Below are 144,179 nucleotides of genomic sequence, written 5' to 3' on the forward strand. Positions count from 1 at the left end.
AGTGAAGGAGAAGTAAGGAAAAGGAGGAGAAGTAAGTAAGGGGAGGAGAAGAAAGAGGAGGAGGAGGAAGGAAAGGAAAAGGAGGAGGAAGAGGAAGAAGAGAAGGAAAAGGGAGGAGGGAAAAGAGAAGGATTACAATTAGAGATGATAGATGGCAGATATAAAGAGATAGATGAAGGACATGATAGATGACAGAAATGACAGATATGAGAGAGAGAGAGAGAGAGAGAAATCACAGTTTGAGTTAGAAAATGAAACCTCTCGCAGGCCAATGGGGCAAAAGGGTCCCCATAGAGGTTAAAAACATCAATGCGCCTTCAGTGCCAAACAACCATCTCACACCCTTCCCCCACATTTCCCCCTCCCCAAAACAACAAGCAAAGCAACAGATCAAAGCCCCCCCCCCATCCAATCTCCACAGATCCATTTTGCAAAAACAGTGCCAGTCTGAAGCCATTTTCCCTGGGGGTCTTTGGCCCATCACACACTTTTTGCTCTCTTAAAGTGGATTCTTTGCTGTGGGAATTGGGGGAGGGGGTCCTTGCACGAGGGATGCCTGCAGGTAGCCAGAACAAATTCCTTCTAGATGGTCAAGGTCATCCCTTGTCTTTGCACTCCTGCACCTGCACGGAAGGAGATGAGAGTTGACAGATGGAGATTGGTCAACGTGATGGACTTGGGGGGTGGGGGGGACAAGGGCTTGGACTTACAACTGGGTGCAGAAACCCCTGGGACGCCAGATTTGGGTTTATCCGGACGTGCCAATATAAATTGGAACTTTGAGGAATATTTTGCCTCGGGCTCTGATTTAGCTTTGGATCCTATTTGGACCCCTGACAAACAGCCCACCAACCCCCTCCTCAATTTCCCCTGGAGAAAGAAGGTGATAAAAGAAACGAGGTGGGATACAAATCAAATAAAAAAAATAAATTATACAAAATATAAAATGATGAAATTAAAAATTAAACGGGGGCCTTAAATCACACCAAAGATTGAGACGAATAAAACGCCCCCCCTCCCCCCATCCAGATAGGAACCCAACACTGATTGCGCTTGATTGTGGTTGCCTGATTGTGGGGTGGCATTTTAGTTGTTGATTTGTGTGTGTGGATGGCCGGCTCCTAAGTACCTAGTAAGTTTGGTGATAAATCAGCCTTTTTGTTGATTGACCAGCTTCCCATTTCCCAGACTTCTATCATGTCCCTTGGCTGTTTTTGTACCTGCTGGACCAACAATCTCAATAGCTGCATAATCCAATGAATGTCATTGTTCACAGTTCATTAAAAAAAGAAAAGTGTCACTAATTGTATTTCTAAACTTGATAAGTTTGCAACCGCCAATATCCCCTTCTTCTTTAAAAAAGGCCCTTCCCCTTCCAGAGTGCTCTCTGCTCCACTCCACTCGCTTTTTCCCCGCCGCTAAATAGGAAGCGCTCTCTCTCTCTCGCTGCTTTGAGACTAAATTACAGACAGGACTTAATTCCGGCTCCTTCCACTTCTGTCCAGAAACCCAAAGAGCCCAGAAAAGGGAATTTCCCACCTGGATGGCTTCCATTTTGCTGTCGCCTTTCTAGTGCCCACTTTGCTTCCGGAGCTAGAAGTGACATGTCGCCTCCACGGAAACGGCTGCTGGTCAGGGAACTGGCTACCAACAGGGTTTTTGTGGCAACCCTGTGGTCTGCCAGGTGATTCCCTTTCTACCAGCCCTCCCAGTCGGTCTGGACCCAAAATTGTGTCACCAAGCTGCTGTGGTTCAGCTGGCCCTCCCCAGGGTTTTGGGGAAAAACCATCCGCCGCCCTCCAGCTCACATCTCCACTCCCAATGGATGTCCTTATTTTATTTTATTTTACTTATTATTAGAGTTGGAAGGGACCTTGCCGGTCATCTAGTCCAACCCCCTCCGTCATGCGAGTCCTTTGTTCATTGTGGCGTGAGGATGGGCCCCAGCACGAATCCAAAAGCTCTGGTCCCTGTGGCTGACCCAGGCTGGATCTTGCCCGAGTCCCTTCCTTCTTGCCCCTCCGCCTTATTCGCGCCCAGGGCTGCCTCTCCTGGCCCCCCCTCGCCCCCTCCCAACCCAAAGGTCCTGCCGTCTCCGATTTCGTTCCACTTTCTCCCCATCCACAAAGAAAGTTCACATCTCCAAAAGGCAAATCTGTTCTTTATTTTTAAAGATAACACCTTTATTATGTATTTATTATAGATAGATAATAATTTATTTATAATAATAATTATAATAATAACAACAATAATTGTTATGCAGAGTTGACCAATTCCCCCATCCAAGCATAGTTTCGAATGTAAATGAGAGTCCCGGATGGATTCTATATTCGATGAAGCTCTCCTGGCCTCCACACTCGGCTGAATATACATTCCCTTCCCAGGGGCGAAGTGTGCGTGTGGGTGTGTGCGAGAGAGAGAGTGTGTGTGTGTGTGTCTGGGGGGGTGTCTGTTTGTGTATGCTGGACTTTGTCCCAGAGCAGGAGGCGCGCACCGCCTCAGCCTACGCAGAGAGAAGTCGCCCATGGATCTTGGCTCCAGCCACGCTGGGGGTGGGGGGGGGCAGAGGGCAAGTGGCAGGGAGAGCCCCCCCCCCGAGAAGAGGAGGGTGTTTGGTGGCGGGCACTTGGTCAGGCTATGTGGAGTCCTGGTTGACCACTTTGCCTCCGTTCATGGTGGGCGTCCCTGAACTCTTCCGGGAACGGGCTTTGCTTCTCTCCGATCTCATGCAGAGAAGGTTCTCTATACATGCACACTGGGAGAGAGAGGGGGGGGGGAGAGAGGGAGTCAAAGCCTATGGGACCCACCAGCCCCCCCTCCAACGCACAGCCCCCTTGCACCGCAACTTAGCAGCTGCCCACCCCCTGCGCCCCACCAGGAGGAGTACAAAAACCTCTGTGGCTGAGCAAGTCCCCTGTGGTTAGGAACACGGGGGAAGAAACAAGGGGGCTTTTTAAAAGAATAACAGAGCTGGAAGGGGCCTTGGGAGGCCATCTAGTCCAGTGTTTCCCAACCTTGGCCCACTTGGAGATATTTGGGCTTCAACTCCCAGAATCCCGACTGGGGAATTCTGGGAGTTGAAGTCCAAATATCTTCAAGTTGCCAACCTCCCCCAAAGCAGGGGACCCTCCACCAATGATGGGGGAACCTTTTTTGGTCCACGTGCCAAAAGTGTGTATCTACCTGTGCTAACATGGGCACAGTCCCACCCCCATCCATGCGCATAGAAGCCACTGAAGCCTGGGAGGTGAAAAAGCGAGCCAACTGGGAGTTTCGGAAAAACAGATTTTGGGTTTGCCGGTTGTGCACTCCGGGGGGTCCAGGGATGCTTCCTGAAGCCTCAGTGCGCAAAAAACCAGCCCAATGGGCCACCCAAAGTTTGGGAAATGGAAAAAGACGTGGCCTTGCTAAGGGTTTATAAAGCTGAACTAACCCTTCATGTGATCTTGATTCTATGCCTCTCTTTATACAACCAAGGATTGTGTTAGCTTTTGGGGCTGCTACCTCTCGGGGCTGGTTCTTGTTTAAGTGAACATCCACTAGGGACTCCAAAGTCCATCTCCCAGGTCCTGATTTTTCACCAGGTGTCACCTAATCTGTACTTGTATCTTTGGGTTTTCCCTCTACATTAAATTTAATTTTGTTGGGTGGGGCCCATTGTTCATGTCTGTTGAGGTCATTTTGGATCCTGAGCTTGTCTGATGGGTTGGCTGTTCCTGCCAGTTTACTGTCATCTATAAATTGGATGAGTTCCCCTTCTATCCCCTCATCTAAGTCATTGATGAAGAGGTTGAAGAGTAAGAGGCCTGAGTGAGAATCTTGTGGTACCTCACTACTTCCTTCCCTCCATGTAGATTTAGACCTGTTGAGGACTACTCATTGAGTACAGTTTGTCAGCCAGTTACAATCTAGCTTATCAAGAAGTACCATAGTGTTGTGGTCTACTTTGTCAAACGCCTTACTAAAGTCTAAGATGATAGGTAGGTGTGGCCTTTCTTATTGCATTTGTTTGTGGTTTGTGAAAGTAAGTCAGGTAGTCCTTCACTTACAACAGTTCATTTAGTGACCATTCAAAATTACAACGGCACTGAAAAAAGCAACTTATGACCATTTTCCCACTTTATCTAATAGTAGATTATGGTCTACTTTATCAAATGCCTTACTGAAGTCCAAGTAAATTAAGTTGAGAGCATTCCTCTGGTCCACTAATTTTGTCACTTTGTCAAAGAACGCAATAAGATTAGTCTGCATGCTCTGTTTTTGACAAACCCATGTTGGCTTTTGGTTATTGCTTTGTTTGCTTCTAGGTGTTCATTAATTTGTTGCTTTATTACCTTTTCCAGAATCTTCCCTGATATTGAAGTCAGGCTGATAGGTTTGTAGCTTCCTGGATCTGTTTTTTCCCCCTTTTCTTGAAGATGGGAACTACATCGGCTCTTTTCCAATCCTCTGGCAGTTCCCTGATGCCCCAGAATCTTTGAAAGAGAGAGTTCACTGGTTCTGAGATCTCGTCTGCCAGTCCCTTCAGAACCTTGGGGGTGTCATCCATCCGGCCCTGGAAGTCCCATGGCATCAAGGTCCTCAGGATTTTCATGCAGTCCTCCAACTGCTGGTGGCACTACCTCTCAAAGCAGGGAAATCCACCGTTAAAATTGCGTGTTGTGTTAAAAAAGAGAAGAAGCCTTTAGTCTGTCTTCTCTCTTGCAGGAGTCCATGTCATTGGGTCCACTTGTGGGTCTGGTCTTTGGGGAAGAGGAAGGCAGCTTCTTCCTTGTGCACTTGATGAACATCTTCCATGCTTCAGTAGACATTCATTCATCTTGATTATTGCAATGCACTCTGCTTGGGGGCTACCCTTGAAGAATGGTTGGAGATTTCAACTAGTACAGCACACAGCCCCGAGAGCCGTGTTGGCCGTACCTAGCTTTTTCCACATTAGTCCAGCACTTTCACGAGCTGCACTGGCTGCCAATCGGTCTCCGAACACAATTCAAGGCATTGGTTATCACCTATAAAGCCCTAATGGCACTGGACCAGATTATTTACAGGACCATCGTCTGCCTCACATGTCCCAACAACCGGTTAGGTTGCACAGAGTTGGCCTCCTCTGGGTCCCATTGGCCAAACAATGCCCGACTGTCAGGTCCGCAGGGGAGAGCCTTCTCTGTTGCGGCCCCAGTCCTCTGGAACCAACTCCCATCGGAGATTCATACCGTCCCCACTCTCCTCGCGTTACAAAAGACATTAAAAACACATGTACACCATGTGTATCAATCTGGGGGTCTGTGATTGATAGTTCCGCTCCAGGCATTAGTATGAATGAGGAATGATTGTTTTTGTAGTGGGTTTTATCCATTTCTTCTAATGTTTTAGTTGTATTCTATTTTTAACTGGTCTTTTTTATTCTTGTAAGCCGCCCCAAGTCCGCGAGAAGAAGGGCGGCCTATAAATCTAATCTCCTCTTTAGGCTAAAAAAGCCCCCAGAATCACAACTTTCATCAAAGAAAGGAGAGTCCAATCTGGGCAATTTTAAAAGCCCTGCGGACTTCAACTCCCAGAATTCCCCAGCTAGCATGGAATTCTGGGCGTTGAAATCCACAAGTCTTATCAAGTTGCCAAGTTTTGGAGACACAGCCATAGAGGGAACATCCTTCAATTTCTATGTCACCCAATTTGGACGATCGATAAATACCCAATTTAGCTGTTTGTCTCTCAGCTTTTATACTGAGTTTTATGATTTAATTTCCTGACACTGTTATCGATCTAAGCTCCCCGAACATTTTATTTTCAGTCTAAGATGTTGGGTTTTTTTTAAACCCTCCCAGCTTTCTCTACGGTTGTTTTTTCCAACCACCCCATCTGGCTCTTCCATTGGGGCTGGAGGAGGCGTTTAAATGCATCGACGTTTGGGGGGGGGGGGTGTCTGCCCCCTCCCTCTCTGAGTGCCACCCGGTTAATTTGGTTATTGAATTAACCGGCTCTCTTCCATGCGCCCTCCAACCATAAATTGCCAGGAGTGTTTTGGGGGATTATAAAGAGAGGGAGGGGACTTTGTCCTTGGTGTCACCTCTGATGGCCGATTAGACAGGCTGCAAATTCTGCCCGTGTTGCAGAAGGAATCGGCCAGGCAGGCGGTGTGGTTGCAGGATCCAGTTGGTCTTTCTCAGCTGCAGCTGCTCCAGAAACTGTTTGTTTATTTGCCAAAATGTGTATGAGACAATAGGTATGGCATAAACATAAAGAGAAGCAAAGTAGGTATAGGTAAATTTGGACAATAGGGCAGGGACGGCAGGCACACTGGTCCTATCTAATAAATGACAATTTATGCACACCCCTTACCGGCCTCTTATGAACAGGGAGGGGTCAACTGTCGACAGTCTGGGGGTTTGGGGGTTTGGGGAAGAAAAGGCAGGATGAGGTAGCGCATTCCAGGCGTTGGTCACTCTAGAGCTAAGGTCATATTTTCTGCCGTTGAGATGGAGCAGTTTGCATTGAGTTTTGAATCTATTGTGTCCTCGTGTGTTGTTGCGGATGAAGCTCAAGAAATCATGAACAGACAGACAGGACATTGTGACAAATGATTTTATGACCTACATTTAGATCAGGTTGAAGGCGACGTAGCTCCCCAAATTTCAAGCCTGGTGGCATAAAACATTCTGTTGCAAGCAGAGGAGGGGGGGGCTCTTCTGGTGAAATGTTTCTGGACTCTCTCCATTGTACTAATGTCCATATGCAGTGCGGGTTCCAGACGGCTGAGCTGCATTCGAGGATCGGTCCGGGAAATGGTTTGTATGCTCTGGTTAGCGGTGGTGTAATATTGCCAGAGAAGAAGCTACACAAGATTAGATTAACAACTCTTGTGCCTTTTTGGCAATGTTGTTCGAGTGGGCTCTGGCACTCAGGTTGGTGGATATGAGTAGTCCAAGGTCTTTGAGAGAGTGAGGGTCATTCACAGGGTCATATCCTCCAAGTTTGCATTTTCGGTTCTGATTCTTTTTGCCAATATGTAAGATGGAGTATTCATTGGTTGAGCTTTGAAGTTGCCGGTTATCAGACCATTGTGATGCAAGATCTAGATCTTTTCAAAGGGTGGAAGTGCTTTAAAAAAATATAATAACCTGGACTGACAAGGGGGGAGGGGACATAATCGAAACATTTAAATGTTAAAGGGTGAAGAAATAAGGTCCGGGAGGGAAGTGTTTTTAATAGGAAAATGAACCCAAGAACAAGGGGGCACAATGTGAGGTTAGTTGATCAGAAGCAACGTGAGAACAACGTGAGAAAATATTATTTTACTGAAAGAGTGGTAGATGCTTGGAACAAACCTCCAGCAGACCTGCTTGGTCAATCCACAGTAACCGAATTTAAACCTGCCTGGGAGAAACATCGATCCATCCGAAGATAAAATAGAGGAAATAGTACAAGGGCAGATGAGATGGACCAGGTGGTCTTTTTCTGCTGTCAATCTCTGATGTTTCTATGTTTCTGACCCACATCTCCAAAGCTTGCAGAATTTTTGTGATGTGTGGATTGGTGGCCTTCAAGCCATCCTAGGGTGTTTTGAATAATACAACCACAATGGATGCCAAGGTTTTACGTTGCTGAGTGGTGAGACCTTTGCAAAGGGCATTTTTCCTCGCTTTAAGACCTGCCGTGCCACCGTTGTTAAGTGAATCACTGCCGCTGTTCAGCGAATAGGCTCTTCAGTGGATTTCTCTTCCCTGTTGAAGATGGTTAGGGAGCTTCGACTTGTTTTACGACCTTCCTTGCTGCTGTTAAGCGAATCCTCACAGTTGCTGAGATGGTCGTTAAGCGAATCCGGCTCTGCCCATTGATTCTGCTTGTCAGAAGGCCGCTAGAGGGGATCCCTGACCCCGGGACACGGCAGGCCGTCGTAAACACGAATCAGATCACATGATCACGGGGGTGTCACAACGTTAGGTAATTGTGAAAAACGGCCGTAAGTCACGCTTGTAACTTTAAATGGTCACTAAGTGAACTGTTACTAATCAAGGACTATAGAGAAGGTGTCCTCTACTTATGACCACAACGGAGCCCCAAATGTTCATCACTAAGCAAAGTGGTTGTTAAGTGAGCTTTGCTCCGTTTTACAAGCTTCCTAAGTGTCCTTTCGCCTTCTGAGTCTTTTCTTTTGGCTTTCTACTTCTTATCCCACCCTCCATTTTGGGATTTCCTCGTGGTCTCCCATCCACAGGCTCAGATTTCATCATGAGAGGATTTAACCCCTCCCCCACCCGCCTCCCCATGCCTCTCAAGGGGTTAATTCGGAGGTCTCCAAACTTGGCAACTTTAAGACTTGTGGACTTCAACTCCCAGAATTCAACAACTCCAGCTGGCTGGAGAATTCTGGGAGTTGAAGTCCACAAGTCTTAAAGTTGCCAAGTTTGGGGACCCTGGGATTTTACTCATAAATCTAACAAATTAAATTAAATTAATTGGAGGAGCCCCTGGAACCAAGCGGCTTCGGCAGGCCTCCGATTGAGGTTCTGATTCCTTTCCTTCCCTGTGAGTGACAGCTGTCAGAGCACACCCGCAGGAACGGACCCCTGCAAACTGGGTTCCCAGATAACCAGCAAGGACGAGCAAGGAACAAATGGCGTCGCCACAAGGCCCCAGCTCTTCGGAGTTTCTCAAAATGCACAAGGACCCAGGCACAAAAATCTCTTGGTGGCCCCCACTCCCTTCCGGGCTCAACAGCCCTCTCCTCCAAGTCAGGTGTGGAAAGGCCAGGGGGAGAGCTTTTGTGTAGCCCTTTAGCTCGCTCAAGTCAGTGAGCCCAGAAGAGTGACCGACACCCCCTGCCCCTCTCCCAAGCCAATGCCGCCCCCGCCCCTCGTACCTTCTATGGGTTTGGGTACAAAATGTGAGGAGGCTTTGGTCTTTTTCACCCGGTTGCCCTTCATGACCTGCCCTTCTTTATTCAGCCCCAGGAACCAAGCCCTCCCCGATTCCTGCTGCCGGTACAGCGTGGAGGAATAGATCACGTAGTAGTTTTCGAAGACCGACTCCTTGAACTTGCACTCGGGGGTGAAGATGTCCTGGGCCAGAGAGCAAAAGGGGAAAAGGGGGGGGGGAGAGAGAGAGAGAGAGGTGAGCACATCAGAGGCCACAAAACCCATCTCGCACCGTTCGGATGGGTGGAGGATGCTGTCACAGGAGGCAGAGGCAGATTTGGAGGAGATTTGGGGATGGGAGGGTTAATATATGAGCAGAGGAACCCTTGTGTTTACTGAGGTTGTGCACACACACAAAAGTTTACATTGAGATTAGTTGTGAATAATTACTCAGCCGCACACACTTACCCTAATTTGAATTAAAAGTTTACTTAGAGAAATAACATATTCAGATAAGCAGTCTGTACACATAAGAAGTCAGAATAACAATCCAAATATGATTAGTTATTACAGTTTTTCTTACCAGTTGTCTTTGTAACAATCAACAAACAAAGACGTGAAGCTTAAACCCATTTAATCTATATAATACATGACTACAATACAGAGAGATTGCAGAGCAAACCTAACGGTGAGTAGCCAGACAAAGAGAAACAGAGAGGGTGACTCAGAGAAATAAGCTATAAACTCTAGCTCCCCCTTGTGGCTGTCTGCAACACCTGCAGTCGATATATGGCCAACCCAACAGTTAAGGACAGAGTCCTGAGAGGGGGCTTGAGGACCTCCAGGAAAGCAGGAGAAGGTCGCCTGGGGGAGGTCCGTCAGCAGCCCCCAGCCGAACCTTGCCAAGGGGCCACCAAGAACCAAGGATCCCTCCTGCCCTGCAACCTCTAGCAACCTACTCAGAACGGAAGGGCTCCTTGGTGCTCCCGAGTTTGGTGGGTTTCTTGCAGAGGTTTCAACTCAAAGCGTCGCTATTGAGCACTGCACACCCGAACAACTAGACACAAGAACAATTTTTTCCCCAAACACAACCCCCAATTGTGGTGGGCTCACGGCCAGCTCCTCTGGTCACAGATTTTGAACCAGATGAGTCAGTTCCGTTGGAGCATCGGAGACCTGTGTGGCTCTCGGGAAGGAGGGGGGGAAGCTAAAGGTTCTGGAGAGGTGGAGGCCCCCCAGTGCCTGTGGAACCCCCAGCTAGGGTTTGTCTGGGTCGGATGAGGAGAGGAGGATTAAAGCCGTACATGGCATCGGACCAGAATACAGTAATACCTCATGATACGAACTTAATTGGTGCAAGGAGGAGGTTCGTAAGACGAAAGGTTCGTAAGACGAAACATTGTTTCCCCTAGGAAACAATGTAAAGTCAATTAATCCGTGCAACCAAAAAACCCCCCGCAAAAAAACGGCTTTCGGCGACTGCTAGGAAGCCGCGCGGCTGTTTTAAAAGGTGACAGCCGGCCTGGGGGGCTTCCCAGCACCCACCCGAACCTGGGTTCGGGGTTCGGGGGGTGCTGGCAAGCCCCCCAGGCCGGCTGCGACCTTTTAAAACAGCCGCGCCGCTTCCCAGCTGTCTCCCGAAGCCGAACGCGGAAGTTCTGCTTTAGCGTTCGGCTTCAGGAGACAGCTGGGAAGCGGCGCGGGTGTTTTAAAAGGTCGCAGCCGGCCTGGGGGGCTTCCCAGCAACCTCCCGAACCGAACCCGGGGTTCAGAAAAATTTTGCCTCTTCTTACGAACTTTGTTCGAGTTACAAACCGGCGTTCGGGAGGCTTCTGGGAAGCCCCGCCGCCCGGCTGTCACCTTTTAAAACCGCCGCGTGGCTTCCCAGCAGTCTCCGAACGCCGGTTCGTAACTCGAAAAAAGTTCGTAAGAAGAGGCAAAATTTTTCTGAACCCCGGGTTCGTATCACGAGTTGTTCGTAAAACGAGGGGTTCGTATCTTGAGGTACCACTGTACCTCCGGAACCACCTTCTACCGCCCAAATCCCAGCGGCCGATAAGGTCCCACAGAGTTGGTCTTCTCCGGGTCCCATCAACTAAACAATGTCATTTGGCAGGCCCCAGGGGAAGAGCCTTCTCTGTGGCGGCCCCGGCCCTCTGGATTCAACTCCCTCCGGAGATTAGAACAGCCCCCACCCTCCTTGTCTTTCGCAAATTACTTAAGAGCCACCTGTATCGCCAGGCATGGGGGAACTGAGACACCCTCCCCAGGCTTTTACATTTCATGTATGTTATGCGTGTGTTGCATGGTTTTTAAATGATGAGGTTTTTAAGCTGTTTTTTAATATTAGATTTGTTTCCATTGTAACGTTGTTATTATTATTGTTGTGAGCCGCCCCGAGTCTTTGGAGAGGGGCGGCATACAAATCTAATAAATTATTATTATTATTATTATTATTATTATTATTATTATTATTATTATTATTATTATTGATCCCATCCTCAATGCGTGGGTGCGCAGGATTATAGCACCGGCTCGTATTTGTAACGTTTGTGGGGTCCCTGCCATCACACAATTCTCCTTGGTGAAGATTCACCTAACAACTGTTGTGACTAACGTAACCACAGCATTGATTCACTTAACAGCGGTGGCGAAAAAGGTCGTGTGATGGGACCAAATGCCCGAGATGAAGAGTCTGGTTTATTTTAATTTTTATTTGTTTGTGTGTTTGTTTATTTATTAGATTTGTATGCCGCCCCTCTTTGTAGACTCGGTTGTTGGGCCATAGAAACCTGGGGCCGTAAAGCGAGGACTCCCTCGTATCTCTTATTTTGGGGAGGGGGGGCTGTGTTCCTCTGGCATGACGTCCCCCGGCCAGAGTCTGCAGATCAGGAGGAGTTGCAAAAATCCAGGATTGAATGAATGAAATGAAACGATTAATTATTAAATTCCTCGCTCAGCTGCTGTTCGGGAGGCAGAAAGTCAAGCCAAGGGCAGGAAAAAGAGGAGAATAAAAGGAAGGGAAGCACACACACACACACACACAAACACAAACCCCCTTCCGTTCCTTCTAGGCCACCCTTTGAAATCCTGGTTGCAGGAACCGGGTACTTTGTGCAGCAACCCAAGTTTGTCCAGGGAGCTGCTGAGTTTTGGGCTTTTCTGGGGAACCAACTCAGCCCATTTTCAGGGTTCGGGGCCAGAAAACGGGGAAAGCCTCAGAAACAAGACTGCGCAGGAGAGGAGAGGACAGATTGACAGGGTTGGGAGGGACCTTGGAGGTCATCTACTCCAGCCCCGCCCAAGCCCCACTTCTGACAATGGCCGTCCGGTCCCTTCTTGAAAGCCTCGAGTGATGAAGGTCCCACGACCTCGGAAGGCCACTTCTCTTCCACGGGTGGAATCTCTCCTCGGTCACTTCCCCACCACCTCTTGCTCAGCCCAGACTCCAAAGAGCTGCCCAAAGGCCTCTGGGCCAGGTGAGTGGCAGGAGGAGGGGAGGCTGGGACATCTGTCTGCCCCCCCTGCCCGTCTCTGCCCCACAGAAAGTCAAATCCCCCCAGGCTGAAGGCTGACGTCCAAGGCTGACGTCCTGGGCTTTGCCAGCTGCTGCTGCTCCCTTGTGGACAAGGCTGCCCATGGGGTGGACGGGAGGAGCTTGCTAGCTGTCTACACGCATGTGTGTATTGATGTATGTATGCATGCATGCATGCATGCATGTATGAGCGTGTGCATCCAGGCATGCATGCATTAGATTTTATTTATCTGCTTTCTGTTGCCATCCATCTCAGAAAGTGATCAATCAAGCGCTGGAATAGAATAGAATTTTATTGGCCAAGTGTGATTGGACACACAAGGAATTTGTCTTTGGTGCAAATGCTCTCAGTGGACAGAAAAGAAAATTTATCTTTTCTTTATCTATCTACCTACTTATCCATTTATCTATCCATCTATCCATCCTCTGTCTGTCTGTCTATCTGTCCATCCATCCATCCATCCATCCATCCATCCATCCATCCATCCATCTATCTATCTATCTATCTATCTATCTATCTTTATCTATCATCTATCTTCATTTATTTATCTACCATCTATTGATTATCTTCTTACTTACTTTCTTTCATCTATCTTCTTCCTATTATCTTTCCAAATACACTTGGAATACAGCATTCAGTTTTGGCCAGTGCAGAGAAGAGCAACCAACTGGAGGCTAAAACATATGAAGAACGGTTGCAGGAACTGGGCCTGGCTGGTTGAATGAAAAGAAGGACCAGGGGAGACATGAGAGCAACCTTCCAATATCTCAGGAACACAAAGAAGGAGTCAGGCTATTCTCCAAAGCACCTGAGGGTAGAACAAGAAGCAATGGGTGGGGAACTAAACAAGGAGAGAAGCAACTGAGAACTAAGGAGAAATTTCCTGACAGTGAGAACAATTAATCAGTGGAACAGCTTGCCACCAGAAGTTGTGAATGCTACAACACCGGAAGTTCTTAGATAAGATACTGGATAACCATCTGTCTGAAGTAGTGTAGGGTTTCCTGGCTAAGCAGGGGGTTGGACTAGAAGACCTCCAAGGTCCCTTCCAACTCTGTTGTTCTATTCCAAATCTAAAATTCTACTTTTCTCTCTTTCTATCTACCTATCTTCTATTGGTCATCTCTTTTCTCTCTCTCTATCAATCCATCAAATAAAACAACCAATATAAAAAGAGGAGGAGGAGGAGGAGGAAGAAGAAGAAGAAGAGATTATAAGGATGACTGCTGTTATATAATTCCATAGCTCTGAAGGAAGCCAAGTGAATGCCTCTTGACTTGGCTGCAGCTCTGTCACCGCAACCACACCCTGCACAAGTCTCCCCAGTGAGGCCCTGTCCTTCTGGAGCCCTCTGTCTTCCAGCGCAGCACCCGTCCTTCCCCCTGACAACAACCCTGCAAGGCAGGAGAGACCGAATGCGAGAGAGACAAGAGAGGCAGCCCAAGGGGACCAAGGGGTGGAGAGGTGCCATGTCTGGGTGTTCTGCACATACACACACACACACACACACACACAGAGTCTGCTCAGCCCGGGGGAGGCCTCTGTGCAAAGCTCGGGACCTGCTGGGCTTTGCAATTACCCCAAAAGGCCCTGGGGGTAAGAAGCGGCCCTTTAATTTAATTGGCAGGGCCGCCAGCAAATTGCTTCTCTTTAAACCTCCCATTAGGGCCGAGGGAATTAGATTCCCTCCCACCACACACACACACACACACACACACAGCCCCCTTTCTCCCCCTGCTCTCGCTCTCTCTTCCTCTCGCCCTTTTCATCTCTCTCTCCCTCCCTCTTTCTTTCTTTCCCTTTCCCTTTATCTCTCCCTCTCTTTTTCTCTCTCATTCTCCCTTTCTTTCTCTTTCCCTTCCTCTCCCTTTTTTCTCTCCCTTTCTTTTTCTCTCTCCTTCTTCCTCTCTCTTTCTTCTCCCTCTCACATTCTTTTTCAGTTCTCAAGATGAAGAGGAGGAAGAGGAAAAGGGAGGAGGAGGAGGAGGAGGAGAGGTAGTAGCAGTAGTAGTAGTAGTAGTAATGGAAGAATGATCACATTCCTTTTAGGTTCTCAAGGTCAGCCTTTGTTCAGCACCTGGCCAGAAGCTGCTGGGAGTTGCGGGATACGTTGGTAGAAGCAGATGCCTGGTTCACGCGATGGGCTTGAGAGAGGAGAGGCCAGGAAAGAACCCTCTAAGCTAGGTGGAGATTTTACCCTCGTGACTTCAGATTCGGGGTTTCTCCAGTTGTGCTAACAAGGCCCTGTTCATAAGCGGGGACTCCAAAGAAGGCCGAGGCGGATTCCTTTCGCGGATGCTCTCTGCAACGCTGGCCTGTGGCCTTCCTGCCGTGGTTCCAAGGAGGAGCGCTCACTGGAATCCGGAACCAGAGCCAGCGGAAGAGAGGCCGCTTGGCTGACCCTCCTCTCCTGCCATGGCACCAAGGCCAACTTCCGCAGGCGGGAAGTCGATTGTCTCTGTCACTAAATGGTGCCCCCCCCGCCTCCTGCCAAGACTCTGCATTCAGGGGCTGACAAATATGTGACAGGCCGAACATGGCAGGAGAATTATTAGTCCCTGCGGAGATTGAGGAAGGGAGGAGGGGAGGGAAAGAAGAAAGGAAGGGAGGAGGGGAGGGAAAGAAGAAAGGAAGGGGAGGGAAGGAGGAAGAAAGAGGAGGGGGAGGGAAAGAAGAAAGGAAGGGGAGGGAAGGAGGAAAGAGGAAAGAAAAGGAGAGGAAAAGAAAGATGGAAGAGAAGCGAAGGGTGGAGAGGAAGAGGAGGAAAGAAGGGAGAAGGGAGGGAGGGAGGGAGGAGAGGAGTGGTAGGTATTCATCATTTTTAAAAGAGGATGGACAACCATTGCAGTGGGCAAAGCCGGTCATAAGGCCAAACCTTCCTTCCCTCCACGTGGAAAGAAACAAAGCCAAAGCCAATTGATTAAAGGGAAAATATTAAACCCACCTACCATTATGGACTGAAGATAAAACCCCAAAGTCACATCCTGGTCCATTATAATTAAATCAAACTGCTGCTTTAACATACGACACCAAAGAGGATAAAGGTACAAATGTGAAGAAGACACACTTGATAGCAGGTATTTTATTATTAGGGTCGCTTAACATCAGAGTCAACAGGACGGTTGAGAAATACAGTCTCTCCCCTACCATCCTCTCTCAACCCAATTCCAGGTGTCAGTTATCACCTTTAAAGCCCTAAATGACTCAGGGCCAGACTAGTATTGTTTAATATTGCCATTATAATATTGTTTTTATTGTTGTTGTGAGCCGCCCCAAATCTTTGGAGAGGGGCGGCATACAAATCTAATAAATTATTATTATTATTTACAGGACCACCTCTGTCCTCAGGCCTTATTGCGGCCAGAAAGGGCCCACAGAGTCGGCCTTCTCCAGGTCCCGTCCGTCAAGCAATGTCGATTGACTGGACCTTGGGGAAGGACCTTCTCTGTGGTGGCTCCAACCCTGTGCAAACAATTTCCCCAGAGATTTACACCATCTCCTCCCTACCGGTCTTCCGCAAAGCCGTTAAGACCTGGTTTTTCTGGCAGGCCTGGAATAGATTGACTGCTGTGTAAATGTTGTTCCTTTTAGGATATTGTTTTATTAGATAGATAGGTAGATAGATAGATAGATAGATAGATAGATAGATAGATAGATAGATAGATAGATAGATAGATAGATAGATAGATAGAGATAGAAAGATAGAGATAGATAGATAGATAGATAGATAGATAGATTAGATAGATAGATAGATAGATAGATAGATAGATAGATAGATAGATAGATAGAGATAGATAGAGATAGAAAGATAGAGATAGATAGATAGATAGATAGATAGATAGATAGATAGATAGATAGATAGATAGATAAGATGGGTGGATGTGTGGATGGATGGACAGACAGAGGGACAATACTGATTTATTGTGTTCTGATTGTATACAAATCCAATTAATAATAATAATAATAATAATAATAATAATAATAATAATAATAATAATTTTAGTATTGTGGTATTTATCCCACTTGTTATCAGCTCTGATTTCATTTTTGGAAATAAGCGGCATATAAATACAATAAATAAAGATATCTACACAGAGTCCCGAGTGATTACAAATTACAAGTATAAATACTGTGTGTATATATGGAAAACACTTTTTTGTGTGAATCCATGTTATATTTCTCTATATGGTTCTTAGTCTTTTTCTTTTCATGTCCTTTTTTCATGTACATATTCATTAATGATTATGTTTTTTTTAAAAAAATGCCACAGGGTCTCCTGTTCAAGCAGGGGGTTGGACTAGAAGATCTCTAGGGCCCCTTCAAACCCTAATATTCTATGTCCTATCTCCCTTCAACCTCAGCTGCCCAGGGCCATAACAATAACAGCAACAGAGTTGGAAGGGACCTTGGAGGTCTTCTAGTCCAGCCCACTGTTTAGGGCAGGAAACCCTACACTACTTCAGACAGATGGTTATCCAACATCTGCTTAAAACCTCCAGTGTTGGAGCATTCACAGCTTCTGGAGGCAACGTCTGTTCCACGGATTAATTGTTCTCTCTTTCAGGAAAATTTCTCCATATTTCTAGGTTGCTTCTCTCCTTGTTTAGTTTCCACCCATTGCTTCTTCTTCTGCCCTCAGGTGCTTTGGAGGATAGATTTGACTCCTTTGTGGCAGCCCCTGTTGGAAGGCTGCTCTCCTGTTTCCTCTGGTCCTTTCTCTTCATTCAACTAGCCATGCCCAGTTCTTGCGACCGTTCTTCATATGTTTTAGCCTCCATTTATCCCCTGATCCTCTTGGTGGCTCTTCTCTGCACTCGTTCTACAGTCTCCACATCCTTTTTGCATCGTGGCCACCAAAACTGAACGCAGCATCAACACTTTGCGTGATCTTGATCCTCTCCCTCTGTTGACGCAGCCTAGAACTGTGGTGGCTTTTTTGGCAGCTGCTGCCCACGGCTGGCTCCTATTTGAATGGTTGTCCACTCGGACTCCAAGGTCCCTCTCACAGTTACTACTGTTGAGCAAGGTACCATATACACTGCACCTGTGTGTGTTGTTTTTTCTTGCCTAAATGTAGAACCTCACTTTTAACAACAGAGGAGGAGGAGGAAGAAGAAGAAGCTCTCCCTCCCCATCCACGATTCTTGAGTTTCCTAGAGGTCCTGCCAAGGGTCCCGGCCAGATCCGCTCCCACAGATCCCACCCCTAGCTCCTCAAAGAGGCCACCGATTCCTCCTTCTCTTCCACGTCTAAGAGCCTCCTCTCCTCCGTCCCAAACAGGAGGCTAATTTTAGCTTTCACCAATTGCGTAACACTTGAGCTGATGTTCAGGAAGCTTGCAGGCGGGAAGAGAGATCGTGCGATGGAGCCCAGCAAGAGGGACCGGGATCCCTCGGATGTTCTGCTCCATTAATTTTCTGGGGCTCTGGATCGAGGCCCCTCCTGCCCCTGGAAGCCCCCTCCCCCCAAAAAATATATATATCTGCATTTCCAAATTACCAGACGATTGAACTCGTCCCTCCTGGTTTGGAAATTTCCTAGGGATTATTAATGGGGAAGCCACCAAAAAGAAACCGTTCTCTCATCATACATGTATTAACTGCTGCCAGGCAAGCATTGGCCCAGATGTGGAAGGAGGGAAATCCCCCCCATGCTTGCCCCCACACAGAAAACATGATCAATTGATGGAGTGATGCAGTTCTCCTATGAACTACAGAATAAACAGAGTGGTGGGTGGGGGTTTTTTACTGTATGGGAGAAATTTCTATAAGTGGCTAAACAAACAAACAGAAATAAACAGCAATTGCAAAATATTAACACCAATGGAAATTAATATTGTGATAGATTCACAATTTGGTAGATAGAAATATATGCATATAAATTCTTCTTCTTTTGGAGGCCGTAGAAATGTAAAATGTAAGGATGTTTATGCACTTCGTTCTTGTCTTTTATTGCTTTTGAATTGTTTTTAAAACTCAAATAAAAATTTTTAAAAGAAAAAGAAAAGGGAGGGGAGAACCCACCCACCCCCGGCTTCCACTTCAGGGGTCATGACTGACAGTTCCCCTCCCCCTATTTACAAAGGAGGGGTGGAGACTGCAAGGATGGAGTCCAAATAAATTAGCCAAGTTCACGGTTGAAATTCATATTTGTACTTATTTAGTTGGTTCCTTCAAAGCATCCTGACCTCAAACAACCGGGGAACAATCAGGCCCAGAACAAGGCTGCACCAGACTTAAACACGAGTCGTGTGTGTGTGTGTATGTATGTATGTATCAGCAAAAAACATGTGATGAATATATACACATGCATGCATGCATGCATATATACATACATACACACACACACACACACATACTTACATACATACATACATACACTCCTCCTCCTCCTCCTGCCCCCCCCCCCTGATTCCTGTTCTCTAGTTTGGTCATTGAAACGTCTCCAAGAAACCCCACCCGTCCAGAGAGCCCCAGGGAGCCCCCTCCGTTCTGCCCTGAACTAGGGAGACTCTCTTTCCTTGGACCCAAGGCCTGCTAGAGGGGTGCCCCTCCCTCCCTCCCTCCCTCCCCCAGGGTCTTCCCCCAATGGGTGGGTGGCCAATGTCTCTTCATTGTTTCACTGGCCCCCAAGAATCGGCCACTTCAAGCTAAGTAGCCAAGAGGGGGTCTTAAGGCCGGCCGGCTCTGTCACTGAGAAAAGGCACCAAATCCGAGGCAGAACTGACCATGAAGGCAAAGCAGAGTGGGGGTCATGGGTTCAGATCCTGACACTGCCAGCTCCCTCCTCCTCCTCCTCCTGCCAATCCTCCTTCTGGCCAGATGAGGGCACGAGGGATCCGCAGGCCCCGGGGGGCAGCACTGCCTGTGTGGTTAAAGGCGAAATGCAGGAAACCCAGGGGAAGAGTCTTCTTTGTGGTGGCCCCAGCCCTCTGGAATCAACTCCCCCCAGAGATTAGGACTGCCCCCACCCTCCTTGCCTTTCGAAAGCTCCTGAAAACCCACTTATGTCGCCAGGCCCATTAGCTACTATGGTTTTTTATGTATGGTTTGTTAGGTTGTGTGTTGTTTATAAGGGTTTTAAATTGTTCTTTTAACATTAGATTTGTACATTATGTATTGTTGTTGTGAGCTGCTCCGAGTCCTCGGAGAGGGGCAGCATACAAATCTAATAATTTTTTCTAAATTATTATTATTATTATTATTATTATTATTATTATTATTATTATTAATTAAACCCCATCAATTTTCCCTGTTATTTATCCAATGGATGAATTGCTCAGAGCAGCCAAAGAGGGAGAGATAAAATCAAGCAGAGAGGGAGGGAGAGGGAGGGAGAGGGAGGGAGGGGGAGAGAGAGAGGGAGGGAGAGGGAGGGAGAAGGAGGGAGAGGGAGGGGGAGAAAGAGAGGGAGGGAGAGGGAGGGAGAGGGAGGGAGAGGGAGGGGGAGAGAGAGGGAGGGAGAGGGAGGGGGGAGAGATAGAGGGAGGGAGGGAGAGGGAGGGAGAGGGAGAGAGAGGGATAGAGGGGGGAAGGGAAAGTGAAGTGAAGGGGAGAAAGAGAGAGGGGGAGAGAGAGAGAGAGGGAGAGAGAGGGAGAAGGAGGGAGGGATAGAGACCTAGAGAGGGAGACATAGTGAGAGGAGGGAGGGGGAGGGGGAGACTGAAATCCTGGGTTTCAATGATGGTCGTATGTCAAGGACCAGCTGCCAAGCAACTGACTTGGGTTTTCCCCAAGGGGGGGTCCACCTGGCTGCCTCCTCACTTTGACCATCCAAATCTCCACACACCCTCTTCAGAATGCTTTCTGAGGGTCCCTGCCCCCCTTTAGGCCCCCCAGCCGCGGGCTCAGTGGGACCCTCCAGTCCGGCCCATTTCTAAGGAGCCGGGGGGTGGGGGACAGAGGAGAGCCGTGAGCATCTCTCCCACCTGGCAGATTTGATGACACCAGGTGTTCAGGCCGCCACCTGTCAGTCAGGCCTGCATCATTGGATATGCAGGGGAGAGGGAGGGGAGAGGGAGGGCTGCCCCCAGAGGGCCAATGGACCTGTCAGCAAGGGAGGCTGCAGACCCCCCCAGGCCAGCCCCCTCCTCTCCTTGTGGCTCAAATCTGGGAAATGTCTGCATTGTCTCCACTCCCGACCTTCCCAGGCGCAGTTCGGTTTTCTTGCAGCCTGGACTCCTCCCTCTCTTGTCCTTCCCGGGAGGGAGGGGCACCTAAACCTTTCCTTCCTTCCAGCAGGGAGGGAGGGAGGGAAAGGAAGGAAGGAAGGAAGAAGAAAAGAAAGGAAAGAAGGTGGGAGGAAGGAAGGAAGGAAGGAAAGAAAGGAAAGAAGGTGGGAGGAAGGAAGGAAAGAAAGAAAGAAAGGGAAGGAAGGAAGGAAGGAAAAGAAAGGAAAGAAGGTGGAAGGAAGGAAGGAAGGAAGGAAGGAAAGGAAGGAAAGAAAGAAAGAAAGAAAGAAAGAAAGAAAGAAAGAAAGAAAGAAAGAAAGAAAGAAAGAAAGAAAGAAAGAAAGAAGAGAGCCTGGGTGGTGCAGAGGTCTCACCGGGATGCAGAGAGAGAAACCTTGGTGCCATAAAGACAGTTTCTTCCCTCGGCTGAATTCTCACCACGCTTGCCGCCTTTTGGGCCTGGTTCTTGTTCTGTTGCTGTGCATGTGCATGGAGACCTTCCGTAACCGAGACAAATTCCTTCTGTGGCCAAATGAAAACATTCTGTCTGTTTTAGCTCTGTTCTATTTCTGTTCTCATCTCATCCCCCTTCCTTCTTCTGTTCTGCCCTCTTCCCCTCTCTTTTCTTCTCCTGCCTTCTCCCCTCTCCCCCTCTCCTTCTTCTCTGTCTCCTCTCCTCTCTTCTTCTCTCTTCTCCCATCTCCTTCTCTTTTCTTTTCTTCTCTCCTCCACTCTTTCTCCTCTCCTCTTCCTTTCTTCACTCTCCTCTCCTCTGGGTCATAAGTCAAGGGCTGCCTATATCTAGTCTGGTTTAATGTCTCCCCCTCCTCCTTGTCCATCTCCCCCAACCCCTACCAGGCAAGGCTGATGGCCCTGAGAAGACGCCTTCCCTTTCGGTACCATGGACAGCTCCAAAGCCCCCCCCCCCTTTCCAGATGTTCAGAGTGTAGCCCTGGTCCCCACTGCAGGGGGCTGCATTGCTGCATTGCCATGGTCTCTGAAACCACCAGTTAATTCCGGTGCCCTCCCCCCCATGGGTGGGGCCAAGAGGGCCCTTCCCTCGGTTCCTGGATGGTCCTGCAAAGCTCCAGCCCTTGAAGGTGGTTTTAATAAGTCAAGGTCAAGGCAGGTAGGGCCCCCTCCCCACTGGGTTGGGGGAGGTGGGGGAGGCGATGCCCAGTCAGGACAGCCCTTCCTCTGCCCAAGTCTCAGGAGACCCTTCCTCCTCCTCCTCCTCTTCCTCCTCCTTGGCCTGTGCAAAACAGCCACCCAATATCCCAATCTGGCATTTAGCATTTAGACTTATATCCCGCTTCCTTGCGCTTTTTCCAGCCCTCTCTAAGGGGTTTGCAGACTCAGCCTCTTTCCCCCCACAGCCTGGGTCTCCTTTGACCCCCCTGGGAAGGAGGGAAGGCTGAGTCCACCTGGAGCCAGTGGTGGGGTTTGAACTGCTGAACTGCAGCTGGCAGGTAGCTGAAGGAGCCGGCAGGGCTGCCCTCTCCCCACTCCACCCCTAACCCGACTCCAGAGGCTGAGTTTTCTTTTTCTGCTCTGAAGAGGGAAGAAAAGACAAGATAAAAAGGCTGCTCATCCTATTCAGATCTAAACAGAAAAATATGCCAGAGGAATCCTTCATATGACTAAGAGACTTCCAGGCCCCTCCCACAAGGAAGCATCAAGGACCCAACAGCATTCCTCTACAGCAGAGGCCTCCACACCTTGGCCACTTCAAGGCTGGTGGACTTCAACTCCCAGAATTCCCCAGCCAGCCATGTGCCCGTTTCCTTTTCTCTTATCACCTAAAGTGCAGAGATTGCAGAAGAAGGGATCACAAGAGAGTCAGCTAGGCTGGCCGAGGAATTCTGGGAGTTGAAGTCCACAGGTCTTCAAGTTGCCACGTTTGGGGACCTCTGATCTAGATTGAAGCCATCTTTCCCCACTTGTGGGACACGTGGACAGGACTCAGATTGAGGACAGGGGAGAACCCCAGTAGCCTGGTTCTCCTGCCAATATTTTAATATTTTAACATTTCTGCCAATATTCGTTATAGTCATTATATTTTAGCCCAGGGGTCCCCAAATTTGGCAAACTGGAGAAGGATAGAAGACCATCAGAAATATGGGGTGGGGTGGGGTGTTGTACTGTATTTTGTGAGCCGCCCCAGGTCTTCAGAGAGGGGCGGCATACAGGTCTAATCAATCAATCAATAAATTTTAAGGCTTGTTGTGGACTTCAACTCCCAGAATTCCCCAGCCAGCCAGAGATTGCAGAAGAAGGGATCACAAGAGAGTCAGCTAGTCTGGCTGGAGAATTCTGGGAGTTGAAATCCACCGGTCTTAAAGTTACCCTAACCCAAGGGTCCCCAAACTTGGCAACTTTAAGACTGGTGGACTTCAACTCCCAGAATTCCTCAGCCAACCGTGTCCGTTTCCTTTTCTCTTATCGCCTAAAGTGGAGAGATTGCAGAGGGAGGGATAAGGAAGGAAGCTGTGGTGGCTGGAGACCTCTGGGAGTTGAAGTCCACAAGTCTTAACGTTGCCACGCTTAGAGCTTCCTACTCCATAGTCCTGTTCCAAAGAGGTTTCATCCTTTGGGGACGGGACAAAACCAACCAGAAGCCGCTCGTTTCGCGCCACCTGCCTCCACGCTCCCTCCCTTAATCCGCCACGAAGCTCACCAACGCAGGATGCCCGGGGGACACGGTTCATTTCATTTGTTTAGAAAATCGAAAGGTCACACCTATAACTCCGTTTCTGGAGTCGGGAAGGCAGATGGGGGACCCCCAGGCGAAGGGTGGAGAAGCCACGATTATCGCTCATAAATTGAATTCCAGCTCAACCATGGCCGGAACAGGAGCTCCACCAAGCAGGAGAGCACATGCACCCAGCAGCCCCCAGAAATAAGACGGTGTGTGTGTGTGTGTGTGTGTGTGTGTGTGTGTGTGTGTGTGTGTGTGTGTGATGGTGGAACATGGCTGCTATAAAGACGTTTCCACAGGAGACATCGAATCATCTTTTAAGCCAGCACTGGTTTTTAAAAGGATTTTTCCCCACCTAAAAATCAAGAGAAATTTCCTGACAGCGACAACAATTAATCTGTGGAACGACCTGCCTCCAGAAGCTGTGGGTCCAGGACGGGGCGCTTTTAAGAAGAAACTGGAATGCCCTGGTGTCCACCTTCCAAATGCCGCGACCCCTTCATACAGTTCCTCATGTGGTAGTGACCCCCAACCATAAGATAACAATAAGAACATAAGAACCTAAGAAGATTCCTGCTGAATCAGGCCAAAGCCCATCGAGTCCGGCATTCTGTGTCACACAGTGGCCCCCAATTGTCCATGGGGATCTTGAGCAGAAAGAGAAGACAAGACCCTCCTTTTGCCTTGACCCCAAACAAATGGGACCCCAGGGAACCCTGCCTGCCTCCACCAACATAGAGGTGGCACTTGGACATCTGTTTCAATAACCACTTATGATACACTTGGCATCCCTGAATCTGTCTCATCCTGCCTTGAAGCTCTCCAGGCTGACAGGTGTCACGACCTCTTCTGGAAGGGAATTCCATCAACCAAGGACCCTCTGATTGAAGAAATATTTCCCTTTATTTCTCCTCATTCTCTCACCTGTGAGCTTTAGGGAGGGGCCCCTCGTCCTAGTATTGTGTGATAGAAAAAATATTTTTTCTCTCTCCACCTTTTCTATCCCATGCAGGATTTTATTCCCTTCGATCAAGTCCCCCCTTCAACGCATCACATATTTTTGCTGAATATTTAAAATTAAGGGAGACTAAGATAGCACTATTTCGGCCTTGTTCTGGCTTCATCAGCTAGCCATACCCTTACTGGGATTTGATCCCGGGGCTTCTGCCTTGTAAGGCAGAGAATGAATCTCTAGGCCACCAGATCTGATCCCTTTAGCTTTGTACCAGGGAGGGGACATATGTTTTTTCTGTTGGAATATTGCAATAGTCTGCTTGCATGTTGGTGGGCCCACCTGGAGAAGGACAGCAGAGCAGAAATATGGGTTTTCCAAGGGTTTTAGGTGACCCCTATGAAAGGGTCATTCGGACCCCACAGGGGTCACGACTCACAGTCTGAGAACTGCTGGTCTGGGGTCCCATGATTGAGCAGGGAGTTGCAGTAAAAGACCTCCAAGATAACGTCACTCTGCTATCCCTCCCTCCCTCATCTCTGGAATGGTTCAGGGTCTCCTGCAGAGGTAGGTTGCCCCCAGTCCAGACTGGTTCTGTAAACCTGAGAGCAGGAATTTCCTGCCCTTAGGCAGTGCCATCTCTTTTTTTTCCGGGGTGGTGGTGGTTATAAATGTTTTCTTTATTTTTCTTCCAACATACAATAAAACAACACGAGCAATAAAAAACACAGAATCAACGCTTAAAATAATAATTAATGATATTTCTTGGATACGTTAAACATTCAGAGAGAAAAAAATGCTAATGGTATTTTCAATATGTACTTTTTACATATACACTGCCACCTTGTTTTTTAATTCTTGGTTTTCGTCACTGCGCATGTGTGCAGCTACGCAGTGGGGAGGAAGCAACCCAGACGCAGAGCAAGTTAGAACCCACCCCTGGTCTCCCGCTTGAGCAGGGGGGGTTGGAGTAGAAGACCTCCAGGGCCCCTTCCAGGTGTGAGTTTCTGTGGTTCTACGAGGCTCCGACATTACCAACCAGGCTGCTCTTGTGAAAAACACCGGGTGGATTTCGCGGTTGGGATTTGGGGGTTTTGGCAACGTTTATGGGCGGAGGCAATCCATTAATCAACCACTTTTGGTGATTAATTGTTTGGGGAAAGACTTGCCTGCCAAATCCGCACTCTCCCTGCTTGTGGGCAAGGGAGAGAATTGCTCAGCAAACGGCTGGATGACGGATGGGAAGGACTGGAGCCCCACCAGGCCAGAGAGCTAAGCCTGGGGACCGGGACCCTCTCTGGGGCTCTCCACTTTAGCGTCCTGTGTATTAAGGAGTGTGCAGAGTGACCTCTGAGTGGTCAAAGGTACACCTACACAGAGGAAACACACTGGAGTCCTAGCAGGTATCCAGCTGACAGCCCAGAGAGACGAGTAATGGTTCAGTAACACAATCCAGATACTTTAAGTGTATAAAATATTATTTACTTTGGTAAATATCTTAGTCAAGAACAGTCCGAGTCATTCACAGTTAGATCAGTCAATGCATATACTTATTCAGCTTACAAATACACAAACCATCATTTGAACACACAGTTCTTACTACAGCTGTCACAGTATACTAATAATGAAAGATTTAAGTGCCAAAGCCCCCTGCAACAACATCGCCAAGAAGGCCTCAAGAGTTGTAAACCTAATCTTGCGTAGCTTCTGCTCTGGCAATCTCACACTACTTACCAGAGCTTACAAAACTTTTGCCAGACCCATCCTCGAATACAGCTCATCTGTTTGGAACCCATATCGCATCTCAGATATCAACACCCTTGAAAATGTCCAAAGGTCCTTCACCAGAAGAACCCTTCACTCCTCCACTCGAAACAGAATACCCTACAAAAATAGACTAACAATCCTGGGCCTAGAAAGTCTAGAACTAAGACGCCTTAAACAACATCTAAGTATTGCCCACAAGATCATATGCTGCAACGTCCTGCCTGTCGGCGACTACTTCAGCTTCAACCACAACAACACAAGAGCACACAACAGATTAAAGCTTAGTATTAACCGCTCCAAACTTGACTGTAAAAAATACGACTTCAGTAACCGAGTTGTCGAAGCGTGGAACTCATTATCGGACTCCCTAGTGTCATCCCCAAACCCCCAACACTTCACCCTTAGATTATCTACAATTGACCTATCCAGATTCCTAAGAGGTCAGCACGTTCACTAGAGTGCCTTCTGTCCCCTGTCCTATTGCTCTCCTATATCTCCTATACCTTTCTTCTATTCCTATATCTCTTCCTCTATTCTTTCATTGATACGTTTTATTCCTATATCTTCTGTTCTATTCTTTCTTAGATATATTTTACTATGAGTATCTCCTCTATAATCTTCATCATGTATTTAACTATGTGTATACCCACTAAAACCCTCATTGTGTATTGGACAAAATCAATCAATCAATAAAACATAACCCACTGTCCTTGTAAAAAGAGTAGAGGGACCAAAATAGTAAACCAGATACCAAGAAATATACCTGGCAAGCCCATGTGTCCGTAGCCTTTAGAAAGAGTAAACGGGAGATGTGGAAATGATGTGGAAACTGTAGAAGGGATAGAATAAGTGGAGACACAAGCTTGGATATAAATGATTCATTGACCAAGCTCTGGAAAGTCCCAAGAAGCCCTAGGACAGTGAGGGTGAACCTTTTCCCCCGCGTGTGCTGAAAGAACGTGTAAGTATGCTATCACACATGCACAAGTGCCCACACCCATCATTCAATGTCTGGGGAGGGCGAAAACAGCTTCCTCCGCCCCTGGAGCCCCCTGGAGGCTGGAAATGGCCTGTTTCTCAACTTCTGGTGGGGCCAGTAGACTTGTGTTTCGCCCTCCAAATGCTTCCCCGGAGCCAGGGGAGGGTAAAAAAACCCTCCCCATCCTCCTGGAGGCTCCCTGGAAGCCAAAACTGCCCTCCCAGAGCCTCTGTGCGGGGCAAAAATCAGCTGGGCGGCACACCCATGCACGCTGGAGCTGAGCTAGGGCAACGGCTCATGTGCCAGCAGATATGGCTCTGCGTGCCACCTGTGGCCCCCGTGCCCTAGGTTCGCCATCACTGGTCTATGGAGATACAAGCAAAATAGGAGATGAGCAACCAGAAGAGAAAGTGCTTTTGTAATGGAGCCACCCCAGAAGGGGAAGTAATTAATAATAATAATAATAATAATAATAATAATAATAATAATAATAATAATAATTTATTATATTTGTATGCCACCCCTCTCTGAAGACTCGGGGCGGCTCACAACAGTAATAAAAAGTCCAAGAAGAGGGACAGAAAAATGTATAAAAGTGCTGTATTTTGTTCTCAATAGTTACCTTAGTGACAAACAATAACTTTCCATGTCTCTTTGATCCAATATGCGCATTTTGTTTTTAAAATAAAGGGGTTTTTTGCTTTTATTATCCTGGACTCCTAGAATTATTCTCACAACGCCTCTGGCTCCCCTTATGGCCATCCGGAACACTAGCTCTTAAAGCAATAATGTTCCAATACATTGAAGCATACATTGGGCTTTGTGTTATATATTGCCAAACCCAACCAGTTGTGTACATAGTAGTAACACTGTGTGAATCCAGCTCTCTGAATAATTGAACTGAGAAAACTTCTTCAAGCATTAGTTAATCTGTTTCCTTGGTTAACAAGGAGCTACGGTATATTAAATGTACTCTGTGAATACAGCTACCTTATGTTGACTGGAGGGGGTATTTGTAGCTCAGGTTTGGACTGTGGGGTCCTTGGTGGTCTATGAATTTGGCTGTTTCCTCACAGATGTTACATTTTCCAGATACATCGGGTAAGTATATAACATATATAAACAAGAGCGCAAACCCCACCCCCTTCTAGCACTGATGATGTTACTAGCTTAGGTAATGAAATGCCTTCAAGCCCAGACACCACCAAGGGGCTCACAATCCTCCTCCTCCTCTCCACAAACCCCTCTCTCTTCCAGAAGTGATGATCTTACCTAGTTTGGTAATGAAATGTCTACAAGAAAACAACAATTTACTTAATTCTGTACATAACAAGTGCGGTGAGATTAATCTTTGCACAACAATGGTAAAGTGAAAACATACCAACTGAAGATGACATTAGAAAAAAATGTGCAGAAATGGACAAATTAACAGGGGAAATGATAAAAGATTGAGTCAGAATACGACCAAAGCTAGAATAGATTTTACCTTTGGTTAGAAAGTCAAGGAAAACAAAATATAAAATAAAGACAACCAATCATAGAGTCAACCAACTTAAATAACAAGGAAAGAAAAGAGGATTGGTTGAATGTAGGAATAAAAGAGATACTGATGCAAGACCTATATAAAATAAAATGTATTAGAAATATTAAATAATATAGAAATGTCATTTTAGAAAATAAGAAACGGGACTACCACACATCGTCCAATGTTTTCATAATGTTTTGTTTACATTTGTTTGTGTATGTTCAGAGAGTACCAAGGACCTCACGTGGTTCTGCCAGCAATTTCCCCCTCGTTTCCAGGTTGTCTCTCTCTTCCCTCCATCACTTCTGGTCTTCGGAGAATAGCCTGGCTGGCTCTTTTTGGTGGCAGCCCCTCAAACATCGAAAGATGGCTGAAATGTCCCTCCTTCCTCTCAGTAGACTGGACCTGCCCAACCCCAGCAACTGTTCTTCATATGCCTTCAAGGCTAACGTTGCGTTCCTGCAGCCAGGACTTCGACACGTCAGCTCAAGGTTGACCCACCCTTCCATCCTTCTTCCCAGGTCATCAATCGGAGTGCCCAGACACTTGGGGGGAGGGGGGAGGAAGGTGCTGAAATTGTAAACTGCTCAGAGGGGAATATAAAGCACAGTGGGGCGGCAGATACATGAGAATAGCACTTAGCTATTACAGTTTACGCCGCCCAGGCTCCCCTGCCTTGCGAGTAGCAGGTTGAGGGTGTATTTTACTCCATCAAAATATATATATACTCAACAGCAGTAACTGTTGACATTGGAGGGACATTGGAATCCAGCTGCCAAAAAGCCAACACAGTTCTAAGCTGCATCAACAGAGGGAGAGAATCAAGATCACGTGAAGGGTTAATGCCACTTTACAAGGCCTTGGTAAGAAGGCCACACTTGGAATGTGGGATCCAGGTTTGGTTGCCACGGTGCAAAAAGGATGTTCAGACTGGAAAGAGTTCAGAGAAGAGCGACAAAGAGGATGAGGGGACTGGAGGCTAAAACATAGGAAGAACAGTTGCAGGAACTGGGCCTGGCTAGTTGAATGCAAAGAAGGACCAGGGGAGACAGGACAGCAGCCTTCCAGTATCTCAGGGGTTGCCCCAAAGAAGAGGGAGTCAAGCTATTCTACAAAGCACCTGAGGGCAGAACAAGAAGCAATGGGTGGAAACTAAACAAGGGGAGAAGCAACTTAGAACTAAGGAGGAATTTCCTGGCAGAAGTTGTGAATGCCCCAACACTGGAAATTTTTAAGCAGATGTTGGCTAACTATCTGAAGTAATGTAGGGTTTCCTGATTAAGCAGGGGGTTGGACCAGAAGACCTCCAAGGTCCCTTCCAACTCTGTTGTTGTTGTTGTTGTTGTTGTTATATCTGGAGCATTTGCACCATCGCCTGGGAAATTACTCGATCACGTGGTGGTTTAATGGTGGTTAGGGTTAAAGCGCCGGGGTTTGTTTAACGCTGGGTGGATTGTACAAACACCAAAGAGGGTTAATTCAGAATCCAGGTTAAGTGTTTGATGTGAACATTGCCTTGGAGAGATGCTGGGTGAACATAATGTTACAGTGATGAACTTCGGGATCTTCTGGAGTAATGAAGTGGAGTCGGGGGAACCCACAACACACACCATTGGCTGCTAAGCTTTAAAAGCTTCCTGAATTACAGTTGCTTAAGCACTACACACACACAAATCATCACACACACACCCTTGCTTGCTTCACTGCTCCCTGGCCACATAATGGATCGTGTGGGGAGGGAAGGAGAGGAGCAAAATTGAATTACTATTATTATTATTATTATTATTATTATTATTATTATTATTATTATTATTAATTAGATTTGTATGCCGCCCCTCTCCGAAGACTCGGGGCAGCTCACAACATAACAGCAATACAATATAAATACAAATCTAATGTTAAAATCTACAGGGGAGTTGATTCCAGAGGGCCGGGCCCCCCACAGAGAAGGCTCTTCCCTTGGGTCCCGCCAGACAGCATTGTTTTGTCGACGGGACCTGGAGAAGGCCAACTCTGTGGGATCTAATCGGCATGCTATGCTTGCGAGGGACCTTGGAGGTCTTCTAGTCCAACCCCAATGGCCAAAGCAGGAACTCTTACACCAGGGATGACTAAGCTTTTCTGGGCCGAGTACCCAAAGTACAAAAATGTGCGTGCGCAAATGTGTGTGTGCATGCGCGAACCCACAGAATGCAATGCACAGATGGCTCCCTACATGTGCCCTGTCCTCATGCATGCGCCCCCTCGCATACGACACCCCCACACACACACTCCAGGGCCTGCAGGGCTGCACTCTAACCACTGCGCCACCCTAGTGCTGGTGCTCTTATAATCTTATATTATAATATATATTATAATATAACAGAGTTGGTCTCCTCAGGGTCCCATCAGCCAGACAATGTCGGCTGGTGGGGCCAAGGGGAAGAGCCTTCTCTGCGGGGGCCCCAGCCCTATGGAATCAGCTCCCCCCAGAGATTCGCACTGCCCCCACCCTCCTCGCCTTCCGAAAAAGTTTAAAGACTCATTTTTGTCCCCAGGCCTGGGGTCATTAGATCTTTCCCCCTGACCAATGAGTAATTTTTTAGTGTGTTTTATGGAGTGAATGATAATAATGAATGTTTTAAACTATTGTAGGATTTTTAGGGTTTTTTAATTCTATGAATTGGATTAGATGTACTACTATGTTTTTATATATATTGTGAGCTGCCCCGAGTCTTCGGAGAGGGCTGGCAATCATCAATCAGTCAATATTTGAAGGGATGCCCCAAAGAAGAAGGGGTCAGCTTATTCTCCCAGGCCCCTGAAGGCAGGACAAGAGGGAACCGGTGGAAATTTGAAGAAGAGACAGGACAACTATTGGTCTCCATGTTCAAGCAGTGGGGTTGGACTAGAAGACCTCCAGGCCCCCTCCCACAACTCTGTCTTTCTGCTCTGGATTTCATTGACCCTTTAATGCCCCGTTTGCTCTCTACATGATGGGGCCACGCAAGCAGTCGTGGGCCTTCCAAGGCAGGACCACCTCTCTCCATCACTCCACGGACGGCATTGGCTGCCCATTGGTTTATGGACACAATTCAAGTGCTGCTCATGACCTATAAAGCCCTACATGGCATCGGACCAGATTACTTGCGGGACCGCCTTCTGCTGCATGAATCCCAGCGATCGGTCAGGTCCCACAGAGTCGACCTTCTCCAGGTCCCCTCAACCAGACAATGTCAGAGAGGGACAGTATACAAATCCAATAAATAAATAAAGATAAATAAATAAATGCTGTTTGGCGGGGCCTAGGGGAAGAGCCTTCTCTGTAAGGGCCCCGGCCCTCTGGAATCAGCTCCCCTTAGAGATTTGCACGGCCCCCACCCTCCTCGCCTTCTGCAAGAGTTTTAAGACTCATTTATGCCGCCAGGCATGGGGAGATTAACTCCCCCCTGTTCTGACTATAGCGCTTGAGAATGGTATGGCTGTGTTGTATTGTTTTTAATATTAAGGGGTTTTAATTCTACTTCTTATTAATTAGATTTGTATTACTTAGATTTGTATTTGTATTACTGTTATTGTATTTGTTATTGTTGTGAGAGGGGTGGCATACAAATCTAATAAATAATAATAATTATTATCATCATCATCATCATCATCATCATCATCTTTGACCCCTGGCTGATGAATGTTATGTGTGGCTGAGGTCTGAATGGGTACGATTGATTTTTAAAATATTAGGGATTTTAGATTTAATTAATTAGAGTTGTCTTTGTATTTCACTGTTTTATACGATATGCCGTAAGCCGCCCTGCGTCTTCAGAGAGGGGCAGCCTACAGATCTAGTAAATAAATAAGTGTAATGTTTTTCGGAACCTTATAAAATTATGGCACTGCCCGCTGCCACATTCACTGAACAGCAAACACAGCCCATTTGATGTGGGTGGGATGGTGGATGGCTGGCTGGTCTCTCAAATGCATTAAAAAACGACCTGAGCTCTGGGTGGGAACCACCGACTGAGAAAATGCCCAAACGCAGAAGAATGGACGTATTGAAAAGAGGGGATGGAGGAAGGACCTGGCTTTGCTTTGGGCAATGCGCTTGCTGTGTGTGTGTTTGTGTCTGTGCGGTGTGTGCTTTGATGTGCAGCTTTGATAGCTTCTGAGCTTTTATGATAATTTCGTGACAGCAGCCTTGACCAGAATCCTTGAGGAGGGGATATTCCGGATTTATAGCAGAGTTTTCTGCTGCATAAAACATTAGGGCGAATAAATGAACGGGTTGTGGAAGGAGGGAACGGTGTTTGGCGCAGGGGGGGCTACAATTCAGTGCACCTGGGGGGGGCTGTCGCAGTCTGGGGGAGAGAAATGTCACTGGCTGCACCCCTCTCCTTTTGCAGTCTGTCTATCAGCTGCAATGTTGTGTTAGTTGTTGTGATCATTTATGGGATGCTAAGTTATGTCCATCAATGTGATTGCTGGGCAGTGCTCGCATTTTTCTTTTGAAGGTGTTTGCAGACTGCAGGAAACATTTGCACCACTCAGGTGGACCTCAGGACACAGATAAACCTCCAAGTGGCCTCGGAAGCAAGAGAAAACCAGCCCCAGTAAGGCCGCCCTGCCAGCTTCCCCTGGTTCTCCAGCCAGGAAAAAAGTTCTTGGGCCCCGGATTGGGCACCAAAACTGTTAGAAAAATTCCCCAGAGATCAAGAGAATAATTATTATTCTCAACAAAATATAGAAAACATAGGAAACACCAGACGGGTCTGGTCATACAGGGACCGGGAGAGGTCATGGGAAGGGACCGGGAGAGGTCATGGGAAGGCTGCCCGTGTTCCTCCAGAGGTAAACTACTCCTCCCAGGATGATGCGACAGAAAAAGCACCCAGCCCTTCCCTGGTCCAAAGCTGAGAGGGTGGCCTCCTGCAGCCTAGAGATCAATTCTCTGCCTTGCAAGGCAAAGGCTGCCAGTTCAAATCCCAGTGAGGGTATGGCTAGCTGATGAGGCCAGCAGCACCTTCAGCTCCCAACTCTCCTCCCCCCTCCCTCTCTGAATCCTCCGAGAGCCACACAGGTCTCCCATGCTCAGAGGAGCTGGCTGGGATCCAACCACAACGTGTGTGTGTGTGTGTGTGTGTGTGTGTGTGTGTGTGTGTGTGTTTAAGGAAGGACCAGCAACGGGTCCAAAATAACCAGGCCAATTCTGGGAACCTCCCAGGCTGAGGATGGATCCCTTCCAAGACCTTCTCCCCCCCCCCAAGCTTCTTCCCGACAGATTCCCCTCCACGGGACAGATTCCCCGGAGAAGATAATTGGGGGGGAGGGTGTTTCCTGGCTCTTCTGTTCTGAACAGAGGCTCTGCGGCTCAGCCCCAGGGGGGGCCATTTCTTCCGAAAGCAGCGCAGCAGGACAGACGTTGAGCCTCGGCTGCAAAACCTCCTCCCTCCTGCCCAGCTCAGTTTCAATCCTTTCAACTTCTCAGCCGCAGGGGAAAAGAGGCCGAGGAGCTTCCCCCGTTAATAAATTGTCCTTCACAGCCAATGCTCCTCACAATGGCAGCTCAGAGTCTCTGGCTCCACCCCACCCCCACTTCTCCCTTGCATAATCTGCCTGAGGCTCAGCTGCAAGGGAGGATGGGGAGGGGGGAGGGGGACTACGTTCCCTGGAGAAACCCCGGCATCCTCCAAAGCCCTTCCCAAAAAAGCCTAGACACTCGGAAATCTGCATCCAGTTTTAGTCACCATAAAAGATGTCCTACTGCTTTCCCAGCCCCCTCTAAGGGGTTGACAGAACCAGCCTCTTGCCCCCAACAATCTGGGTCCTCATTTGACCCACCTGGGAAGGACGGACGGCTGAGTCAACCTGGAGCCTGGTAAGGATTGAACTGCTGACAGTGGACAGAGTTAGGAAAGGAAGGAAGGAGGGAATGGCAGTAGCACTTAGACTTATATACCACTTCCAAGTGCTTTTCCAGCTCTCTCTAAGCGCTTTACAGACTCCGCCTCTTGCCCCCAACAATCTGGGTCCTCACTTGACCCCCCGTGGGAAGGACGGAAGGCTGAGTCAACCTGGAGCCGGTGGTGAGACTTGAACTGCTGAACTACAGCTGGCAGTTAACGGAAGTAGTAGCCTGCGGTGCTGCACTCTAACCACTGCACCACCGAGGCTATGGGGGAGATGATAGCAGTCTTCCAGTATTTGAAGGGGCTGTCATAAAGAAGAGGAGGGGGTCCACCTCTTCTCCAAAGCCCCAGAAGTCAAGATGAGAAACAATGGATGGAAACTTTCTGACAGTGAGGACAATGAACCAGTGGAACAGCTTGCCACCAGAAGGTGCTCCATTACTGGAGGTTTTGAAGAGACTGGGCAGCCTTTTCTCCAGAATAGTGTAGGGTCTCCTGCTTGAGTGGGGGTTGGACTAGAAGACCTCCACGGTCCCTTCCCTCCCTCTTGTGCTGTCATTTCTGCCACTTTGCAGCTGCAGCAGGCGGCTCTCGGCTGCCTCTCCGGACCCACCAGGGAGCAGTGGAGGGTTTTCCCCTGTCCCAGGTGGGCTGGCTCTGTTTCTCTAGGAGCAGGAACATCCTGGAACATCTCAGGGGCCCCCAGGGGGTCCCCTCCTCACTCTCCAGGTTCTCCTGCTGCAAAATTCACCCTGGCAGAAAATTGCTGGACTGGGATCTGACCGGCTTCTTTGCTCAATCTGGACCTCCCGGCTGAAGGTCAAAGGAAGAAGATTCCGAAGCTCCGAGGCTGAAGTAGGAGATCCTGCCCGTCTCTGGACTGGGCTCTTTTACTTGCAGACCTCTTTTATCTTTGTAATTAGGGTTGGAAGGGACCTTGGAGGTCATCTAGTCCAGTGTTTCCCAACCTTGGCAACTTGAAGATATCTGGACTTCAACTCCCAGAATTCCCCAGCCAGGATTCCGTCCCCTGTCCAATTGTCTCTCCTTTACCTTTTCTTCCTTTCATACATCTTCTCCTCTATTTTCATATCTTTTCTTCTATCCTTTTCTTTATATATATATTACTCCTTGTCTATTCTCTTCAATGTATATGGTGTATTGGACAAAATAAATAAACAGATAGTTAGATAGATAGATAGATAGATAGATAGATAGATAGATAGATAGATGATAGATAGATGATAGATAGATGATAGATAGATAGATAGAGATAGATAGATAGATAGATAGATAGATAGATAGAGATAGAAAGAGAGAGAGAGAGAGAGAGAGAGAGAGAGAGAGAGAGAGAGAGAGAGAGAGAGAGATAAAATAAAGTCCAAATATCTTCAATTTGCCCAGGTTGGGAAACACTGTTCTAGTCCAACCCCCCCACTCAAACAGGAGGCCCAACGCCACCCCAGACAAATGACCATCCAATCTCCCCTTGAAAGTCCGAAGTGTTGGAGCTCCCACAACCTCCGCAGGGAACTTCTGTCCCACTGATTGCTTTCACTGTCAGACAATTCCTCCTTATTTCCAGCTGGACTCTCTCCTGGGTCAGCTTCCATCTGTTGTTCCTCCTCTGGCTTTCTGGTGCCTTGGAAAACAGCCTGACCCCCTTCCTCCTCTCTGGGGCAGCCCCTCAAGTATTGGAAGACCGCTATCCTGTCTCCCCTGGTCCTTCTCTTTGCTAGACTGACCATGCCCAGTTCCTGCAACCGCTCTTCGTATGTTATAGTCTCCAGTCCCCTGGTCATCCTGGTTGCTCTCCTCTGCACTTTCTCTAGAGCTTCAATGTCTTTCTTTGTAGTGTGGTGACCAAAACTGGTCACAGTACTCTAGGCGTGGTCTTACTAAGGCTTTACAGAGTGGTATTAATACCTCCCTAGTCCTAGATTGCATCCCTCTGGGTTGTGTTGCATTGTATTGGCCTTTTTGGCTGCTGCTGCACATTGCTGGCTGATATTTAGTTGGTAGTCTACCAAGACTCCAAGATCCCTCTTGAAAGAGAGAGAGAGAGAGGGAAGGGAAGGGAAGGAGGGAGGGAACTGGAGTGGCGCAGTGGTTATAGTGCCACACTGCAGGCTCCCAAAGCTAACTGCCAGCTGTAGTTCATGAGTTCAAATCTCCCCACCGGCTCCAGGTGGGCTCAGCCGTCGGTCCTTCCCAGGTGGGTCAACTGAGGACCCAGATTGTTGGGGGCTCCTTCTGTCAACCGCTTAGAGAGGGCTGGAAAAGCACTAGGGAGCGGCAGGTAAGTCTAAGTGCTATGGCTATTGGTACAACTTTATGCAAATATGAAACTCTGAGATTTGATCCCAATTGTTAAGTAATTCCCAATTGCTTCATTTAAAAAAGAAAAATTGAAGCAATGACCCCAAAAGACGAATAAGACCCAAGGAGCCCAAGGATCAGGAAGGATGAACCCAACCCACATTGGGAATCATTATTCTCAAAGTGAAAATGCAAACGGGGGGGGGGGGGCTGGGTCTCTGCAGCACCAACCTCAATGTAGTTTCCACCCGAGGATTTGATATTTTTTGGGGGGGGGATCTTATCCTGTTTCTTGGCCGAGGGTCAAGTAAGAAGCCAGAAGACTGGAGACACCACTGAAGGGCATAAAAGGCCAGCGTTTCCTAAGACTTTCTCTGAACGTGCCTGCAGACCGACCGACCGAGCGCCGCTTAATTAAAAATACATCCTCCTCCCGCAATCAACAAGACCTACTTTCCGGGGCTGCAGGCTTCTCAGAGACGCGAAGGGGGGGAGGGGGGAGGCACCATCATCTCCAGAAGGTTTTGGGAGGCTCTGGACGCCTCTCGCTCACTGAGCGCCACAAAACCCCCCCACCGCAGAAAGGTTGGGGAGGAAGCAAGGAGGGGCATCCGAAGGAAGGGGGTCATTGACTCTTTTGATTTAAAGTGCACCCATGTCACGCTTGCCCAAGACTTCAAAGCACTAAACAGATCCAACACATCCTTGGAATACAGTGATCCCTTGTTTTTTGCGGGGGATGCGTCCCAAGACCCCCATGAGAAAGTAAAGATATTTTTAATGTATTTAACGAGTATTTGGACTTTTAAAACCCACCCTTTGCATTAAACAGACGTTCTATAATGTTTCTCAGCCAGAACTACATGTGACGTCCCACCAGTTTCTTTAACAGAGGACAGGAGGACTGTACAAGAATTTTATGAATTTTAATGGATTTAAAATTTTCAATGGATTTAAGCCTTCTTTGAAAACCCATGAAGTAGCGAATCCGCAAAAGATGAACTGCGAAGTAGCGAGGGATGACTGTACTCCTATCCAATGACCTCAGTGCCAAAACCCCTACAACAACATCGCCAAAAAGTCTTCAAGAGTTGTCAACCTAATCCTACGTAGCTTCTGCTCTGGGAATCTCACACTACTAACCGGAGCATGCAAAACCTTTGTCAGACCAATCCTGGAATACTGCTCATCTGTCTGGAACCCACACCGCATTTCGGACATAAACACTCTAGAAAACATCCAGAGATACTTTACGAGAAGAGCCCTCCACTCCTCCACTCACAACAGAATCCCCTACACAACCAGACTCACAATCCTAGGCTTAGAAAGCTGAGAACTACGTCGCCTTCAGCACGACCTAAACAGAGCCCATAAAATCACCTGCTACAACATCCTTCCTGTCAACGACGACTTCAGCTTCAGCCACCACAACACACGAGCACACAACAGATGCATACTCAAAGTGAACCGCTCTAAACTCAACTGCAGGAAATATACGACTTTAGCAACTGAGTAGTTGATGCCTGGAACTCACTCCCAGACTCTGTAGTATCATCGTCCTTCTGAGATGGGTCAAAGGAGGACCCAGGTGGTTGGGGGCAAGACTCTCTGTCAACCACTTCGAGAGGGCTGGGAAAGCAGTGGGAAGCGGTGCATAAGTCTAAAGGCTGTGGCTATAAAGGCTATTATGTCAAGCGGGATTTCTGCAGGAGCCTCTTTCTGCCCGAAGCTTTCGGAGACGCCTCCTTCCTGCTGGATTTAAGGCTTTGCAACAGATCCGAGTGGAGGCTGTCAAGAGATTCTCTCTGAAGTTAAAAACCGCTTTGCTTCTCCGAGATAAAGCAAAATTGCTTGCAGCAGAGTCGGGAAGTGAACCTGACTTGATGCCCAGGTTCAAACAGACACGCAAAAAAGCCCCAATTTCTTTCTCCAACGGGGAAGGTAGAAATTCACCAAATTGTTCATCAGCAAATCAAACACGGCTTTCAAATGTAGAATCAAGGTTTGCTGATTCCAGATGATGGCAGGGAAGAATATTTATTGCCTCCAAATTCACAGTAAAGGGCACGCAAGGGAATATGTATGTATGTATGTATATAAGGAGCTCTGATGTTCCTTCAATACACCAGGGTGATTCGACACAAAAATATGTAACCCTTCCCTGGTGCAGAGCTGAAGGGATTGGATACTGTAGCCTAGGAATATAGATGATAAGTCTCTGCCTTACAAGGCAAAGGTTGCAGGTTCAAGTCCCAGTGGGTATGGCTAGCTGATGAGGCCAAAATAAGGCCGAAATACATCTATCCTAGTCTCCCTTAATTTTCAAATTCAGCAAAAAAACATGTGACATATATGTTTTTATATATCACATGTTTTTTGTTTTTTGCTGAAATTTTTAAAATTAAGGGAGACTAGGATGGCACCAATTCAGCCTTTATATATATATATATATTATTCCAGCTAAAAATACATTTAATTATATATATATATATATATTAATGTTGAATAGTTCAGAAGAAAAAATTATAGATGAGCATGAGTATACTAATTGTTGCGGTAGGTTCTACGGTTGGAAGGGAAAAAGGGGGGAGCAAAAATAGAGAGTTAATAAATGTGAGATAATTTGGGGAATAAATGTCAGAGGATCGGTCACAAAAGGAAAACAAAGAAAAAGAGATACCAGAATAAGATCTTTGCTAAGATTTGATGTATATTATGTAAATACAATCCATGTCATAGAAAATAAGGCTCAGGAGGGAAGTGCTTTTCATAGAAAAGTGAACACGACAACAAGGGGGCACAATCTGAAGTTAGTTGGGGGAAAGATCAGAAGCAACGGGAGAAAATATTATTTGACTGAAAGAGTAGTAGATGCTTGGAACAAACTTCCACCAGACGTGGTCGGTCAATCCACAGGAACTGAATTGAAACATGCCTGGGATAAAATACAGGAAATAGCATAAGGGCCGACTAGATGGACCAGGAGGTCTTTTTCTGCCGTCAATCTTCTAGGTTTCTAGGTTTCTATAAGCACTGTTAGAATTGTATTACAGGCACATCACAAATGGTCCAATTTTTATTTTAATGTTTTTTTGTGTGTGTGTGCTTTGTTGTTTGGGTTTTGTGTGTTACAAATAAAGTTTATTTTTAATAAAATTAAATTAAATTTTAAAAAAAGAATAGTTCAGAACACGGTGTCAGTTTTGACAGGTGGCTAAATGCCTGCAAAGAACAGAAACCTGCAATTGTCTGTGTCATTTTTTCTCTCCTCCTGCCAAGCAGCTTGGACTGTGACACGTTAATGTTTAGAATCGCCCTCCCTGCGGGAACCTACAATCCTATACTTTCCCTCAATCAACAACAATACTGGCGCCTTCCTTTCTCGCACTTCTGCATTTCTCGTGACCCACTAAAGAAAAGTCACTTCTCACATTTTGCTCACTGTAACCCCCTGAGAGCCTTTTGATCCCCATTCCTCTAAACCTGTTCCAAGACACGCTTCACACAGAGCTAATGCCCCCGAAGATTCGGCCTTCAGTCTGGCTCGCTTTCCCTTTCGGATATGCTGCCCAAACTGCCCCAGGAGCTGCTGATCTAGTTCTACAGAGAAAATATTATATTATATTATATAATATTATTTTACTGAAAGAGTAGTAGATCCTTGGGACAAACTTCCAGCAGATGTGGTAGATAAATCCACAGTAACTGAATTTAAACATGCCTGTCTGCCGTCAGACTTCTATGTTTCTATGTTTCTATGAATCACTGAGGCAGTCATCTGCACTTCCAGAACCGTCTGGTTCGGTTCTGCAACCCAACAAGACCGACACAGACTTCAGAGGAGAATCAGAACTGCAGAAGAAACAATGGCTGCCCACCTGCCTTCCACTGAGGACCTGACTGCATGTGTCAAAAAGAGGGCAGGGAAAGTATTGACTGACCCCTCGCATCCTGGACACAAACTGTTTCAACTCCCACCCTCAAAACACACCAAGACAACTAGATACAAGGACAGTTTTCCCCCAAACGCTATCACTCTGCTAAACGAATAATTCCCTCCACACTGTCAAACTAAGTCTACACTACTATTACTATTAGTTTTTTCTCATCATTCCTATCCCCCATCTCCTACCACTTAGGACTGTATGACTGTCACTTGTTGCTTGAATCCTAAGATTTGTATTAATATTGTTCCCTCATTGCTTATTTGACCCCTATGACCATCAGTAAGAGTTGTACTTCATGATTCTTGACCAATGTCTCTTTTTCTTTTATGTCCACTGAAAGCATCTGCACCAAAGACAAATTCCTTGTGTGTCCAATCACCCTTGGCCAAGAAAGAATCCTATGCTATATCATTCCTCCAATTCTGTTGTATACATCCAGCCTTTACACACACACACACACTCACTGGAATACCACAGAATATGGTTGTCAAGCCGGTGCAGATGTTGGCGATGAATCAACGTCTTGTCACACTCTCTGCAGAAGGCCTGATGTTGGTGGGGACTTGGGAGGGGGGATTTTCAGAAGGAAGCAGATGCAGCCACAAAGCCGTCTTTCTTTGAAGGGTTCAAGGCCATCCTGGGCCTACCCACCTGGGCGGAAGCGGAAGGAGGACTGGCCACGCTGGCACAATCTGAGTGGGCAACGGGACACGGTTGTGGGTGGGGGGACAAAGGATGGGAACTTCCAACTGGGTGGGGGGGCTCAGATTCAGGTCTCCTAGTGTAAGTGCATGGATGGCTCCAGCCATAAATTGGAACTTTGAGGAGCACTTTGACTCGGACTCTGATGTAGTTCGGATGCTGCCTGGAACCGTGACAACTGTGAGAATACTGCACCCAATTTTGATGGCCACAATGAAAAAAGATGTTGAGAGTCAAGTCTAGAATGAGTGTAGAGAAGAGCAACGAAGAGGATTAGGGGATTAAAACGTATGAAGAACAGTTGAAGGAATCGGGTATATGGTATATGGTCCTAAGTCATTTTTTTCAGTGGCATTGTAACTTTGAACAGTCACTAAATGAAGTTTTGTAAGTTGAGGACCACCTGCACTCTGTCCCATTCTCAGAGCCTCCTGTGATGCCCTATGAAGCTTACCAGGTGGAATCCAAACAGTTGTGGGTTCTATACCCCTTGATCTACTTTGAAATGCAGATTAACATATGCGGAAACCGGCCTATCTGACGCAAGCAAATCTTTTCCTAAGAAAATGCTGATTATTCCATTCTCTCCTTCATTCTGGGGTCTTCCAAGGGGTCTCTCATTTAAAGAGAGATTCAACCTGGAAATAAGGAGGAACCTTCTGACCGTGAGAGCGATCAACCAGTGGAACAGAAGTTGCCTGCGGAGGTTGTAAGAGCTCCAACATTTGAGACTTTCAAGGGGAGACTGGATGGTCATTTGTCCAAAATAGTGTAGGGACTCCTGCTTGAACAGGGGGGTTGGACTAGATGATCTACAAGGTCCCTCCCAACTAACTAACTAACTAACTAACTAACTAACTAACTAACTAACTAACTAACTAACTAAGACTCTAGTAATTATTCACAAAATGTGTATGCCTCCTGACTGTCAACATTTCCCAATGCGTACGTTCAGCAACTCTGCCCCAAATTCAGGCAACCTTTAATTTTCCTTAGTTTCATAGCCACACATGTTTTTCTTTCTTCCATCTCACTTTATTGTTAAATTGTTTTTTAATTTTTAAATTTAATTTTTACTTTTTAATTTACTTTTAAAATTATTTTTTGCTTTTATTTTTTACTTTTTTAGTTTTAGTTTTTACTTTTATTGTTACGTTTTACTTATTTTATGCAAACTATAACTATCTTTTGAGCAGTATACACACCTACCATATTTTTCGGTGTATTTTTCCTCCCTAAAAGAGGCTGATAATTAGGGTGTATCTTATACTCTGAATGTAGCTTTTTTCCAGTCCTAATTAGCTGCTAACGATCTTCCCAGCTCTTGCCTTGCAGGCTCTTTCACTGTTACTCTCTGCGAAGAATGTTTTCCAAGGCCTAAGTCTTTGCAGGGTTCTTTTCATTACTCTAACTTGCTCTGAGTAAGTTTCTTTCCAGCCCTAACCAGGTGCTAACAATGTTCCCAGCTCTTATCCAGTTGCAAGCTCTTTCACTGTTACTCTCTGCAAAGAAGAATGTTTTCCAAGCCCTAAGTCTTTGCAGGGTTTTTTCATTGTTCTACATGCTCCAAATGTTTCTTTCCAGGTGCTAACAATGTTCCCAGCTCTTGCTGGCTTGCAAGCTCTTTCATTGTTACTCTCTCAGAATAAAGGTTTTTTGAAAGCCCTAACCCACGGATAAAATAATCTGCTGAAGCTGACCAGGCTAAGGACGCTGGCCAGCTGAATACCTGGTAAGCAGAATCTTTTCCCTATTTTCTTCCCCCCAAAATAAGGTGCGTCTTATACTCTGAAAAATAGGGCAGTGGGGCTGCTAAGGATTCCCTGCCACCTTCTGGGGGCCCTGAAGTCCTCCCCCCTCCACGCCAATCGATAGGCAGCCCTGGAGAAGACACCCTTCAAAGTCAAGGAGGTGATTTATTGGGGCTCTCCTGGACATTTCTTCCGATAAAGTGGATTGTGATCAGTTTCTTCTTTGGGAATCAGCGGATTCGTCTTTCAGCTGCCACTGGAATTTGGGGCGGGGGGGGGGGCTTTGATGCAAGCTCCCTGCAAGCAGCCACTCGTCTGTCTCGTCTGTATTATCTCAGAGGAAGGGGGGGCGCAGAGGGTTCTAGCCGATGGGGGGGGGGAGGTTGTGTGTTTTTGACATTCAGAGTTGCAAAGTCAAAACGCAGCCCCATCACAGCTACAGAAAATTCTATCTCTCCATCACCAATTACCAGACTGTGCAGCGTTTCTCAAACCGAACTGGGGGGGGGGGGATAATAAAATAAATTGGTTGGCAGACTGCAGAGTTGTGATCCTCCACATAACACACCTCCACTGCAGCAATTAACATCCCTGGAAAGATTTATTTCCTGCTTGCTAAAGGGGGGAGAGAAGGAGAGGCAGCCGGGAAGCCTGGGAGTCCGAGACTCTCTCCATCCACCCCCATCCGTGGGGGGTCAGTGGGTGGACACGTTGACTATAGAACCGAAAGAGATCTGGAATGTTATAAAACATGGGATTTGTTGTATGAGCGCAGGAAATAATGTATTAAACATTAGGACATTAGTATTACAACTGTAAGGACAAATGAACATGATACTCTATTATATATATATACAGTATATGAAGTCATGTGTTATGGTCAAGATCCTCAGAGTCCTTAGGGAATTGGGCCGCATCCAAATCCAAATCCATCCACATCCATCCGTCAATCAATCTGCCAGGGCCCAGACAGGACGCTGCTTTCCGAGGGGACCAGAGCAGCCTCTGTCCTGCCAAAATCTCCGGGAAGCCATCCAGATTTTTTTCCTGGCGTCCGCCCGAGAGTTGCCAGCCGGCCCCTGCCACCGCCTGGGTGGAAACGCACGAGGGGGGGGGAGCAGGAGTTTCCTGGCAGGGAGGAAGGGCAACCTGGGACCGGGAAGGCCAACCTATGGCAGGTGGTGGCAGGCGGAGCCATATCGGAGGGCACGCCAGACTTTGCCACGCTCCAGCGCATCAGCGGATTTTCGGCCTCTGGAAAGGCCGTTTCGCCCTCCGGACATTGCAGGGAAGTTTCCCTCAAGCCCCAGAGGCAGAAAAATCCCCCAAGGGGCAAACTGGAAGTTTGGATAAACGGACTCCCGGTTTGCTGTTGTGCTGGGGGGTTTTCCACTCTGGAGGGTTGTGGGAAGCTTCCTGAAGCCCCGGAGTGCAAAAAACCGCACAACGGGCAAACAGGAAGTGCATTTTTCCAAACTTCAGGTTTATTTCATTTATTTATTTATTCATTTATTTATTACACTTCTATGTCACCCTTCTCAAACGACTCAGCGCAGCGTACAACATAATAAATTCAGTATAATACACATGTATAAAAATCTAATATTAAAAATAACTATAAAACTATTTTTTAAAAAACAACATTTATCTCAGCACAAGCCTCCACATTTGCCTCCACTCATGGCAACAGCTGGAATTCATCTCGACACCCATGGCCCCCATGCCCGCCAGCAGAGGTGGGTCTTCTGGACTTTGCGAAAGGCCAGGAGGGAGGGGGAGGTACATATCTCTGGAGGGAGTTCATTCCAAAGGGCCGGGGTCACCACAGAGAAGGCTCTTCCCCTTCTGGCCGATGGGGACTGGAGAAGGCTGACTCTGCGGGACTTAACTGACCACTGGGATACATGAGGCAGAAGACGGTCCCATAGGTAATCTGGTCCTAAGCCATGTAGGGCTTTGTAGGTCATAACCAGCACTTTGAATTGGGCCCAGAGACTGATTGGCAGCCAGTGCAGCTCGCGGAGTGATGTTGAAATGTGGGCAGATCTCTTAGGAACCTGGAGAGGTCAATCATGGACAGTCTCAGGGGAAAATGTTGTGGGTTAGGGGAAGATACTACAGAGTCCGGTAATGAGTTCCGTGCTTTGACAACTCGATTACTAAAGTCATATTTTTTACAGTCCAATTTGGAGCAGTTAATGTTAAGCTTGTATCTGTTGTGTGCTCTTGTGTTGTTGTGTGTCTCTGGACGTTTTCTAGAGTGTTTATGTCCGAAATGCGGTGGGGGTTCCAGACAGATGAGCTGCATTGGAGGATAGGTCTGCCCTCGTCCTTGGCAAAGCGGCTCCGACCCAAGCGGGGGGGGGGGGAACTATGGCTGAGCTGCAGCTGCCTCCCCCTCCCCAACCCCTCTGCCCCCCCTCCACTCCCCGGCTGCTGTTTATTTTCCTCCCAAAAGATGCATCGGAATGAAAGGCGAGTGAGCGCTGCCGAGAAGGGGGACGGAGGAGGACTCTCCCCTGGGACCGGCCGCTATTTAAAAGAGATGAATGCACACCCGCCATCCTCACAAATTACGCAACCTCTGCATAATCACCAGGCTTTGGAGAGAAATCCAGAGCTAAGCCTTCTCCTTGGCAGCCTGAATCTCCTCGGTCCCCAAAGGAGATCTCAATCAGAATAGAGACTCCGGGGACCACGGAGGTCTTCTATCCCGACCCACAGCTCAAGCAGAAGACCCTGTAACATTTCAGACAAACCTCTTATTAAAACCTCCAATGATGAAGCACCTACAAACTCTGGTGTCAGGTAGTTCCACTGGTTAATTGTTCTAACTGTCAGGAAGTTTCTCCTTAGTTTCCATCCGTTGGCTTCCTGTTTTTCCTTGTGGTGCTTTGGAGAAATGGTGGATTCCCTCGGCTTTGTGGCAGCCCAACCACAAATAGAAAGTACAGCCCAACCTACCAGAAATATAACTGCAAAAAACAGATTGGAAATAAAAAGTTAACACAAGTCCAAACTAGTTGGCTAGTTTAATGAAAAGAAGGACCAGGAGAGACATAATAACAGTCTTTCATTACCTCAGGGGTTGCCCCAAAGTAGAAGGAGTCAAGCTATTTTCCAAAGCACCTGAGGGCAGAACAAGAAGCAATGGGTGGAAACTAAACAAGGAGAGAAGCAACCTAGAAATATGGAGAAAGTTCCTGACAGTCAGAACAATTAACCAGTGGAACAGAAGTTGCCTCCAGACTGGAAGTTTTTAAGAAGATGTTGGATAACCATCTGTCTGAAGTAGTGTAGGGTTTACTGCCTAAGCAGGGGGTTGGACTAGAAGACCTCCAGGGTCCCTTTCAACTTTTGTTGTTGTTATTATAATTATTATTATTGTTGTTGTTGTTGTTGTTGTTGTTGTTGTTGTTATTAAAGCAATAAGAGAACACCTGTCTGATCTGGATGAATACAAATAATCGGGATCTGATGGAGGTAGGTAGGTAGATAGATAGATAGATAGATAGATAGATAGATAGATAGATAGATAGATAGATAGATAGATAGATAGATAGATATAGATGATAGATAGATAAATAGATAGATAGGTAGATAGATAGGTAGGTAGATAGATAGATAGATAGATAGATAGATAGATAGATAGATAGATAGATAGATAGATAGATAGATAGATAGATAGATAGATAGATAGATAGATAGATAGATAGAAATGGTGATACATCACTTTTTTCACTGTCATTGTAACTTCAGTCTCTAAAAGAACTGTTTGTTGTAAGTCACAAATTACTTGCAATTTAATTTAAATAACTCTTTGGTAGGCAATTCCTGCGCTCTCCCCTAGTCCTATTTAGGAGCAAAAATGGACATTTGTGGTCATTTTCCTCCTCCGTCCTCAATTTCCCAACATAAAAGCTTCTATTCTATTCTATCAGTTTTCCTTCCCACTTTTGCTGCTGAGAACTGCAAACGAAAAAGCTTAACCAAGATCCATCCACCCTCCAGGTACAAGACCACCTGTGGGGCCCTCAGCACACACCTGGCCAGGTAGAAACAGCCGGGCGCCCACATCACCTGTGTTCACAGGAACCATGCTCACACCGGTGTGAATGCCACCCACAGCCACTCTGCTCCCAACCCGCCTTTCTTAAGACCTCTGGAGAACACCAGCCATGCTGCCCGCGCGTTCACAGACACACAAACACACCTACAGTATCTATCTAGCATGAGAGAAAAATCAACTCAAGATAACAATCAGTTTCCATGTTTCCTCAACAAGCCCTCATTTAACTCAGATAGAAGCCAAGCCCCCAGATACTGAAAACTGTCAACCGACCGTTATTTCCACAAAAATAAGCGCTAGCATGATTTTTTTCGGACGCTCGTAATATAAGCCCTACCCCAAAAGTAAAGCCCAGTTAAGATGGTCAGCCAGACAGACACATTTAGTGCCGTACTTCCCCCAAAATAAGACCTAACCAGAAAACAAGCCCTAATGCGCCTTCTGGAGCAAAAATTAACATAAGATCCGGTCTTATAAATTTAATAACTTAAATCAAATATATAATTTAACATTATATTAAATATAATGGAAATGGCTCTGGCTTGGGCCGAGAGGCAACAAAGTAGCTGTGATGTTCCTTCAATATACGAGGGTGATTCGACACAAAAAAACATGTAACCCTTCCCTGGTACAGAGCTGAAGGGATTGGACGCTGTAGCCTAGAGGTTTATTCTCTGCCTTACAAGGCCAAGGCTGCAAGTTCAAGTCTCAGTGAGAGGGTATGGGCAGAAAAAGGCCGAAAGAGATCTATCCTAGCCTCCCTATATATATATATATATATATATATATATATATATATATTATATATATAATTGCTGAATTTGAAAATTAAGGGAGACTAGGATAGATCTATTTCGGCCTTATTTTGGTCCCATCAGCTAGCCATACTCTCACTAGCCATACGAACTATACATAATATAATATATAATAAATGTAATTAAATATAAGATTCAGTCTTATAAATTTAATAAATTAAATTAAATTATTTTGGTGGAAATACGGTAATTCTCACTCCTGAAACCTTACAGATATCCCAGTTGTCTTCGGATAAAGTGGCCCTCTTCCCAGGCAATCCCTCCAGGCAGCCCCCTCCCCACGAGACCACCGCCCCCTCCAAAGGAGACGCCCCCAGAGACACTTACGGAGCTGTAGAGGTACCCTTCGCCATTCATGGCCACGTAGAGGCCGGCCTTCACGCCCTGGATGGCCACCACACGAAGCCCCACCGGAATGAGGTTGAAGAGGGCTGGAAGAAGAGGAGAAGGTGGTGAATGGATCTGGGGCTAAAGCCTCAGCAGACACCCCACACACACACACACACGCCGAGGCAGGAAGCACGGCTTCTCAGGAGGCCACCCCAACACTTCCATGGCCAGGAGAAGGTTCTCAGGCCACCTAGAACCAGCCAAAGAGGCAGGAGAGATCCATTAATGATAGAGTCACGAGAGTTGGGAGGGACCTCGGAGGTCTTCTAATCCAACCAGTTTATTAATTAGATTTATTTATTTGATTTCATTTGTATACCACCCATTCTCAAGAGACTCAATTGCTCAAGCAGGACACCATGTACAGTAGAATTAGCCAGAATTCTGGGAATTGAAGTCCACTATTTTCAAGTATGCTGACTGGGGAATTCTGGGAGTTGAAGTCCACAAGTCTTAAGAATGTCCAAGGTTGAACCCCCTGCTCTAAAGGAGGGGTGCCCAGGTTCCAGGTGACATCCAAACTAAACCAGAGTCCGAGTCCAAGCTCCAACATATTTCCAGACTCATCACCTACACTGGGGAACCTGAATCCGAGCTTCCCACACAGGTGAAAGTTCACCTTCCTTGTCACATTGCCCACTCAGGTTGTGCCAGCATGACCAGTCCTCCTTCCGCTTCCAGCCAGGTGGGTGGGCATAGCTTGGCCTTGAACCCCTCCAAGGAATGCTTTGTGGCTGCCTTGGATTCCCTCATGAAAATCCCCCCTCCCAAATTCCCACAATCATCAGGCCTTCTATAGATAACGTAGCAAACATCTGCACCGGCTTGACAATGGGATGAGCCCACCTAAAGGGCTACGCACTTCTGGGTGTCTAGGACTTTCCATCTCTTCATTAGAGGCCTGGCAGATTAAGCTTTGGGAAGGAACGTCCCTGTTAAAAGTAGTTTTTTAGTTTAAAAAACAAAAGTCTGATATTTTTCAAACTTAGTCACTTTGAGATGAGAGGACTTCAGCTCCCAGAATTCCCCAGCCAAGATGCTTTGAGATGAATGGATTTGGACTGCTAGGATTCCCCAATGAGCTAGTCCTCAAGGGCTGTAAGTCCACAGGGAGAGAAGCGAGCAGCGGGGTGCCACAAGGGTCCATCCGAGGCCCAGCACTCTTTCATCTCCCCATAAATGACCTGGGAGAGGGAATAGCAGGAGAGCTAACCAAATCTGCAGGTGACACCAAGCTGGCAAGAGTAGGAAACACACCAGAGGATCCAGATGGATCTTGAGAGACTTCTACACAAGAGCCCAAACCAATAAAATGACATTCAACACAGAGAAAAGTAAAACCCTACACCAGTGATGGCGAACCTATGGCACGGCTGCCACAGTTGGCACGTGGCGTCATATCTGCTGGCACGCAAGCCACTGCCCCAGCTCATCTCCAACAGGCATGTGTGTGCCGGCCAGCTGATTTTCGGCTGGCACAGAGGCTCTGGGAGGGCGTTTTTGGCTGCCCAAGAGCCTCCAGAGGGATGGTGGATGGCGCTTTTGCCCTCTGCTGTGGGAACGCGGGAACTAGTGTCTTGGAATGTGCGTGCGAAAAGCATAGACCTTGAGCATGACACGTATGATGACCCAGTTTCTCTAGCAACATTCTCCTTCCCTGCACTCTTATCTTGCTTTCCTTGCTGCTAGCCTAAGAAAAGTGCAACATTATATATCATGAGGTGGGCTGATGGGGCCCTTCTCTCGCTCTTGCTTTATTTTTCTCATGAATCAGCACCTTGAAATGTAGCACAAGTTATGTGATTTTTATTGGTTATATTTTGTACGCTTAATACGTTATAAGTTTGAATTGGTGTAACAGACCCATGTGAAATGTAGCATCACAGAAGCCTGCCTTTCTTTGTTTGCTTTCAATAAAAGGGTCATCCTGGATTTAATCTAGGTTGCTTCACCAGAGAGAAAATCCAGGTTGCCTCACCAAAGAAGTTTCTTGTCCGAGGTATTTTCTCTAACATTGGATTTGTGAGTAACCCGCAGTCAGTTGCCAGCTGCGAGCTTCCATAACTGGTGACCCCGACGTGATTAATTGCATTGTGGTCTACCCCATCAACTGACTGCGTTCCTTGACACCTCCGTACTCATCAGAGCAGGAAAGCTCCTCAAACCAGGGCCGGTCGTCAGAGCACGAAGTACCCTTATGTGAGTATGGGGGCAGAGTTTTCTAAGCCTCAGGTTGCGCACCTTCAAGAACTTAGACAACTAGTCAAGGCTTCAATAATTTTAAAACCTAATGGGAAAAATTTGTACAGTCCCTCTAAAACTGACCTCCAAAGCCTTCTCAAATATATTTATAAAAACTGTCTTGCTTATCCTGAGGAAGGCTCTCTTAAATCTCTTGTTTGGGCTAAATTGGGAACATACCTTCATGAGGTATTGTTCACTTGGAGGGTGGTCATGGACTGTCTTCGGTCTCACGACAGTGCACTGAACAGGGTTTCGGACACTCTGCCACCTTATCAATCTGACTTTAAATTTGATTCAAAATTGCCCCCTGCTGCTGAAAGCTCCCTGATAGCCTCTGTTCCGAAGGGAAAAACAAGTGAGATAAGGTTTCCAACAGGCAAAAGAAAGGGGGGAGCTGCTGGTGGATGAATATAGTTATTGTTTTTCTTTGTTTTAGAGAATTACTAACATTGAGCCATTTCCTATGAAACTAATTAGAGATTTTAAGCAAGCAGTAGCTTTATTTTATTCATTTTGTCCAATATGTTTTGTGTGGAATCACTAATCATTATGTCTCAGGTCTTATTGAAACTGTTGCAAATGCATAATTTAACCTTTGCTTAGTAAAATTGATGTGGGTTTGGCTGATTATATTTAAGTGTGTTGTATAGTTGGAATTATTGTTTATAATATGGAAACACTTGCATTGGCGCTGCAAAATGTGGGGAAATCTCAATGCAGAGACCCCAGGGGAGGTGCTGCTAAAGGCACTTTAAAAACTAGCAAGCCAAAAACTGCATGTCCCTGGTGCAAAAAGGGTTTTCATTGGAAACTAGAGGGGGGGGGCATGCAGCCAGCCCCGCTCCAAAGATTGTTTTGTTATGTCATATGAGCCTTCTTTGGTCTCTGTTCTGTTTGTAGCTAGCAAGATTGTAGAAGCTGTTTTTTTCCCTCCTGCTTTGCCATTACATGTTTACATTAAACCTGTTGTTTTGTTTTTGCATGTTAACATGTGGGGGTGAGATTTTGCACTAATCCTGCATTTAAAAAGGCATTTTTGTTATTTGTGTTTGTTGACTGTCCTAGTACAGCAAACCTTAAAAGAATTAACAGCCATATTACATCAACATGGTTTGCACATAGCTCCAGAAAAAATACAAAAATCTGAACCTTTTTCTTATTTGGGTCACAAATTGCTTGCTTCTCATGCTTCTTCTGAGTTACCTTGTTTGAAATTAACTTCACCCACTACTTTGGTTAAATTGCAACAATATTTGGGATCCATAAATTGGGCGCGTCCCTATGTGGGACTTACCACCTCTCAATTGGCTCCTTTATTTTCTGCACTCACTTTGGGTTCAGCACCCCATGATCTCATTCAATTAACTGCCATTCATTTAGAAGCCTTGCAACAAGTCAATGCTGCTTTACAGCACATGTGGGTGGACAGGATGGAAGCCAATCTTCCTCTTGTCATGATTTTATTAAACACTGTGGGTCTCCCCACTGCAGTTCTTGCACAAAAGTCCTCAAAATTATTAATTCTGGAATGGATTCATCTTTCTCATACCCCACGCACCACTGTCTCTCAGAAGCTTCATCTTTTTGCTACACTCATTGTCAAATGCCGGCACAGAGCAAAATTGTTGGCCGGAATTGAACCTTCTGTGTTGTACATACCCTTTTCTTTATCAGTATGGGATCCTTTGTTTGTGAACTCTGATCATCTTCAGTTCGCACTGGCAGATTGGCCCGGGGAGGTTTCTTGTCATGCGCCCCCTGACCCAAGACTGTCACTTGTAAGGACAGTCCCTTTTCAATGGCGCTCCCCACTGTCCCCTGCTCCCATTTCTGACGCTGTCACTGTATTTGCAGATGGTAGCAAGACTTATGGGGCATGTGCCTGGCTGCACGAGGGTAAGTGGTCAACAAAAATTACTCCCCCTCAGACCTCTGCTTAGAGGGCTGAATTGGCTGCATCTATTTTAGCATTTACAATTTTTTCTAAGGAACCTTTTAATTTGATTCTTGACAGTTTGTATGTCACTCAAATTGTTTCTTCCATTTTTGATTCCTATCTGTCACCATCATTGGATGCAAACCTTTTGTCTTTGTTTTTGTCCTTGCAAAAATTAATCATGGCACGAAAGTGTTTATTTTTTGTTTCCCATATTAGGAGTCATCAACCCTTTCCTGGATTTTTGCAAGAAGGAAACAATGTAGCAGACGCTGCAGCTTCAGCAGCAACTGCCTCCGTCTCCCTCATGGCTGTTGTTTCAGCCCCGACTCCTTGGGAAAGTCATTCTTATTTTCACCAGAATAAAAAGGCACTCATGAAACAATTTGGCATAACAGCAAATGAAGCATCTGCTATTATTCAGCAATGTCCCACCTGTAGCCAACAAGCGAACTCCATACCTATGGGGGTCAACCCTAGAGGTACGGAATGCTGCCAGATTTGGCAAATGGATGTAACGCAATATCCTCCCTTCGCTTCTTGGAAATATCTTCATGTTTCCATTGATACATACTCAGGCTACATTATGGCTACTCCACAAAGAGGTGAAGCCACAAGATACGTTATAAATCACTGTATTCGCACCTTTGCATCATTGGGACGTCCAAAAGAACTGAAAACTGATAATGCACCTGCTTACACAAGTGCGGCCTTTGCTGCCTTCTGTAACCAGTGGGACATTGTGCATAAATTCGGGATTCCTTACAACAGCCAGGGCCAATCTCTCGCAGAGAGGGCTCATTTAACGCTAAAACGTGCCCTGAACAGATACGATCAGATGAAGGGGAAAACCGCCCCTAACCTCCCAGCGGTGCAAAACACTCTTAATCTTTGTTTATATACTTTAAATTTTCTTAATCTGACTGGCACTCCTTCATCCTCTGCTGCGACTCGTCATTTTTCCACAGTTCCAGTTTCCTCCCCCAGGCCTTTGGTCTACTATCGTCAGCTACCGGATCTCACTTGGAGAGGCCCAGCAGATCTTATCACCTGGGGGCGAGGCTACGCTGCAGTACAGCTTGACGATCAGGTGCTGTGGGTACCAGGAAGACACGTAAGACCATATCTTCCTAAACATGCAGGCACAAAAGGGGGACATGGACATTCACACACACCTCCCCTTCCTGCGGGAACCTCCAGAGATGACAGCACTCCAACAACTGGCTGACCCCTGCCTGACCTGGAGACTGGGCAGGGCACCCACAACCACTGCCTTACGAAGAACGTGAAGAACCTCCCAAGGGATATTTGTTGCTTCATCAAAAAACACCTAATCATCATTCCTTTTTTTTCCTTGTGTGCTTATTGAATTGTTTATTAGTTTTGCTATTTTGCTACCCCTTGACGCTTCATACAATGATGAGATAAAACTTTTGAGCAAAGCTGAGTATGTTTCACTTTCGGTATCCCTAGTGGGGGTACCTGGTTTGGCCGCAGGCAACCAACGAACAGCGCATCGCATTGCCTGTTCTTAGCAAAAAACCATTAACGCTACATCAATAGCCATTGCTGCCTTAACACAAGAACAAATAGAGCTCTGACATGCAATTTTGGAGAATAGAGCTGCTATAGACTTTTTGTTATTGTTACATCATCTAGGATGTGAGTCTGTAAAAAACATGTGTTGCTTTAACATCTCAGACAACTCACATTGATAAAAAAGCAATTGGACAACTTAAAGGATCTTGCATCTCACATTCGAGAGGATGTGTTACCTGCCTGGTGGGATGCCCTTTGGTCCTGGCTTCCGGATGGCTCTTGGCTACGTATTATCCTAACTGCTATGATTGTTGTGGTAATAGTTCTTGTAACACTTTGCTGCTGTATTCAATGCATTCCATCATTACTACAAATCTTTAAAAGTCTTCTGCCCTCTAATAGGAAGGTCATTCTCACTTGGGAAATTAAACCCCTTCTGGACTTAGAGGCCCACTTGCATCAGCTGAAGCTATATCAAAGAAGCAACCTTTCTCTCTGCCCAGCAAGGAGAAAGAGTCTACCTTTTAAAAAATAAAAACAGGGGAGATGTGGGAACGCGGGAACTAGTGTCTTGGAATGTGCGTGCGAAAAGCATAGACCTTGAGCATGACACGTATGATGACCCAGTTTCTCTAGCAACATTCTCCTTCCCTGCACTCTTATCTTGCTTTCCTTGCTGCTAGCCTAAGAAAAGTGCAACATTATATATCATGAGGTGGGCTGATGGGGCCCTTCTCTCGCTCTTGCTTTATTTTTCTCATGAATCAGCACCTTGAAATGTAGCACAAGTTATGTGATTTTTATTGGTTATATTTTGTACGCTTAATACGTTATAAGTTTGAATTGGTGTAACAGACCCATGTGAAATGTAGCATCACAGAAGCCTGCCTTTCTTTGTTTGCTTTCAATAAAAGGGTCATCCTGGATTTAATCTAGGTTGCTTCACCAGAGAGAAAATCCAGGTTGCCTCACCAAAGAAGTTTCTTGTCCGAGGTATTTTCTCTAACATTGGATTTGTGAGTAACCCGCAGTCAGTTGCCAGCTGCGAGCTTCCATACTCTGCCAGCTCCAGGGAAGCCTTTGGAGCCTGGGAGGGCAACATACGAGCCTACTGGGCCCACCAGAAGTTGGGAAAGAGGCTGTTTCCAGCTCCAGAAGGCCACCAGGGGTGGGGGAAGCTGTTTTCGGCCTCCCCAGGCATTGAAGTAGGTGTGAGCACTTGCGCATGTGCAATAGTGCGCACACATGCTCTTTCAGCACCCGATGAAAAAAAGGTTTGCCATCACTGTCCTACACCTTGGGAAGAAGCATCAAAAAGACAGATGCAAACGGGGTGAAATCACATATACAAGATGCTGATTCACCTGTAAATAAATTATGTACTGCTTTAAAAATTGGAAGAAAAATTTAATAAACATATTTATTAAAAAAGAAAAAATAAATCACACTCAACAGCAAGGGGAATCTTGGAGTCTTGGTGGACAACCAACTAAATACGAGCCAGCAATGTGCAGCAGTGGCCTAAAAGCCCTTTATGACCTATAAAGCCCTTCATGGCACCGGACCAGACTATCTCCGGGACCGCCTTCTGCTGCACGAATCCCAGCGACCAGTGGGTCTTCTCCAGGTCCCGTCAACTAAACAATGCCGCTTGCCAGGACCCAGGGGAAGAGCCTTCTCTGTGGCGGCCCCAGCCCTCTGGAACCAACTCCCCCCCAGAGATTAGAATAGCCCCCACCCTTCTCGCCTTTCATAAGCTTCTTAAAACCCACCTCTGCCGCCAGGCATGGGGGAACTGAGATCCTCTTTCCCCCCAGGCCTTTACAATTTTATGCATGGTATGTCTGTATATATGTTTGGTTTTTATATTAATGGGTTTTTAATCATTTTTGTATTGGATTATTATTGTATGCTGTCTTATTATTGCTGTTAGCCGCCCCGAATCTCCAGAGAGGGGCGGCATACAAATCCAATAGATAGATAGATAGATAGATAGATAGATAGATAGATAGATAGATAGATAGATAGATAGATAGATAGATAGATAGATAGATAGATAGATAGATAGATAGATAGATAGATAGATAGATAAATAGCGAATGCAATCCTAAATTGCATTAACAGAGGGATACAATGTAGGATTACGTAGGTAGTAATGCCACTCTATAAAGTCTTAGGGTTTTTTATTATTATTTTATTGTTAGAGTTGGAAGGGACCTTGCAGGTCCTCTAGTCCAACCCCCAGTTAGACCATACCTGGAGTTCTGCATCCAGTTTTGGTCACCACCCTACAAAAGAGACATTGAAGCTCTAGAGAAAGTGCAGAAGGGAGCAACCAGGATGATCAGGGGACTGGAAACTAAAACATACGAAGAGCGGTTGCAGGCACTGGGCATGGTCAGTCTAGCAAAGAGAAGGACCAGGGGAGACAGGATAGCCCTGTCCCAATACTTGAGGGGTTGCCACAGGAAGGAAGGGGTCAGAATGTTTTCCAAAGCACCAGAAGGCCGGAGAAGGAACAACAGATGGAAGCTGACCAAGGAGAGATTCAACCTGGATATGAGGAGGAACCTTCTGGCGGTGAGAGCGGTCAATCGGTGGAACAGAAGTTGCCTGTGGAGGTCGTGGGAGCTCCAACACTTGGGACTTTCAAGGGGAGATTGGACGACCATCTCTCAGAAATGGTGCAGCATTTCTCCCAAATGCTGATTGGGAGTGGGGCTGGACTAGATGACCTCCAAGGTCCCTCCCAACTCTAATAAGTAAACAAATAAATAAATAAATAAAAGGAGCAGACCCAACTCCCAGAATCCTTCAGCCGCATGATTTCTCTCAATTCTGGGAGAGTTCAATTCCGTAATATCTTGGAAGTGTGGAAAACTGTATTAACTATAACCGAATTTGGGGATTATTTATGGATTCTAAATTATGCACAGAGCCATCTGGCACATCCAAGGTTTTGGGTTTCATTCCAGAAAAGATTTTATCCCATTAGACTTTGTCTGGCTGGCTACAGCATTAAGGAGGAAGAGCTTTGGGTGAATGATACATTCTCATATATTATTGGCCCTTTTTGTCACAACCTTTTCTTCACCACAGGTTGCCTCCTTTCAATGCCTTTTGTGGCCATGGACCCCCAAGACTAAGCTCAAGATTTAAATTATAGCATTTCTTCAAGATTTCACACTCTCCATGACATGCGCTTAGACTGTCCACGGTTGATCTCTCCAGATTCCTTAGAGCAGTGTTTCCCAGCCTTGGCCACTTGAAGATATCTGGACTTCAACTCCCAGAATTCCCCAGGCAGCATTTGCTAGCTGGGGAATTCTGGGAGTTGAAGTCCAGATATCTTCAAGTGGCCAAGGTTGGGAAACACTACCTTAGAGGTCAGTAAAGGGCGTGCATAAGTGTACTAGAGTGCCTTCCGACCCCTGTCCCAATGTCTCTCCTATATCCCATATATCTTCTCTTCTCTCCCTTTATCTGTCTTCTATTCTCACTTTGATTGATCTTACCCTATACTCTCTCTCCTATCCCTTCTCTAATTTTGTTTTCTCTTGAAGGGGTCCCCTCTACTACCTTCATTGGGCATTATTGTGTATTGGGACAAAATTAAATAAATAACATTGCATCTCCTCCCACTGAAATAATAGTTTTTAAAGGGCTAAGACTGTTGCATGATTATTTTGAAATCTTTACCAGTCAAATGTGACTTGGCCTTTGTAAATTCATTCTGCTCTTTGATACTTTGCAAATCTTTCAACTTGTTCTCTTTCAATCCCCTTCCTTCTTTTTGCCTTCTTTTTGTCTTCAAGTATCTTTAAAATAAAAACATTTCTAAAACTGGCAGCATTATCCCTATTGGATTCCCTGGCTCTGTTCATATTTTTTTAGTTATTTCTTTGATATTATTGATCGTGCCAATCCAACTTTGGGGATTTGGAATGGATTTGGGGTGGGCGAAAAAGAACAATGCAGGGGCCATAAATTCTCCTCGCAGATCATTAAAAGCCACATAGTCCGATTCTTCACGAACCTCTCTTTTCTTTTATGTCCACTGAGAGCATCTGCACCAACAACAAACTCCTTGTGTGTCCAATCACACTTGGCCAATAAAGAATTCTATTCTATTCTATTCTATTCTAGTCTATATTCTATTCTATTCTATTCTAGTCTAGTCTAGTCTAGTCTACATTCTATTCTATTCTATTCCTTTCTAGTCTAGTCTAACCTAATATAGTCCAGTCTATATTCTATTCTATTCTATTCTATTCTATATTCTATTTTATTCTATTCTAGTCTAGTCTAGTCCCTATTCTATTCTATTCTAATCTACTCTAGTCTAGTTTAGATTAGGAAGGAAGGAAGGAAGATGGGAATGAGGAGGGGGAAGGAGAGGGAGGGAGCAGCCCCACTCCCCTTTTCACACCTCACTAGCCTTTGGAGACCCCCATGCTCACTGGAACGCGCAAAGAACAGTGTCACAAGAGGGAGAGCACCAGACGGTGTCAGACACAGTTATCGCTGTACAATTGGACCTACATTTTCCTGTTCACGTGATTTGAATTTCCTAACTTCTCCTTTTTCTGTACAAGGACACAATTTGACCTGTTCGTTGCTATTGGCAGATAAGATGAGACGCCTCGGTCATCCAAGTGGGTATAAAGTACAGACTCTCACCTCGGGAAACAGTGCATTAGATAACAAAAGAAGAAGACAATAGGCCAGGGACGGTAGGGACGCTGTTGCTTTTATGCACGTCCCTTAGAGACCTCTTAGAAAAGGGGGAGAGGTCAACTGTGGACAGTCCAAGGTTAAGGGTTTTGGGGTTGGGGGAAGAAACCACAGAGTCAGGTCGGGCGTTCCAGGCCTTGTAGCCCCTCGTCCAAGTCATTGATGAAGATGTGGAAGAGTCCTGGGCCTCAAACAGAGCCCCCACTGCACAGGTCCTTGTTTAAGTCCATTCCGTTTACCTCCTCCCTTGTTCAATCCCAATTAGCCCCTCACTTGTTTAAAAGGAAAAAAATAAACAGAAGCCCCCCAGCCTCATTCCAGCCTCATTTGGGTGAATTGGGGGGAGGGACTCACTGTAGTCGCTGTTTTCGTCCTTCGTGCCGTCAATGGTCCCATCTGGCTGCATCTGGAGGAAGAAGTCCTGCTGACTGAATAACCGGGTCACGATCCCTTTCAGCTGGGGTTCTGCAGAGGGGGAAGAGGTGGGGGAGGGGGGAGAGCCACGGGTCAGGCCACGGACTCGGCTAGTCAGGGAGGCATGTGCCCCCCCTTCCCACACTCAGGCCACCAGGGAGAGACCCTGCCCAGGGCTGAATCCCCAAAGGGCCAAAGGTCAGCCTGGCCCCCATGTCATCCGGCTGGGACCCCCCCCCCCCATGGCAGAGGCCACTCACAGCAGGGACACCTCTGTGAAAAGAGCCACGTGGCCACTTACCCAATCCCAGCAAGGGCTGCACCACGGGTAGACAAAGGGTCAAATTGAGGAGGCAGGGCCTTGGGTGGGTGTCAGTACTATGTACATAACAATTAGGCTTGGCAATATTATTATTATTATTATTATTATTATTATTATTATTATTATTTATTAGACTTGTATGCCGCCCGTCTCTGAGGACTTGGAACAAAATGCAAAGCAAATCTATAACCAAGCCAACAATAACAGATACAAAGTGCCATGTGTTTATGCTCCTTTTCCTAGTCTGTTCTTTGGACTTCCCCTCATTACACATGACTGACGGTTTCTACCTCGGTTGCCTCTTCCTCCTACGGCCTTTCCCGTACTTTCCGGCATTGTCAGGTAGACCTTTGAATTCATTGCTTATTGTTGAGCTTCTGTCCAAACTTTTGTCTCATGGGGCCAGCTTGCCCTCTTAGTCTCTATCCATCATGCTCCCTTAGGGTAAACGTATCCTTTTATTAGGATTTCCACAAATTAATTGCAAACAGTAGTTCATAGAATCGTACACCAAAATGTCCTTCCTGTTAGTGACTACTTCACCTTCAACTGCAACAACACACAAGCACGTAATAGATTCAAATTTAACGTAACCCGCTCCAAACTAGATTGTAGAAAATACGACTTCAGCACTAGAGCGATCAACGCCCGGAAGGCTCTACCTGACTCGGTGGTTTCTTCCCCCAACCCCCAAATCCCCCCAAACTCCGAAAAATATGGTAATAACGAAGACCTTGACTGGTGACTGGAGTGTTGGTGTTATGTGAGGGGACCGAGGAGGAGGAGGGGGGGTCCCCAGTGCTTCTCCTTGCAGGCATTTCATCACCCATCTAGCTAACATCATCAGTGCTAGAAGGGGATGGGATTTGAAGGGAGGAGGAGGAGGAGGAAGAAGAAGATAATCAAGACATGGGGTGAGGAGGGCCTGGTCCATAAAGGAGCATAGACAGAGGAGAAGTCAAGGGGTCCTTGGGGCATCTTTGAGTTCTTGGGGGGTTTCTAGCAGATGTGCCCCGAAGAGGTTCCTTAGCTGGGTGAGGAAATGTCTCCAAGGAAACCACCAAGGTCAGGGAGCATCAAGAACCGCGCAGTCTTCCTCTTCCCTCCCCCCCCCAACCACACACCTCTCCCCCCTCCCCTGACAATGTTACCTAGGTAGGTCATGGGACATCTGCACAAAGACTGGCAAATTCAGCACCAAGGACCCCATCAGAACCTAAGAACCTAAGAAGAGCCCTGCTGAATCAGGCCAAAGCCCACCGAGTCCAGCATTCTGTGTCCCCCAGAGCCCCCCCGCCCAATGGTCCATGGGGATCTGGAGCAGAAAGAGAAGGCAAGACCCTCCCTTTCCCTCGACCCCCAACCAATGGGACCCAGGGAGCCCTGCCTGCCTCCACCCACATAGAGGCATAGACACTTGGACATCCGTCTCAATCACCACCAATAGCCACCTAGACCCACCTAGTCACCTAGTCATCTAGACCCCACAGTCACCCTCTTCCTCCTTCTTCCTCCTCCTCCCCCTCCCTTCAAATCTCATCCACTTCTAGCACTGATGATGTTAGCTAGCTGGGTGATGAAAGGTCTGCAAGGACCCCCTCCTCCTTCTCCTGCAACACCACCCTTTCTCCTGGTCTTTCTCCATGACCCTTTCCCCTCCTCCTTTTCCTCCCCCCACCACTGAAGATCTTTATTTAATTTATTTAATTGAATTTACATGCCCCCCACTCCCTAAGGACTCAGGGCGGCTTACCACAAAAATTATAAAACAATATAAGAATCTAAGAACCTAAGAAGAGCCCTGCAGAATCAGGCCAAAGCCCATCGGGTCCCCCATTCTGGGTCCCACAGTGCCCCCCCCAATTGTCCACGGGGATCTGGAGCAGAAGGAGAAGTCAAGACCCTCCCTTTCCCTGGACCCCCAGGAAATAGGACCCCAGGGAACCCTGCCTGCCTCCACCAACATAGAGGCGGCATTTGGACATCCGTTTCAATAACCACCATGGATACACTTGGCATCCATGAATCTGTCTCATCCTGAATAATATATTCAGATTAAAACATTTCATAATAATAAGAAACATAGAAACATAGACGACTGACTGCAGAAAAAGACTTCCTGGTCCATCTGGTCTGCCCTTATACTATTTCCTGTATTTTATCTCAGGATGGATAGATGTTTATCCCAGGCATGTTTAAATTCAGTTCCTGTGGATTTGCCAACCACGTCTGCTGGAAGTTTGTTCCAAGCATCTACCACTCTTTCAGTAAAATAATAAAATAAAAACATTTCATAATGATAAAAAACATTTTAAAATAATTAAAAAACCCTACAATATAACCACTACATTCATACATCAAACATCCCAAATCAATTTGTGTCTCGGCTGGATTGAGAGATGTCAATTCTCACGGCCCCCCAGGCCTCCCGGCCAAGTTTCAAGACTTTTTGGAAACCCCCTTAGGGTGGGGGCTATGCAGACCTCAGGGGTTCATTCATTCCAAAAATGTCACCTAATCTAGCCATGAAACATCTGCTAGAAAAACCGCCATGGTGCACCAAGGAGGCCAATAACGCAACTCCATCCTGATCCAGTAGATCTGCACAAGATTCCACTCCACAGGACCCTAAATTTCATTCTGCTCTCAGTCATTGGGTCTCATTAGCGCTTCCTGGGTTCACCAAGGGCCCTGTGCCGTATTAATTTTATGTGCACTATATCACTTTTATGTAATTACTTTTTATGTATTACTTTTATGTCCACTGAGAGCATCTGCACCAAAGACAAATCCCTTGTGTGTCCAATCACACTTGGCCAAGAAAGAATTCTGTTCTGTTCTGTTCTCCATTCCATATTTTCTTTTCTATTCTATTCTATTCTAAACAAATGTCTCTTTTTCTTTTATGCCCACGGAGAGCACCTGCACCAAATCCCTTGTGTGTGCCATCACCCTGGGCCAGTAAAGAATTCCATTCTATTCTATATTCTACTGAGCTCTATTCTATTCCAATTGCAGGATCCATTTATACAAACGGCCACGGGCAGAGGCTGCTGCACATTCCCAGGCCTTGCGGAGGCCTCTGCGGTCAATAACAGCTGTGCAAAGCAGAGCTCGGCCGGCCTGGAAGGAGCCTGCCGCGGGGACGGGCGCCAGGGACAAGGACGGGACGTATCTCACTCGGTGTCCCATTGGCCAAAGCTCGGCTCAGCTCTGCAGCTGTTGCTACACTGCAATTATTAGTGGAAAGCAAGCGACAAAGGAGGCACCACGGAGGCTCCATCCGCAAACTAGGGAAATCTGCAAGCAAGAAAAATGTGGGTCAGGCAGCATCGCCTCCAGGTGGATTTGTAACTGGCTGACCAACCGTAGTCAACGCGTAGTCCTTAACGGTCCTACGTGAGAGTACTGGGGGGGACATGACAGCAGTCTTCCAATACTTGAGGGTCTGCCTCAGAGAGGAGGGGGTCACACTGTTTTCCAGGGCACCAGAGGGCCAGACGAGGAGCAACGGATGGAAGCTGACCAAGGAGAGATTCAACCTGGAGATAAGGAGGCACTTCCTGATGGTCAGAGGGATCAACCAGTGGGACAGCCTGCCACTGGAGGTTGTGAACTCTCGACATTTTCAAGAGGAGATTGGACTGCCATCTGGCTGGGGAGGTGTAGGGTTTCCTGCTTGAGCAGAGGGTTGGACTAGATGACCTGCAGGGTCCCTTTCAACTCTAATAAATAAATGCATCTACATGGGGGGAACTAAGCAGTAGGATACTACAAGGCTCTGTTTTATGCCCAGGACTCATCAATATCTTCATCAATGACTTAGATGAGGGGATAGAAGACAAACTTATCAAATTTGCAGATGACGCTAAGCTGGCAGGGTGCCAACAGGCTCAGACTCAACCCTGACAAGACGGAGTGGCTGTGGGTTTTGCCTCCCAAGGACAACTCCATCTGTCCATCCATTACCCTGGGGGGGGGAGTTATTGCCCCCTCAGAGAGGGTCCACAACTTGGGCGTCCTCCTTGATCCATAGCTCACATTAGAGAAACATCTTTCAGCTGTGGCAAGGGGGGCGTTTGCCCAGGTTCACCTGGTGCACCAGTTGCGGCCCTATCTGGGCCGGGACTCACTGCTCACAGTCCCTCATGCCCTCATCACCTCGAGGCTCGACTACTGCAATGCTCTCTACATGGGGCTACCTTTGAAAAGTGTTCGGAAACTTCAGATCATGCAGAATGTGGCTGCGAGAGCAATCATGGGCTTTCTCAGATATGCCCATGTCTCATCAACACTCCACGGCCTGCACTGGTTGCCGATCAATTTCCGGTCACAATTCAAAGTGTTGGTCATGACCTATAAAGTCCTTCATGGCATCGGACCAGAATACCTTGGGAACCATCTTCTACCGCACGAATCCCAGTGATCGATAAGGTCCCACAGAGATGGCCTTCTCTGGGTCCTGTCGACTAAACAATGTTGTCTGGCGGGCCCCAGGGGAAGAGCCTTCTCTGTGGCAGCCCCGGCCGTCTGGAACACACTCCCCTCAGAGATCAGCACTGCCCCCACCCTCCTTGCCTTTCGTAAGCTATTGAAGACCCACCTATGTCATCAGGCATGGGGAAATTAAAATACCCCTACGTTTATATTGTTTATGTATGGTATGATTGTGTTGCATGGTTTAAATAAGGGGTTTTTAGATGTCTTTTAATATATTGGATTTGTCACATTGTTGTTTTTGTTGTGAGCCGCTTCGAGTCTCCAGAGAGGAGCGGCATACAAATCTAAATAATAATAATAATAATAATAATAATAATAATAATAATAATAATAATAATAATAATAGCCAACACCCCAGAAGATAAGCTCAGGATCTAAAAAGCCCCTAGCAGACTTGTCCAACCACATGAAATTTAATGTGGAGAAAATACAAGGTTTTACACCTGGGCAGGAAAACTCAAAAGTCCAAGCGCAGATGAGGCCAAACCTGGCTCCAAAACAGGACCTAAGAGATGGATCGATCCCTTAAATCTGACCCAGCCTTGTCCGGTGACAGCCAAAAAAGCGGATACTATCCTCCACTATCAAAAGAGGCGGAGAATCCAAATCAAATGAAGTATTGATTCAGCTTCTCAAAGCCTCAGTAAGGCCACAACCAGCTTTGGTCACTACATTACAAAAAAAAGGATTTTGGAAGAAGTGCAGAGAAGAGCAAGGGAGATGATTAAGAGCCTGGAGGCTAAAACATACAAAGAACGGTTGCAGCAGCTAGTCTAGAAGGACCGGGGGGGGGGGCAGGAGAGCAGTCTTCCAACATTGGAGGGGCCACCACAAAGAGGGTGCCATAAAGAAGACGTAGTCTAGTCTAGTCTAATTCTAATTCCAATTCCACTCCACTCCACTGCCCTCTACTTTATTAACCACAGCCTTGTTTAGCAATGGAAACCTGCCCTTACTCTACAGAGAATTCCCAGCTCCTCTTTGGTGGAGTGACTTGACCTTCAGGCCTCATGCTAGCTCAGGAATTCTGGGAGTTAAATTCTACCAGGGACAAAGAGGCCACTGTTCTCCACCCCTGACATAGTACAACCTTTCTCAACACAACGTCTTCCAGTCACCTGACAATTCTGAGCTCAACGTCTCAATGCATCTGGAAATCACAGTGGGCTGGACTAGAAGATCTCGAGGGTCCCTTCCAGCTCATTCGTGGAGTTGGTCTGCTTCCAGGTTGGGAGGTTAAGCCCAGAGTTCCCCACCCTTTTCTTCTTCACAAGGAGCACCTCAAAGCTACCCAAGGCTGCTGTGTGCACATCTGGATGCCCACCCCCAGGGCCAGAGCAGGTTATTAAGAGGCAGAAGACCAACAGTGGGCCTGGGCCATGGTCAAGGATGCCACAAGGACCCTTCAGATGACAATTAGGCCTCCAAAGATAGAAGCGGTGACGGGAGGGACATTTCTAACCGGCTTCAGCAGGAGAATCTCTCCCCAGACGAGCAGAAACTCCACCGCGTGACGAAGGTGGCAGCACGGGAGAAGGATCAATGTCCACTTTCTCACCTGCTGGGCTCCCCATAACTGCCCCCTCCTGAACGGTTCTCGTCTGTGTTATTAAAAAGAATTAAACACCTCCAACTGCAACTAATTTCAAACAGGGTTTTGATGTCAAGCTTTTGAGGAAGGTCAAGTTCCTCTCCAGTTAATTATTATTAATAATAACAACAACAACAACAACAACAAGAGAGTTGGAAGGGACCTTGGAGGTCTTCTAGTCCAGCCCCCTGCCTAGGCAGGAAACAGACAGTTATCCAACATCTCCTTAAAAATCTCCAGTGTTGGAGCATTCACAACTTCTGGAGGAAGCTATTCCACTGATTGTTTTGTCAGGAAATTTTTCCTTAGTTCTAAGTTGCTTCTCTCCCTGATTATATATGTATGTATTTTTATATTTTAATTGGATTTGTATGCCGCCCCTCTCCAAGGACTTAGTTTCCACCCATTGCTTTTTGTCCTGCCTTAAGGTGCTTTGGAGAATAGTTTGACTCCCTCTTCTTTGGGGCCACCCCTGAGATACTGGAAGGCTGCTATCACGTCTCCCCTGGTCCTTGTTTTCATAAAACTAAACATACCCAATTCCTGCAACTGTTCTTTGTATGTTTTAGCCTCCAGTCCCCTGATCCTCTTTGTGGCTCTTCTCTGCACTCTTTCTAGAGTCTCCACATCCTTTTTGCATCGTGGAGACCAACCCTGGATGCAACATTCCAGGTGTGGCCTTATACCAAGGCCTGATAAAGTGGCATTAACACTTCACGCGATCTTCATTCTATCCTTGAGATCATTTCACCATCCAGTGAAACACCTCCCGTAAAGCTTTAGGGGGGCAGCCTGTGAGCCTAAATGCTAAATTCCCCCAAAATTGCTAAGAGAAGAGAAGTGGCGGGTGATGCTCTCGGAGAGGGAAGCTACCAAGAGCCTGTAGGAGCCAAGATGGGAGGGGGGATCTCCAAATGTCAAGCGACAGGTTTTATAACCCTGTAATCTGATTAGTTCCATTTGAGAAATTAAAATCAAGTTGCTTGGCTCCTTGGCTTCGATGTTTGCTTGATGTTTGCTTGGCAAAAGATTTGCACATCCGAGGCAGCTTCACTTAGGAGTTGATGCTGCCGGCTCTTTATCATCTCTCCCATTCACTCCCACCCCCACCGACACCCCCATTTCATTAGCCCAGTAAATTTCCATTGAGTTCTGCCCATTTCCCACCATCGCCAGGATTTATTTGGTTTTTCTGTTTTGTCAAGTACATATTGGTGGTATTCAAAGATGTGACAATACAGTCACCCCTCGCTACTTCCTGGTTCCTCTTTCGTGGATTCACTACTTCATGGGTTTTCAAAGGGGGCTTCAATCCATTAAATCCATTGAAAATGTTAAATCCATTAAAATTCATAAAATTCTTCTACAGTACTGGTAGGATACCACACGTAGTTCCAGTTGAGGAACATTATAGAATGACTGTTTAATGCAAGGGGCGGGGTTTAAAAATCCAAATACTCATTAAATACATTAAAAAAATTTCCTCTACTTCACAGAAATTCATTTTTCACAGGTGGTCTTGGAATGCATCCTGTGTGAAAAACGAGGGATCAGTGTATTTATATGCATGATATTAGTAAAACAGAAACCTTAGGACAGCGGACGGAAGGCACGCTGGTGCACTTATGCACGCCCCTTACTGACCTCTGAGGAATCAGGAGAGGTCAACAGTGGATAATCTAAGGGTAAAGTTTTGGGGGTCAGGTGACGATACTACAGAGTCTGGGAGTGAGTTCCAGGCATCAACTACTCGGTTGCTAAAGTCGTATTTCCTGCAGTCGAGTTTAGAACAGTTTACTTTGAGTTTGTATCTGTCATGTGCTCGTGGGTTGTGGTGGTTGAAGCTGAAGTAGTCGTTGAGAGGAAGGAGGTTGTAGCGGATGATTTTATGGGCTATGCTTAGATCGTGTTTAAGGCAACATAGTTCTAAGCTTTCTAAACCCAGGATTGTAAGTCTAGTTGTAAATAGGTTATTCTGTGGCGAGTGGAGTTCTTCTATTTTTTTTATTTTTATTCATTTGTTTTGTCAAGTCCGTATTGGTGGCATACAAAGATATAACAATGTTTATATACATGATAAGAGAGAAACATGAGGACAGGGGACGGAAGGAACACTGGTGCACTTATGCACGGCCCTTGCTGACCTCTTAGGAATCGGGAGAGGTCAACAGTGGACAGTCTAAGGGTCAAGTTTTGGGGCTCTGGGGATGATACTACGGAGTCTGGGAGTGAGTTCCATGCATCACCTACTCAGTTACTAAAGTCGTATTTCCTGCAGTCGGGTCCGCTTTGAGTTTGTCTCATAGGGGCAGAGACCTCCATCCCTTTGGGGTCCCTGTGGGTGGGCCTAAAGACCCATCTGTGCCACCAGGAATGTTGCAGGCAGTCAGGCAAGGCCCTTCCCTTGGTGGCTAGCCCAGAGCCACAGCAACAGAGAGATGGGCAGCATATAAACAAACAAACAAGCAAACTGCTCTGTTAACAGAAAAATGGTGAGGCTAAGAGAAGACACCGCCCAGGAACTGGGATTCATGGCAGAGAAGGATCCAAACTTTTATGAGATTTATTTACATTTAAAAACAACATGGAAAAAGAAAATAAAACACAAACTTTATAAACAATACAACTAACATCACAAAAACAACACTCAAACACAACTGCGGTCTATCGTGACAGATAAATTATAATCCCCTTCTAAATTAATCTTGCAGTGTTAAATATTGGCAATAAATATTCAAATTTTTTGAACAACAGATAGTTTGTAAAATTCTATTCCTAATCCTAATTCCATCATTTTTCCTCACAATTATACATTATAGTGATCCCTCGTTTTTCACGGGGGAGGCGTTCCAAGACCACCCGTGAAAAATGAATTTCCGTGAAGTAGAGGAAAGATATTTTTTAATGTATTTAATGAGTATTTGGACTTTTAAAACCCACCCTTTGCATGAAACAGTCATTCTATAATGTTTCTCAGCTGGAACTACATGTGATGTCCTACCAGTTTCTTTAACAGAGTACTGTAGAAGAATTTTATGAATTTTTAATGGATTTAAGCCCCCTTTGAAAACCTGCGAAATAGCGAATCTGCAAAAGATGAGCCGTGAAGTAGCGAGGGATGACTGTATTTGGATCGAAGCTTGTGGGCCACCCAGAATAAAGCAGGAGGGAATCACAATTGCTTCTTATCCGATTGATTCACAATTGCTTCCTATCTGGTTTATTCATGGCAAGAATCTCGTAGGACTGAAATGACAATTCTCCCAACAATTCTCTGTTTTACAGCCTGAGAAATCTGAGCCTCTTTTCTTCGCCCCTTGTGCAGCTGAGGACTAGGCGCTTGCTTATCTGACTGTTCTCTACAGCCACCTCCATTGTCTCTTTTGCAGGGTGGGGAATTAGGGAGGGTCCCTTCTAAGTCTCTGGCCCCACCCATTATGCAAATGAGGGCTGTGCCTCCTGTTATTTCACTGTTCCTTAAAGATACATTAACAGAGTCTTGCAAATCTGCCACTTTTTATGTTATTTTTAAACAATTTTTAATATCTTATAATATACCGTGCAAAAAAACACAAAAGTAAATGGAAGGGAAGTTAAGGAACTGATAAGGGAAGAGAAAAGTGAGGGAAATCAACAGAAAAAAGGAAATTACTTCCATCTTCCTTTGGGGCAATAGAATAAGGCATTAACATCAAAACCACAACCTTTGATGTGTCCATAATAATATAAACCGGCCAATTTCTACAATAACAAATCTGTCTAATTGGTAAAACCCAAAATCAAAGTTTCAATTTTCCCGCTTCAAGTATAAAGTTCAGAAGTGGTTTCCAAGTAGAAATAAAAGTAATTTGTATTATTTTCTCTGATCAAAACAGTCATTTTACTGCCCTATTGTATTCTTTCATCATTACTTTCTACCTTATGTTTATATAAACTACTATCCTATACTAGATAGATAGATAGATAGACAGACAGACAGACAGACAGACAGACAGACAGACAGACAGACAGACAGATACAGATAGAGAGAGGAGAGAGAGAGAGAGAAAGAGACAGACAGACAGATAGATACCAATAGAAATATAGACAGATAGAGATGACAGACAGACAGGTAGGTAGGTAGTTAGATACAGAGAGAGAGAGAGGGGAGAGAGAGAGAGATAAACAGATACACAGACAGACAGACAGATACAGATAGAAAGATAGACAGATAGAGATGACAGACAGACAGGTAGGTAGGTACGTAGGTAGGTACAGATAGAGAGAGAGAGGAGAGAGAGAAAAAGAAAGAGATAGACAGACAGACAGACAGATACAGATAGATACAGATAGAAAGATAGAGACAGACAGACAGACAACATTTTAGCCATCTCTGCTGATTCCATCAGTTGTTTTTGTCCCTGTTCCTTTTTACAGCTGATGAAAGGAGGGAGGGTCCTTCCTGAGCCTCTTGCCCCACCCACCACGCAGCCCTGGGTTAGCCCCCCCCCCCCCTTATCTCTCCCTCCTCTCGGCCTCTTTCTCTTTCTCTCCTCCGTCTCCCAAGGCCTTCCCTGCATCCCCTTACAAAGCCCCCGGGTATTTCCCTAAATAATAAGTTTTAGAAAATTCAGAAAAATACGTTGATGCAAACAAATAAGACAATCCTTCTATACCACACACACACACACTGTTGCATAAGCAAAACGCAACCTCATTAGCTGCCCCATAAGCAACCTACACTTTAAAAAAAAAAAAAGCAAAGAAGGAAAAAAATGCCCCAGCTGATCCAGCACAAAGCAGAGACGGGGCCCCCACCCTGCCGCTTACCTTTCCACGTTTTCTGGGCAGGGGGGCAGGCTTCCAAGCAGAGCCCCGAGTTGTAGCCCCCTGACATGTTTATAAAGGCGGCCTGGGTCTCCAGGAGGCATATTGGCAAAGGGAGAGGAAGGGCAGGGGGGTGGGCTGTGGTTTTAAGCCCCTCAGCTTCCCACTGAATTCCATAGGGATGATAAGAAAGCCAGGAGCCAAGGATCCGAGGGGTCCAAGAACAGTGCCACCCCCCCCACAAAAAAAACCACAAAGGCCCCCAAAACTACATCTCTCCTGCCGTGGCCAGAGAGGCCGACGCAAGACCCCTCTTTAAAAACCGAGATCCAGCAGAAACCTTCCTTCTCCATCTTCTGGCTGGGGGGCTGCCCAAATGTCTATTTCTTGAACGCTTCCCTTGGTCTCCATCCAGGCAGAAATGGCACGAACGGTCAACCCAAAACTTGGACCAGCCAGAAACTTTTCAGAAAGAGCTGAGCTATCAGCTGCACCGAGTGCAACATTCGGAGACAGACGAGGCTGCTGCCGGAGACAAGCTGCCATATTTTCTGATGTATAAGACAAGCCTTTTCCCTCCCTAAAAGAGGCTGATAAGTTGGGTGCAGTTTATACTCTGAATGTAGCTTTTTTTCCAGCCCTAACTGGCTGCTAACACTCTTCCCAGGTCTTATCTTGCAAGCTCTGTCTTTGTTACTCTCTGCGAAGAATGTTTTCCAAGCCCTGTCTTTGATTCCCCCCCCCCCATTGGTCTAACTTGCTCCAAATGTTTCTCTCCAGCCCTAACCAGGTGCTAAGAATGTTCCCAGCTCTTACCCAGTTGCAAGCTTTGTTAACTCTGTGCAAAGAAGAATGTCTTCCAAGCCCTAAGTCTTTGCAGGGTTTTTTCCATTGCTCCCAATGTTTCTTTCCAGGTGCTCATGATGTTCCCAGCTCTTACTGGCTTGCAAGCTCTTTCATTGTTACTCTCTCTGAATAAAGTTTTTTTTAAGCCCTCACCAGGGGATAAAAGAATGTGCTGGCTAAGGACACTGGCCAGACGAATACCTGGTGAGTAGATTCTTTTCCCTATTTTCCTCCCTAAGACCTAAGGTGCGTTTTATACTCCGAAAAATATGGTACTCGCCTCTCTTGTGTCTCAGACATCCATGCACCAAATCTTAAACTTTCTTGGGAAAAAGGAATTTTTTGTTTTTTTCTTTAAACATTAAGAGGAAAACGAAGAGGATTTGCGTGGCAAAACTCAGGTCTGGTTAGCAGGAGACCCTCCCGAACGGCCTTCCCTTGGCCGGGAGCCTTCAGAGGCATTTTGAGAGAGGAAATTGTGTTTGGGTCACACAGCACAGCACAGCAGCCTGCAGGATCAGGCCCAGCCCCTCTTAGTCCAGCGACTTCCTTTCCATCATGGTCAACCAGTAACCATCATTACTGGCTAGCATGAATGTGGGTTGTCACCAGTGTGGGATTAGGGAGTCATTTTTATTATTTTTCTTTATTGTCTTTATTTCTCTTGTGTGGTGTTTTTATATCCTTGTTAAGTTGCCTTGAGATGCTATGTGCTAGTAGGCGGCAATATAAAATTTCTAAATAAAACAAAGGCAAATAAATGGCGGGCAATATGATGACTCTGTAAACCGCTTACACTGGGCACTATGAAATGGTAGATAAATAGCGTTGGGCGAACCGAACTTGCACAGTTAGGGTCCGTACCGAGCTTTGCAGTGTTCGGCCGGCCGAACCCAAACCCCAACTTTTTTTTAAAGTCCGTAGGTTCGGCATTTGTGCCGAACACCGTGAAGTGCCGTCACCCAGCTGTCATCTGCTGAGAAGAGGAGGAGGAGCCGGGCACTGGTGGCGGCAGAGGAAGACGGACACCGGGGAGCTGCTGGCCGGTTGGGAGGGAGGCGCATTGTGGTGACCAAAACTGGATGATGATGATGATGATGATGATGATGATGATGATGATGATGATAATAATAATAATAATAATAATAATAATAATAATAATAATAATAAATTAGAGAACTTGCCGTATTCCAAGTGTGGCCTTCTTACCAAGGCCTGATAAAGTGGCATTAACCCTTCACGTGATCTTGATCCTCTCCCTCTGTTGACGCAGCCTAGAACCGTGTTGGCTCTTTTGGCAGCTGCTGCCCATGGCTCGCTCCTATTTAAACGGTTGTCCACGGGGACTCCAAGGTCCCTCTCACAGTTACACCTGTTGAGCAAGGTGCCACCTATACCGCACCTGTGCATTTTGTTTTTCTTGCCTAAATGTAGAACCTGACTTTTTTTAAAGTAACTTTAAGATCCATGGACTTTCAATTCCCAGAATTCCTCAGCCAGCACTTTGCTTTGAACCCCCCCACCCCCACCCCCACCCCCGTCTGAAAAGTTGCCAAGGTTGAGAAATTCTAATCTCCTCCAACCTCCTGCAACCTGTATATTAAATTGCATTAAGTGCAACGAGCTTTTTCTGAACTGCTGAATCGAAAGCAACTGTTCCTAGCGATAAGGGAGCTGTGGTGCCATTCAAGGCCACCTCCCGCACAGGATTATGGGCCACGGGGCAAGGACAGGATGGAGCAGATCCCTGCTGGGACCCAGAGACCCTGCCAGCCCCAAAGCCATTGGGAAATGTTGGGGGCGTGCAAAGCTTTTGCTGTCTCCAGAAATGGGGAGGGCCCCCCTTGAGGGTTCAACCTATGCCCGCTGCCCCCAGAAGTGCCGGCTCCGTTCCCACCCACGATTCCCTCCTAGGCAGGGCTGGGTGGGTGGGCAGAATGGCACCAGAGAAAAATAGACGATTTTATAACCTTTGACAACCACAACCAATAGCAATGGCCTTTAGACTTATATCCCACTCCCTAGTGCTTTTTCAGCCCTCTCTAGGCAATTTACAGAATCAGCCTCTTGCCCCCACAATCTGGGTCCTCATTTGACACCACCCCCCTCGGAATGACAGAAGGCTGAGTCGACCTTGAGCCGGTGGTGAGATGTGAACCCCTGAACTACAGCTAGCAGTTAGCTGAAGGAGCCTGCACTGCTGCACTCTAACCTCTGCACCACCAAGGCTATCTTCCTTCCTTCCTTCCTTCCTTCCTTCCTTCCTTCCTTCCTTCCTTCCTTCCTTCCTTCCTTCCTCTCCTTCTTTGTCTCTCTGTCTCTCCTTCTGCCTCTTTCTCTTTCTTTCTCTCTCTCTCTTTCTTTTTTATAAAGCAATAGCACTTAGACTCATATACGGCTCCACAGTGCTGTTCCAGCCCTCTCTAAGTGGTTGACAGAATCAGCCCTTTTGCCCCCAACAATCCACTTTAGAGGGCCCTGATAAGGCTACACTTGGAATATGGCATTCAGTTTTGGTCGCCACAATGTAAAAAAGATATGGAAACGCTAGAAAAAGTGCAGAGAAGAGCAACCAGGAGGTGAAAACATATGAAGAAGGGTTGCAGGAACGAAGAGGAGGACGGTGCAGAGCATAGAAACCTAGAAGACTGAGGGCAGAAAAAGACCTCCTGGTCCATCTAGTCTGCCCTTATACTATTTCCTGTATTTTATCTTAGGATGGATCTACGTTTATCCCAGGCATGTTTAAATTCAGTTACTGTGGATTTATCCACCACGTTTGCTGGAAGTTTGTTCCAAGCATCTACTACTCTTTCAGTCAAATAATATTTTCTCACGTTGCTTCTGATCTTTCCCCCACTAACCTCAGATGGTGCCCCCTTGTTCTTGGGTTCACTTTCCTATGAAAAACACTTCCCTCCTGAGCCTTATTTAACCCTTTAGCATCTTTAAATGTTTCGATCATGTCCCCTCATTCCCTTCTGTCCTCCAGACTCTACAGATGGAGTCCATGAAGTCTTTCCTGATACGTTTGATGCTGAAGACCCTCCACCATTCTTGTAGCCCGTCTTTGGACCCCTTCAATTTGATCCGTCTCTTTTTGTAGGTGAGGTCTCCAGAACTGGACACAGGATTCCAACGGGATGGGGGAATTTCACAGCACCTGCCTCTCCGAATTGGGAGGATGGGGGGGGTGTCTCGGGGCAGGCGTCCAGCTTCCAGTGTCCCAGACAGACAGACAGACGGCCGCCCAGCCTCGACTGCATCGTAGGGACGTGTCTGCCCCCCACGGTGGGAACACCCGGTGCCCAGGCTCCCTTCCAGGGAAAAGGAGGGTTTCCTTGGCCCCTCTACACCGACGGAGGCAGGAGGCGCCTACTGCCGGGAGCGGCTGCCAAGCAACGTGCCAGCCAGGCTGGGCAAAACAGCCACCCAGAGCCCCAGGGACCCCGGCCAGCTGGCAGCTGCCTCCCCAGGTGGGAGGGTGTCAATGCAGAGGGCTGAGAAGAGCAGAACAGACACGTGTAGCTCGGGGCTGAAGGGGAGGGAGCCTTGGGGTTTTTTTTCAGATGTCCCAACTAGAGAATAACATCAGGACAAGAAGGGAGAGGGGGGGAGGAGGAGGAGAAAAAGGAGGAGAGCAGGATAAGGAGAAGGAAGAAGAGGAGGAAAATGGAAAGGAGGAGAGCAGGAGGAAGAGAGGGAAGACAAGGAGGAGAAATAGAAGGAGGAAGTAGAGGAGAAGGAGGAGGAAGAGGAGGAGGAGAAGAGGAAGAGGAAGAGAAAGAGAAGAGGAGGAGAAAGACAAGGAGGAAGAGGAGGAGGAGAGGAAGAAAAGTAGGAGAAGGAGCAGGAGGAGGAGCTGCTCTATGAGCTGGATGGTTTTCTTACAGGCATTTCACGACCCAACTGGGGAATGTCACCCGTGTTCCTGAGTCAGTGGCCCAAGCTCGAAGGCCACCAGGCTGCCCCAGCACCCTCTGGCCCCTTTCTCTTGGTTCTTTCACCAGAGGCTGCGCCCGAGGCGGAAGAAACCATCGTGGCCTCCTGGGAGACCCTGCTGAAGCCTTGGGGCTGGGGGAGCGGAGAGCAGAGGGCCCCCACCGGCAACCAATCCCCAGAGCTGGCAAAGCAGCCGCAGGAGGGGCCTCTCCCGATGGCTCCAGCAGGGAGGGGACGGGGTGTGAGATGCAGGGGAGGAGCGCTGGTGTGCCAACAGCCCTGCGAACACACACACACATTTCTACAGCAATGCGCCTTCCGCCTCCATTCACACCACACCCTGGACCACATTCTGGAGCTGCTGTTATTCTTGTAACTAACGTTTTTCCAACCTCGGCCACTTGAAGATCTCTGGACTTCAACCCAGCGAACGCTGGCTGGGGAATTCTGGGAGTTGAAGTCCAGATATCTCCAAGTGGCCGAGGTTGGGAAACACTGCCTTAGACTATGCACCCAAGAATAGAACAGCATTCTTCATTGGCCGAGTGTGATGGGACACACCAGGGGTTGGTCTTGGGTGCAGATGCTCTTAGTGGACATAAAAGAAAAGAGACATTTGTCAAGAATCAGGAGCTACAACACTTGATGATTGTCATGGGGGTCAAATAAGCAACGAGGAAACAATCGATATTAATAAAAAGCTTAGGATACAAACAACAGTCCTACAGTCCTAAGTGGGAGGAGAGAGACTGGGGGATAGAAATGGTTGGGAAAAACTAATAGTAATAGTAGTGCAGACTTAGTAAATAGTTTGACAGATTTTTTGAGGGGATTATTTGTTTAGCAGAGTGATGGCATTTGGAAAAACGGCTCTTATTGCGATTGTTAACAACTTTACAATACCTCTGTAGCTTGGTTTCCTCCACCGTTTCTCTCTTCTAACCAGTTATAAAGTTTGTCCCATGCTTCATAATCCTCAGGGTCCTGCTGGCCTTTCAACCTCCTTGTCAACCTATCCATTTCTCTGCAGTCTGTAATTTTTAAAATTATCGTTCCCTCTTTAGGAGCTTCTTTGTTTTGTTTTTTGTGTTGTAATCAATAAAATAATTATTTAGAAAAACAACAACAACAATAGTCTCCACTCCTACAAGACAGTCACCAAAAAGGAGACCTGGGCCGAGTCGGGAGGGTGCTTGGTGATCTCCGAACTTAGCAGTTTCATTAACAAACTAGGCAACATCACCAGTGCCAGAGAGCAGGGAGAGAGGGCTTTGATCTCAGGCCGCTCCCTACTAACACTGATGACGTTGCCTAGTTTGGTAGTGAGACGTCTGCCAGGAGACGACCCAGGTGCAGAGCATCCAGGGCCATGCAATCTCCTCCCTCCTTTTCTTTTCCACAAAACTCAACTCCCTCCTAACACTGATGATGTTAGCTGGTTGGGTCAAAAGACGTTTGCAAGAAAGCAACCAAGCTGAGAGAGTAGTAAGGACCCCCTAGTCCTTTTCATCCTCCTCCTCCTCCTCTCCACCCCCCTCCTTTCTAATTTAGTAATGAATATCTGTAAGGAAACCAAATGGGGACCGGGCGGCATAGAACTTGGATAATTTAAATTACATTTAATTAAATTAAACCACCAAGTTCTGAGAGCATCAAGGCAGCCCCCCCCTGCCTTCCTCTCTCTTCCCTCATCATCACCACAACCAGCCCTCCCCAACAGGGGCACCTTCTTAAGCCCCAGGCCCCAATTCCGTGCAAAGACCATTCTCAGAGCCCTCATATTCACACAATCACCTTAACCAGGTTTGATTTGTTTAAATCAATTTCTATAAGTTGCCCATCTCAGTCAATGAGTGTGGGCAGTTTGCAATTCACAAAACAGATCATCACCCTTAAATGTTTTGGGATAAGCAATAAGAGCATCCAAAATAAATAACTCAGCCGAGATTCTTGGCTGGTCAGCAATGCAGCCAGGAAATGACGTGAGACCCCACTGGGAATAATACTGGGTCCATTTCTGGAGATCTCACCTACAAAAAGATTTGGATCAAATTGAACGGGTCCAAAGACGGGCTACAAAAATGGTGGAAGGACTTAAGCATAAAACTGATCAGGAAAGACTCCATGAACTCCATCTGTCTAGTCTGGAGGACAGAAGGGAAAGGGGGGACAGGATCGAAACATTTAAATATGTTCAAGGGTTAAATAAGGTCCAGGAGGGAAGTGTTTTTAATAGGAAAGCGAACACAAGAACAAGGGGACACAATCTGAGGTGAGTTGGGGGAAAGATCAGAAGCAACGTGAGAAAATATGATTTGACTGAAAGAGTCGTAGATGCTTGGAACAAACTTCCAGCACACATGGTTGGTCAATCCATCCTAGGATAAACTACAGGAATAATATAAGGACAGACAAGATAGACCAGGAGGCCTTTTTCTGCCGTCAATCTTCTATGTTTCTATATAAAGTCAAATATTAAGCAATAAAAACCCAGACTAAACTGTGCAACCATCCAGACTCTTTCGTACCAAGCCCCCATGGTTCAGCCAGGACAAAGGTGTTAACACCCTAAGCAAAAGGTGCAGTCCAGGGACAAGTCAGTTTGCTTCCCTAAAGTGATCTGTGCTCTATGGCTAGTTCTAAATGTTTTCCTGCACCTTCCAACTCTCATCATCATCATCATCATCGTCAATACAAAAAAGGCCAGGTCTCTCCATCTTGTAATGGGGGGGGGGAGGTCAGCCCAGGAAGAGGGATTCCCAGGGATCTAGTTGGAAACACCACTTGGGTTGGGAAGGGACCCATCATCAAACCAGGATCTCCAAGCAGGCGCGAGAGGGGAAAACTATGGCTAAGAAAGGAGGATATTAGCCGCCGAGGGTGGAGGAGCAGCACGGAGGAGGTAGCTACTTTGGAGAATGAAATCCAGCCATCCGGAGTCCTTTGGCTGAGTTGGACGGCACAGAAGCACAATGGATAAATAAATAGACTTCATAAATAAACGTTTGCAAAGAAAGAAGGAAGATCAGGGGGCACCAAGGAGCCTTCAAATATCTCCCCATTTTACAGGCAGAGATGTTGAGATCTGGCGGGAACCAGAGTTGTGGGTCCTTGTGCAAATTAGATTAGATTAGATTTATTGGATTTATATGCCGCCCCTCTCCGCAAACTCGGGGTGGCTCACAACAATAATAAAAAACAGTACATAATAAAAATCCAATGCCCAAATGGCTATCTTTTGGGTCAGGAGGTCACAGCTGCCCCAGGACACCCCTTGTTTGCCTCTCTCCCCCCAAATCACAGCCATCAAAGTACCCCCACCACCACCACCAATTCAAGGGAATGAGTTAACGGGCTAAACCACCAAAAAAAAAAAAAATCAGGTTTAAAACTAGTGGAGGTTAGAACCTAAGAACCTATGAGGAGCCCTGCTGAATGGGGTCAGAGCCCATCGAGTCCAGCATTCTGTGCCCCACAGTGGCCCCCCAATTGTCCAGGGGGATCTTGAGCAGAGAAGGCAAGGCCCTCCCTTTCCCTTCACCCCCAACAAAGGGGACCCCAGGGAACCCTGCCTGCCTCAACCCACATAGAGGCGGCACTTGGACATTTCAATATCCAAAGGTTGGTATTAGGATTCTACCTCTGCTGACCAGAGCTTCACTGGGTCCCTCATTGGATCAGTGGCTTAGCCGGACCTTCAATGGGGGCCACCATCCCTTTTTCTTGCCCCACCTGAATGGCCACTGTCCACTTCAACAGCAACAACTTGATGCAGTGTTTACTTCCGAGCAAAACTGTGGCCCACCAATCCAGCCAGATCTGAAGCTGGAAGCAGCAACCCACCCCCAATAGAAGCCCCCCAATGGAGCCCCAGGGGCAGAGGGGGGGGGCTTTTCTACAAGTTCAACCAGGAGAAAACGGCCATGAGGAGCATAGAAATCAAATTAATACATCCTAAATTCAATTCAATTCATTAGATTTGTATGCCGCCCTTCTCCGAAGACTCTAATAATAGAAACATAGAAACCTAGAAGATTGACGGCAGAAAAGGCCCTGCTGGTCCATCTCGTCTGCCCTTCCACGAGTTCCTGTCTTTTATCTCAGGATGGATCAGTGTTTATCCCAGGCAGGTTTACATACAGTGACTGAATGAATGAATAAATGCTGGGACCCTGACTCAGCAATTCAGGGAGAGGAGCTTTGCCCACCAAAGGCGCCCACCCACCCCCAGATTAAGGACCAACCCCTGGGCTTCCAATACAGAAAAAGTCCAGGGAACAAGGAGGGGGGGGTTGCAGGTCAGGCCCAACTCTGCCTAGGGGATTCTAATTGAGCGGTTAATTTGATGGGGTTTCCCTGATTAATATTTGACTTTTTACTGTATTATTGTCGTAAGCCGCCCTGAGTCCTATGGGTTTGGGCAGTGTGGAAGTCAAATAAACAGATAGAATAGATAGAAGATAGATAGAATTCTTTATGGGCCAAGTGTGATTGGACTCACAAGGAATTTGTCTGGTGCAGATGCTATCAGTGTGCATAAAATAAGAGACATTCTATATTAGAGAGAGAGAGAGAGAGAGAGATAAAGAGAGAGAGAGAGAGAGACTAACAGGCCTGAGAGAGGGGGAATGAGAGAGAGATGCCTAAGGGAAAGAGAGAGAGAGAGAGGGGTAGGTGGATGGATGGATGGATGGATGGATGGATGGATGGATGGATGGATGGATAGATAGATAGATAGATAGATAGATAGATAGATAGATAGATAGATAGATACATAGATACATAGAAACATAGATAGATACATGGATAGATACATATATAGAGATAAAGATATATAGATAGATACATAGATAGATACATACATACATAGATACATAGAGAGAGAGAGATAAAGATAGATAGATACAGAGAGAGAGAGAGAGACTAACAGACAGGCCTGAGAGAGAGGGAATGAGAGAGAGATGCCTAAGGGAAAGATAGAGAGAGAGACAGACAGAGATAGATGGATGGATGGATAGATGGCAGATAGATAGATAGATAGATAGATAGATAGATAGATAGATAGATAGATAGATAGATAGATAGATAGATAGATAGATAGAGACACTAACAGACAGGCCTGAGAGGGAATGAGAGAGAGAGACGCCTAATGAAAGATAAAGAGAGAGGGGGAGAGATAGGTAGGTAGACAGACAGACAGACAGACACATACAGAGAGAGGGGGGGAGAGAATAGATGATAGAGAGCTAGAGAGAGAGAGAGATGGGTAGAGAAGTAGGTAGTTAGAGAGAGAGAGTTACAGGTATAGACAATCAAATCCACCCATCCATCCAATCTGCCCAAAGGCTTCCGTGGGAGCGCGGCCCCTCCTGCCTTCCCCGCGGGGACTGAGCGCCACGAGGAGATCCCGGGAGGGGGAGACCCGCGCCGCCGCCGCCGCCGCCACCCACCTGGCCTCCTGCGGACGTGCCTCTTGCGTCCGCTGCAGAAGCGCACCTTGCCGAAGAGGCCGAGCACGTGGCGCTGGCAGAGGGAGCGTCCGTCCTTGGCGGGGCTGGAGCGGCGCTTGGAGGCGGAGACCCGCTCGCTGTTGGACTCGCGCGCCTGCCGCTTCTGCCGGATCAGCGAGCTGGCGATGGCCGCCGCCATGGCCGACGGGGCGGGCGGCGCTTCACCGGGGCCCCGCGGCCGGACCACCGGCCCGCCGGCCCCTCACCGCCGCCCGCCGGCCCCGCCGCCCGCCCCCGGCACCCGGCATGGCGGCGGGGCTCAGCACCCGACCCGGCACCGGCGCTCAGCAGCCCGACGGCGCCACGGCCGCTCGCCCGCACTGCCCGCACGGCCTCCCGCGACAGCTGGGCGAGGCGGCGGCGGCAGCAGCAGGAGGAGGAGGAGGAGGCGGACGCCCAGCGCCCCGCATCGCCAGGCCGCCCCGCAGCAGCTCCGGCGCCGCCCGCCCGTCCTGGCACTGCTGGCGGCGGCGGCGGCGCGGGCGGGGTGGGGAAGGGAAGGGAAGGCGGGCTCTGTGGCGCCCCCGGAGACGCTGCGGAAGGGAGGGAGGGAGGGGGAGGGAGGGCGGCGGCTGCAGAGAAACACCCCCCCGCCCATCTCTCTCGGAGGCTGCGGGAGGGAGGAGGCGACCCTGCTCACGCCCCGCGACCCCCCTGGACGCCCTCCACCTCCCCCCATTTGGGGTCTCCCCCGCCCCAGCTGGGATCTCCAGCAAAAAATCCCACGGGACACCCCCCCGCCCTTCTGGAAGACCCCCCCTCCCTCCGACTCCCCCTCCTCAGCTGGGGTCTCCAGCAAAGCCTCCCCGAGACAGAGCCCCGACCTCCTCGCTCTACTGAGCTGCCCCGCCCGAGAGTGAGACTCCCCCACACGCCCTTCGACAGCTGGGGTCTCCGGCAACAGTCACCCCCCACAGCCGGGACCGACCCCCGACCCCCTTGGCGACCCCCCCGCCCTACCTGACCACCACCCCCCACGCCCGACCCTCCTGTAGCCAAGAGGGAGGGAGACTCCCCTCGCGCCCTCCCCCTCTCCAGCTGAGGTCTCCAGCATCCCCCCCCCCTCGGGCGGACCCTCCTGCGACCCCCGACCCGCCCGGCCGACCGAAGCGGAGAGCAGGCGAGAAGCTCCGAACCGGCGGGGGGGGCGCCCTGTAAGGCTGAAGCGGGGGGGGGGAGAAGGCGCCGGCGTCTCCCCATCCCTGGACGGGACCCCCGCCCCTCCCCTCGGCTAAGGCGCAGGGGCTGCAGCTCCCCCCCCCCCCCCATGGAAGCCTGCGGGGTCTCTTGGGAGGGCTCAGCATCCGCCCTGGAGGGGCTCTTGCCGGGCGGTCCCGCAGCTTCCGAACCTCGGACTGAGCCGCTCTTGCCGTGGATCTCCATCGGGAGTTCTGGTGGGTCGGCTCTGCTGAGGTCGGCTTCCCCCCCTGCTCTCCAACACCCCCCTCCCGCCAATCCATTGGAGACCCTCCCCAATTCTTGGAGTTTCCTACTCTGCAAAAGGAAGATTCTTTAGTATCGTTTTTAGCAACTTTAGTAACCGAGCAGTCGAAGCCTGCAATTCACTCCCTGACTCTGGAGCCTCCTCACCAGACCCCCAAACCTTCCCCCTTAGACTCTCCACTGTTGACCTCTCCCAATTCCTAAGAGGTCACTAAGGGCCGTGCATAAGTGCACCCGTATGCCTTCTGTCCTCTGTCCTAATGTCTCTTTCTCTCCCTAGTATCATGTATATAAACATTGTTATATCTTTGTATACCACCAATACCTACATGACAAAACAAACAAACAAACAAAGTAAATGAGGGACCCCCCCTTGCTGAGCCAGACAGGTGTTAAGGCAGATGAGACAGGTTCAGGGCTGCCAAGTGGATCATAGGTGGTTATTGAAACAGATGTCCATGTGCCGCCTGTATGTAGGCAGGCAGGGTACCAATTGGGTACCAATTGTTGGGGGTCAGGGGAAAGGGAGGGTCTTGCCTTCTCCATCTGCTCAAGACCCCCATGGACCATTGGGGGGCCACTGTGGTGGACAGAAGGCTGGACTCGAGGGGCTTTGGCCCGATTCAGCAGGGCTCCTCTTATGTTATGTTCTTGTGTTCTTAAGTGAATTCTGCCCTGTTTTATGACCCTTCCCGGCCACAGCTGTTCAGCTAAGGGTCACCGTCCATCCTTAAGCCAACCTGGCTCTCCTGTTGCCTCGGCTGGTCCGGAGGGTCACAAAAAGAGGATTCTGCAGCCGACACAAGTACCTGCCAGTGACCAAAGCATTTTTATTTTGATCATGTGACTCGGGTCACCTTTTTCAGTGCCGTTATGAATTTGAACAGTCACTAAATGGACAGCCATAAATTGGGGACTGCCAGTATTGACATTCTTGGTGTCCTTCTTGCATGCAGAGCCCCCCCTCTGGCCGGTTCAGAGCTTCTCGTCTGCTCTCCGCTTCGGCCGGCCGGGTCAGAGGTCGCAGGGGAGTCCGGCCCAGGCTCCGAGGTGGGGGATGCTGGAGACCTCAGCTGGAGAGGGGGAGGGTGCGAGGGGAGTCTCCCTCTCTCTTGGCTGCAGGAGGGTCGGGCGTGGGGGGGGGTTAGGTAGGGTTAGGGTGACAACTGTATAATACAGGCATATAAACATACACACGTATTCGAATGCGACCTTGTGTCAAAATTTGAAAGCCATCGGTGGAGAACTTTCAGAGATTTAAGATTGTGAACAAACAAACATTTACATTTTTAGAAATAGAAATCTAATCTAATCAAGAAATATTTGGATTCATATGCCGCCCACCAACGCCCAGAGGCCTCTTCCAGCCACTTCTGTTTTGAGGCTGGGGGTCAAGCGCAGCAAAGGGTGGGAGATGGGCCGGGAGCCTTTCCCCAGGTTCGGCCGTCCTGCCTCTGGCCCCTTAATCCCGCCAACCGCCTGCAATGCCCGCTTCTTTGCCTCATCCTGTCGTCTTGCCAAAGCTTTTACGGCCACATCGATATTTCTGACCTGACCTAAAGTTGCCTTGGGTGTAAAACTTCCGCCAGTGCTGCCTCCCCCCCCCCCCATGCGTCACTTTCCCCTTCTTTGTACCTATGACTCTCGCTCGTTGTTTCACTGACTTTCCTCTCTCCCGGTTTGCCCTGCTGTCATTCTTCCACGTCGGACTTTCACAAACATCACCCCCACCCACCCACCCCACAAATAGGAGGGGTGATGAGTGTCTCTGCCGCTGACTTTGCGTCAAGTCTCTGTGGCAGCAGGAGTGTGTGTTTTCTCCTTCTTTCCCCAACAGTTAACACAACTGTTGTGTCTCTGACACCTGCTGTTCGGCTATGAAAATTGCACCGTTAGGAAAGATGGGATGATGGATGGGACAAGTGGGTTAAGAAAAAGGGAAGAAGAAAGGACGGGGGAACAATGTGGAATGAATGACAGAAATATGGGACTCTGTAATGTATAATGTATATTGACAAGGAGAAATGATTTATGATGACGCCATGTAGAACTGTGTTAAAATATTGTGATGTTGAAAAATAAATAGTAATAATAATTTTTTAAAAGATAGAAAATGGCACTGCCTCAAATTGTGTCTAATTTCCTTTAAACCAGTGGTTCTCAACGTGGGGGGGTGGCACCCCTTTGGGGGTTAAACGACCATTTCACAGGGGGCGCCTAAGACCCGGGGGGAAGACAAATTTTCCCCTGGGGCCTTGGAACATATTTCACATCCCTTGTCCCCCCCCACCCACAAACCTGTCACGTTTCCCACTCACATTGTGCCAGCGTGGCCAGTCTCCCTCCGCTTCCAACCAGGTGGGAGGGCCTAGGATGGCCTTGAACCCCTCAAAAAAAGAAGGCTTTGTGGTTGCATCTGCCCCTCCTGAAACCCCCCCTCCCAAGTTCCCATGCGCACCAGGCCTTCCAGAGAGAGTGTGGCCAGACAGTGATTGATCACCAACTTTTGCACTGCCTTGACAGCAATATTCTGTAGTATTCCAGAGAGAGAGAGTGTGTGTGTGTGTGTGTGTGTAAAGGCTGGATGTATGCAAGAGAATTGGAAGAATGACACCCCCTCCTTTCAGGCCCTGATGATGTAACCCAGCCGGGACATGAAACGACTGCCAGAAAGCCAAAGGGCCCAAATTGAGCCGCGAAGGTCCTGAGGGGAAGCCGCCCTCCAACCCTCCTGGGCAAAGCCCTGTGTCCTTCTGGAGCCCTGCCCCACAACAGCCCCGTTTGCTGAGGGTCTCCTGAGAAAGACCCTCGTGGGGGGGGGCAGCACCTGCACCAGAGCCCCTCCCACAAGGACCCTGAAGAACGGCTCTGCTGCTGCAGCCGGCTCTGCCCCCCCAAGCGCCGGTTTGGTGCAACCGAGCAGCAGCAGCTCCTCCGTGTGACCCCCCCTCCCCTCCGGGGCTCTTGTCCACCCGCCCCCCTCCCGCCTCCTGCCCCCCCCCATAGCTCCTGGAAAAGCCCTGCGGTTGGGGGTGGTGCACCCACCCACCCACGCACGCACGGCTCCAGCCATAGCAGCCTCCCTGCCTGGAGCGGCCATCTGCAGCCCAGCCCTGCTTGGGGAGGGAAAGGCAGGAGGAGGCTCCGTGCTGGACCCGTCTTTCATCTCTCCCAGGCAGCCTCCTCGGGCGGGGGGTTGGAAGGCATCGGGAAGGGGAGGGGGAGGGGGAGGGGGGAGGAGGAGAAAGAGGAGAAGAGATGGGGGGAGAAGGAGGGGGAGGAGGAGGAGGAGGGAGAAGAAGAGGAGGAGGAGGAGGGAGAGGGGGAGGAGGGAGAAGAGGAGGAAGAAGAAGAGGAGGAGGAGGAAGAGGGGGAGGAGGAGGGAGAGGAGGAGGGAGAGGAGGAGGAGGAGGAAGAGGAGGAGGAGGAGGAGGAAGAGACAGAGGAGGAGGAAGAAACAAAGGAGGAGGAGGAGGAGGAAGCAGAGGAGGAGGAAAAGGAGGAAGAGGAGGAGGAAGAGGAGGAGGAGGAGGAAGAGGAGGAAGAAGAAGAAATGGAGGAGGAGGAGGATCTTTCCACGACAGCCTTCCTCGTCTTGTATTTTATTTTTACTTATTTCTTTTTTTAAAAAAATTATCATAAACACAAACAACAACAAAACCCCATAAAAACAACCAGGTCAACCAGCTTAATCTAAATTCACATTTCCATTTCTGTTTCTACAATTTGCCTTTTTTTAAAGTTATTTTCATTCCTTTTGAAAGGAACAATAAAAGAGGACATTTGGACACGGAGGGTAAGCATGCTGGTGCGCTTAGCCCTGCCCCTTACAGACCCCCTAGAAAAGGGGGAGAGGTCAACTTTACGCACTCTAAGGTTGAAGGTTTTGGGGTTTGGGGAAGAAACCGCAGAGTCAGACAGAGCATTCCAGGCGTTGGCCCCACTCCGTTGCTGAAGTTGTATTTTCTGCAGTGGAGTTTGGAGGGGTTTACTTTCAGTTTGAATGTTTTATGTGCTCGTGTGTTGGTGCGGTTGAAGGTGAAGAACAGGAAGGACATTTTGGTAGATGATTTTATGAACTACATGTAAGTCAGATCAGAGGCAACGTCCTTGTAAATTGTCTAATACCAGTATTTCAAATCTGGTGAAAGATCCCGAGCAACGGGAGAAAATATTATTTGACTGAAAGAGTAGTAGATGCTTGGAACAAACTTCCAGCAGACATGGTTGGTCAATCCACAGCAACTGAATGTAAACATGCCTGGGATAAACATTGATCCATCCTAAGATAAAATACAGAAAATAGTATAAGGGCAGACGAGATGGACCAGGAGGCCTTTTCCTGCCGTCCGTTTTCTATGTTTCTCTGTTGCTGTGAGTGGAGGATGGAGGACTCGTCTTGTGGAATATTTCTGGACTCTCTGGGTTGTATTATTAATAATGGCTGAGGTGCAGTGCGGGTTCCAGACAGGTGACCAATAGCAATAGCCTTGAGCCTCTTGCCCCTAACTGCCTGGGCCTCAGTTCACCTCCCTTCGGCCTCCTCTGCCGACAGAGCCAGAACTTTTCCTGCCTGGCAACTGGCGTCCCCTGCCCCCCCTTTCCTAAATCCAAGCCAGCCGGGCCCTGACCCCTCGGCCACTGAAGTCAGCCACTGCAGCCTTGCAACCGGGGTTTTCGGCCGGCCCAGCCTTCCCCGGGAGCCCACTGGAGACGGCACTGTCCCCGGTGGCAGGTTGTTTTCACCAGAGCCTGGCACTGAGGATGCTCTGGCGAAATGCCACGGCACGGGGGAGACTGGGGGGGGAGGAAGGGGGGGTTTACTGGAAGGCTGCTGTCATGTCACACACACACACGCCCCAGTCCTTCTCTTTGCTAGACCAGGCACAGGCAGGTAGCCGTAGCCTTTAGACTTATGCCCCACTTCCTAGAGCTTTTCCAGCCCCCTCTAAGCAGTTGACAGACTCAGCCTCTTTCCCCCCACAATCTGGGTCCTCATTTGACCCACCTGGGAAGGAGGGAAGGCTGAGTCCAGCTGGAGCCAGTGATGGGATTTGAACTGCTGAACTACAGCTAGCAGTTTCCTGAAGGAGCCTGCAGTGTTGCACTCTAACCACTGAGCCACCCCGAAAAAGAGAGAGAAAGAGAGAGAGAAAGAGAGGGAAAGAGAGAGAGAAAGAGAGGGAAAGAGAGAGAGAGAGACAGAAAGAGAGGGGGAGAAAGAGACAGAAAGAGAGACAAAGACAGAGAGAAAGAGAAAGAGAGAGAGTGTGTGTGTGCGTGAAAGAGAGAATGAAAGAGAGAGGGAGAAAGAGAGAGGGCGGAAAGAGAGAATGAGACAGAGAAAGAGGAAGAAAGAATGAGAGAATGAAAGAAGCAGAGAGAGAGAGATAAAGAAGGAGAAAGAGAAAGAGGGAGAGAGAAAGAGAGGAACGGAGAAAGAGAGAGAAAGAGGGGTAGTGAGAGAGAAAGAGAGAAAGAGGGGGGGAGTCCTTGCAGAGCAGGTCCCCGAGCCTGCCACCCTCCCTGCCTGAGGGACCCCGAAGTCTGCCCCCTGCTGGGCTCTGGGAAGGAGGCCAAGAGGCAGCACTGGGCCTTTGAGCCGAGCAGGAGATTCTTCCTGATGGTGCAAAGTCAGGCAGTGTCACATGAGGTGCAATGCTGCCCCCCTGTGGCCACATGGAACACCTGCCGCTCGAGGCGGGAGATTTCTCATCCAGGAGGCTGCTGGACTTTCCCTCTGCCCCTCCACCTGGGGACAGGTGGGAAGACCCAGACCAGACCCCGCCCCCTCCCCTTCTTTTCCTTCCTACTCTTCCCTGCCTTCCTAAAAGGACCAGAAAGCTTGGTGGAACAGGTAAGCAATGAAGTGGGGGGAAATTAGAAGTTTTATTTTATTTTATTTTATATATTTTTTATTTTATTTTATTTTACAGTATTTTATTTTACAGTATTTTACAGTATTTTATTTTACAGTATTTTATTTTATTTATTCTTTCTTTTCTTTCTATGCAATGTACATGCTATGTAATGCCCTTCTTTCTCCCATACCCAGCCTCTGCGTTCATGGTTCCACTCCCAGTAAGTTTCATTCTGTCACACCGATAATTCTCCGACTTACAACCACTCATTTAGCGGCTGCTCAAAATTAAAACGTCGCTGAAAAAGAGACTGGCGGCTGTTTTGCGATTGTTACAAGCATTTACAACTGTTACCACCATCCCCACCATCGAAACCAAAACCCTGCCAGTCAAGGCTATGGCTTCCCAGTTGCAATGGATGGCTGTGGAAGCTGGACCACAAGGAAGGCCAAGCGCCAATGAACTGGAGGCCTCTGAGCTCTGGTGCTGGGGGAGACGCCCGCGAGCCCCTCGGACTGCAGGGCCATCTGACCACCGGTTAGTCCTCGAGGAGAGCGAGAAGGCCAGAGCCCGAGGAGGAAACTCAAATCCTTTGGCCACTTAATGAGAAGGAGAAGAGCCCGATGGTGGAAGCAAGGGATCATAAAAGAAGAAGGAGGAGGAGGAGGAGGAGGAGGAGGAGGAGGAGGGGAGGAGGAAGAGGAAGAAGGTGACGGCAGAGAAGGAGGGGGCGGGATGGAGTGGCGGAAGCAGCCGGCGTGAGATTAAACGGACTCCCAGGGATGGGAGAGGGCGGGAAGGCCTGGAGGAACGTCGTCCTGGGGGTCACGACAGGTCGGACACGACTTTGCAACTAACAACAAGGACAAGGATCAAAATTCAGACGTTTAGCCACTGACTGGTAGTTATTTGCTGTATGCTGCCCTGAGTTCGAAAGGAGACTGGGCGGTTAATACAGGTAACAAGTTAAATTAAATTAAATTAAACTAAATTAAAATTATGATGGTTGCAATGTCCTGGGGTCACTTTTATTACCTTCTAACAAGCAAAGTCCAGGAGGAAGGCAGACTCATTTAAGGACCGTGTTCCTAAGTCAGTGGCCGCAGTGATTCACTTTACCACTGAGGCCACTGAGGTCATAAAGTGGGTTCACCTCCCTCAGTCCAACCCGGGATGAGAAAGGAGGCTCCGTTTCTGCATCCAGCCAGGGGGCAGCCACCAATGCTGGTTTACATGGGATCTAACCGGGATGGTGAGAAATTCGGAGACTGACATTGACAGGTGGAACTTCTTCTAAGTCCCTTCTCTCTAAAGGGTCCTGCACTTACAATGGTTTTATTAGTACATGGTACATAACCCATTTGCCATATAGTACACTAACAATGTTGGTCTATGAAAGTAAAGACTGCATCTTTAAGAATTTTGACTGGTTGGCCACAAGAGGGCACCAGCACCATTCCCTCCCTACTTTGTGATACCTTTGCTTGTGAGTCTATATTATTCTTTACTGTGTGCAGTTTGTAATCTATTGTTAATATTGTTGTATATTTGTAAATAATAATATTGCTAATACTAAGTCTGAGTCTTTAACTGGCCAGCCCACGTTATCTGCACCACTGCAACAACTCTGCTGGTCGTATGTCCAAGGTTTCGCGCAGTGCGGCACCGAGACATAAAGCGGCACTGAAAAAAGTGACTTATGACCGTTTTTCACACTTACGACCGTCGCAGCAGCCCCAGAGTCAAGGGATCCAAAATTTGTGTGCTTCACAATTGACTCATATTTATGATGGCTGTGGTGTCCCACAGTTACGTGATTTTTCTTTTGCGACCTTCTGACAAGCCAAGCCAACAAAAAACAGGATTCACTTAAGAACTGCTTTAACAACTTATCAACTCCAGTGATTCGCTTAACAACTGGGGCCAAAAAGGTCATAAAATGAGGCAAAACTCACGTAACAATTTCCTCGCTTAGTATTTGGCAATTTTGGCCTCAATTGTGGCTGCATGTTGCAGACTGCGTGGGTTTGCCTACTGACAGTCTCTTGCCGGACTAAAGCAAGACTCTGCATAACTAGACCGATCCTCTGTGGAATTGAATTAGAGCAAAGCTGGAAGGGGCCTTGGAGGTCTTCTAGTCCAGCCCCCGCTTCAAGCAGGAGATCCTAAACCATTTCAGACAAGGGGCTGTCCGGCCTCCTCTTCAAAGCCTCCAGTGATGGAAGCAGCCACAACTTTGGTGGCAGGCTGTTCCACTGGTTAATAGTTCTCACTGTCAGGAAATGTCTCCTTAGTTCTAAGTTGCTTCTCTCCTTGATTAGTTTCCACCCATTGCTTCTTGTCTTTTGGTGCTTTGGAGAAGAATTGGATCCCCTCTTCTTCATGACAGCCCCTGAGCCCTGGAAGACTGCTACCCTGTCACCCCTCGCCCTTCTTTTCATTCAACTACACGACCCAGTTGCTGCAACCGTTCTGCCTAAGTTGTAGTTTCCAGGCCTGCTAGGGGGGTCAGTCCTAGCAGCCTCCCAACATCTCAGGGGTAGCCAGAAAGAAGAGGGAGTCAGGCTCTCCTCCAAAGCCCCTGAGGGAGGGACAAGAAGCAACGGGTGGACACTAACTGGTTATCTATCTGTCTATCTATCTATCTATCTATCTATCTATCTATCTATCTATCTATCCCTTTCTTTTTCTCTTTCTCTCTATCTCTATCTATTATCTATGCATCTATCCCTAAATCTATGAATCTATCTATCTATCTATCTATCTATCTATCTATCTATCTATCTATCTATCATTTATACATCTATCTATGAAACTATCTATGTATCTCTCTCTCTCTTGTCTATCTATCCATCCATCCATCCATCCATCTATCTATCTATCAATCATCTATGCATCTATCTACAAATCTATCTATGAATATGAATCTATCTCTATCTATCTGTGTAACTATCTATCTATTATTTATCATCTACATGTTTCTATGAATCTCTCTCTCTCTCTCTCTCTCTCTCTCATCTGTGTCTCATTCCTAGTTTCTTTAAACCCTCTGGATGGCAAAGTGCCAGCCTCCAATTCATGTGCAGGACCTGTGAAGCTCTGATTCCCATTCTTATTTTATTAAAGAGACTGTAATTGGATTTGTCTTTGTAAGTCAGGGCCCTGGGTCTCTTTCTGGAGAGGAGCTTCCCCCGACTTTGAGCCTCCCTGTGACAGCATCTGGAGGAGCATCAAAGAGATTAATAGAGCTCCCTGGCACCAATTGCTCGGGCGTGTGTGTGTGTGTGTGTGTGTGTTTGTGTCTGTGGGAGAAAGCCATCGGAACTGCTGTCAAATCAGCCAATCCGTCAAAGGAGACAAAGGGCACCTCACTCCAACAGAGAAACAGCTCGGGATGGGGGTAGCACATGGGAGGGCTGTATCCTCCCCCCCCCCCCAATCAGCTGTCAGTCCTGCCACCTCCCAGCCTGGCATCCCGTCTGCCTGCCTGGCTCCAGACGCCTCCAGGAAGGGCGGAGGGGCTGGGGGGGGCAGACACGATCTAAGCAGCCTCAGCCCCAGTGAGAGTGGGTGACGGGACCTCCGGGTGGGGGGAGCTGCACCTCCCCATCTGACTCCCCCCCCCCACCGCCTGCCCCTTTTGTGCCCAAGCCCACAGCAGCCCTGCTCAGGATTCGGAAGAGCCAAGGGCCAGGAGGGAGAGGCCAGGCCCAACCCTCCAGTTTAATCAGCCTTTTATTCTCTTCGCTTTATCAGCTGCCCAGGGGAGGGGCTGGGGGTCTTTTCTCTTGCCTGGGAATTCGGGGGCCTTGGAGCCCACAGGGGGGGGGCAAAAGTCTGGGCTCTCCAGGAATCGGATGTAATCGCAGTAAGAAAAAAGAAGGGCCCCTGGATGTGATGGTCTACAAGTCCCAGCATCCATGGCCAGGAGAACTCCCTTTCCATCAGCCACAGCTACACCAAGGTTCCCTGGATTCTGTAGCACATAATGCAGCTTCTGGCGCCCCCTGCTGCCTGGCAATGCTCAACCATGCTCATCTTACCATTTCTATTAATATTAATTGTTTCCTGATTGCTTATTTGAACTCTATGACAACCATGAAGTGTTGTCCCTCCTGGTTCTTGACAAATGTCTCTTTTATTTTATGTACACTGAAAAGACAAATCCCTTGTGTGTCCAATCACACTTGGCCAATAAAAAATTCTGTTCTGTTCTGTTCTATTCTATATTCTAACTCCTACATTCTAACTTCTATATTCTATTCTATTCTATTCTATTCTATTCTAGCGGTTAGCACCCAAGTTGGACGTAGTTTGCTTATGACCACCTAAGGACTCCTCTTGTGACTCCACCACCAGATCCTGCCCTCTCTTCTCCGACACATTCCTCCCTCTTCATTCCCCATCTGACCTTCCTGCCAATCAGCTTCAAACTCTCTTGGGAGAATTGGTGCTAGACTTATGGTTGGGGACCACCACAACATGAGGAACTGTATTAAGGGGTGGCGGCATGAGAAAGGTTGAGAAGCCCTGGCCTAAATGCTCGTTTCCCAGCTTCCATCTTTTCATCCATCTGCCCTGGTGGGAGACGCGGGAATTCTCCTGTCCCTAAACCTTTTCCCCCCAGGCTCTACACTCCTTCCAACGTGTGGCAAAGCAGGACCCCTGGGACCCCCACTGTATCCGCGGAGAAGAAGTTGGGCGGCAACAGCAGCAGCTCCGAAATAGAAGCTGGGAGCCTTCCGGGGGGGGGGGCTTGGCAGCTGCCCAGCCGCTCAACAATCACTGCAATTGCACTCGCCAATTAGTCCACAATCTTGAATGCAGCCCCCACCCCCCCAAATCAAGGGCCTTTTGTGCTATTCTGGGGACAGTTTCCAATCAACCATTTTCAGTGGCAAATCCAACCAGTGCAGTCATCAGAAAACAGAGAACGGTGGAGGATTTGGGGCGGGGTGGGAGGGAGGGAGAGGGGGAGAGAAAGACAAACAGAAAGAGAAAGACAGAAAAAGAAAGACAAAGGGAGCAAGAGAGGCAGGGAGAGAGAAAGAGAAGGAGGAACATATCCTAGTTGGAAGGGCCCTCGGAGGTCAACTAGTCCAGCCACCTGCTCAAGCAGGAGAACCTAGAGTATTTCAGACGAATGTCTGTCCAGTCTCTTCTTAAAACCTCCAGCACTGGAGCCTCCACAGGTTCTGGTGGCAACCTGTCTTGTATTGGTGACTGCTGTAGTAAGAACTGGGTGTTCAAATGTTGTATTATGTATTTGTAAGCTGGACAAGTAAGGCTTATAGCTGTGTATATGTATTGACTGATTTAACTGTGAATATGACTTGGACTGTTCTTGACTAAGACATTTGCCAAAGTAAATAATATTTTGTACACTTAATGTATCTGGATTGTGCTACTGAACTATTACTCTGCAACCCAACAGGACCCTACAGGACCAACACAGACTTCAGAGGAGAATCAGAACTGTAGAAAAAACCATGGCTGCCCACCTGCCTTCCATGGAGGACCTGTAGACTGCACGAGTCCAAAAGAGGGCGGGGAAAATATTGACTGATCCCCCCTCGCATCCTGGACAAAAACTGTTTCAACTCCCACCCTCAAAACGTCATTACAGAGCACAGCACACCAAGACAACTAGACACAAGGAGGCACACTGCTTAACAAGACGTTGTGGCAGCTTCATCGCTGGAAACTTTCAGGAAGAGACTGGACTGGCACCTGTCAGAAATGCTGTGGGGTTAAGGTGCTTGGAGGGGGGGTGGACTACATGACCTCTAAGATCCCTTCCATAGCACAATCTAAAGTTAAACCATGATAGAAACCGGAAAGGATGGGGGAGGGAGACATCTGAAGGATCCAGATGTTGGGTGGGAAGCAGCCCCTTGGAGACAGTGATGAGCTGGGGGACTGAGAATCTCCACTGACCGCCTGTCAGCAGCCGAACTTATTTTCTCCCACACTTCTCCCGCCAGCCCATCCCAGACCATGAAGAAGGCAGCTATTGGGGAAGAGGCAAATAGCCAGAGCATTTAGACTTCTAGACCTTCTGGCCCTCTCTAAGCAGTTGACAGGGAGTCAGGCTCTTGCCCCCAACAATCTGGGTCCTCATTTGACCACCAACCCCCACCTCAGAAGGACGGGAGGCTGAGTCCACCTGGAGCTGGTGGTGAGATTTAAACCACTGAACTACAGCTGGCAGTTAGCAGAAGGAGCCTGCAGTGCTGGGCTATAACCTCTGCGCCACCCTGGCTCTGTCTGTCTGTCTGTCTGTCTACCTTTTTATCTATCTATCTATCTATCTATCTATCTATCTATCTATCTATCTATCTATCTATCTATCTATCTATCTATCTATCTATTGCAAATGCCTTTAGACTTCTATATCCAAGAAGCGACGGCTGTGTTGCGAAGGCTTCCTTCACAACATGACCTTTCTCAGTCAGCTAACAAGGAAATAAGGTCACGACCCACAACTGCGTTTACACAACACTCGAAACCGTGTCCATTAAAATTCAGCCTCCCCATTTGAAGGACCATCCCAGGTTTGATTCCTTTTAATGTGGCTTGTTATTTTGTTCTTCGATTTAGAGTTGCGGTGTGGACCAGAGGTGGGTTCCTGCCAGTTTGGACCGGTTCTGTAGAACCAGTAGTGGGAATTTTCCCCCACTCCCAAAACCGGCAGCGATGGCTGGCTGGACACGGCCCCGAAGTGGCTCCTCTCTCAGTGGTGCCGTAAGTGCCTCCGCCTTGTTTCTCTCTTCTGCACATGCGCAGAAACTGGGTGTCAAGCGAGTGCAGGTGTTGGTGGTCGATCAACGTCTTGCCCCGCTCTCTCTGGGAGGCCTGGTGTGGGTGGGGACTGGGGAGGGGGGATTTCCATGAGGGGGCAGAGGCAGCCCAAAGCCTTCTTTCTTTGAGGGGTCCAAGGCCATCCTGTGCCCACCCACCTGGGCGGAAGCGGAAGGAGGACTGGCCCCACTGGCACAACCTGAGTGGGCAATGGGACAAGGTTGGGGGTGGGGGGAGCAAGGGAAGTGAACTCTCCACCAGGTGGGAAACCCAGACCCAGATTCCCCAGTGTGGGTGCCGGGAACTTTTCAGGAGTGCTGTGACTCGGACTCTGGTTTCGTTCGGATGCCACCTGGGACCTTGGCACCGGGTTTTTAGCCCTGCGCGTGTGCACGCACCTGAAGCATGCAACATGGATGTGCCCACGCAGTGCATGAGGAAGGCAAGTCCGAACCCACCCCTGGTGTGAGCCCACCCTCATCAAGGATTTCAGGATGGAGAGACTTGGGCCAACCCAACGGATGGATGGATGGGTCCACGAACTCGTCCCTATTTTTCACGCCCAGATAATAGTGGCCATAGTGGCTCAGCAATATAAAAGCACGTGAGCCAAGGTTTTACAAGAGCTTGAAAAGAAAGAGAAAGGACGGGAAGCACAGGTGGGTGTAAAATTGTTTTTATACGATATTTTGTTGCAAGCCACCCAGTCCTTTGTTCAATAGATAAAATAGATAGATAGATAGATAGATAGATAGATAGATAGGTAGGTAGGTAGGTAGGTAGGTAGGTAGGTAGGTAGGTAGGTAGGTAGGTAGGTAGATAGATAGATAGATAGATAGATAGATAGATAGATAGATAGATAGATAGATAGATAGTGTTGTGATTCCGTCTGAGGCTCCTCAGGGAACGGCTGAACCTCTGCCGGCTCCCTGCTCAGAGGGGGAGGAGGAGGAGGAGGAGGAGGAGGAGGAGGAGGAGGAGGAGGAGGCCCAGGCAGAAGGGGAGGAGGAATATCAGGCCGAGGGAGAGGGAGAACAGCCAGAGTCCCCCGGGGTGGAGCTCTCCCCAGCAAGCAGCCTGGAGTCCTTAGATGAAAATGCTCAAGCCATCATCGATCACAGGCAGAGAAGAGCAGCACAACGAAGGGGATAATTAGCCAGGTACTTCCAGTCCTAAATAGGTAACAGCTGGGTTTGGGTGTGGTTCTCCCCAGAAAGGCTGAAAAGGCAGACCCACCCTTCCTGGCTTGTGGAGTATTATCTTTGGGAGTCCTGGGACCTGGCTGTGATCTTTGGCGTCTCTTATTCTGGCTTGTGGCCTTGAAGGCTGAAACCTTGGGGAAAAAGGCGTGGGGGCTTATTCTCTACAGTGGTGTGTGTGCCAGCAAGAAGTCTGCTGTATTGTCTGGCCATCAGGACTCTGCTGTGAAGTCTCATAGCCTGCCTGTTGGGAAGAACAGGTTTTTCTCTGTGTTTATTTTTCAAACTATAAAGTGCTTTTGCTTTTACCAGCGTGTCTGGCTGCTTTTTCCAGTTGGTGTTGAAGTCTGGGGGCACCCAGACAGAACAGATAGATAGATAGATAGATAGATGATAGATAGATAGATAGATAGATAGATAGATAGATAGATAGATAGATAGATAGATAGACAGACAGAGACAGACAGAAAGAAAGAAAGAAAGAAAGAAAGAAAGAAATTTGAAAAGATTCAGAGGATCCCTTCCTTGCTTGCCATCTGCCAGATCTCAGAAGGAAATCAGTTGCTTTCCTGAATCCCTGCAGGGATCCTGAATGTTTCTGAAAAGAATGAGATTAAAATTTGAAGCATCTTCAGGGACTGCGGTCTCTGCAGCTTCACCTGAATCCTCTTTGTCCCAAAGGGGCTTTTTCCCCAAAAGGGCACCTGGGGTTTCTCCATCTGTTTCCTTTTGAAAACATTTCACTTCTCCTCCAAGAAGCTGCTGCAAGTTTAACTTTAGTGAACTAGAACTCAAGAGGAGGAGAAGTGAAATGTTTCTGAAAGAAAAAAGAATCAAGAAAGTCCAGTTGCCTTTTGGAAAAACCATCCACTTTGGGGATATCTCCTGTGATGAAACTCTCTCCCTCCCTCCTTCCCTCCCCTCCTTCCTCCTTTCCTTCCTTCTTTCTTTCTTTCTTTCCTTCCTTCCTTCCTTCCTTCTTTCCTTGCTTCCTTCCTCCCATTCTCTGCTTCCTTCCTTCTTTTCTTAATAATAATAATAATAATAAGAATAATAATAATTATTATTATTATTAAGAAAATAATAATAATAATTATTATTATTATTATTATTATTAGATTTGTATGCCGCCCCTCTTCCTTCCTTCCTTCCTTCCTTTCCTTCCTTCCTTCTTTCCTTCCTTCTTTCCTTCCTCCCTCCCTTCCCTCCCTTCTTTCCTTCCTCCCTCCCTTCCTCCCTTCCTCCTTTCCTGCCTCCAAGGGCCTAGAGAAGCCCTGGGACAATGCAAAGGAGGGAAGTGGGGGCTCTTCTCACGAAAGGTCTGAGTTCCGGTGGAAAAAGCCAGAAGGCATCTTCTCAAAGGGCCCAAATCCAGAGCCGGGAACCAGCGCAGCCCCCGAGGGCGTTTGCGTGTGCAGCAAGAGAAACGCTTGGGGAGAAGCACAACTACCACACCCCACAACCCCAGGAGCACGAGTGCGAGAATGTACGTCCGTCCTGCTTGCTCCGCACATCTCCTAACGATGTGGCCAGCAATGCAGGCCTTGATGTATGGATCTGATTTCAGGGTAAGGAGGAACCACAACACACAAACACCGAGCAGAAACACACACACACACACACACACACACGTCCTTTCTGTGGAAACTCAGGCAGGAGAGGCGTTCTCTCTCTCCCGAGACCCGACCTTTCCACAGGAAAACAACTTGCCTCCGTTGCCAAGGCGAAGGCAGCCAAGTCCCGCAGCTCTTTGGAGGGAGCCTCCCCGAACGAACGGGGCCCGATGATCCACCTGACGACGTGGGGACCTTTTGCAGTTCCCCCAAACCCTGTTTTCCCAGTTGCCCCCCCCCAGGGCAGAGATCCTGGAGGGAGGGAGGGAGGGAGGGGAGCCAGAACGCCCTCCCCTAAGACGGAGGAGGCTGCCAAAGTTGCTTGAAAGTGTCCAGGCTGGGGCTTCCGTCAGCCGGGTCTGTTTTGGCAGCTCCTATCTGGCCCTGTCGGTCCTTCAATCAGTTCAGCCTGATTTCTGTGGCGTGGCCTCACCTCCTTTGCGCTTGGTTAGCTGAGAAAGACACTCCACCCATGCCCAGAAATTGCTGGGAAGTGTAAGCACAGCAGAGGAACCTGTTGCCACCCGTGGTGGCCTTGCCCCAAAGCAAAGCAGCCTTGGCAGAGGATCAGGAGGTGGATTGAGGAAATCCCATAGCAACGTATAGAAATGAAACCAGAACTATTCTTACTAGGAACATTTACAGGAAATGTTAATACCACTTTATAAGGTCTTGGTAAGGCCACACTTGGAATCCTGCGCCTAGGTTTGGTCACCACAATGCAAAAAGGACGTTGAGACTCTAGAAAGAGGGCAGAGAAGAGCAGCAAAGAGGATCAGGGGTCTGGAGGCTAAAACCTACGAAGAACGGTTGCAGGAACTGGGCCTGGCTAGTTTGATGAGGAGAAGGACCAGGGGAGACAGGATAGCAGCCTTCCAATATCTCAGGGGTTGCCAGAAAAAAGAGGGAGTCAATCTATTCTCCAAAGCACCTGAGGGTAGAACAAGAAGCAATGGATAGAAACTAAACAAGGAGAGAAGCAACTTAGAACTAAGGAGAAATTTCCTGACAGTCAGAACAGTTGATCAGTGGAACAGACGTTGCCTCCAGAAGTTGTGAATGCTCCAACAATGGAAGTTTTTAAGATGATGTTGGATAACCATCTGTCTGAAGTAGTGTAGGGTTCCCTGCCTAAGCAGGGGGTTGGACTAGAAGACCTCCAAGATCCCTCCCAACTTCATTATTATTGTTGTTGTTGTTGTTGTTGTTGTTGTTGTTATTATTATTATTATTATTATTATTATTATTATTATTATTATATCAAGATAAGAAAATGCAATGCCTAATCCTACACGTCATCACAGCAGCAACAATAATAACATTTGCTCTGATGTGGAAAAGTCACAACATACCAACAGAAGAAAGTGTGAGCAATAAAATCCTAGAATGTGTCGCGAGGGACAGGTTCTCCAAAGCAACTAATGAAGAAGAGGAAAGAGACCATTACATGATATGGGACAAGTGGTACAAATGATTAGATAACAGAGAAGAGAAATAGAGGTTAGAAACAATCCATTTAAAACAAGAAAGGAGCTCACAAGAACAGGAAAGCGACAGAAGCAGAATATCAGTTTTAAAATTTAAGTATTGTATTGTTAATTTTGTTCAGTATGATATTGTTAGGTATATTACAAAAAAGGTAATGTGGAACAATACATATTAGTATGTATAAAGGTTATGAGTTCGTTTGATACCAGAGAGAGACCAAACAAACAAGAAAAGTATTTAAAAGAAAGTGGGATAATTGTCTATAAACTGGAACATCAATATTTTTAATGTAAAAAGTTTAATAAAATTATTGGGGGTGGGAAAGAGAGCGAGAGAAAGAAAGACTCTTTGTACACCTAAGAGCTCAATCCAACACTCAGCAGCAGAACATTTGACCAGGTCAAGAATCAATTACTCCCAAGTTAAGATCTGCCCGATTACACAACTTGTAATTCACACCTTGTGCCTTGTGTGTCCAGCTTCACAACAACTTCCCCTGCTCCAGCGGGGGGCTGGACTAGATGACCTACAAGGTCCCTTCCAACTCTCATAAATAAATAAAAATGAAAGTGGTGACAAAATCCATCCTGTGTTATCTTTGAATGTTAGTAACTCGACTTGGTAGTTACGTTGTTAGTTTGAGCTCTGAGCTTGGTGATTTGGGTTGCAAACATGTTGTCCTACCTGAGACCTCTTCAATGGATGGTGCTCACCTGGGGGAGGACTGACCACCTTTAAATACCTTTCTGAGTCCTGGGCTGATTTCTGGTTGTGTTTCTCCAGATCCCAAGTGCCCTGAAGAGGTCTCCTCCAATGGGGACGAAGCGTTTGCAACCAAATTGCCAAGCACGGAGCTCAAATCAGCAACATAAAATCATAGCCCATAAAATCATCTGCTACAACACCCTTCCTGCCAACGACTACTTCAGATTCAACCACAGCAACACACGAGCACACAACAGATACAAACTCAAAGTAAACCACTCCAAACTCGACTGCAGGAAATATACGACTTTATTAAACAAGTAGTTGATGCCTGGAACTCACTCCCAGACTCTGTAGTACCATCTCCTAAGCCCCCAAACTTTACCCTGAGACTCTCCACTGTTGACCTCACTTGATTCCTAAGAGTAAGGGGCGTCCATAAGTGCACCAGCGTGCCTTCCGTCCCCTGTCCTAATGTTTCTCTCTCACTAGCATCATCTATATAAATACTATTATATCTTTGCATACCACCCATCATGACAAAAACAAATAAATAAAGTAAATAAATAAACAACCTTCCTGCATGTTGAGAAGGGCAATTTTTCAGGGCAAAAGTGGGCTTTGATTTGCTCCCTGATGAGCTGGGTGTGTGTGTGTGAAATTACAGCACCTCAATCACTGTCTATTGATGAGGATGAGACGTCACAGGATGTGGGCTTTGCAGTCCATGTTTAAAGTCCCATGGCTACATCAGAGCAGTTCATGTCAGGCCCATTTGAGGAGCTTAGGAGAGAAGAGAAGCCGGAACAAAGGATTCCAGAGATCTTCCAATATTCCACCCTTCCTCCCTCAAAACAAGAATGTGCCATTTAAAATCAGTCGGATCACCACCAAATTTCAACAGGAGCCTCTTGAGACAATGGAGATCTACAGGTTTATTTATTTATTAATTGGATTTCTCCGAGGACTCGGGGCGACTTACAACATATAAAAACAATACAGCACCATAATCCAATTAATTTAAAACAGTTAATCTAAAAACCCTAATAGTATTAAAATTCAGTCAATGCTAAAGGTTGGGGGCAGCCAAAAACAAAACAAAACACCCCCCCACAATAATTTTAGGTTAGAAAGCTACAGCCCAAAGATTTGACAAAGAAAAGTTGTATTAGTGAATAACTCACTTTGCGTGTTTCCAATAAAATAAAATTACCAATACAGAACTATGAAATAAATATATTTCCGCATGTTGGAAGGTGATTCCACACAGTAGGTTTGAGGCAGCCTCCCCTGGGAAAACACAAATCCCTCTGGCCCCATCTACACCCCCCTCGTGCCCTGATATCCAACATAACTAAAATCATAGTAAGGTATGATTGTACCCATTCAAAAGGAAGTTGGACGGCCACTTGGCTGGGGAGCTGTAGGATCTCCTGCTTGAGCAGGGGGTTGGACTGGATGACCTGCAAGGTCCCTTTCAACTCTTAATAATACATACATCAATACATCCCTGCACTGCACCCCAAAATAAACTCCCCACAACCCTCATCACAACAGATTCCCATTTTTCTTTTTTATTTATTTGTTTGTTTAAATGCCGCCCAATCCCAAAGGACTCAGGGCGGCTTACAAAAAAATATAAAAATACAGTTAACAATACAAAGAAGTCCAATATAAATTAAAACAACAACCCCAGTAAAAACTCACAACTCAGCAATCCAATCAACACAACATGCCATTCAATACAATTTGGCCACAAAAGATGCACAATTCAGGGCCCCCAGGCCGGCCGGCAAAGCTCCCAAACACAACCGCTGGCTTTCAAAACAAACCCTGATCCCATACACACATTCGTGCAACGTATTTAACCAAAACAGGTTTGTTTATTAATGGATTGATTCAACTTCCATGCCGCCCAATCCCAAAGGACTCAGGGCGGCTTACGAAATAACAATACAAATACAAAAGATACGAAGCAATAAGAGAAGTCGAATATAATGTCTAAAACTGACCCCATGATAAAACCCACTTATTATAAGAAGACATAATCACATCCATACACACCAATCACCCCGTTTGGCCCTGACAGATGTACAATCCATGGCCTCCATAATGGCCCCATTCCCCTGTTAACCCCACTTGGCATCAACTTTTGGTTAATTCGTGGCTTAGCGTATTGTGCAAACCAGGAAAATGGGTTAATTCGGAAATCAAAGGAGCCTCTTGTGTGAACACGGTCCTGATATTTGGATAAAGATCGGAGCCCGGCCCCTCACTCCGGTTAGTCAAGGCACGTTTACACACACTACAGGAATGTGTCCCTTGCACAGAGACGGGGAAGCCACGGGTCTAAGAAGGACTCCGGAAAAGAGGCAGCCACATGCCAACATTGCTACCCACTTCTACGCTCACATAATACAGCAGACAAGACCAAAGGGGGGAGGGGAATGAGCAACTGTGTGAAAAACTAGCTATTATTTTTCCAATGAGGCAACACAGTCATCTTAAACTACAATAACATTTATAGGCAGTTGTAGCAACACTTTTATACGAACAGAGCAAGTGCACTTTGCGTGAACTCGGACCCAAACCCTGCACAGGTAGCAGGATGCCTAAAAGGGCAAGGTGCCTCTGAGAACAACCAGAGTGCTTTCCCAAACCAAGGACCCGGGTTTGAGAAAAGAGTTGCCAGATGTTGACCACCAACTCACCACACTACAAAAAGGACTCTGAAACTCTGGAGAAAGTGCAGAAGGGAGCAACCAGGAGGATCGGGGGACTGGAAATTAAAGGACCTGGGCCCGGCTATTCTAGCAAAGAGAAGGACCAGGGGAGAGAGGAGAGCTGTCTTCCAATACTTGAGGGGCTGCCCCAGAGAGGAGGGGGGCCAGGCTGTTTTCCAAAGCATCAGAGGGCCAGACTAGGCATAACAGATGGAAGCTGACCAAGGAGAGATTCCACCTAGAAATAAGGAGGAATTTTCTGACCGTGAGAGCGATCAACCAGTGTAACAGAAGTTGCTTGAGAGCTCCAACACTTGGGATCTCCAAGGGGAGATTGGATGGCCATTTGTCCAAAATAGTATAGGGACTCCTGTCTGAGCAGGGGGTTGGACTAGATGACCTGCAAGGTCACTTCCAACTCTGAGATAGATAGATAGATAGATAGATAGATAGATAGATAGATAGATAGATAGATAGATAGACAGACAGACAGACAGACAGACAGACAGACAGACAGACAGACAGACAGACACACACACACACACACACACACAGACAGACAGACAGACAGACAGACAGACAGATGAGAGAGAGTTGGATACATACTAGACAGATACTAGATGAGAAGGAGAAGAGAGTGAGAAATAAGAGAGGGGGGAATAGATGATAGATGATGAGTACAAAGAGTGATAGTTGACAGATCTGAGAGTAGGGGAGAAAAGAGAGAGAGAGAAAGAGAGAGAGAGAGAGAAAGAGAGAGAGAGAGATATTGCCTGCGGAGGTTGTAAGCGCTCCAACAATTGAGACTTGCAAGGGGAGAGTGGACGGCCATTTGTCCGAAAGAGTACAGGGTCTCCCGCTCAAGTGGGGAATGGGACCCTTGCAACTCAAAGAAAAGAAATAAAACCCCGCTGCCGCCGCCCTCCCCCCCCGCGGCCACCCACCTGGGCAGGTGCTGGAGGTGAGGCGCCCCCCGCAGAGGCACTGCAGCATACGCCTTCGGCTTTTGATCCAGAGCAGCCCCGGGATCCTCATGGGGCCCCGCCGCCGCCGCCGCCGCCGCCGCCGCCCCGCCAAGGCGCCCGGGACCCCCGCCGGCAGCTCGCGCGCCGCCGCCGTCGGGGCTCCGGCCGGCCACGCCTGGAGGAGGCGGCGGCGCCCGAGCGGACGATCGCCTTGCCTGCCCCAGCGACTTGCGGGACTCGGCCGGCGGCGGGGCGGGAGGCGGACGTCACGACCCGGAGGGGGAGGCGGTGCCGCCGGGCGCTGTGGCCGCTCCCCCCGCCGCCTCTGAAGCTCCCGGGCCCGGTTCCTGGGAGGCCCTGGGAGGGGGTGGCTCTGGGGGTCCCTTCGCCCCCGCCCTCCTGGCCGCCGCCGCCTCTGCGCCTCCCAGCCCCGCCGGGAAAGTTCCTCTCCGCTTAGAGGGCGCTGGGAAAGCCCTAGGAAGCGGCAGATAAGTCTACCTGAGAGAGAGAGACACAGAGAGAGAGAGAAGAAAGAGGGGGGGGGAGGGAGGGTGGCGCAGTGGTTACAGTGCAGCCCTGCAGGCTCCTTCAGCTGACTGCCATATGTAGTTCAGCAGTTCAAATCCCACCACCGGCTCCAGGTTGACTGGGCCTTCCATCCTTCCCAGGTGGGTCAAATGGGGACCCAGATTGTTGGGGGCAAGAGGCTGAGTCTGTCAACCGCTTAGAGAAGACTGGACAGCACCGGGAAGCGGCATATAAGTCTAAAGGCTATTGCTATTCCCAGCTCCTCGGACTCCCCCGGCCTCTTCAACCGCAAGGGCTGCAGGTTCCACGGGCTTGAACAGGTTGTTTGCACCTTCGCAACTTTGGAGATGCCTGGACTTCCAATGCTCAGAATTCTCCAGCCTGGCTTGAACATGCCGTGCACCTTAAAAAGTTATCAAGGTTACAGGGACTAGAAACCAAGACATACAAAGAGCGGTTGCAGGAACTGGGCATGGATAGTCTAGAGCTGTGAGGGCAAAGCTTTTTTCACATGCTCTCGTGCAAGCGTCAGTGCCCAGACCCATCATTCGATGCCTGTGAGGGCAAAAGCAGCTTCCCTTGCCCCCTGCCCCCTCCCCCCCGGAGGCCCCCTGGAGGCCAGAAACAGCCTGTTCCCCAACTTTCGCCCTCCCCAGGCTCCAAAGGAATCCCTGGAGCTGGGGGGAGAGTAAAAACACCCTCCCTCATCCTCCTGGAGGCTCCCTGGAAGCCAAAACCGCCCTCCCAGAGCCTCTGTGTGGACCAAAAGTCAGCTGGCCGGCACACTCATGCACATTGGAGCTGAGCTGGAGCACCGGCTCACGTGCCAGGAGATATGACTCCACGTGACACCTGTGGCCCCGTGCCCTAGACTTACGATCACTGGTCTAGCAAAAAGGAGGGCCAGGGGGACATGATAGGAGTATATAGATACTTGAGGGGCTGCCCCAGAGAGGAGGGGGTCAGGCTGTTCTCCAAAGCACCAGAGGGCCAGACAAGGAGCAATGGCTGGAAGCTGACCAAGGAGAGATTCAACCTGGAAATAAGGAAGATTTTCCTGACAGTCAGAGCGATTGACCAGTGGAACGGCCTGCCAGTGGAGGTGGTGAACTCCCCAATTCTGGGCACTTTCAAGAGGAGATTGGACTGTCACTTGGCTGGGGAGCTGTAGGATTTCCTGCTTGAGCAGGGGGTTGGACTTGATGACCTGCAAGGTCCCTTTCAACTATAAGTATGTATGTAAGTAAGTAAGTAAGTAAGTAAGTAAGTAAGTAAGTAAGTAAGTAAGTAAGTAAGTAAGTAAACAAACAAACAAAGTTAGAGGATTGGAAGCTAAAACATAAAAACTGTGCATGCTTGCATCCTTGAGATTTTTATTAATATTGTTTTCTGACAGGAGGAAGGGAAGGGGGGAGGGGGAGAATAAAATTAGCCCAAACTTCTTTGGTGCCTGTGGATCTAAAGCAGGGGAGGGCACAGAGATTGACAGAAGGGAGAAGGGTGGAGCTGCGGGTGGAGGGGACAGGATCCCCCTCAGGGTCTCTGGGACCAGATTTTCAGGGCATTGGGGGGGCTGTGAACCCCAAAGAAGGCCCTCACCCCAGGCGAAAAGGGTGCCCCAAGAACGTGGAGAGAGAGGTTGCAGGACCTTCTCCTCTGGGCCCCTGGAGGGGAGGGCTGCCAGCTCCGGCCTCCCACAGGCCCCGTTGCCAAGCAGTGGGTGCAGCTGCCTCTGCTGCTGCCTCGGCTGTGCCCAGAGGCCCAGGAGGAGGAGGAGGCTGTGGGCCTCCCCTGCTGCCGGGGAGCAGGCAGAAAACAGCAACTGGCAGGTAGACTGCTCCGTGACGGCATGCGCGCAGCAGGAAGAGCCTCAGCTGCAACCCAGCATCGCAGCTAAACTGCTGGTTGAATTAAGACACCTCCCGGGCTCCTCCGCACTGGCTTCCTTGCTTATTTTCTTAGCTGCCAGTCTTCTAATTTTGTTTCTGTTTGTTTACTTATTACTTACTTACTTACTTACTTACTTACTTACTTACTTACTTACTTACTTACTTACTTACTTACTTACTTAGATTTGTATGCCGCCCACTCCCGAAGGATTTATGGGACCTGGAGTCCAAAGTATCCAGGTGCTGGGCAAACAAAATCCACCCCACATGGGCCTTTGGGTGCAGGTGCTGATGGGTTTAATTTAATTTAATTTTATTATATTTATGAGCTGTAATAAATGTAATAATTTTAATTTATGACATTTATATTACATTTAGGTATGTACAAGGCACAACACACCCAATAACCCACAAAGACAAAGCCAAGAAGAGACTTACATAAAGATGTTGGGGCAAATGACAAGCACATCTGGACCCACTATTTCTCCTGCCAAAGGAGACAGTGGTGGACTGAGCTTAGTAGCCTTCCTTGCCTCTTCAATTGTTCAGCTAGTCACTAGTTAAGTTCGTTGTTAAGTGAATCTGGGAAGAGCAAGCCTGTTCTTTTCTGCACTCCAAGCTCAGGCCCCTCTTAACACTCCCGCCTAGCTGGAAGTCCTCCCTCCCCTCTCCCTCCTTCAGGGGTGGAATCTGGCCACCTGGGCATGGCTCAATCAGGGCCACCGGGAAGGGCCTCCTCTGTGGCGGCTCCAGCTTTCTGGAACCAGCTCCCACCTACCCTTCCCACCTACTGGCCTTCCACAAAGCTGTTAAGACCTGGCCCTCCCAGCAGGCCTTGGGGCCCTTGAGCGAAGGGGATGCTGTCTCTTACTTAGTCAAGTAGGTATTGGTGGGACACAAAGATATCACAATGTTTATATATATGTGATACAAGGAAGAGAGAAACATTCAGACAGGGGACAGAAGGCACGCTGGTGCACTTATGGACGCCCCTTACTGACCTCTTAGGAATCGGGAGAGGTCAACCGTGGAGAGTCTAAGGGTCACGTTTTGGGGGTCAGGTGAGGATACTACAGAGTCTGGGAGTCAGTTCCAGGCATCGACTCCTCGGTGACTAAAGTCGTATTTCCTGCAGTTGAGTTTGGAGCAGTTTACTTTTCAGTTTGAATCTGTTGTGTACTCGTGTGCTGTTGTGGCTGAAGCTGAAGGAGTTGTTGACAAGAAGGACGTCGTAGCAGGTGATTTTATGGGCTGTGCTTAGGTGGTGTTCAAAGCAACGTAGTTCAAAGCTTTCTAAACCCAGGATTGTGAGTCTGGTTGTGTAGGGGATTCTGCTGCGAGTGGAGGAGTGGGGGGGGGCTTCCTTTTAGTGTAAGATTTTGTCTGGGCGAAACAAAGGAGGGGCCATCTGAAAGGATCTCCGAGAGGCCTTTTTTCCCTTGAATCCCGATTATCTGTTTGTTTTTCCATTGATCTCTGGAAAGCCTCTCAAATGGAGGTTAATCTTTAAGCATCTTTAAAGCAGCAGATAATTGCCAGGAGTCAGCGTGGATCTGTCAAGAATAAATCTTCCCAGATTAACCTCCTAACATTTCTTAATTAGGTGATTTCCTTAATAGATTGGGCAGATGCTCCGATTGCCATGGAACTCAGTCTCCACAAGGCCTCGGACAACAGGCCTCCGGGCCTGAGGGTGACCGCGCTGGAGGGTGGAGGGCTCAGAGTTTCACTGGTGATGCGCAAGCGGCACAAAACCCATAATAAATCCCCTGGGGGGCCAGAAAACTCCATCCAGGACCCTCCCCAATCGTTGGAGATAGTGGCACAATGAGAATCTCCCCAGGCAGATGAGGATGAAGAAGAATATTTATTATTATTATTATTATTATTATTATTATTATTATTAGTAGTAGTAGTAGTAGTAGTAGTAGTAGTATAGAAACATAGAAACATAGAAACATAGAAGACTGACGGCAGAAAAAGACCCCATGGTCCATCTAGTCTGCCCTTTTACTATTTCCTGTATTTTATCTTACAATGGATCTATGTTTATCCCAGGCATGTTTAAATTCGGTTACTGTGGATTTATCTACCACGTCTGCTGGAAGTTTGTTCCAAGGATCTACTACTCTTTCAGTAAAATAATACTTTCTCATGTTGCCTTTGATCTTTCCCCCAACTAACTTCAGATTGTGTCCCCTTGTTCTTGTGTTCACTTTCCTATTAAAAACACTTCCCTCCTGAACCCTATTTAACCCTTTAACATATTTAAATGTTTCGATCATGTCCCCCCTTTTCCTTCTGTCCTCCAGACTATACAGATTGAGTTCATTAAGTCTTTCCTGATACGTTTTATGCTTAAGACCTTCCACCATTCTTGTAGCCCGTCTTTGGACCCGTTCAATTTTGTCAATATCTTTTTGTAGGTGAGGTCTCCAGAACTGAACACAGTACTCCAAATGTGGTCTCACCAGCGCTCTATATAAGGGGATCACAATCTCCCTCTTCCTGCTTGTTATACCTCTAGCTATGCAGCCAAGCATCCTACTTGCCTTTCCTACCGCCCGACCACACTGCTCACCCATTTTGAGACTGTCAGAAATCACTACCCCTAAATCCTTCTCTTCTGAAGTTTTTGCTAACACAGAACTGCCAATGCAATACAGTACTCAGATTTAGGATTCCTTTTCCCCAAGTGCATTATTTTACATTTGGAAACATTAAACTGCAGTTTCCATTGCTTTGACCATTTATCTAGTAACGCTAAATCATTTACCATATTACAGACCCCTCCAGGAATATCAACCCTATTGCACACTTTAGAGTCATCGGCAAATAGGCAAACCTTCCCTACCAGACCTTCCCCTATGTCACTCACAAACATATTAAAAAGAATAGGACCCAGAACAGACCCTTGTGGCACACCGCTTGTAACCTGTCTCTGCTCAGAATACTCGCCATTAACAATAACTCTCTGATGTCTATGCTTCAGCCAGCTTGAAATCCACTGAACTATCCAGGGATTAAGTCCAATCTTCACTAATTTATCTATCAGCTCTTTATGTGGAACCGTATCAAAGGCTTTGCTGAAGTCCAGATAGGCAATATCCACGGCACCACCTTGGTAGTATAATATAGAAACATAGAAGATTGATGGCAGAAAAAGACCTCATGGTCCATCTCGTCTGCCCTTATACTATTTCCTGTATTTTATCTTAGGATGGATCTATGTTTATCCCAGACATGTTTAAATTCAGTTACTGTGGATTGACCAACCACATCTGCTGGAAGTTTGTTTCAAACATCTACTACTCTCACATTGCTTCTGATCTTTCACCCAACTAACCTCATAACATTATTATTATTATTATTATTATTATTATTATTATTATTATTATATTAGATTTATATGCCGCCCGTCTCCGAAGACTCGGGGTGGCTTACAACATGTAAAAAAAGGTAACAAACATCGAGATACAGTTAACATTAGATTAAAAGTTACATTTAAAAGGTTACATTTAAAAAACTAAAAGAACCCATTAAAATACACACATATCCATTCAAACAAACTTATTGCACATTCACTGACTAGGGGGCAGAGTCTAATAACCCCAAACATGGCAGTATAGGTGAGTATTATTATTATTACTTTTATTTGTTTGTTTGTTTGAGTTGGAAGGGATCTTGTAGGTCATCTAGTCCAACCCCCTGTTCAAGCAGGAGTCCCCACACCATTTCGGAAAAATGGCCGTCCAATCTCCCCTTGAAAGTCCCAAGTGTTGGAGCGCTCACCACAGGGTTGACCGCTCTCACTGTAAGAAAGTTCCTTCTTATTTCCAGGTTGAATCTCTCCTTGGTCACCTTCCCTCCGTAATTCCTTGTCTGGCCTTCTGGTGCTTTGGAAAACAGCCTGCCCCCTTTTCTCCTCTCTGGGGCAGCCCCTCGAGTACTGGAAGATGTTCTCCTGTCTCCCCTGGTCCTTCTCTTTGCTAGACTGGCCAGGCCCAGTTCCTGCAACCGCTCTTCATATGTTTTAGTTTCCAGTCCCCTTATAATCCTGCACTTTCTCTAGAGCTGCAATGTCTCTTTTGTAGTGTGGTGGCCACAACTGGATGCAGTACTCTAGGTGTGGTCTTACTAAGGCTTTACAGAGTGGTATTAGTACCTCTCTGGTCCTTGATTGTATCTCTCTATTTATACAGCTCAGGACTGCGTTGGTCTGTTTGGCCAATGCTGCACATGGCTGGCTCATGTTTAGTTGTTTGTCCACCAAGACTCCAAGATCCTTCTCCCAGTGGCTGCTATGGGGTGTGGTTTCACTCAGTGGAAAGACCCTCTACAACGTCTTTGTTCTTGGCTGGAGAAGTGGGAGACAACAGCTACCAAACATGTGGGTGACGTACGTTTGAGCGCAAAGGTGTTGAGACTCTCAAAGAAGGGGTGCAGAGAAGAGCAGCCAAGATGATGAGGGGACTGGAGACCCTACAATATATGAAGAAAGAAGGGCGGCTGCACGAATGGGCCACGTCAAGTCTGGTGGGAAGGAAGATTACGGGGGAACATGAGAGCAGTCTTCTAATATTGGAGGAGGAGGAGGAGGAAAAACGTGAGAAGTGATGGACCCCTTTTCTTTTTAATTTATTCATTAATGATCTGGATGTGAGGTAGCAAAGTTTGCTGACAACACTAAATTGTTCCAGGTAGTGAAAAGTGATTGTTGGGAGTTCCAGAAGGGTCTCTCGAAATTGAGGGAGTGGGCAACAAAGTGGCAAATGCATTTTAACCTAAACAAGTGCAAAGTTATGCACATCGGGGCAAAGAACCCCAGTGATACCTACCAACTGATGGGGACCAAGCTTCCTGAGACAACCCAAGAGAGGGATCTTGGGGTTTTGGTGGACAGCTCAATGAAGAGGTCAACCCACTGCGCAGCAGCGGTAAAAAAAGCAAATTCCATGCTTGGCTTGATTAGGGAGGGAATCTCTTCAGCCTTGAAAGACGGCATTGAAGGGGGGACTTGATCGAAGGGTATAAAATCATGGGATAGAAAGGCGGATAGATCATTCCCTAAAGCTCACAGGTGAGCAAGGGAGGACACATCAAGGGAAAGGTTTCTCCACCCAGAGGGTCCATGGTTGATGGGATTCCCTTCCAGAAGAGGTGGTGACAGCTGTCAGCCTTGATAGCATCAAGGCAGGATGAGACAGTATCATAGGTAGTGATTGAAATGGATGTCCAAGTGCCGCCTCTATGATTCCTTTTGGTCCCATTTGTTGGGGGTCCAGGGAAAGGGAGGGGCTTGCCTTCTGTTTCTGCTCAAGACCCCAAATGGACCATTGGTGGGCCAGTGGGGGACAGAGAATGCCGGATTCGAGGGGCTTTGGCCCCACTCAGCAGGTTCTTATGAGGAGGAGGCGGAGAAGTGCAGGGTCCTGGGTGTTTTCTGTGCTTGGCTGTTTTCTTGAAGACCTTTCATGACCCAACTAGGAAACATCATCAGTGCTGGAAAGGATTAACAAAGAGCATGGTTGGTTGGGAATTCGGGGAGTCGAATGCCAGAGATCTTAAAACTGCCACATTGGGATGTCAAACCTGCGGTGTCACATCATTGTCACGTGACATATGGAGACTTTTTTCCCCTCCGCTGACCCAGGCGAGAGCGGGACCAGCCTGTAACACATCTAGCCTGTGGGGCCATGAGTTTGACACCCTTGTTCTGGGCAGTCAGGTGGCATCCCTGTCCAATTGTCTCTCCTTATCTCATTTATCTTTTCTTCCTTTCAAATATGTTCACCTGTACTTTTATATCTTTTCTTCTATTCTTTTCTTTACTTATATTATTACATATCTCTCTCTTCAATGTGTATTATGTATTGGACTAACTAACTAAATAAACAAACAAACAAACAAACAAACAAACAAACAGTCAGCTGCCTCATGATCTAGCATCCCGTCAGTGTCAGCTATAGACACCGCATGCCATCAATTCGCCATCAGATATCTAAGATCTCTTGTCTTGGGCAGCAGGTTGAGTACAGTCCCTTGCAGTCCTAGGATTTTATGATTCATCTTCAAGTTGCGAAACTTGAGACAATGAACACAACATTGTGCCTTCACAAATCATAATTCTGAGGCTCCAGTCCTCAAATAACCACTAGGGGGCACCAAAGCCTTTCCACAAAACAAAGCTGGCTGATTTACTCGCCACTTAAAAAGTCTTGCAGCTGCTGAGCCTGTGCAGCCCGAGGCTTAGTAAACTCTCAACGGGACCCCAATCCCGCTCAAAGGTTAATTGCAACTATTAGTTAACAGTCCTGGCACCAAAACCCTGAAGCAGTAAAACGCAGTGCAACCTTTGATTGTCGACTACTGGTTTTTAGGCTTTATCATTTCCCTAGAAAAATCATTGCAAAAATATCACAGCATCTAAAAAACGAACACACCCCAAAATTGTTCCCCAAGCCAGTAATTTCCCTGTAGACTTATGACTAGTCCAGAAAAAATAATGATATAAGCAGGAAGAGGGAGATGGTGATGCCGCTGTATAGAGCACTGGTGAGACCCCATTTGGAATAATACTGTGTCCAGTTCTGGAGACCTTCACCTACAAAAAGAGATATTGACAAAATTGAAGGGGTCGAAAGACAAGCTACAAAAATGGTGGAAGGTCTCAAGCATAAAACGTATCAAGAAAGACTTCATGAACTCAATCTGTAGAGTCTGGAGGACAGAAGGAAAAGGGGGGACATGATCGAAACATTTAGATATGTGAAAGGGTTAAATAAGGTTCAGGAGGGAAGTGTTTTTAATAGGAAAGTGAACACAAGAACAAGGGGACACAATCTGAGGGGAAAGTTGGGGGAAAGATCAGAAGCAACATGAGTAAATATTATTTGACTGAAAGAGGAGTAGATACTTGGAACAAACTTCCAGCAGACGTGGTTGGTCAATCCGCAGGAACTGAATGGAAACATGCCTGGGATAAACATGAATCCACCCACAGAATCCGTGCTGATGGCAGCTCCGGTTCACAAGGAACCTTAACAATGGCATGGCTAATTCAACCACGGCAATGATTCACTTAACAACCGTGGTGAGAAAGGTCATAAAATAGGGCAAAGCTCACTTAATAACTGTCTTGCTTAGCAACAGCCATTTTGGGTTCAATTGTGGTCGTAACTCGAGGACTATTGCAGGACACAATTCCCATTGCTATGTAAAGTGATTGTTAAAGCTGTGCCCCACTGAACCACCACTCCCCTTTTCCTGTCACCGTTGTCAATCAAATCTGGTTCCATAGAAATGGTGGTGGACTTTAAGAGAAACCCTTCCACCTCTCACAATACTAGACAACACAGTATCAACAGTAGAGACCTTCAAATTTCTAGGTTCTATCATGTCTCAAGACCTAAAATGGTCACCTAACATCAGAAACGTCATCCAAAAAGCACCACAAAGAATGTTCTTTCTATGTCAACTCAGGAAGCTCAAACTGCCCCAGGAGCTGCTGACCCAGTTCTACAGAGGAATCACTGAGTCTGTCATCTGCACCTCCATCACTGTCTGGCTCAATTCTGCAACCCAACAAGATGGACACGGACTTCAGAGGAGAATCAGAACTGCAGAAAAAACTGCCTTCCATGGAGGACCTGTAGACTGCACAAGTCCAAAAGAGGGCAGGGAAAATATTGACTGACCCCTCGCATCCTGGACACAAACTGTTTCAACTCCCACCCTCAAAACGTCCTGCACACCAAGACAACTAGACACAAGGAGTTTTTCCCCAAATGCCATCACTCTGCTAAACAAATAATTCCCTCCACAATGTCAAACTATTTACTGAGTCTGCACTTCTATTTCTACTATTTTTTTCTTATCCTTCCTATCACCCATTTCCTCCCACTTAGGACTGTAGGACTGTATCTTGTTGCTTGTATCCTTAAGATTTTTATTAATATTGATTGTTTCGTCATTGCTTATTTGACCCCTGTGACCATCATTAAGTGTTGTACCACATGATTCTTGACCAATGTCTCTTTTTCTTTTATGTCCGCTGAGAGCATCTGCACCAAAGACAAATTCCTTGTGTGTCCAATCACACATGGCCAATAAAGATTTCTGTTCTTCTTCTATTCCTCTCCCACCACACCCAATGACTAGGCTTGTAGGAACCCAGGAAACAGGAACTGTCGTAAGCACAAGTCAGTTTCCAAACGCCTGCATTGTGGTCCCATGACTGCAAGGGATGGTCATCATAACTGTGAGGACCAGGGGAAAGTCCGTGCCACTGTTAACTTTCAACGGTCACTAAGCCAAGGGTTGTGCATGGAGGGATGCTTGCAAGCTAAATTCCTCGGAGGACTTCCCAGAGAGACCGTCTGCCAGGAAACCCAGCTCTCCCCAGGAACCATCCAATCAATCCAACCTATTAGTCTATTAGTCCAACCCCCTGCTCAAGCAGGAGACCCCAGACCCGTGAAGGCAAACCTTTCTTGATTCATGTGCCAAAAGGGGTGTGCCTGGGTGTGCTAGCACGCCTGCACATGTCCACAATCTTTCCCTCCCCCACAGGCAAACCCCACCCCCTGTGCAAACCTGTCCCCCTATGCTCCCCCCCCACACACACACATGTGGCACAGGCCTTTCTGAAGCCTGGTGGGGGGGGAAATGCCCAAACAGGCAAACCGGAATTTGGGGAAACACATTTCCACTTTGCCCATTGTGCTGTTTTTTGCACTCCGGGGCTTCAGGAAGCTTCCATGGACCCTCCGGAGTGGGGGGAAAACCCGCACAAGGGCAAACCGGAAGCGACTAAGAGGGTCAAAGTCCTGGAGGGTAAAATATCTGACTTAGAACTAAGGAGAAATTTCCTGACAGTCAGAACAATTAACCCATGGGACAGCTTGCCACCAGAAGTTGTGAATGCTCCAACATTGGGAGCTTTTAAGCTCCCAATTTAAGCAGATGTTGGATAACCATCTGTCTGAAGCAGTGTACGGTCTCCTGCCTAAGCAGGGGGTTGGACTAGAAGGCCTTCAAAGTCCCTCCCAACTCTGTTGTTATTATTGTTGTTGTCATTGTTATCATCATCACCATCTGAAGAACAGTTGCAAGGTTTGAGTTTGGCCAGCCTAGAGAAAAGAAGGACCAGGGGAGGCCTGATAGCAGGGGTCCAATTCTTGAGGGGCTGCTGCAGAGAGGAGGGAGGGGCTCAGGCCATTCTCCAAAGCACCAGAAGGCAGGACAAGCACCAACTGGAGGGAGGGAAGCTGAGCGGAAGACAAATCCAATCTAGGAACAAGGAGGAATTTCCTGAAAGTGAGAACAACTAATGAGGGGAACAGCTTGTCTCCAGAAGTGGTGAATCACTGGGGGGGTTTAAAGAAAAGAATGACCAGCCACATAGCTGAAACGGTGCAGGGCAGTGATGGCGAACCCATGGCATATCGGAGGGCACGCGAGACTTTGGCACTGGCCAGCTGATTTTCAGCCTTGGGAAAGGATGTTTCGCCCTCCAGATGCTTCAAGGAAGCTTCCTGAAGCCCCTTCTCAGCCTCCCCGATCTGCACCGACCCTCATCCTCACAACCTCCATCACAGCAAATGTCAGAAATTCCCGGGAGGAGAGAAGCCGAATTTGGCACTGCAGCCCCCTCCCCAACTCCCCTTCCCCTGATCCTATCTATCTATCTATCTATCTATCTATCTATCTATCTATCTATCTATCTATCTATTTATTTATTTATTTATTTATTTATTAGTTCAGGGTTTTTTGCCGCCCAACTCCCTAGTTTAATTTCATTTCATTTAATTGATTTATATGCCATCAATCCCATTAGGATTCAGGGCGGGTTACAACAATAAAATAATACGATGCAATTACAATCAAAGTCAAATATTAAATCGTAAAAACAATAAAAACCCTGTTAAACTAACAATAAAAACCCTTAACCTAAGATATGGATCAAATTGAACGGGTCCAAAGACGGCCTACAAAAATGGTGGAAGGTCTTAAGCCTAAAACTTCTCAGGAAAGACTTCATGAACTCCACCTGTAGAGTCTGGAGGACAGAAGGAAAAGGGGGGACACGGTCGAAACATTTAAATACATTATAGGGTTAAATAAGGTTCAGGAGGGAAGTGTTTTTAATAGGAAAGTGAACCTGAGAACAAGGGGGCACCATCTGAGGTGAGTTGGGGGAAAGATCAGAAGCAACATGAGAAAATATTATTTGACCGAAAGAGGAGTAGATGCTTGGAACAAACTTCCAGCAGACGTGCTTGGTAAATCCACAGTAACTGAGTTTAAACCTGCCTGGGACAAACATAGATCCATCCTAAGATAAAATACAGGAAATAGCATAAGGGCAGACGAGATGGACCAGGAGGTCTTTTTCTGCCATCAGTCTTCAAGGTTTCTTGACTAAACTCAACAATCATAGACACACACACACATAAGGACTCTGGGCGGCTGCAGCTCTAAGTGTCTTGGAGGTCGACAAAAGAGTCCTGCAACAGTCCAGCATCTTTTGGGAAACATCCAGGCAGCCAAAAGCAAATAAATAGGGCAATAGGGAGGAACCCTTGCCTGAAAAGGTGTAGCCTCCTGCTTGAGCAGGGGTGGGCTAGAAGGCCTCTAAGGGCCCTTCCAGCTTTTGTGGTTCTCCTACTGCCATTCTTGCAACCCCCCTCTCGAGCAAAGACCTTCCCGTGACCCCTCTCTGCCCGTCCTTCAGGCTGGTTATTTCTGGAAGGCAGAACTGCTCCGCTCCTCCGTGGCTCCTACTCCTTCCCCCTTCACACTCCTTCTCCGGTTTCAGGATCTCGTCACCTGCCGGTCTCGTGTGGAGCTGGATGGCAGGACAGTGCGCTGTACGTTTCCATCCTGTGACACTTCAGCAAAACAATGGAGGTGATGTGCAGGTGCATAGAGGCTGTCAGGGCCTGGACGGGAGTCAACAGGCTCAAGCTCAACCCCGACAAGACCGAGGGGCTGTGGGTTCTGCCTCCCAAGGACAATTCCATCCGTCCGTCCGTCCGTCCGTCCATTACTCTGGGGGAAGAGAAACTTTCCCCCCCCCAGAGAGGGTCTGCAACTTGGGGGTCCTCCTCGATCCACAGCCGGACTTAGAACGTCACCTCTCAGCTGTGGCTAGGGGGACGTTTGCACAGGCCCATCTTGTGCACCCGTTGCGGCCCTATCTGGACAGGGAGTAGCCGCTTCTCACAGTCACTCACGCCCTCGTCACCTCGAGCATTGATTACTGCCATGTGCTCTACATGGGGCTACCCTTGAAAAGTGTTTGGAGACTCCAAATTGTGCAGAATATGCAGCCGCGCGAGCAGTCATGGGTCGTACCCAAATGCCCCATTTTACGACCTTCCGTGCCACAGTTGCTTCCCCATTTATTTTGCTCAGCAGAATGTCGCTGTTAGTGCTATGTGCATAACAGTTTGGGCTTGGTATTATATAAACAAGCTAACAATGAATGCTTGTATGTATTGAAGCACTATAGCTTTTAGTATTGGGGTTTTGCCACAAGAGGGCGCCAGAGGCATGATTCTCTCTGTGTGTGTCTCTGTTTTCTCTGTTTGGTATTGCTGACTGCTAGAGTAAGAACTATTATTATTATTATTATTTATTAGACTTGTATGACGCCCCTCTACAAAGACTCAGAGCGGCTCACAACAAGTAATACATGAGATACAAACCCAATATTAAAAACAATTTTAAAAACCCTTATAAAAAAAACAATCCAAACAAGCCATACATAAAATGGAACAGCTGGGGGAATGTCAGTTTCCCCAGGGCTGGCGACATAGGTGGGTTTGAACTGTGTGTTCAATGATGGTTTATGTATCTGTAAGCTGAGCAAGTGAGGCTTGTAGTATTGCTAATGCATTGAGAGTTACTGACTGCTTTGACCGTGCATGACTGGACTGTTTAACTTGACTACGACATTTGCTAAATACTATTTTATACACTTTCATGCATCTCTTTTTGTATGACTGAACCGAGTGCTGCGTTCAATTTTGGGATCCACACGACAACTTCTGGAAAAAATACAGAAGAGGGCGACCAGAATGATAAAGGGAGTAGAAACCAAACCATGCGAGGAAAGGTTGCAAGACCTGGGCGTGGACAGTCCGGAGAAAAGAAGGGCCAGGGGGGTCATGACAGCAGGCTACAAATACTTGAGGGGCTGCCACAGGGAGGAGGAGGAGGGGGCTCAGGCTGTTTTCCAAAGGGCCAGAGGGCCAGACCAGGAGCATCAGACGGAAGCTGACCAAGGAGAGATTCAACCTGGATAGAAGGAGGAACTTTTATTAATATTGATTGTTTCTTCATTGCTTATTTGACTCCTATGGCAATCATGAAGTGTTGGACCACATGATTCTTGACAAATGTCTCTTTTTCTTTTATGTCCACTGAGAGCATCTGCCCCAAGACAAATTCCTTGTGTGTCCAATCACACTTGGCCAATAAAATTCTATTGTATTCTATTGTATTCTATTGTATTGTATTCTATTTTTCTTTTATGTCCACTGAGAGCATCTGCCCCAAGACAAATTCCTTGTGTGTCCAATCACCCTTGGCCAATAAAGAATTCTATTCTATTCTATTCTTTCTGATGGTGAGAGTGATCAACCGGTGGAATGACCTGCCTGCAGAGGGTGTGAATGCCCCAACCCTGGAGACCTTCAAGAGGAGATTGGACTGCACTATGTGTGGGATGATATAGGGCCGTGATGGTGAACCTATGGCGTGGGTGCCACAGGTGGCACATGGAGCCATATCTGCAGGCATGTGAGCCATTGTCCTAGCTCAGCTCCAACGTGCATGTGAGTTTTGGCTCTCACAGAGGCTCTGGGGGGGCGTTTCTGGCTTCCAGAGAGCCTGGGGGATGGGAAGACTTTGGTGCCTGGGGAGGTCGAAACATGAGCCAAATGGGCCCACCAGAAATTGGGAAAGAGGCCATTTCCGGCATCTGGCTCTGGGGGGGGGAAGCTGTTTTTGCCCTCCCCAGGCATTGAATTATGGGTGTGGGCACTCGTGTGTTTTTGGCACAGCAGGAGGTTGGACTCGAAGACCCCACCCAACACGAATATATAAATGAAATAAAGAAAACATAAATGATCTCCTGACTCTGCTGGAATCCCACGGTTCTTTTGCGCCTGTGCATCCTCTGCAGACTCCTTAACAGTCGCAAAGGGGCATCACGAGACCCCCAAGACAAGGCAGCCCTCCTCAATGGGAGTCAATGGGGCTGGGGGGTCTCAGAGGGGAGAGAATCCAGCCGAAGCGCCTGGGCCTCTTTCCCCCTGGCTTCATGGGGCTCCCCAGGACACCGAGGCCGTTCTTTGGTCTTTCTGCTGATTCTGAACTTCCAGGCTGTCAGGGGGCAACGTGCTGACTGGCCAAATACAATCTCTTCAGATAAATTACCCCAGGAAGGAACAGGCCTTGATTGGCCTAAATAGGGCAGCCCAGAGCTGGAGCTGGAGCGAGAGCGGCTGAACTCCAATGCTCGGTCACGGGATGCATGGTCACTCTGCAAGTCCCTCCGCTCTGGGGCAACATTGGGACAAATTTATAAGGGGGGAGGGTTGCAAGGACTGATCTAGGTTTGTTTTGGGGAGGGCCAGGGGATGGAACAAGCCCAGTTTCCCTTGGCAACATAGAAACACAGAAGACTGACGGCAGAAAAAGACCTCATGGTCCATCTAGTCTGCCCTTTTACTATTTCCTGTATTTTATCCTAGGATGGATATATGTTTATCCCAGGCATGTTTAAATTCATTTACTGTGGATTTACCAACCACGTCTGCTGGAAGTTTGTTCCAAGCATCTACTACTCTTTCAGTCAAATAATATTTTACCACATTGCTTCTGATCTTTCCCCCAACTGACCTCACATTGTGCCCCCTTGATCTTGGCTTCACTTTCCTATTAAAAACACTTCCCTCCTGGACCTTATTTAACCCTTTAACATATTTAAATGTTTCGATCATGTCCCCCCTTTTCCTTCTGTCCTCCAGACTCTACAGATGGAGTCCATGAAGTCTTTCCTGATAAGTTTTGTGCTTAAGACCTTCCACCATTCTTGTAGCCCGTCTTTGGACCTGTTCAATTTGATCCATCTCTTTTTGTAGGTGAGGTCTCCAGAACTGGACACAGGATTCCAAGTGTGGTCTCACAAGGATTGAGAATAAAAGTAATAAATAAATAAGGTAGTTAATGTAAGATAAATTTAACGTAAACATAAATAAATGAGAAATATAATTGACAGAACCTGGATGGCAGAAAAGAGAAAAGGAGGCAGCATTAGTTAAATATATAATAAATGTTTTAAAACTAAATTATAAATAGATTTGAAATGGAATCAAAGAGTTAAAAAATAGAGCGCTAGAATTGAAAAAGGAATGAAAACTGCTGAGATGATTGTTTCTTAAATTAAAATTAGACATGGCTTTTCTTCTTTAGATAAAAGGAATAACTGAGATTTAGGATTTTTTATTATTTTATATGAAAGAGACTCTAGGTATACTATTACTCATTGAAAGTTCATGTGTTGTGATATATGTATGGTTTTATGGTGGAGGGAAAAAAATTAAAAATATTAAAATTAAAAAAAATACAACAGCACTGAGAAAAGTGACTTATGGCCATATGTCACATAGAGCAGTTTTTCCCAACCTTGGCCACGTGAAGATATTTGGACTTCAACTCCCAGAATTCCCCAGTCCAGATATCTTCAATTTGCCAAGGTTGGGAAAAACTGCCAGAGACGACCATTGCAAGCCTCCCCTTGGGCAGAGGACCAACCTTCAGCCTCCCGGCAAGTGGCTCATATTGATGACGGCTTCAGTGTCCCGGGGTCACGTGATCCCCTTTTGCAACCTCCTGACAAGCAAGGGGGAAGCCAGATTCACTTAACAACCACATTACTGACTGAACAATTGCAGAGACTCGCTTAACAACCAGGAGCCAGAGGTTGAAGACCTCTCGGGTCCCTTCCAGCTCTCCATTCCCTCTTCTTCCTCGAGCCACGCTGGGGTCCTGGAGGCCACGTGGCTGCCTGCGCCCTGGGCAGTGGGACAGCGTGGCAGCCAGACCCCACGTAGCTTCTGGAAACCAGCCCAGACCAACCGAGAGCTGCCAGCTGCTTCACACCAGGAACTCTTGGGCGACCTGTCCAACTTTGTAATTCGATGACAACCCAACCAAGATTGCCCTGTTGCAGGAATGCAGCTATTTGGGGAAGGGGGGGTTAAGTGGCCTGGTGTAAACATGGAGTCTCTCCTCTCTCCTGTACAGACCCCCCACCCTCGCGCATCAAACAGGTCTTGGCCCGGCCAAAGGCTACACTTTGCTCTGAGCCACAGCCAGAAGGCACATCCCACTATTCATATGGTTATGGTTCGTCGCACAGTCAGCCAGATGTTCAGCCTGCGTTTGGCACGTTTTGTCCAAATTGAGTCTTTTCCAAAGACCTGGAGGAGGCAGATGTTGTGGTCTGATGGTGTTAAGCCTGGGTGGCTCAGTGGGTAGAGGGCAGCCCTGCAGGCCCCTTCAGCCGACTGCCAGCTGTAGTTCAGCAGTTCAAATCTCCCCACGGGCTGGAGGTGGACTCAGCCTTCTGTCCTTCTGATGTGGGTCAAATGAGGACCCAGAGGCCTGGGGTCATTAGATTTTTCCCCCTGACCAACAAGTGCTTTTTAGTGTGTTTTATAGAATGAATATGGTTTAATTAATTTAGGATTTTAGGGTTTTTAATTATATTAATTGGATAGGATGTACCACTATGTTTCTTATATATGTGGTGAGCCGTCCCAGAGTCCTCGGAGAGGGGAGACATACAAGTCCCATTAATAAAATAAAAAATAAATAAATTCTCCTCACTGTCAGGAAATGTCTCCTTAGTTCTAGGTTGCTTCTCTCCTTGTTTAGTTTCCACCCATTGCTTCTTGTTCTGCCCTCAGGTGCTTTGGGGAAGAGCTTGACCCCCTCTTCTTTGTGGCAGCCCCTGAGTTGTCCTACTCAGAGGGGAGAGTTTTTAATAAAAAATGAACACAAGAACAAGGGGGCACCATCTGAGGTTAGTTGGGGGAAAGATCAGAAGCGACGGGAGAAAATATTATTTGACTGAAAGAATAGTAGATGCATGGAACAAACTTCCAGCAGACGTGGTTGGTCAATCCACAGTCACTGAATTGAAACCTGCCTGGGATAAACATCCATCCATCCTAAGATAAAATACAGGAAATAGCAGAAGGGCAGAAGAGATGGACCCGGGGGTCTTTTTCTGCTGTCAATCTTCTAGGTTTCCATGTTTCTATGACTGGCAGGACAAGCTTCGGTGCCTAAACAAAGATCATGGCTGGTTGAGGAATTCTGGGAGTTGAAGTCTGCAAGTCTTCAAAGTCTGCAGAGATTCTCCGTCATCCAGGTCATGGCTGCCAGACCACCGTGACCTGGATGACAGAGAATCACTGCAGACCTTTAGCTCTGCAATTTGGGATGATGAAGACCCTTTGACTGGGGTGGGAGGGAGCAGGAATGGATTTCCACAGGAAAAAATTGCAAACCTTGAGAAAAATGCAACAGAATCCCCTACGCAATTAGCTTTACAATCCTCGACTTAGAAAGCTTAGAACTATGTCGCCTTAAACACGACCTAAGCATAGCCCACAAAATCATCTGCTACAACGTCCTTCCTGTTAACGACTACTTCAGATTCAACCACAGCAACACACGAGCACACAACAGATACAAACTCAAAGTAAACCTCTCCAAACTCGACTGCAGGAAATATGACTTTAGTAACCGAGTAGTTGATGCCTGGAACACACTACCTGACTCTATAGTATCTTCACCTAACCCCCAAAGGTTTACCCTCAGACTGTCCACTGTTGACCTCTCCCAATTCCTAAGAGGTCAGTAAAGGGCATGCATAAGTGCACCAGTGTGCCTTCCGTCCCCTGTCCTAATGTTTTTCTATTATTAGTATTTATTATTATTATCTCTCTCCTAATGTTTCTCTATTATTCTCTATTATTACTGTTGTACCTCCTGATTTTTGACAAATGTATATTTTCTTTTAGTTACACTGAGAGCATCTGCACCAAAGACAATTTTTGTGTGTGTCCAATTACACTTGGCCAATAAAGAATTCTATTCTATTCTATTAGTACCAATATCGTGTACATAAACATTGTTATATCTTTTTACACTACCAATACGTACTTGGCAAAATAAAATAAAATAAATAAAATAATAAAATAAATAAATAAATGAATGAATGAATGAATAAACAAACAAACGGAGAGCTCCAACACTTGAGACTTTCAAAGGGAGATTGGATGGCCATTTGTCCGAAATGGTGTGGGGACTCCTGCTAGAGCGGAGGGTTAGACTGGATGACCTCCAAGGTCCGCTCCAACTCTAACCATCTGCAATCTGACCACAGGGACCATTTGCACCACTCAGGTGACCCTGAGGACACAGGTAGATGCCAGGTGCTTGAAGGACCCTCTCAAAGGAAGCCAATGACCAGCTCTCTGGAAGGAAGGTCAATCCTCCCATTCCCCTGAAGAAGCTTCTTCCAACTCCCCCACCCGCCCTCATCACCTTGAGGCTCGACTACTGTAATGCTCTCTACATGGGGCGACCTTTGAAGAGTGTTTGGAAACTTCAGATCGTGCAGAATGCAGCTGCGAGAGCAGTCATGGGCTTCCCCAGATAGGCCCATGTTACACCAACACTCCGCAGTCTGCATCGGTTGCCAATCAGTTTCCGGTCACAATTCAAAGTGTTGGTTATGACCTATAAAGCCCTTCATGGCACCGGACCAGAATATCTCCGGGACCGCCTCCTGCCGCATGAATCCCAGCGATCGGTTCGATCCCACAGAGTTGGCCTTCTTCGGGTCCCATCGACTAAACAATGCCGTCTGGTGGGACCCAGGGGAAGAGCCTTCTCTGTGGTGGCTCTGACCCTCTGGAACCAGCTCCCCCCTGAGATTAGGATTGCCCCCACCCTCCCTGCCTTTCGTAAACTCCTTAAGACCCACCTCTGTCATCAGGCATGGGGGAACTAAAACATCTCCCCCTTGCCCATGTTGTTTTGCTGTCTGATTGATTGACTGTGTGTCTGTTTTTTATATATATTGGGATTGTTTTATGATTTTTTTAATTTAAAATTGTAATTAGATTGGTGGGAATTGGATTTGTTACTATGTACTGTTTTTATTATTGTTGTGAGCCGCCCCGAGTTTCCGGAGAGGGGCGGCATATAAATCCAATAAATCTAATCTAAGTCCAGTGGGCTCCTGAAGAGGCGCCTTTGGAGCAAGTCTTAAAGGGTCCAAGTTTGGAGATCTCTGCTCGGACCCATCAGCCGTTCTACTGCCGTCCTTTCCCCCTCAACACCCGGCTCTGCTCCCTGAGGACTGCAGAGCCAGGGGAGAGCCTGGAGGTCAGTGAGCTTGGGAAAGAGGAACTGGCCAGCCCTTATAAATGGGAAGGCACTCCGGGCGGTTCTGAGCGGCCGGCTCCCCCTCGGCCCCTTCCTAGCTCCGAGGGAGCTGACGTCCAGCCTTGCCCAGAATTTCAAGAGTCATTAAGGAAACGCATCCAAGTGCCAAAGTCGGCGCAACCTCTTGCACAAACATCAGACCTTCCCTTCGTCTTTGAGGGCAGCGTGGAAAGGGGGGTGGGGGGTGGGGGTGTAGCAGCCGGAGTGGTGGATTTAAAGGGGGGGGACATAAATAGCCTTCTTTGCATGGGTTGCAAGGCTTAGTGAGAGAAAACATGAAGCAATTGTGCTTATGGCAACAGCAATAAGTCCCAGAACTCCGTAGTTTGCAATTTTTTCTTCTCCCTGGAAAGGTTGAAAACATCAGCACTTTTTCCTCTGGGTCCTGATTGGACAGAACTTTTGCCACCTGCCCAGAGTCACTCGAGTGAGGTGGGAATTTACATTTTATAAATAAAGAAGAGATAAAATAAGGAGACCTTCCTTGCCATAGCAATCGCACTTAGACTTCTCTACCGCTTCATAGACCTTTTCCAGCCCCCCCCCAACCATCTGGATCTCCTCCTTTGACCCCCCCCCCCCCCGGGAAGGAGGGAAGGCTGAGTCAACCTGGAGCCGGTGGTGGGATCTGAACTGCCGAACTACAGCTGGCAGTTAGCTGAAGGAGCCTGCAGGCATGGAAAGGGAACTGAGGCCGGCCGGCCGGAGTTGGCCACATGGGGCAGGTGATTCTCTCTTGCAATTTTCCTCTGCCAAGTTCACACCACAAACCTCAGGTTGAGCAACGTCTTCCCGGTCTCGATAAAGGAGAATGCCGCATCACAGAGTGGGAAGGGGCCCCGGAGGTCTTCTAGTCCAACCCCCTTCACCACTTCATATTCGTAGCTGGGAGTTGAAACAAGGGGTCTTTGGAGCTCCCTGTGATGCTCCTAGGTGCACTGATAATGTTACCTGGGTGGGTAGTAAAACATCGGGAAGGAAACCACCGACCTCGGAGACCACCACCACCTCACCATCATCTCCACAAGCCCCACTCCCTTCTAGCGTTGATGATGTTACCTAGATGGGCCGTGAAGCGTCTGCAAGAAAACTACTAGGGATCCCAAAGTAATCTTCCTCCTCCTCCTCCCCCTTCTAGCACTGATAATGCTGCCTAGCAGGGCCGTGAGATGCCTGTAAGCAAATAGCCAAGAGAGCCCCAAGGATCCCACAATTATCCTCCTTCCCCCTCCCCTCCTGATGATGTTACCCAAAGGGTAATGAAAGGCCAAATACTGCACACACACACACACACACACACACACACAAAGAACCTATTGCAGAAAATCCAGAAAATGGCTCACTTCTTAGCCAAGTGCAACCGTCGCCACTGTCAGCATTTCCAACTAACACCTGAGTTTAAATCAGAGTCCAAAGCAAAGACTTCTGCAAAGCCCCAGAGTTTATTCCTAGAGGCATCTTGTAACGTCTCTGGGGAAAGCTGGATCTGATTTCCCCAGGATTCCTAACTCCCAGGTTACACTTCATTCTTCTGTCCCATAGCCACAGGTTCGTCAGATGGACCACTCGTCTTCTGCCACCAGGTCCGTACACGCCCATCTTCTTCCGGCCAGGTGCTGGACAAAGGATGACCTTGAAACTCTAAGAGGAATTTATTTTGTCTACCTCTAACTCCTCATGCAACCTCTTCCCACAGCCAGAAACATTCCCAAGGAACATAGCATAATGTGGCAGGCCAAAACCTCCAAGCCAGATTTTCACCAGGGTCCCAATGAGGCTGCCCAGCCCTTCACAGCTGCAGGACGGAGGGTAAATAAAAGTCTCAACAGAGAGACGATCAGAGGAAATTCACTTAGCAACCATGTTGTCAACGTAACAATTGCAAAGATTTGCTTAACCACCACGGGACTGACCGACGTATCAACTCACTCAACAACTGTGGCAAGGAATTGGGGTCCATTGGGGCAAAGCTCACTTCACGAATGTCTCACTTTGCAACAGAAATCTGGGGCTCAGTTGTGGTTGTCAAGTCCTAACTTAAGGACACCCTCCAAGGGTGGTGCAGACTCTTCCGAATTTCAAGGGCTGCAGAACAACCTCAAAACCCAGGAGCTAAAACCCTCTGCCAAAATCAAGTTACGGATTGCAAGCTAAAAATAGGAGGCTGCCTTATGATGGTAAAAAGAAATAAAACAGGCACTGCCCATTTAAACGAGAGAGGGGAAGGGAGAGAGAGGGGGGAAGGAGAAAGAGAGAGAAAAAAGGGGAAAGAGGGAGAGAGAAGGGGAGAGAGGGGGAAGGAGAAAGAGAGAGAGAGAGAAAGGGAGAGGGAGGGAGGGAGGGAAGGAGGGATGAGAGAGAGGAGGAATGGGAGAGAGAGAGAGAGAGATGAAGGCAGAAATTACCAGGCAGCCCAAACACAGAGACAACCCTGGTTCCATTTGCATCGCCTCACTTTTTGCAACCGTGACTGGCTGATGGAAGTTAAGTCACCCTAAAAATCGGTCTCTCCCCTCTCAAAAGCCAACACTTAGTTTACAATAAATGCAAGCTGCCCTTCCCCACCCTGGGCCAAATGACCAGCCGGTCTCTTCCAGGGGCTCTAGAGCCCTTCCCTCTTTTCAGGCCGGGGGGCTTCTCCTTCTAGGGTGGGGGGATTATCTGAAAGTAGAGCAGAGCTGCTGAAGCAATAGCAACACAGGGGAAAAGCCAAAGTTATTATCAAAAGTTTAAATTGCACCATCTTCTTTCTGTGCTTATGCGCGAGTCCAGCTTTTCTCCAAAGCACCTGAATGCAGCACCAGAAGCAACGGATGGAAACTAACGGAGGAGAGAGGCAACCTCGAAAGAAGGTGAGGGCAATGAGGTTGTGGGAGTGCCCACCCCGAAGGAGCTGAAGAAGAGACTCCAGGGCCAATGGATTGAACGGGCCAAGGGCCAGGATGGCCAACCGGAGCCACACCTGCCACAGGTGGCACACGGAGCCACGTCGGAGGACATGCAAGGCCCCATGTCAGCTCCAGTGGCCATGTACGTGCTAGCCAGCTGATCTTCGGCCTCAGGGAAGGACCTTCCGCCCTCCAGAGGCTTCCGGAAACCCCAGGGTATGAAAAACAGCCAACAGGAAAACTGGACGTTCCGAAAAACGGACTTCCGGTTTGCCTGTTGTGCTGTTTTTTGCACTCCCGAGGCTTCCGGGGAGCCTCCTAAAGGCTGCGGAGTGTGAAAAACAGCACAATGGGCAAACTGGGAGTCTGTCTAAACTTCCGGTATGGCTGTTTTTTCACTGTCCCAGGCTTCAGCAAGGCCTGTGTGCATGCGCAGGGTGGGGGGGATTGTGCGCATGTGCAGGAGCACTGTGGGGGGGGTCACGTTTGGGGGGGAGGAATTTAATTTATTTTAATTTAATTGACATATGACACCCAATCCTGTGGGACTCAGCGCGGCCTCCAACAGTAAAAGAATATGCAATAAAACGAATCCGTGTCTTCCTCAGAACTGTACAAAATGATCACAACACAATATACAGAACTAAAGAAAATAAACCTTCAAATCCACACAGCAAATCATCATCATCATCATCATCATCATCATCATCATCAATTAGATTTGTATGCCACCCCCTTCCGAGGGCTCGGAGTGGCTCACAACAACAATACACAGTGTATAAATCCAATGTTTAGAAAACAATTAAAAAACCCTTATTATAAAAAGCAATCACACAACCCTAACAAACCCTACATAAAACCATAGTAGCTAAAGGGTATATCAATTTCCCCGTGCCTGGCAACATAGCTGGGTTTTCAGCAATTTTCAGAAGGCGAGGAGGGTGGGGGAAGTTCTAATCTTTAGGGGGAGCTGATTCCAGAGGCCCGGGGCCGCCATAGAGAAGGCTCTTCCCCTGGGTCCCGCCAGACGACATTGTTTAGTTGACAGGACCTAGAGAAGGTACAAGTGGCCCGGCCAAGGCTGCACCTGCTTCTGTTTTATGGTTTGTTCTCAACCCAGGAGGAAGCCAGGGCAACAAACGGCCCCAAATATCACTTGAACCAAACCCGGTTTCCCCATTCAGGGCGAAACAAGAATCTTCCCTGACAAGCAGAGTCACCGCTGTCTGCAGGCTGAGAGGGAGGGCCTTGATTGACCATTCTCATTAAAAGAAGTCCCAAAAAGCAGCCCAGCTGTGGGTGGAAGAAAACCCACCAGGCCCGAGAAGCAGCAGCACGTGGGGAGGGGGAGTGACTGGGGGGGGGCGTTTTTGCCTCCCCTGGCTGCAGTTTTCTCTCTCTCCAGCAAACCTTCCGTGAGGCCTTGCTAGAACCAGAGGGCCTCACGAGGGACTAGCGGCAAAAAATCCAATTAAAAGGGGGGGGGTGTTACAGGCAAGGCGTGTGTACGCTGAAGTTCTCTAAGCGGAAGGGAGGGCACTGGGGGATAAGGGGGGCAAAGGACCTTGACCTCTTCTCTAAGCCTCTGACATACCGGGAGGGTCTTCCGAAAGAGAGCCACACCAAGGGGTGGGCTGCTGCCTGGATTGGGGGGGAGGCAGTGGGGTAGCGAAGATGGAGCTCCACCCCAGAGCCCCCCATTTGCACCAAAAGACGTTGAAAGGAAACGCAGGCTTGTTCTCTCTGGGCAGCCTCTGCCTTCTTCCCAAAGCCTCTAAAACCCCAAAGCCGGAGATTCTGCTGCAACCCAAAGTCTCCAGGAAAAGTCTCAGGAGAGGAGATCTGGAAGGGATCCCGTGTGATCTGGGCTTCTGCCTCCCCCTCCTCTCCAAAGGGGTCTCTAGAAGAGAGGTCTCCCGAGCTGCCTGGAGAATCCTGGGAGCTGAAATCCACAAGTCTTATAGTTGCCAAGTGTGGGGGCCCCTGCTCTAGAAAAATAAAGGGAATAATGCTTGAAACCTTGGTCGTGTTTGGGGGCCTGCAGGAAGGAGGCTGTGATGTGGAAATGGAGCATTCGGGGATGTTCACTTAAGCTGCGAAAGGAGCAGGGACCCCTTTAGATGGTGGCCTTTGAGTAAGGGGTTACTTTGTGAGTGGCCATTTTAACCCTGAAGGAACCTTTACGACGATGCTCAAAATGGGCTTTCCAAATTCTAAGTGAGATGTTTCTGTCACTTCACTGTCCGATGGCTGCTCACTTCTAGGATGGGGGTGAGTTCGATGACCTGATTGTTATGGGGATTGTTTGGAGGCTCTTGGGAAATCCTTGGTCAAGTCACAAGATTGCCAAGCCACTCCCACCTGGTCACATGGCCATCAAGCCACACCCACAAAATAAGCCAAGCCCACAGTGTGGTAGTAAAATGTTTGGTAGCCCTTCACTGGCCACACCCAACGGCTGTCAAGCCAGTGCAGAAGTTGGTGGGAAATCAGTGGCTTGACCCACTCTCTGTAGATGGCCTGGTGTCGATGGGGACTTGGGAGGGGGGGTTCAGGAGGGGATCAGATGCAGCCCAAAGCCTTCTTTCTTTCAGGGGTTCAAGGCCATCCTGTGCCCACCCACCTGGGCGGAAGCGGAAGGAGGACCACCCACGCTGGCACAACCTGAGTGGGCAACGGGACACAGTTGTGGGTGGGGGGGACAAGGGATGGGAACTTCCAACTGGGTGGGGGGGCTCAGATCCAGGATTCCCAGTGTGGGGCCAGGATGGCTCTGGAAATAAATGGGAACTTTGAGGAGCGCTTGGACTCTGATTGAAATTTGGAGGTCACCTGGAACCTGGACAATGGCTCTTGCAAGGGAACATGCCCACCCCCACAATTCCCCATCGGAACAGCCAAGCAGAGAGGGAATTCTAGGAGTGGACAGAGGTTGATGCACCTCAAGGACACCCGAGTGGGGAGAGTGCTGAAGTGGGGGGGGGCTTTCCAATCTCAAGAGGCCAGACCTTAGAATAGTTCTTAGAAGAGAATAGAAGGGGCCTTGGAGGCCTTCTAGTCCAGCCCCCCCCCTCAAGCAGGAAGTCCTCTGTCCTTTCAGATAAGGGACCGTCTCCAGGGAAAACCTCCAGAGAAGCCTGAAGGTGCAGAGAGAAACCTCCAAGCGGCCTCCAGGACTCTCTCAAAGGACGCAAATGGCCAGCTGTCTCTTTATAAAGCCTTCCATTCCCCACCACCCAGTCAGAGTTGAAGAAGCTTCTTGGAGGAGAAGCGATACGTCTTCAAAGAAAAAAAAAAGTCCAGTTGCCTCCTGAAAAAACAGCCCCTTTGGGACCACTGGAACTCAAATGATGGAGAGTCTCTACGGGCTCCAGCGTTAGAGCAGCCACAACCTCTGGAGGCAGGCGGTTCCACTGGTTAACGGTTCTCCCCCTCAGGAGATTTCTGGCCGTCTGGGTTGAGAGAAGCCCCCAGAGCAAAATCTGTGGGGAACCAGCCCATCCGAGCTGCAATCGCCCCCCCCCCCTGCGCGAAGGAGGAAGAGAAACAATTAAGGGAACTGTAAAAATCTCTGCATAGAGACGCGCACACACACCAGGCAAAGTCTCTCATGCTGAGGCCACTGCAGATATTAGAAGAAGAAAAAGCACAACATTACTTGGAGGGGGGGGGGGAACTCCTGTGACAATAAACATCACTGTAACTTTCAAACACCGCATGGGTGTGTGTGTGTGTGTGTGTGTCTGAAAACCCATGTCTCTTCTCTCTCTGCCAAGGATGGAGGACTTTCCAACTTTGCTGTAAGTTGAGACTGAGGATGTTGGTCACCACTTTCTAGATGGGTTGGACTACAATACCCATCATCTCTAGCCATCATGGTCAAAGGGAGGGGGGGGTGGTAGGATCTGCAATCCATTGGAAGCCTTCTGGTCAGTAGCGAGAGCAGTATTCAGCTGGCTCAATCTTCAGCTATTCATAGTTGGGATAACTGTGATAACTCCATTGTTATGATACAACTATACAATTATGATATAACTATGATAGCTGGATAATTATGAATAACTCCATAGCTGGATAACAGCCTTCCTATCAAACAGACCACAAGTGGTCAAAATAGGGTGGGTCATATCTAATCCTGTTCCGGTTAAGAGCGTCTTATCCCAAGGCAGCGTAGGTGGACCAACACTCTTCATACTCTCTATAAATGACCTTTGCAATCACGTTACAAGCAATGGCCTTCTCTTCGCCAGCGATGTCAAACTATTCAACACAGCTACCCTCCAAAAATACCTTGACTTTGTGTCTGAATGGTCAAACATCTGGCAACTCCACACCTCAACCAAAAAATGCTCTGTCCTACACATAGGCAAAAAGAATCAGAAGACCAAATACAAGCTGAATAAACAAGACCTTGTAGATGACCCTCACTCCATAAAAGACCTTGGAAGACTCCTATCCAATGACCTCAGTGCCAAAACCCCCTGCAAGAACATCGCCAAAAGGGCTTCAAGAGTTGTCAACCTGACCCTACGTAGCTTCTGCTCCGATAATCTCACACTACTAACCTGAGCATATAAAACTTTCACCAGACCAATCCTAGAATGCAGCTCATCTGTCTGGAACCCAGACCGCATTTTAAACATAAATACATTAGAAAACGTCCAGAGATACTTTACGAGAAGAGCCCTCCACTCCTCCACTCACAACCGAATACCCTACGCAACTAGACTCACAATCCTAGGTTAAGAAAGCTTAGAACTACATTGTCTTAAACACAACCTAGGTATAGCCCATAAAATCATCTGCTACAATGTCCTTCCTTTCAATGACCACTTCAGCTTCAACCACAACAACACAAGAGTATACAACAGATACAAACGTAAAGTAAACCGCTCCAAACTCGACTGCAGGAAATGCAACTTTAGTAACTGAGTAGTCAATGCCTGGAACACAGTACCAGACTCTGTAGTATCATCACCAACCCCCAAAACCTTCCCCTTACACTGTCCACTGTTGACCTCTCCCGATTCCTAAGATATCAGTGTGCATTAGTGCAACAGAGTGCCTTCCATCCCCTGTTCTACGTTTCTCTGTTATTAGTGTTTATTATTATTATTATTGTCCTAATGTTTCTCTGTTATTCTCTATTATTAGTGTTGTCCCTCCTGATTCTTGACAAATGTCTCTTTTCCTTTTATGTCCATTGAGAGCATCTGCCCCAAAGACAAATTCCTTGTGTGTCCAATCACACTTGGCCAAGAAAGAATTCTATTCTGTTCTATTAGTACCAATATCATGCATAAGTGCACCAGTGTGCCTTCCGTCTCCTGTTCTTATGTTTTTCTCTTACTAGTATCGTGTATATAAATATTATTATATCTTTGTATACCATCAACATGTACTTAAAAAAAACAAACAAACAAACAAACAATAAATAAATGCCTCTAGATGCATGGGACACAACCGCCTTCCCGAAGGCGAAGACCCAAGAGAAGACCCCTCCGCAATGCTACAGCAGCCCCTGTGGAATCATCGAAGCTTGCAGGCAGGTTTCAAAGCAAGCTCTGGGTTATTGGAAGCCCTTCAGTTAAAGCTCTGTGCTGAGCCACACTTGGACTGAACAAAAGATTTGCGAGTTCACACAAAAGACTAAAACAAACCTCCACTAGCCATGAAAAGGTTTGGCATAGAAACATGGAAGATTGACGGCAGAAAAGGACCTCCTGGTCCATCTAGTCTGCCCTTGTACTATTTCCTGTATTTTAATCTTAAGATGGGTCTATGCTTTTCCCAGGCATGTTTACATTCAGTGACTGTGGATTTACCAACCACACCTGCTGGAAGTTTGTTCCAAGCATCTACGACTCTTTCAGTCAAATAATATTTTCTAACGTGGCTTCTGATCTTTCCCCCAACTGACCTCAGATTGTGTCCCCTTGTTCTTGTGTTCACTTTCCTATTAAAAACACTTCCCTCCTGAACCTTATTTAACCCTTTCACATATCTAAATGTTTCGATCATGTCCCCCCTTTTCCTTCTGTCCTCCAGACTAGACAGATGGAGTTCATGAAGTCTTTCCTGATCAGTTTTATGCTTAAGACCTGTCTTTGGACCCTTCAATTTGATCCATCTCTTTTTGTAGGTGAGGTCTCCAGAACTGGACACAGTATTGTTCCAAATGGGGTCTCACCAGCGCTCTATCCAGCGGCATCACCATCTCCCTCTTCCTGCTTGTTATACCTCTAGTTATGCAGCCAAGCATCCTACTCGCTTTCCCTACCGCCTGGCTGCACTGTTCACCCATTTGGAGACGGTCAGAAATCACGACCCCTTCTGAAGTTTTCGTTAGCACATGGCATGTGTGAAGAGGCATGGCATGTGTGAATCCAACAGCTGGGACTCACTCTTTCAATTCTCCGGTCTTTGGGGCTGGGTTTGTGGCTGGTTCTGCCCGCAGAGCAATGTGACTTGACCCACGGCTGCTTTGCGTCGGTGTATTTTTAACGTTAATGGCTCTGTTGGTGGAAATGCTTGTAACTCAATTACAAGAGGCTTTAAGGAGTCCATTTGCATGACGCACTTAACTTAATGTACCTCATCCTTAGTTGTTTATTTATCTTCGTCATTTATACTCTGGGCAAAGCCATCCCGATGCTCAGCTCTTAGTACACAATGTGTTGCAGGCACCCCTCACCATGGGCTCGTCCAGGAAGCCCGCTAAGCAGAAGCATAAGGCCAGACTCTGCTCCAAAGCACCAGAAGGCCGGAGAGGAGGAAGCGACGGATGGAAACCAACCAGGGAAGAGAAGCAACCTGCCACTCAGAGGGAATTTCCTGACCGCCAGGACAATTAACCCGTGGGACAGACGTTGCCTTCGGAAGCGGTGCCTGCTCCATCACTGGGTTTCTCTGGAACGGTGTAAAGTAGCCAGGGGTCTCCAAAGTGGCCAGGGTCTCCAACCTTAAGACTTCAAGTGGACAAGGTTGGAGTTTGGATTTTCCCGCTTGAACAGGGGGTTGGCTTAGAAGACCTCCGTGGCCTCTTCCAACTCTGCTCCTGGTTTAGTTTCCACCCATTGCTTCTTGTTCTACCCTCAGGTGCTTTGGAGAATAGCCTGACTCCTTCTTTGTGGCAACCCCTAAGATCTTGGAAGAGGGCTATCGTGTCTCCCCTGGTCCTTCTTTTCATTGTCTAGTTCCTGCAACCGTTGTTCGTATGTTTTAGCCCTTCAGTCCCCTGATCCTCTTTGTGGCTCTTCTCTGCACTCTTTCTAGAGTCTCAAGACCCTTTTTGCATCGTGGCGACCAAAATTGGACGCCGGATTCCAAGTGTGGCCTTACCAAGGCCTTGTAAAGTGGTATCAACACTTCACGTGATCTTGATTTTATTCCTCTGTTAATGCGGCCTAGAACTGGGTTGGCTGTTTAGGCAGCTGCTGCGCACGACTGGACCCTACTTCAGTGGTTGTCCACTCGGACTCCGAGATCCCTCTCACAGTTACTACGGTTGAGCAAAGTGCCACCTATACAGCACCTATGCATGTGGGTTTTCTTCCCTAAATGTAGCACCTGAGTTCTTTCACCAGTGAACTTAATTTTATTAGATAGCGCCCAGTGTTCCTGTTAGATTAGATGAGATTAAATAAATTGGAACTCTGAGGAGCCCTTTGATTCGGACTCTGGAACCGTCACACTCTTCTGCTGCTGGGCTGCCAAATGCTTGGGGGGAAGATCAGGAAGCCGAATAGAAGGCTCTGGAAAGGGAAACATTTCAGAGAGCAGGCCTGGATTGCGTCGAGAGGGATGGAGAGTAAGGACGGCAACTGTTCCTTGACCACTCTCTTCCTCAGCTGAGGATGTTTCACGATTGGTCTCGCTGGCAGGAAGACAGAATTTTTCTGCCAAAGGTGAGAACCGAAGGAAAGCGAGAGATGGAGTCGGAAGGGTTTCCCCCCCCTTCCTTCCAGAGAGGTCAAACTTTCTTCTAACCATCCTGGAGGGAGGGAGGGACGTTCTGCTTATGTCAGTGTCCACATCAAGACCTCGACAGCTCTTCCTTTGGCCGCCTTCTGGGCCAGGAGGAGAGTCCAATCGATGCATGCCACTCTTGCAAAACAAGATCAAGTTGGCTGGAGGCTGGAGTGCACCACCGCATAGACCAGAAAATGCAGCCCAGGAGGAGGAGGGAGCTGGCTCGAGACCGCAACACCTGCATGGACTCTGGGACCGACCCTGGGAGACAGGCAGAAGAGCCAAAGGCGTCTTGGCCCCGGAAGGAAAGGAGGGTGGGAAGCACCAGAGGCAGGACCCCCATCAGGGATAAGTAGACCCTTCCCTCGTGAGTAGCTAAGCTAAGCACTTGATTATTCTTTCCCTGTTCTGGATGGGAGATTATAAAGATGGAGCCCTCGTCCACTTTGGAAGGCTACGTTGGAGGCAGAGTGTCAGGCGCAACCAACAGCAAGAGCCTTTAGACTTATATACCGCTTCATGGTGCTTTCCCAGCCCCCTCTAAGCAGTTGACAGAGGCAGCTTCTTGCGCCCCCAACAATCTGGGTCCACATTTTAGCCACCTCGGCTGAGTCAACCTTGAGCCAGTCAGGATGAAATTGTTGGCTGTGGGAAGAGTCAGCCTGAAATATTGCCTTCTAACCACGGAAAGGAAAGAAAGAGGAAGCAAAGAGGGAGGGAAGGGAGGGAGGGAGGGAGGGAGGGAGGGAGGGAGGGAGGGAGGAAGGAAGGAAGGAAGGAAGGAAGGAAGGAAGGAAGGAAGGAAGGAAGGAAGGAAGGAACAATAGCAATAGCACTAAGACATATATACCGCTTCACTGTGCTTTTCCAGCCCTCTCTAAGCAGTTGACAGAATTCGCCTCTTGCCCCCCACAATCTGGGTCCTCCTTTGACCCACCTGGGAAGGAGGGAAGGCTGAGTCAACCTTGAGCCAGTCAGGATGAAATTGTTGGCTGTGGGAAGAGTCAGCCTGAAATATTGCCTTCTAACCACGGAAAGGAAAGAAAGAGGAAGCAAAGAGGGAGGGAAGGAAGGGAGGGAGGGAGGGAGGAAGGAAGGAGGGAGGGAGGGAGGAAGGAGAGGAAGAAAGAAGGAAGGGAGGGAGGAGAGGAAGAAAGAAGGAAGGAAGGAAGGAAAGGAAGGAAGGAAGGAAGGAAGGAAGGAAAGGAAGGAAGGAAGGAAGGAAGGAAGGAACAATAGCAATAGCACTAAGACATATATACCGCTTCACTGTGCTTTTCCAGCCCTCTCTAAGCAGTTGACAGAATTCGCCTCTTGCCCCCCACAATCTGGGTCCTTCTTTGACCCACCTGGGAAGGAGGGAAGGCTGAGTCAACTTGGAGCCGGTGGTGGGATTTGAACTGCTGAACTACATATAGCAGTTAACTGAAGGCGCCTTCAGTGCTGCACTCTAACCACTCCACCATCCCGGCTCAAGCAGCCAAATCCACTGGTGAGAGGCCCAAATCAACCACTTTACTGATGTCCGCCCAGGTGACCCCAGAGTCTTCCCAGGGGCCTGTCTTCCTGCTAAGGCTCCATGTATGCAGAGAGTCTGCGGAGAGGGGCGGCATACAAATCCAATAAATGATTATTATTAAATGATTATTATTAATCTTGGGGCAGGTCACGTTTACGCTGCTTGTGGCCACGCAAGGATTCCAAGCTGGCTTCCTGCTCAGCCCTCCCTTCTCGCCTACCTGGCACTTCCCCAATACGAGGACCCTTCCCTAATTTCCTGCCGAGTAAAAGACAAGCAGGGGAGGGGTATACTCCAGGTTAGGTCACAGGGCTACAGAGCATCTTTTCTGGTAAAGTGGCGACCCAAACTGGACGCAGGATTCCAGGTGAGGCCTCACTGGGGCTTCACAAAAGCGGTGCCGGTTCTTCTTCACGTGATGGTGATTCTAAGCGATGCCCATCTGCGGGGAGGGGGGGCTGAGAGCGCCACCCGCATTTTCTAGCTGGAGGGAGGGGGAAGCTGCTCTCCCTTCTGCCTCTCCTGCTGCTGAGTGTGCTGGGCCCTTTGTGAAAGCTCAGCAGGGGAGGTGCCTGGGGGGGGGGAAGCAGAGGTCAGCTGCTTTGGAGTCTCCCCAGTTGGACACCAAAGTCCACCAGCAGCACCCAGAGGGAAAAGCTCAGCGCTTTTGGTGTGTGTGAAAGTTGCTGCCAAGCACGAGACCTCCGAGAAAAGCTGAGTGGCGAGGAGAAGGAGACCTTGGCCGGGGCGGCCCCCACTCCTCCACTCCCCAGGGGCCCTGCTAGGAGGTGCAGCTGCCCCAGAGACACCGCAGTTGCTCCGTGACGCTGCTTCCGCCCCACCCACGTCTTGCAGGCCCTCCCAGACTCCACAGCAGCGGAAGACACAACGGATGGAAACCCACCAAGGAGAGAAGCAATAATTAAGGAGAAACATATTATTATTATTATTATTATTATTATTATTATTATTAATTAGATTTGTATGTCATCCCTCTCTGAAGACTCGGGGCAGCTCACAACACAATACACAATGTACAAATCCAGTATTAAAAAAAACAGATTAAAACCCTTATCATAAAAATTAATCACACAACCCAAGCAAACCATACATAAATCATAGTAGCTACGGAGAATATCAACTTCCCCAAACTTCCTGACAAGTGAGAAGAATAAACCCGTGGAACTGCTTGCCTCCAGAAGTGAGATGTTTCTGTCACTTCACTGTTCGATGGCTGCTCACTTCTAGGATGGGGGTGAATTCGATGACCTGCTGGTTTTGAGTCCATTGAGATGGGGATTGTTTGGGGGGTCTTGGAAAATCCTTGGTCAAGTCACATGATTGCCAAGCCATTCCTACCTGGTCACATGGCCGGCAAGCCACTCCTACCCTGTCACATGACCATCAAGCCACACCCACAAAATAAGCAATGCCCACAATGTGGTAGTAAAAATTTTGGTAGCCCTTCACTGACTGGTAGGTTCTCCTGTTTGAGCAAGAGGCTGGACTAGAAGACCTCCAAGGTCCCTACCAACTGTAGTAGTTTCTACTAAACTCTTTCCAAAGAGAGGAAGTAGAAAGGGAAGGGAGGAGAGAAGAGGAGGGAGGGAGGATGGTGGAGAGAAGGAGAAAGAAGGGAGGAGGGGGAGGAGGAGAGTGCAAAGAAAAGAGGAAAAAACAGATGGATAAATAGGACTAAAAATAGGTGCGAAAATAAGGAATTGATTTATGATAGATTGGATAGAAATGTATAAATATGCATGTTTTGATATTATTTGTGGTATATGCATAGATATGTACATGGAAACTGTGGAGAAAAAACTTCTTTATAAAACATAAATTCCTTCCAAAGAAATCTGTCTCTTCTCTTTGAGCAGAGCCAGGGTAGCACAGGGGTTGGAGGGCAGCACCGCAGGCTCCTTCGGCTGACTGCTACCTGTAATACAGCAGTTCAAATCCCACCACCGGCTCCAGGTGGACTCAGCCTTCCCTCCTTCCCAGGCGGGTCAAAGGAGGACCCGGATTGTTGGGGGCAAATAGGCTGAGTCTGTAAACCGCTTAGAGAGGGCTGGAAAAACACTAGGAAGCGTTATATGTCTAAATGCTATTGCTATTATCCTTCCTTCCTTCCTCCCTTCCTTCCCTAACTCTGCCCACTGCCATCAGTTCAATCCTCACCAGGTTCAGAGGGCTGTAAAAACACTATGAAGTGGTATATAAGTCTAAATGCTATTGCTAGAAAGAAAGAGAAAGAAAAGAGACAGACAGACATGGAGACGGAGAAAGGAAAAGAAAGATGGACGGAAGGAAGGAAGGAAGGAAGGAAGGAAGGAGATGTCAGAGTTGCCCCCACTCTCCTTGCCTTTCGTAAGCTCCTTAAAACCCACCTCTGTCGTCAGGCATGGGGGAATTGAGACTTTCCCTCCCCCTAGGCTTATAAAATTTATGCATGGTATGTCAGTATGTATGATAGGTTTCTTAAATTGGGGTTTTTTAAATTAACTTAAATATTAGATTTGTTTACACTGTATTATTATTGTTGTTAGCCGCCCCGAGTCTACGGAGAGGGGTGGCATAGAAATCTGATTAATAAATAAAGGAAGGAAGGAAGGAAGGAAGGAAGGAAGGAAGGAAGGAAGGAAGGAAGGAAGGAAGGAAGGAAGGAATATCAACCAGCAAATGTTCTACCCTCCACATCGGCAAAAAGAATCCGAACCTCATATATAAACTGAATAAACAATCTCTCACAGCCAACCCACACTCAGTAACAGACCTTGGAATACTAATATCAAATGACCTAAGTGCCAAAGCCCACTGCAACAACATCGCCAAAAAGGCTTCTAGAGTTGTTAACCTGATCCTACACAGCTTCTGCTCCGGCAATCTCACACTACTCACCAGAGCCTACAAAACTTTCGCCAGACCCATCCTTGAATACAGCTCATCTGTCTGGAACCCCACACCACATCTCGGACATCAACACCATCGAAAATGTCCAAAGATACTTCACCAGAAGAGCCCTTCACTCCTCCACTAGAAACAGAATAGGGGGGGGAGCACCGTTGCTCCTGCTTTGGAGAGCACCAGCAGGTGGCGAGAGAAAGTGGGTCTGCCTTCAGAATCTCTTTGCCTTTTTCCCGGTTTGTCCTGGGCAAGTCCTCTCCAAGAGCCTTCCAGGGCCTGTCTCTACCGACATCAATCGGTCTTCTTGTGGCTTGTGATCCGAGCAGGCAAATGGGGATCGGTTCTGCCTAAGTGGCAGCCAGGCCCCCCAGGCTGGGACTCTCTCGCAGGGGCTGGCTGTGGCGGGGCCACCCAGTGAAGGCTCCGGGATTCAGGGAAGGAGACCCCAGGGCAAAAGGAGCCGGGCCCAATCCACTTCTCCCTGCCATGGAGATCGGCCCATCTCCCAGCACCAGGCCTGCTCACCTGGTCAGCTTAGTTGTTTGTTTGTTTTGTCAAGTACATATTGGTGGTATACAAAGAAATAACTCTGTTTATATACATAATACTAGTAAGAGAGAAACAGTTGGACAGGGACGGAAGCCACGCTGGTGCACTCATGCAGGCCCCTAACTGACCTCTTAGGAATCGGGAGAGGTCAACAGTGGAGAGTCTAAGGGTCAGGTTTTGGGGGTTAGGTGGTGATACTACAGAATCTGGTAGTGAGTTCCAGGCATCAACTACTCGGTTACTATTTCCTGAGAATATTTGAAGCTCAGGGTTCCATAAAGCCAACACAGTTCTAGGCTGCATTACCAAGAGGGAGAGAATCAAGATCACATGAAGGGTTCATACCACTTTATAAGGCCTTGCTAAGGCCACACTTGGAATATTTGCATCCAGTTTTGGTCACCACGATGCAAAAAGGATGTTGAGACTCTAGAAAGAGGGCAGAGAAGAGCCACAAAGAGGATCAGGGGACTGGAGGTTAAAACATATGAAGAACAGTTACAGGAACTGGGCCTGGCTAGTTGAAATGAAAAGAAGGACCAGGGGAGACAGGACAGCAGTCTTCCAGTATCTCAGGGGTTGCCCCAAAGAAGAGGGAGTCAAACTATTCTCCAAAGCCCCTGAGGGTGCAATAAGAAGCAATGGGTGGAAACTAAACAAGGAGAGAAGAAACTTAGAACTAAGGAGGAATTTCCTGACAGTGAGAACATTTAATCAGTGGAACAGCTTGCCACCAGAATTTGTTGATGCTCCAACACTGGGAGTTTTTAAGAAGATGTTAGCTAACCATCTGTCTGAAGTAGTGTAGGGTTCCCTGCCTAAGCAGGGGGCTGGACTAGAAGACTCCAAAGTCCCTTCCAACTCTGTTGTTGTTGTTGTTATTATATTAACTGTGGGGTCCTGGATGCTCTCTCATCATCAATGCTAAAAGCTCCAGAGCCTTTCTAGGAGCCTGGAGGGGGGGAAATGAGCCTGGGGAGATTGAAAAACAGGAGGGCCATTGTGTGCCGGGAATGGGGGGGTCTTGCACGGATGCATGGAAACATGGAAACCTAGAAGATTGATGGCAGAAAAAGACCCCATGGTCCATCTCGTCTGCCCTTATACTGTTTCCTGTATTTTATCTCAGGATGGATCTATGTTTATCCCAGGCATGTTTCAATTCAGTGACTGTGGATTGACCAACCACATCTGCTGGAAGTTTGTTCCAAGGATCTACGACTCTTTCCGTCAAATAATATTTTCTCACGTGGCTTCTGATCTTTTCCCCAACTGACTTCAGATTGTGGCGCCTTGTTCTTGGGTTCACTTTCCTATTGAAAACACTTCCCTCCTGGACCTTATATAACCCTTTAACGTATTTAAATGTTTCCATCGTGTCCCCCCTTTTCCTTCTGTCCTCCAAACTAGACAGATGGAGTCCATGAAGTCTTTCCTGATAGGTTTTATGCTTAAGACCTTCCACCATTTTTGTAGCCCGTCTTTCAACCCCTTCAATTTTGTCAATATCTTTTTGTAGGTGAGGTCTCCGGAACTGGACACAGTATTATTCCAAATGGGGTCTCACCAGTGCTCTATACAGCAGGATCACAATCTCCTTCTTCCTGCTTGTGATACCTCTAGCTATGCAGCCAAGCATTCTGCTTGCTTGGCTGCATAGCTACTCGCCAAGCTCCAGGTTGACTCAGCCTTCCGTCCTTCCGAGGTGGGTCAAATGAGGACCAAGATTGTTGGGGGCAAGAGGCTGATTCTGTCAGCCGCTAAGAGATGGTTGTAAAAGCACTAGGAAGCGGTATATAAATCCAAATGCTATAATGCTATTGCAATTCCTCCCTTTCAGCACTGATGATGTTATCTAGATGGGCAATTAAATATCTGCAAAGCTGACTTTAAAACTTAAAGATAAAGAGGAGCATGATTACTATAAGATCTGGGGAAAGTTTCATGAATGGTTGGAAACTAAAAATAATTGAGAAGTATTTTCTTTTAATTACTTTTGAAGAAATACATGATGATTTAATTTTAATCTATTAAGGACCCAGATGACGAAATAAGGTTTGGTGGCAGCACTGGACAAGGAGTCAACACAGAGATGAAAGGGTTAAATTAGATATTGAGTTAAGAGGTTAAGATGGTTATGTTTTATTATAAATAGAAAAAAGGGAATATAAGGGACTAGATTTCATAATATTGTTATCTGTAGATGAAATATATCTCATGTGTAGTTAATTTTAATTAACTTAGCAAAGAAGAGGATAAAAAGTACATATTGAAAGTATTATTAGCATTTTATTTTCTCTGAATGTTTAACGTATCAAAGAAATATCATTAATTATTATTTTAAGCATTGATTCTGTGTTTTTTATTGCTCATGTTGTTTTATTGTATGCTGGAAGAAAAATAAAGAAAAAAAATTATACCCAAAAAATATCTGCAAGAAAACCATCAATTATCTGTCTGTCTGTCTGTCCGTCCATCTCCTCCTCCTCCTCATCTCTACAAACCCTCCTCTCTTTTTAGCACTGATGATGTTCTTCAGTTGGGCAATAAAATGTCTTCAGAAAAACCACGAAGCTCAGAGAACATTAAGAACTCAGAGAACATTAAGAACGAGTCCTGCGGAGAGGGGCGGCATACAAATCTAATAAATGAAATAATAAATGAAACCCCCTCCTCCTCCTCCTCCTCCTCCTCCGCTCTCTCCCTTCTAACATCGACGCTGTTATTTAGCTGGGTAAATAGAAGAAGAAAAAACTGGGCTCCGAGGGCCCCCACAGTCGCTGTCCTCCTCCTCCACTCCACAAAGCCCACACCTTCCTGCAACTGATGATATTACCCACTGGGGTCATTAAAGGTCTTCCAAAAAACCAACCGGGCTCAAAGAACACCAAAAACTCCACAAAGTAAAAAAGGCAAGCAAAAAAAGAATCTGCAAGGAGTTGGGCAGCTTAAAAGTTAATTAAATTAAATTAAATATAGTATATACATATGTATAGCCACCAGATGAAGAAGTTGGTGGAAGGCAGCTGCCTCCTTTTGTGGCTTTTTCTGAAGGCAAAGAAAAGTCACTTTTCTTTATACACTTTTATTTGTAATTGGATCAAATGGTTTGTTTAGCACACAAAAGGAACTAGAACAAAGATACAAAAAAGGATAGGATATATACCTGACATATCATTGGGCTGCACAACTACAAAGGTCAACAGGACAGTTGACACTTATGTGTTCTACATAAAATACAAACATATGTACATATGAGAGAGAGAGATTTATGAATAAATACAAATAGATTGCAGTAGAAAAGCAAACTACAAACCATAATTACCGTATTTTTCAGAGTATAAGACACGCCTTTTTCCTCCCTAAAAGAGGCTGATAATTTGGGTGTGTCTTATATTCTGAATGTAACTTTTTTTCTGGCCTTGCAGGTTCTTTCATTGTTCTTCTCTGCAAAGAATGTTTTCCAAGCCCTAAGTCTTTGCAGGGTTTTTTCTTTACTCTAACTTGCTCTGAGTAAGTTTCTTTCCAGCCCTAACCAGGTGCTAACAATGTTCCCAGCTCTTACCAGCTTGCAAGCTCTTTCATTGTTTCTCTCTGCAAAGAATGTTTTCCATCCCTAAGTCTTTGCAGAGTTTTTTCCTACGTGCTCCGAATGTTTCTTTCCAGGTGCTAATGATGTTCCCAGCTCTTACCAGCTTGCAAGCTCTTTCATTGTTTCTCTCTGCAAAGAATGTTTTCCAAGCCCTAAGTCTTTGCAGGGGTTTTTCCTACGTGCTCCGAATGTTTCTTTCCAGATGCTAATGATGTTCCCAGCTCTTACTGGCTTGCAAGCTCTTTCATTGTTACTCTCTCCGAATA

At 47.6% G+C, this 144,179-nt stretch overlaps 1 protein-coding gene across 1 annotated transcript; it reads right to left on the reverse strand.

Annotated features, from left to right (window-relative positions):
* Positions 1 to 2,184: 2,184 nt before the first annotated feature.
* Positions 2,185 to 80,877, reverse strand: FGF12 (fibroblast growth factor 12). Its single transcript, XM_070754189.1, is given in 6 exon segments — positions 2,185 to 2,707; positions 2,709 to 2,755; positions 8,861 to 9,059; positions 48,292 to 48,395; positions 59,162 to 59,272; positions 80,679 to 80,877. Coding segments are annotated over 6 exon segments (732 nt in total). The 3' UTR covers positions 2,185 to 2,635.
* Between the last annotated feature and the right edge of the window lie 63,302 nt (positions 80,878 to 144,179).

The sequence above is a fragment of the Erythrolamprus reginae genome, chromosome 5, assembly GCF_031021105.1.
Source record: "Erythrolamprus reginae isolate rEryReg1 chromosome 5, rEryReg1.hap1, whole genome shotgun sequence".
Lineage (NCBI taxonomy): Eukaryota > Metazoa > Chordata > Lepidosauria > Squamata > Dipsadidae > Erythrolamprus > Erythrolamprus reginae.